The sequence below is a fragment of the Chaetodon auriga genome, chromosome 7, assembly GCF_051107435.1.
Source record: "Chaetodon auriga isolate fChaAug3 chromosome 7, fChaAug3.hap1, whole genome shotgun sequence".
Classification (NCBI taxonomy): Eukaryota; Metazoa; Chordata; class Actinopteri; order Chaetodontiformes; family Chaetodontidae; genus Chaetodon; species Chaetodon auriga.
In genome coordinates, this window is record NC_135080.1 from 24,939,615 (window position 1) to 25,051,330 (window position 111,716).

The 111,716-nt window shown below is 40.6% G+C and overlaps 1 long non-coding RNA gene across 2 annotated transcripts; it reads right to left on the bottom strand.

Annotated features, from left to right (window-relative positions):
- Positions 1-6,679: 6,679 nt before the first annotated feature.
- LOC143323042 (uncharacterized) lies at positions 6,680-110,989 on the bottom strand. 2 transcript variants are annotated; one of them, XR_013077380.1, is made up of 6 exons: positions 110,492-110,792; positions 74,568-74,633; positions 53,218-53,327; positions 45,671-45,728; positions 14,423-14,476; positions 6,680-7,023 (listed from the first exon to the last, which is right to left on the bottom strand). It is a non-coding gene; the product is annotated as an uncharacterized LOC143323042 (long non-coding RNA). The 2 variants fall into 2 exon arrangements; XR_013077379.1 differs by lacking the exon at positions 53,218-53,327 and having other exon boundaries at positions 110,492-110,989.
- Between the last annotated feature and the right edge of the window lie 727 nt (positions 110,990-111,716).

Genomic DNA, 111,716 nt, shown 5'->3' on the forward strand with positions numbered 1-111,716 from the left:
CTTTAGAATTTTGTTAATCCATAGGCCTCATGGTGGGGTACGTGGGGCACTATTTGTGTCACATAACATTTCAAAATTCATCTTAAAACTGACTTTATATCACATGATGACATTGCTGGAACAGAGCCGCAAGTGCTAGACCAGCCCCAGATGTCTGTGTGATATTAGACATGTTTTTTTAGAGTCATTGTTGGCCACCAATTGCAGCACTGTGACTGACGGAACAGCTGTAATGGATCTTGTGAAAATGGAAAAACATGTATTCCATATTCTGTCGGTACACAATTCTTCTAGAGGTGAGTGGATATACTGTATGTGTGTGCATTTCATTTCATAGTTTGCTTAAATCAATAAATAAATACATGACAGCTTTAATTGAAACACACCGAAGGATATGGTTAAATCAGCTCAAGGTCCTCTCACAGCCAAGGCCAAGACTGACAATCAAGCAAGCAAGCAAGCAAGCAAGCAAGCAAATAAATAAATAAATAAATAAATAAATAAAATATATCTATATCTATATCTATATATATATATATATACACACACACACACACATAGATAATGGACTGACACAAATGCCAAGCAGCTCTCAAAATCCTATGGAATAATTGCCATTATTCATTTAATCTTCTTATGTTCTTTTGTTTTTTCTTTTCTCTGCAAATTTCAGCATATTCTGGACATGCAACACTTTCAATTTCACTTTCATAACTTCGTTGAATGAAAATTCATATATAGCAGTTTTCAGCCAAATGAACAGACCACTTGCATGAAAAAGATAATTAAAAAGTACAAATTGACTATTTATTGCAGTCAAGCAGTTAAATGAATTACAAATTTAGTGCAAACTAAAATTTGTCGCTTCACTGCCAAAACTCAGCTCTTGCAGACAAATAAAGCAATAAAACAGGGTAAATGCTACTTAAAATAAGCAAACTTTACCGTTCAATAATTTTAAAGCAAGTGCGGTGACGAGACTGAAAAAATTGCATTTGTCTGGATACAAAGAAATTCTAATTTCAACAAAGCAGTTTTGTATTTGTCACTGTTGATCAAACAGCTTTAGAATTTTGTAAATTCCAATTTCAAGCTACTCAGAACCAGCAATAACACCTCAGTAAGAAGTAATAAAATATTATTAACATAAGGACAAAAAAACAAGCATTGTCTTGATTTAACATATTTCATCTTAGATTTTGCTTTTTGTGGCGTACCACTCATAACAGTCTGAAGAATGTTATTCAAAAGCTTTTCACTTTTCCAGAATACTAATTTGTTTCTTTCCAGTTGAGGTCACATCTAATTCACATAGAATATTTTTTTGTTAAATGCAACAATCTAATCTAGTACTAATGCAGGTGACATTAATCATATCACATGAAAGGATGTGTCTGACTTTGACATCGGAGCACTGAGTGCATGTCTTTTGTTCACCAGAAACTACTTTTTCAGTGCTTCATATTCAAAACTTAACCATGACTATAAGCTTTGTTTAACCTTAAACTAATAGTGTAGTTGCCTAATCTTCATTCTGTGCAGACCATGAACCCAACATTGTGAGGCCTCAGCTCAGTGTTTTGAGATGCATCAGCATGCTCATGAATGCCTCAGTTATGCTTTAGTTGTCATGACTGGATATTAGAGAGAAAAACAACAATGAGCACTTTGCAGATGCTTGATATGAATGCTTTCTATGTTAATATGGTTCCAAAAATGTCATCTTGTGGCGTTAGCTTTCCCCCTAAACATATTTAGGCACTGGTAAATAGTTCAGCATCAGGTTTCAAAAACATTTATTAATGAGGGGAAGACAACAATAGATTATTGCATAAAAATGAAAAATCAAAAGACAGTGAATGTATTGAGTTATTTATTGTGTGTACAATCGATGGTAGGACTTTGTCTACTATCATGTAACAAAAACAGTAGCTGAGCTGTGCTAAAATGACAGTGAATATCACCAGGTCTTATTTAATTTAGTGAGGTAAGAATGAGCTCTGAGACAATGATTACATGCTGTAAACCATAACAATGACCTAAATAAAGGTTATTTTCCTCCAAGAATAACTGAATTATGCAACAACTGGTAGAAACTAGCCCTTTACTGTTTGCTCAGGAAATAAGACGTTCGAGCTGAATCTGAAATGTATTCTTGAACAAAAAAAAAAAACAAAAAAACTTTGTTTAATGTTACACAATCATTTCAGTCAGTCAATTTAATTAGAGCTAGAGTGTTGCACATGTAAGGTAATGTAGGGGTTCAGGGCAAAATTAACAATTTAAGAATGTAAAATTAAACAGGTAAATTAAGACTTTCATGAGCTGGAAATCAAACCTAGACAGAGTTTAAGGTGGATGTACTGGATGCCACAGTGACTTTGAGAGAATCACAAAATTCAACATTCGAAATATGAACTCATTTCTTGGCATATGTTCGTACAGTAATACGTTCTAATTAATATGGGGAAACATTTCTGATGAAAATAGATTTCAAATCACAGTGAACGTTGATTGAAAACTGGGTGATTTGAACATTTCTCATGCTGTTAAAAGGCAAACAAAGTGAATCATGAAAAAGCTGCTTTATGTATGAACTTGAAGGTTTTGCAGACAGCTGAATTTGTGTGGAGATGAGCTCAGAAAAAAAAAAAAAAACCCCACAATATTGGGACCTTCGGCTAATGTGGAGAACACTGTTACTTTAGTGGGATGAGCTGCTTTCAGACAGAAAAGACAGACATATTGGGGAGGTAAAACATGTAACGAAAATTTTGATCATGTAGCCTTGAGAGACCAAGACATTTGAAGCATTTATAAGAGAAGAGGAAATAAATATTTTTTTTCGATTTGGAGCCTTAAGGAAATATGGTCTTTTGAAACACAAGAGAATGGATTTATTCATTTTCATTCAGCCAGCATGAGTGAAAAATTAAAGCATGTAGATTTCAGTGTTCACATTTTACAGTTTAATATGAACAAAATACTATAAATTTTGAAGTTGCGTATTGATAAATATATAATGAAAAAAGGAAAAGTCAATTCTGTAATTATCAATCCATAATTAATGAAGCTGTATCTGTCCAAATGTATGAAACTGCCATGTTGTGGAGGTCAAATATATAAAGAAAAGTGTATTCAGCTGAAAATGGAACAATGACACAGTAAAATAGAACCGAGAAAGTCAGACAGGCAAAACAGCTGTCAACAAAGACACGAGGACAGACTTTTTTGCTGATTTATAATATACCTTGTAGCTAAAATATGTAAAGAAAAAAATGAGAAGGCAGCCCTGAGGGCATGAGACGGCGAGAGGTGTTGCTAAGCATTCGTAATAAGAAAAGAACAATCCTTTTTTTTATGTGAAACCTTTAGAAAGAATGTCTTTTCAAAGGCACAACAATGAGTTTATCAGATTGCTATATGATAAACTCATTGTTATATTCATTATTATAGGATGCTCCAAAATAAAAGCATGTCAAAAAGTACTATAGATTCTTTGCACTATTTTGTAAAGATGCTGGCTAACAGCAATGGAGTTTTTCCAATGACAATAAAGCTGTCAACAATACAAGCTGTTTACCACAACAACTAAAACAATTTAGTCTGTTTTGTCATTTAGCTAAGGCTAAAGAAATCTGTCCGATTTCCAGTTTCACACAAATATGCAAGTATCCTTTTTCTATTTATTTTATGCTGATTTTGACCAGAAAGCGCTGTCCAAATTTGTTCAACAGCTTCAGGGGTAATGTTTTGGACCTGAATCATCTCAAGGAATTGTACTTTTGTGCCAAGTTTATATCCTTCATATTATTGTCCAAAAGTGGCTGTCTATTAAAATGTCATAATTAAAGATAGACGATATCAGTATCAGCCCTAAAAATATCATCAGCCCTAAAAAACACAGCGTATTCACAGCAAAGACCTTTAAATGTGTTGTGTAATCCTAAAGAGGAGTTGCAAAAAAAGAGCCACAAATCAAACGTCAAGTAGGATTTAAAGGGGCAAATGATACAAAAACATATCCTTCCTCATGTCCTCTATCGGTTACTTTCAGTCGTTTTTCCTCACCCGCCTGTCCCTACCTCCCTGCCTCATTCTGTCTCTCCCTCTTTCTCTCTCTGAGCCCTGTCCTCAGATGGCTTTTGGCCTACTTTCGGCTGCAGAGAGTTCCAGTGTGTGTGAGCCAAATCTCAGCATGGATTTACAGGCAGAGCGCGCAAGAGATTGAGGGATAGAGAGAGCGAGAGACAGCGAATGAGTGAAAAAAAATCGTGTCAAATGAGATTCAGCTTTGTGCTGTCGGTATACTCTCTCCTCCTCTGCATCTCTGTTCCAACAATCATGGTTAACATTTTTTACAGATTTGATCATGTAGACAGCTTTTTGTATGGAAATTGTATGTTACAATAATCCTAATTATCTTGGTGAAATTAACAGGAAACATAACCATCATTAATACATTTGATGAGCTGTTTGTGTGTTTTGATCATTCCTCTTGCAGCAGTTTTGGTGTTAAACCTATTAGAAGTGAGCCTCATAACTCCCATATTTGACAAAAATGGAAAATACTCACATTAAAATATCTTTAAAATGCGTGATTGCAGCTCATTTCAAAAGTATGCATCAATTCACCAAACCGAAAACTACAAATAAGCATTGATTTCCACTGTGCTGTTTGTTTTTTATAGTCAGAGGGCTCCATGGCGACCACAAGGCAGCTCACAAGATAACTGTTAAAAAAGCCATGATGAGGTGATGGGAAATCAAAGTGTTGAAACTAAGTAACAAGCTGTCACAATATAGTGTATGTATGCTTCCAGTTTAATCAAGACAGAGTTGCAGTTATAATAAATGGACATGGTCCGCACCATCGGATATACATTTATGTAGTACTCATCTGTATCTGAGAATGTCATGCAACTTTAAATCACTGACATTTATGATAGGATAATATACTTTATTATTTAAAGAAAGGCAGCATCTACCTGGTAATTGCTACCTGGTAATTGTCAGCAAATAGAGACCAAAATCATTTCTTTTTCATGGATCCTGTTGCTCCATGTTAACATTTTAACATAAAAGATATAATTACTGGTAGTAATAGTAAATACCTTTTTCATGCATACAAGATCTAAAAACAGAAGGAAGGCATCAGCATGTACGTCTGACACTTTATTTAAAAAATGATAATAATTTCAGAAAACAACAGGAACACATAACACATTCAGTATTCACATTTTAGTTCAACTCAAGGTTCCACATGTATCGGCCTCTGCATTGCATATTGATGTAAGCAGAATTTCAAGTAAAAAACTTTATTTTTCTTGTAGAGATTTAATTGTCAGGGTTTCATGCTGCTCTCTGTAGTGTATGAAAACCTCAGCTAAACAAAGTTTTTATCAGGATTTATCTGTAGTGCTGATACACATCTGTAGACTGCATTACGTTATGTGTTGAACAGTTCTGCTTGAATAATATAAGACATTGATCAAAGAATGAACAGCAGCTCTTTGCATTGCAGGGCTTCTTTCTATAATAATGAACTTACATAATGTGCAGAAATACGTATCTTAAAAAAAGCAGGAGCTATCAGTTTCTTCTTTTTCAGTAACCCTCACTGTCTGTATACAACTAGAGACATGACGTGTTCTAAGAAAGGACATGAATGTTATTTTTTTCACAGTTTGAAAATCTCACCGTGCTGCAGTTGTTAAGCCTCTTGCTGTGTCAGCTCCACAGTGTGTGCCCATGTTCCTGTCTTAATCATTCTGGCCAATGTAAAGCCAAAAGCTGGCAGTAACATGTCTAGGCAACAACTCTTGAAATTAATTCTTGGAAATGTGGTGAATCACTGAGGTAGAGGAGGCAGGTTGAGGTTAAATGGACACCACAAAAAGTTGACACTTCATCGCAAAACAACTCCTGGAATGAATGCCATGGATTGATTGTCTGCAGCATTGGAGAACATGTGAGGGTGGAATTTTCCTCTAACTGTTAGCAATAGAGACTCACACAGCATAATGTATGCTATGTTAGCTTGATGAGAGTGTACCCACTAAATTGTTGGTGTCGAGTCATATTACTCTATAGTATAAGGTCAGTGTAAATGTAAGCTAAATAAGCCTTGAGTGTACTATTATACACATTATTGTTACATAGGGTTAGAATTACGCCTTCTACCACTCAACATTTTACGCTAATATGTAAACATGAGGGACAAGTGCAGTAGTGTACAATGTAAGCTTGTAACATACATACATTGTTTACTATATTATTATGATGCCTACTATCAGTTAGCACAAAGCATGCTAAAGTGCAACCATCAAAATCATTTTGCACAGAGTATGCTTAAGCATTAGCATGGAGTGTACACTCACACAGATCTGTGTGTGCTAGTGTTAGCATGGCACATGCTATCATTAATATAAACCCAAGGATAATTCGACATGCAGACAAGGTTCAAACCAGTGACATTTGGATTAGTGGACGACTTCTTTACGAACTGAGGAACAGCTGTCCCACAGCCAGCCAATTTTAGCACCATTACACAGCAGAATATATACTTAGTGTTAGCATAAACCTTGAAATGCTAATACTAGCACTTAGTTATTCCTAGCATATCAAATATCAGCATCCTTAATGTATGTCATAAGGATAGAAAATAATACAAAAGGAGGGAGTTTTTAATAAATATTTTATTAGCATCAAATATTGTTTGTATTACAAAGGAAAGACTTGGGAAAAGCATCTCAGCATCTCCTCACTAGAGCCACATTAACGAAAAAAAAAAAGATATCAGTTTAGCTAGAAGTCAATATGTGTGTGTATGTGTGTGTGTGTGTGTGTGTGTGTGTGTGTGTGTGTGTGTCAGCTATATGTATGTCAGGGTCAAGATCATGTATACCACACAGATATGTATATGCATGTGTATGGGCAGTGGAAGCTTGCTTCAGCACGGTTGTCTCATCTGTCTCATGTTCATGGACCATTCCTCGACACGTCCTGACCTGTTCTAATCGGCTGTAAGAGAGAGAAAGACAAAGCTATTTAACAGCTGTTTCAGAATGTTCCACTCATACACTGTGTACAGTACATTAGCAGCACGCCACAGCGGTCCAACTGAAGTTTGCATTTCCTCTGCTGCTGTGGAAATAAGTGTGATTGTTAATTTGGTTGGCAAATGAAACACTTATGAATATCTGCATACTTCAAATAAAACGAATATGAGCATTTCTAACTAAATATTTACCATATTTATGTAGGTCTAATTAGCATGACACACATTAATGTATTATTGTGGTATTGTAACCCATTTAACAAACAACAATACACAAATGCATACATCCAATTTCAGATCACATTGATTAATTACTGCAAGCATCCTGACTACTGAGAACTTGTCCACCGTCTTTATTAATGCCTTTATTTTAATCTATTTACTCTCCGATGTTTTTGTGGTTGGCCGAGAAAATGTTCTGATATGTTTTGGCAGCTCTGCAGAAACAAAAATCACGGCAAACAATTAATCTTGTTGAAAGAGATTCAAGGCTTTAAAAGGTATAAAAATACCTCAAAAGATAAAATATAAAACATGCCAGATGACATGACTGGTTAGAAAAATCCCACAACTCATTCAGAGCTTCTATTAATAAGCATGACAGTTGAAAGAATTGACAATCATGTGAAATGACAGCATCAAGGCTTTATTTAGACACAACTGTAAGACATCTCTATTTCAATACCAGGCCTCTGAAGAGAGCACTGGGCTTACTGTATTGCTCTCATATCACTGCTATATTTATTACAGGCGAAAAGTGGTATTATCCTATGTAATGTTGTAAATTATAATATCTAGTCATGATCCCTATAAAGGAAAAACTGCCAAAACAAAACAGAAGCAAATTGTATAATACAAACATTCACTTACCCCAAATTCTCTACGTCATATAAATCACATGATAGTAACATAAATGTTACTCATCAGTATCTGCACACTATATATTTACAATATAGATTAATTTAATAAATTCCTTTATATAGAGGTTTGCAGTAGACATCAGATCTCGTAATGATCTGTGGTAATCACACGTAAAAAGCTGTAAATCATGTTTTAGCTGGCGTGACTTAATAAAAGAAGATGCACAACAACAAAATAAATGTTCACTTATATATTTGAGGTTTTCATTAGAAAAGAAGTTAAATATGCTGGTGAGAATATACTTCTGGAAACACCGATAACCTGTAACATTCAGTGTTACTGAGCTGAACAATGCATCATGATGTCACAACTGGATGACAATACACAGTCAAATCCAATGAATGGAACATTTTTCGCACTTGAATTTCAAAACATTAACAATGTGCAACATACTGAAAAGTCACATGTAAAGTATAGAAAAAGTGAGCTGAAGGCTAATTAATAAAACAGAAGAGGAAAGTGTGTTTATAAAGAGAGGAATCAAGGATGCTGCGCCAAGCAATTCTATACTGAAGCTGCAATTGAGCGAATAGAATTTGGAGGGTAGAGTGTCTTGTACTGTATTTACAATATAGTATTTAGTAGTAGTAGACGCACATAATGTATGGGATATTCTAGTTTTTAAAAGATTCTTTGCGTCTGCTGCGACACTTCAATCTTCCTGTGTTATTTTTATTATTGATTAATCTGCTGATTGTTTTCTCGATCGCTTTGTCCACAAAATGTCATAGAATTTCCCAGAGACCTCAGGGACTTCTTTAAAGGCCTTGTTTTGTCTGAACAACAGACAGACAAACAAGTAAATTCTCTTATAAAAAAGTCATTTCCACATTGTACCTACAGAAAAAGGGAGGAGATACGTAAATGTCTTGCTGAAGAACTCAGACACAGTCAAAGTCTCAAATTCTGTGAGATTTGTTGGTGTTATAAGATCTTGTCCTGATGCAGCTGCTGTCTGACGAGCTCGTCATAATCAAAGAGATTACAGAAATATCCCTTCAGAAACTTGCCAGCTCAACTGAATAAAGAAAGAGAAAGCAAATTGAATCCACCAAAATCAAATGTCTCTGTCCAGACACATAATAGCTGATCACATCTGCAGTGCTTCCCGGTATCAGGCCTGTTGAGGCAGAAAATTGTCCAAAATGTTAACCACAGCCAACATGCTTCAAATGTCCAAAAACCATTTGCAGCTTTTTTGTTGACGTGTCAGAAAAGGGTTAAACGTTGATTCATCGGGGGATTTCCAGCATGTCTTTAAATCCAGCATGACCTGGAGCAGGACAACACTGACACTGAAGAGGAGACGGGCTCAGCCTCAGCCTCCAGTCATCAGTACCTGGGTTTCTATTAGGTAGAGACAAAGGGAACAGTTTTAAATGTATGTGTGTGTGTGTGTGTGTGTGTGTGTGACTGCTGACACATTGTTGGTGACATTAGTCTCTCTCAGATTAATGAGGTTAGTGTGTAGTCTGGTTAATCTGTTGGTGTGATGTTGCTGTGCACAATCCCCAAGCTCCTTTAAACTGGCTTTAGCCTGAGTCTGGGAGGACACACACGCACACACAGGTACAGGCAAATCATGCTGGAAACGTACTCGTCCACCCAACCAGCACATTAAAAACGCCCAGATTGTAGACAAAACAGCACACAGTTTGGCAGCTGATACACTGACTGAGTGAAAAAACCAACAAGAAAAACAATGAAAGCACTGGATCTGCCCCAAATCCTAAATCTCTTAAAGTCGGCCAAAATACAGTACTGAGAAGCGCCTCAGCAATTTCAGCTGTGTGGCGAATGAATACATCCCAGGTTTGTGACTCCAAAAATGACCTCTGCGACTCTTTGGTGCCATAGGTAGTGGGAAGAAGCCCACGTGGAGCCGCGACGCCATCTTGTTTCACCAACAGACTGGAAGGAAGGGGTAGTGAACTCCTCTGCAGTGGGAAGAACCGCTAAACACACACACGCACGAACACACACACACACACACACACACACACACACACACACACACTAACAGACATTACAGACATGCTGACAGATACTGTAGGAAGCACGCACACAAACACACAGACACACGCTGACCAGCTCTGATTATTGATGAGTGTGCTTCTCCCGCCTGCAGCTGAGCGAGGCTGTGTGTTGAAGGGAGTGGCAGAAAAAACTGCAGAATGGATGACTGTAAACTCAGCACTGAGACAAACCACCCGGCTGCCACAAAGAACCGTCTGGGCTTATCACCAGCCGTCTGTCACCTCGTTCGACGCTTTCTCACAACGTGCCAATCGATCTAGCTGATCAATAATTTTACTTTTATTTTAATCCAATCAGGCTGATTCCTTAACCACGATCCTGTGGCGCTTTGGGCGTTACCCTGCGGTAACTCATCCAACATAGCCTCCACACATACACTTGAACTACTGCACTCTAAACTCTCTTTAGCCCACATTTAAGTCATCCACTGGGTGCACCTTCCACAGTCCACCTTAACAAAGGTCCACCTTAAAAGGGATTACATCAATCAACAGCTGCCTGTTGGCACTCAGAATCAACAAGCGACAAAAGCTGCATTTAGACCATTGTTGGAGACTAAAACTGAAACTGAAATCTAGACCACTGAGTCTCTGACACTTGTACAGCGTCTCAGTAAGGCAGGCGTCATTCCAGGTTTTACTAACTGACACACCTGAGACGGACGAGTAAAAGGTTGCAAAAGAGTCGCCAGTCCTTCAAAGAATGAATTAACGATTTTACCGATATTTTCATCTGAATGTTAGAACAGATCAGATTTCAGCTCACAGGCTTCCCAAATGCAAATCGTATCACCTCCATATCACCAGGAGTAGACGACACTGATCGGCCCATATCCCTTCTGTAAAATTCAATCAACATTGGGGCGATGAAGCAGCTTATCTAGGCGGGTATATGCCCACTAGTCTCTCAGTTCTGTCTGTCTGTCTGTCTATCCTCCATGTCTGCCTCAGCCATGGGGACACAGTGTACAGACAGTGTGCGGAACAGTTGAACAATGGAGAGCAAGCCTGCAGCCGCTTTCGAGTTTACCGGCTAGACGCTAACTGCTCCAGGTTAGTGTTTGTTCACTGAGATGAACAAATAAAAAACGATTTTGAGGCAGAGATATGTTATAGAAGAAAGACACGGAGCTGACAGAGACGTTACATAAGAGATTTGCTAAAGCAGCAGATTAGCAGTGCAGAGGGGGTTCAAGTTATAATCCATATTACTTCATTAACAACAGGACGGAAGCATCTCCGGGAATCCACACAATTACGGTTGATACACTGAGACAGAATGAAGCATCTTTCGCAACATCATGTCCAGCTGTTTTCAGTTCATTAAATGGCGCTGAAGGAGGGGAAATGATAAATATACCTTTCAAGGTCAAGAGTAGAAGCAAACTGTCATGCTTGTGACATCAAAAAGAGGCATTTATTGATCAAAATAAATGAAGCTTCAGGGTCACAGTGATTTCAGACATCAGCCATAGTCTTGTTGCACACAACTCCAGAAATGTAACCCTTGAATTCAAGCATGTCCGAAAAATGTATGTGATTCTTACTATGTGATAATGTAATATCCGAGATACTATCCTGCAGAAGCTTACAAGACAAAAAACAAGGTTTTCATATGCACCTATAAAGCAATTAGCAGCAACTAATGATTAACACCCAGCATAATTTTCACTTCTTCAAATCTCAGCTCTACACATCCATGGAATTTAGCACCTATTTAAATGAAGGGAAGTGTCCATGAAGATGAGTTATCATCAATATTCATACTATGCCCCATTAAAATCAGATATTAGCTACGGTGTGATGGGCCTAAGTCAAATATCGATGAATCGCTCTGTCAAAGAGCTGCTGTTAAAAAATATGCTGTGTGTTGCTCTCAGGAGAGCGATGGCTTCCTGAGAACAAACCATGACGTGCAAGAGAGGACGACATGGTAAACTAATCCTTAAAAAAACTAGTCGATGAGAGAGGAACCTCATTGCTCAAACAAAAACGGACGCATGCCCTGAAGAGTCGCCATGTGCTACTTTGCTAGTATGACCAACTGAATTGTTATTCAAAGTCAGAGAGTGGGATTCATGATGGTTGACAAAGTATGCTGCCACTCTGGTTGAAGAGAAACACCGCAGTCAACTCAGCTGTTGCATATTCAAAAGAACTTCACATATGAATCAGGGAGGGTGGCGATGGCGTCGTCTAGTGGCAAAAAGCACTGCAGGTTATATTCAGCGGACATCATTGGTTGCACTGTGATTGTGTTCTTGCTGCCATCTTTATATTCGTCTTAGCATGAGTGAGTGAGCTTCAACATCGCTGAGGGTTCACTGAGGTCAAGCACATAATGTACAGAGCTGTCATGGTCACGCTCTCAACATTACTCTGTGCTGCTCTCAAGTCATAAAGTTACACACACAGACAGCCAAGCCTGCTGGAGAAACAAAGAGCTATCACACTGACAGATGCTTCTTCACTGAACAGTATCCACTGGTGTAGGAAGAGGCTAATGCTATCACAGCAGCATTAGCATTAACTCACAGAAACTACTGATGCTAACTAGATGTTTAGCTGCTACGTTTCTTTTCCAGCACCAGCAGCAATGCAGTTTTATTCAGCAGGTGGCTCAGGATACCAACAAGCTTTGCTATTCAATTAGCATCCCACCTGAAGCTGGTTTTTAAAGGTACCTGTGCTGATTATCATGCTACTGGATTGCTAAATCATTAGCTTAGGTGCGCAAAACTGCAGTTATTTGCCAGAGAATGTTATTACTCTGAGGTGATAAGTAATTTAAAACAACATTGAGATCATGTAACATTAAAACGATCCATTGACAAGTAGAATAAAAGACATTTAAGATAAATAAAATATCTATCTATTTATCTATCTATGTGTCTTGTGTAAAATCAGCTCAAAATGCTACATCAGCATGGGACCACAATAAGTGCTTTATATGTGAGCAGATGAGCAGTATCAGATTAACATTTGACAATACTGACTGGCTGATGTTTGATGGTTATATTTAGGCAAATATCAAAGGCAAATAATTACTGTAGCCCTCATGCCAGTGGCCCAAACTCAGACAATCAGGCCTCTGTTGCATTAGAATGATAGTTTCCTGTCATCTTAATGCCTCGGCTCATTCTGCCTTAATTTTGTCACATGACCCTTCAAACAGCATACATGCCACTACATCCTCCTAAACCCAGAGATTTCACCAGGGAATACCAGTCCATGTACAGTATCTACGTTATCCACAGTACATCGTATGCGATGGTGCATGGCGCAGCAGACAGAAAACAGATAAGCCCAGGTGACATGCAACACACAGAAAGGATGTGAGCCAAACTGTAAAGTGTGACACGGTGAGCATGCGGTGAACGCCTTTGCTCACTGCGCCATGGCCTTCCCCCTCTGATTGCCATTGTTCGAGGCAGGAACGTGCAGAAGATAGTGCTGGCTGAGCATCCCTCTCAGCTCCCAAGAGCCTAACCCGTGGACATGAAAGCACAACGTCACAAGTTAGGGTCTCAGGGACGGAGAGAGATACATCTTCACATGGACTCCTCTACCTCCTCACACAGCTGCTTTCAGCCCCTGGGATTCAGGATTGTGACTCCGTCTTTGTTTGCTACTACGACGTCAAAAGAAATCTTGCGTGTTCCTGAACAAGAGCGCTCCCACTGAACTCGTCTTTAAGTCAAATGAGGACTCAGAGCGTCTGAGCATCTCTTGCATACAGAGCGAGCTCTGCCTGTTACAAACATGCAACTGCGCATCAAACACACACTCCTATATTACATGCATTAATTGAGCATGCTCACTGCAACCTCCACTGCCCCATATATGAACATACAAGTGCAAGCCTCAGCCAGACACAACATTGGCCAGCCTCCCCCCCGAGTCTCTCTCCCTCTTTCTCCCTCTCCTCTCCCCCTCCCCCACCTCAGCTGAACAATACAGCACTTTGAAAAATGCCTCCTGCCATCAGGTACAGAGCCTACTGCTGTACAGTATACCTAAAGATCTCCAGCCGTCTCAGGGAAAATCAAAATCAGCCGATGACTGCTTATCATTACTGCGGACGTACGAGACAAAAACCCTGCGTGGATGCATCGATTGCAGCATCGAAATCTGAAGCTAGGACCGCAGAGCGTCAAAGAATCCCTCTGACATGATGACTCGCATGCTCCTTTGACCGTCACATCGTTCACTGTTAATAAAATCATTCAATGCATGCTCAATCATTACTAGCGCAAATCCCTGTTCAGGTTGCATAGAGGAGAGACGAGCCAGATAACAAAGCTCCATGGCTCCTTCATGCCACCATGGTGGTCTAAAGCTTAGGAAACAGATGGGGAGCTGAGAGGGAAGTGGAGAGGAAGAGTATTCGTTGGTATCGACTCACCCTCCCCTTCGGATCCAGTATGCCCCCTTGCTCGTTGTTCTTCTAGCTCGCTTCCTGCTCAGGAGGGGAAGAAAAAAGAGACAGAGAGAGAAAGCTCAGATTTAAACTTACAGCATGCCAACAAGATTCCAGTTATTTTCAGAAGAAGTTTTTTTTTTTTTTTTTCACAAAAACGCAAGGCGAGGAGGAGTTCTGTATGTCCGGCGAGCTGCTCGAAGTCAGGCGAAATAAATGGGAAGAGAACGGCGGACGGGGACAAGAAAGAGAGGCATGAGGATGGGTGGTAGGACCGAGCCGGAATGAACCATGTGCACGCTCTCTCTCCCTCTATCTCTTCGCTCTCTCACTCTCTTTCACACACACACACACACACACACACACACACACACACACACACACACATCCAAACACACACACTGAGCGAGAACGAGCAGCCCGGGGAAGAGAGTCGCGAGAGAGAGTCGGTGAGATGATCCCTCTTCCAAGAAAACGAAATGCTGAAAGGAAGTGATACTTAAAGGTTAGATAGAACAGGTAGACTGCAAGGGAAAGTGAGAGAGACAGTGAGCGAGCGAGTGAGGCACATAGAGAGAGAGTGAGGGAGAGGGAGAGATAAAATAAAAGAGCGAGCATCGAGCCACAGAATCAGTGCTTGCAGCCAGGGCCACAGTGCCAGTGAAGCATACCAGTATGCTGCCTCACCGAAGGGAGGGGGAGAGGGGTGAGGGGGTGAGGAGGGGGTACACACACACACACACACACATACATACGCACACGCACACTCACACACACACACACACACACACACACACACACACACATTGCATACACAAAACAGTGACACACACATTTGCCTTTCTTCGCACCCGAGCCTCTACTTACTTTTTACCCAAACCTGCAGGTCCAAGGCAGGTTGGCGAGGGAAAAAATGCATGTACACACACTTTTACACACACACATACATGCGCACCACACACTCTTGCTCTCTCTCTCTCACACATGCACACAAATCCAAGTTAAAGGCCAAAACCAATGCGCCTGCTGATCTCTTGTCTCGCTCCGCTTTCTCTCTTCCTCGCCCTTTTCCCTCACATTGTTTTCTCTCTCTTTCAATCACATGCAGAGTTGGAAAGGAGGGAAGACAGGAAAAAACCATACCCCCCTCCTCCCCCTCTCCTTCTCCCCAATGTCAGTACTCCACCTCTTTCTCTCAATCTTTCTTTTACTCTGTCTTTTCCCCCCTCTGGCTCTTTTTTCCTTCCCGTGTTGATCGGCAGGAGGAAAAACATTTTTTTTTAAAAAAAGGAAAAAGGGGGGAGAGAAATATCATCCATTAATTTGCCTCACAGCTGTAATCGCTTACAGCCAGAGGCCCACTTTTCCTCTGTATCAGACGAGAGAGGTGAGGAGGGGGGGGAGGGGGGAGGGAGGGAGGTAGAGAGAAAGTAGTCCTCCTTTCGTTGTTTTTTCCACCTTGCCGTTGTCCATTTTCCACCCATAAAACAAATCCTCTGTTCTCTGCTGCATGCATGCAAAAAACCCAAAAATCCACTTTTCCAGTTCTTGCACTCTCTTTGTCTTTCTTTTCTCTTATTCTGTTTCACACGAGCCGACATCATTCACACTGTCCCCTCAGAAAAGGAAGGAGAGACAGAGAGAGAGAGAGAGAGAGAGAGAGAGAGGGAGGGAGAGAGAGAGACAGAGAGAGAGAGAAGGGACCATAGAAACATTGCTACATGATGTGCTTTGGCTTATAGAGGCTACATTTAATCTCCACTGGCTCCCCCAGGCTTTGGTATGGAGAGAGAGAGAGAGTGAGTGAGTGAGAGAGAGACTGAGAGAGGGAGGGAGGAAGGAGAGAAAGAGGAGAGATGATGGGGGGTGGGTCAGATGGAGCAGAGAAGGAGAGTGGCGACGTACAACCGACTGTAGGCTCAAATCAGCGACGGGCCTGGAGAGACTGGGAAAGGGGGGAAAGAAAAATCCCTGAGACCACACTGCCCTCTTGCTTTTCTTCTGCTCTCTCCCTCCCTGACTGACTGATCGACCGACTGTGTCTGCACCCCGGCTAATCTCCAATCCTCTTTGACTGCTGTCTGGCAGACGGCGCTTTGTGCCGTTTTTCTATCTCTATACAGCTGCAATTGCCAGAGAAAAGTGTGCATCTGGATCTACAGCACGCTCATCCCCTCACCCCCCCGCAAAAAACACTGACGTTACCAATTTTAAAATCTCCCTGTTGACACATGTACACACACACACACACACACACACACACACACACACACACAGAGCACAGCTATCCTCATTTATCACCTGCTTTGTGTCCAGATAGAGCCAGTCTTTGGCGAGGTGCTAATATTAGCATGCTTTGACGTGAGAGCCCGCAGCAGGCAGACAAAGGCTCATAGACGCCTGCACACACACGTGCATACTGAGGCATGCATGCACACATGCGTACACACACTGTAGGCAGGAAGGTGCAGGAATACAGCAACTATTCACACACACAGAAAATACTTAAGAAGAGGGTTTTCATGGCTCCAAAATTTTAATTCTTACATTAATCTTAGTGCAAAACTCCATCCACAAGGTGGATATTAAACTTTGCATCCAGGTAAATGAAAGTTCATCGCTCATTGATTTACCGATCCCATTTTGCTCTCTTCAAGTATTCGTTATGTGCTGGTAATGGCCAGGAATCAGCCCCAGCGAGCCAAGTAGTACATCAGGAGAGACCCAGATCTGTCACGCTAGCCCACGCATCCCAGAAAACAGCAGCAGGACTGCAAATAAGCACACAGCACCGGGCCTGCAGAGCCTGAGAGGTAGAAAACAAACATACATGGACCCTGTGTGTGTGTGTGTGTGTGTGTGTGTGTGTGTGTGTGTGTGTGTGTGTGTGTAGACACTGAGCCGGGCAGGGTGACATGCAGGACAAACTCACTGGATGGCTGAAGCAGCAGTGCTGCTGGCCAGAGTGATTGACAGCTGTCACTTCTGACTGATGACAGGTGTTGCAGAGGTCATTGCTATGGCAACACTGATAATGAAAATAAAGGTTCAGGAAGAAGATGATTCTAGTATACTGCAGTCGTTGGACTGCCTCTAATTGAATTTCGGCAATACTTCTTTTTATTAATAGTATTATTTAAAGTAGTATTTCAAAGTTATCTAATATTCTCTTCTGTTTTCTTTTTTGTAGGACACTGTTAAAAATATGAGTTCAAATACTCAATTTTTGGTCAAATTCAGAGATGAAATTTTGCTGACCTTGAAATAACGAATACCAATCAGAACTAGATTTAAAAGTGTAATCAAGGTGCAGGGAAAGCCCATTAGATCAAGAAATAATATCACTTCAGCACTGTATTAAATACATCTAAGCAGCAGTATGCTGACATTTACTTGACTTTAATTGATTTTAAGATTTTAAGAGTGCAGAAAACAAGTTGAAAAATTTACAAAACGAGTGGAAAAAGTCTTCCGGTACCACACACACACACACACACACACACACACACACTCACACACACACACACACACACACACACACACGCACGCACACATTGATCGCAAAAGGAACAATATTTGTATATCTGACAGAGAGTAAAAAGAGAAAAAAAGAGGGGCAATGAAGGAGAAGACAGGCGGTATAAAACTCCACAAAGCTGGACGCTCTCACTTTCTGCTCTGGTTTGGATCAATGCATCATGCTGCACTCACACACTCTCACACAGAGACATGTGCATGCACACACAGGCATCAAACCACCACACAATCGCACATCTCGCTTTAGGAAAGCCTTAACTGCTATAAAATCACTTGTTTCATATTTTCCATCATTTGCCAAGTCACCAAAGTCTGAACCTCCAACAGCTGGACACTTCACAGTGGTAACCAACAGGGGGCAGTCTTTTGCTCCTATACCTATTACCTCAGCTGCACACACACATACGTCCTGGTAGACTGGGAGGCAGGCGACTGCCAGGCCTCGGTGTTTTCTCAGTGTATACCATGTGAAGGCTAACACACACATGCTGCTGCTGCACTGGGAGTGTTCAAGGCTGTAAATCCAGCAGAGGCCAGCCTCAGTACCACACTTGAGATTCACAGCAAAATTAGGAATTTACATACAGCCTTATATTTCATGTAATGAGGAGAGTAGAAGAAAAAGAAGGGATTCTCTTTGGCGGTAAAATGTCAGTTGGTATGAGAGGACAGATGTAAAGGTAAGAGACTGGGAGTCAATAGTTGCTGTGACTGATTTTGGCAGGTTTTCAGGTCAAATAAAACATTTTTTTTATTTAATTGAAAAGTTTGACATGAGTAGAGATTCACTTTCAACATGGAAAATAAATGAACAGTGTTTCTGCAGTCAATCAATTAATTCCTAAAAAGCCAACCAAATGCTATGGAGCATCTGAGGAATTTTGTGTGTTGCTGTGATTGTTCGTTTTCAGAAGACTTCCTATTCCTCCTGCAGTGTCACAATATTTCACATGTCAGATATTTTGACAGCAGTAGTTTCCACGCCGTCTGCGTCTGCTGATTGGAAATATTATGACAATAATTGTTCACGCTGACAGCTGATTTTACTGTCTGTAAACGGACTGGGATGCTGCTGTCTGAGGCTGATGTTCAAATTTCACATTCTTTTTCCCTTTGTGTCCGATACCTTGTACAAGCACTATCTGTCATCTCACAAGCAAGAAGACTGAAGAAGATGGACTTCTTCCACACAGCCATCAGCATTAATGAGGTTACCACTGAGTGAGCAACACGGTGTCACCTCAGAATGAAAATGAGTGATGTCTCAAACACAGAGCATGGTTAGAAGCTCTCACATGTCCTATCAGCTCTGCAGCAGTGCTGTGCTTCTCATCTCTACCTGTGTGCTACGCACGGGCCAACGTAACTTCAAATCAACCGAGGCAGAATATACTGCTCTGCTGACAACTGAAACACACATAAACACACAGTTTACACATCAAAATACATATCAAATACAGCAGACTTTGGCTTTTTAGTAATAATAAGATATCAGCCAGTAAGTCCACTTTTAAAACAAAGTCACAACGTCATAATAATACAATCGTACTACCAATCTGACCAGAAATTGTTAGTTGATTTATTGATTAGTCAAATGTCAGAACATGCCCTCTCAATAACTGATTAATCGTTTAAGTCCATTTCCAAGCAACAATACCAAAAATGTTCTTGTTCCGGCCTCTCAAATGTGATTGTTACTGTTTTTCTATGTTAGTAATTTCAATATTTTTGGATTTTGGATCAATGTGGGCTTTGATAAACTGTGAGGGGCATTTTGTGACAGCTGAGGGACCAAAGGATTAATCAATTGACTGAGAAAATAATAGCCATATCAGAGCAGTAACAAAGATTTCAACTCATTAGATGCAGTCAAAATAATAAAAGAAAAATTCAAATGTGCATTTCAATGCATTTTACAAGAATAAAAATCAGAGGGAAGCACTGAAGGCATCTCTTTTAAAATAATAGGTTGTGATTAAAAAAGGACTTTAGCACTTGTAGTGTTCATATACTACCCCATAAACTTCAGCTTCTGTACCAGCCTTCAAATACCCCAGAGATCAACCAATAATGCACAAACACACACATGTCATGGACCAACACTGGCATCACAGAGCCAAAAATGGAAACTACAGCGTTTTCTCCCCTTCTGCTCCATCAGCAAACAGCCTTGATTGTTATTGACCATGTGAAGTGTACAGTATCTCGCTTTAGGAGGCTGCTTGATTCTTTTCTCCTTATTTTTTTCTGTTTTTTTTTTTTTTTTTCTTTTTTTTTGGTGTGACTGTTACAGTAACATTGGATTGTATTGATCCAGCTGTGCAGAGCGCCATGCGTACCTCAGGGAAAGCTAGGAGGTTGTACAGTTATCTCCCGGGGTGTAATTCTCAACTATACAACCTACTACCTCAACCTGGGAGCAAGCAGACCTGGACACCAGGGCTTCATGGCTCAGGGGGTTTGAGAATAAAAATAAAGGGAAGCTGCAAACACTTCAATCAGAAAAGGAAGCCGCTCATGGTCAAGAAAAGGATTCACCATCAGATTTTACACATTAACTTGATGCACTTTGTTTATGAGATACTTTCATCCCATCCCAAAGTGGTTCTAACATTTTAAGAGCTGCCCTAGCAGTGCAACTGTGTATCTTAGATACACACACAAAGCAGATAAACATGTCTGACTCCAAAGCTTCTCCAAACTCTTTGCGTCACTCTCCCCAAAACACACAAACGAACCCAGCTTTCCCCCAAATGCTGATCAGATTTTGTTCCCTTAAAGAAAAGGCTTGCAGTTGTTCATTTTAGACTGCTAACATGTGGGAGGTAATGGCCGTTTGTGAGAAAACAAGCATAACAACTGTCATTCGTATGCATCCCCTAATTGGGCCGACGTCTACTTCATTAACACTAGAAAGGCCAAGCTGCAGCTAATTGACTGCTGACTGAAATAGCTGTCTCCTTGTGAGTTTTCCACAAACCAACATTTGAAATACACACAAAGACATGGTCCATTTTCCATTTTAATTGACTGTTTGTTGGCTTTCTTTTAACCCCTCAAAGTCCAGTTTTTTTTGGAGAAGACAAATTGATCTGTGTGGAAAGTGTGAAGGACCCCTGGAAGACCCAAACCCAACTTTTCCAAACTTTGGGGTCGCTTGGGAGATTTCTCAGATAGATATATTGATATTTGTTTGAGATAACAGGTTGGCAAAATGTGTTCTAGAGGTCTCAGGTTTTGAATGTGGAGACAAACCTATAAAAGCAACCTCAGATGCATTTTGGTCCCAGGACAGAGGAAGCTTTCTAGCCCATGACTGTTTTCTTGCTCAGAGGAAATCAGTACTGCTGGTATCAGTGACAGGGAAACAGTTAATGAAGCTGGTGAGAGCCGGTGAGCAGCCCCCGCTGTATTTTCCTGGTGCTGCTCGGGTCGTTGGAGCTGCACAGACGCAGACCTGTAGATACAAGCTTGTGGTGTCAGCTAACACAAGTTCGGATCTACGGGTTCGGGGCCGTGAGCAGATGACTTCATACATCCATCAGCATGCCGAGATGGAAGAAATAAGCCTCTTTGATCAGTAGAACCTTTCATACTTCAAGTTCCTGTCTTTCAAGAACACTTTGGCAGTAAATAATTGAAAGTTAGTTGCTATCAATTTAAAACTTAAAACACAAATGGTAACCCCTCTTATTGATGAAAATTAGATGGAAAAAAATTGCTTAATATTCAACAAAAAATGATGAAGTCTTCTTAAGATTTGGGGGGGAAAAAAATCACAATTACCTATTTCAAAGAAAAGACAGTGGAGGCCGGAATAAAAGACATTACAGATCAGTCATTACCATTTAAGCTTAATAGCTAAAATCTTTATTAAAAAAACACTCCTGAAAAAAGGTTATTTCCTGCAATTACAAACCAACATACTTCATTCAACACCACCATCTTCACTCAAGTATCACTCTTTAAGCTCCACCAGCTCAACTCCTGAACTCACTTTGATCCCACAATGCACTGCATTATTTCTATTAGAGTACATATTGAACTTCATGTTGTACTTTATTATTTGCTTACAGGTTATTACTATGCCAGCACTTGTATATCACTCTGTTTCCTCACTAAGAGAGAGTCGTTTCAGTGAGTGATAGGCGGAAAAATTCAAGTGGCGTTCTAAGAGGCATGTTGCTGAGCTCAAATGAGTTGTAAGTAATATAAAACGTTCAAAATGAACTGCAGGAAAATTGCTCTCATAAAACACTGTGCTGGAATTTCGCTTCATTAATACCTGTGGATATCTAACAGGACTTTGTGATGACAGAGGGCGCCGGACTGTAAAGTAAACACTGCAAAAATAATGTGAATTGTCTTAAATATTTAGCTGACCTGGCATGATTTGCTTGATTTGTGATGCTATGGTGGTCAGTGGATGTTCACATTGTGTTTGAATTCAATTAAAGACAAAATCTTAAATCCTATGAAAGGTTTGTGTCTGAAGGATGATGCCATGGATCTGTAATGTTACAATATCATTTCTTAATAAAACTACATTCCCAAATTTTCACAAATGTATCAATCCATTAATCAAAATAGAGACAAAAATAATTTGGTGATATTATGCACCAACATGGTATTAAAAGGATTCTCCAATCGATCAAGCTTTTCACTGAAGGTAAAAGCCACAATCCAAGCTCCCATTTGAAAAGCACTAAAAGTTCAAATGTGGACAGTGTTTCAGCACATTCCTATCTAATGTGAGTAGAGGTGTCGCTCCCCAGCACAAGCAACAAAATAAAACTTGTAAAAAAGAGAGTGAGTGGTCCAGATTCAACTTTTAGACTCCATCTGAAGTTCTCTTTCTCCTTCTCTTTCCTCTGCCTGAATTTAAATGAGATGTCTGACTTTGAAGCTGTTGCCAAGTTGCTTAAAGTATGTCAGTGGGTCTTCGCCAGCGAGCTGAAAGACACCTTGAGATTGGCCGAACAAAGAGGTCAGCGGGGTCCACAGCACCCTGCTGGCCAGCGCCGCCACCACTGCACCAACATGTGTGTATGTTTGTGTGTGAGGACGACCCACAAAGCACGACAAAACTAAGACCAGCTAAAGGCCACCACCTGCATTGTTCGGCACTGAACAGTGCCAGCGGCCAAACCCAGCAGCGCTACCCACCCAGCTCGCCAATCTACCCAGCAACAGAGGTGCTGTGTGTGCGTATGTGTGTGTGTAAATGAAGGGAGGGGGGTTCAGTAGAGATGAAGAAGTGAGAGGTGAGGAAGTGGCATGTCGTTAGCACTAAACAATATCACGCAGAGTAAGCAGATAGCCCCCCGCTAGCCAGCAGGTAGCGTTCAGTTTAGGCCCCTTCCACCACAGCTAATATACAGTAAACATCACAGAAAAACTCCACTACGGGACAAAAACACAACCACATCGTCAAATATTAAGCGCCACAAAGCAAAGAAAAGAAGTGAAAAAGCTCGGAGCACATTGGTAGCATGATGACTTACCGATTTGCCTTTATGTTTAGTTTCCAAATGTTTCTTTTCTCTACTCTGCAGGGCCTACGGTGCTTGGCAGAAGGTATAGGCAGTCATGTCCACTGTGGCCCATTAAAAAAAACCCAGCTCAAACATGCAACTACAGTAACAAAACCACCCTGAAAGGGAGCTCGGGGAGAGGGTGGGAAAGAGTGAGACAAAAGAAAAAAGCAAAGGGAAGAGGGAGAGAAACTGGTGGGGGAAAGAGAAGGAGGGGAAAAAGTAAACGATAACAGAAAAACAGACTTTTTTGGGGGTGTTTTTACAATTTCGGTTTACCGCGCGCTAGTAATAATAAGTATAAATAAGCGAGAGGTAATCTTTCAGCCTGTAAAACCTTTGCAATCTACAAGCTGCTTCCCTGCACTACGAGCAAATGACAGGCAACATCTGTTTGTAAGACAGCCAAAATCCGAGCCTAAAAAAAAAAAAAAAAAAAAAAAAAAAACGGAGAAAATTGGCTTGATTTTTCTCTTTCTCAGTCTTGAAACTGCAAACTCTCCTTGCCTGTTTGACTCCCTCACTCGCTCAGCTGAATAAGGCAAAACAGAAAAGAGAAAGGGGAGTGTGGAAATTCAGCGCAGGGAAAATGCAGCCATGAAGCCATCCTCCTGTCACCCCTGAACCTCTCCCCTTCCCTTCTTCTCCTCTTCCTTTTTTCCCCTCCTCCTCCCTGCACACTCCTTCTTCCTCCTCTTCCTCGTCGTCTTCCTCTCCCCCCTCCCAAAACGCACGAGGGACAGTCCATCCGAGGTATAGCTACTACTCAAACAGTCCTTCTCTTCCCAAAACGCCCCACTACTCCGGCACATAAACACTTGGACACACACACTTGTATCCTCGTCTCCCAGAGCGTCCCACACAGCCAGAAGCAGACTGACTGGCTTGCACGTACACACTCATGGATGTGCTAACAAAAGTGCATATACAAAAATACACACGCGCACGCACACACACATTTCTTGGGAAGCTTCCATGCACCAAAAACAAATACCAATCTTTAGTTAGCCTCAGCTGCGAATAGAAAAGAAGGAGTCATTTCGGGACTTGGCTCTGGTTTACCGAGGCACAGATACAGACCATTTCTCCATATGCCTGCCTTTCACAGCTCGGGAGCAGCTCCAGATTTGACTGTATCATAATACTGCGAAAAACGTCCTCTGTCACTGATATCTTTTGATAACATCCAGCTCCAGTAATAGGACCGTGAGAGTGGCCGACATTCAGCAAACCAGAAAAGCTGGACTTGTTTGTCGTGTTTTCAGTCTCAGAATTAATAGGTAGGGTTGTGCAGTTCTCCAAATGGTAGTGGCAGCACATGAGCTCTGCTCCATTATTGGACATAAGTGGGTGCCAAGTGAATCAATACAGCACACAGAGACAGAGAGACAGCTTCAATTTAAGCTGCAGGAGCTAAGATACACATACTCCACTGAGGTGCTGCAAGTTTACCCTGTTTCCCCAAATTAAATTCAGGTGGAAAGTAGAGATATCGCCTATAATTCAAACCTGAAAGTATAATACGACCTGTCTCCTTACAGCAGTGAACGAGCGCTAACGTCCACAGAAAGCTGGACTCGCTAAAATCATCTGTTTTCCTCCCTCATCTCTTTGGTATTCTTTGGTACGAGGCATCACTGACTGGCTGGTTTGGTAAACAGGGGGATGCTGCATGCTGACATCACATTACAGGAATTCTGGGTACTCAAGTGTAAGAAATAGATCTTCCAAAAATAAATTCTATCCACTCATCTGGGTAATTATGGATCCCGTTGCAGTTGTGGGCAGAGCACTAAGATTCTTACCCAAATTTGAACTACACCAAACCCAAACCAAAGCGCAGCCATATCTGATTGTTTTATATTACTGAAATATCACATTCATCGATCATTATATTTAAACCGGACTGTCTCAAGCCTGAACTGATCATGACATTTTTTAATCTTATGCCAACACCCAAACTTCCACTGGACCAATCACAGCACTTCAGTTATTGTGCGATCTATAATTTTGCCACATATCCTCACGACTTTCTGCAAACTGGCCCCAGCTTGTGTCTCACGTGTATCGTCATTACAATGGAAGGATCAGGTTTTCTAAAAGAAAAATCCTGGACAATCTTTGAAAAAAGCTTTCAAAAAGACTGTTCATCAACTCTGACAGCTGGATTGAAGATATAAGCAGAATCCTTTCCACAAAGGTGTGTATGCAAATCACAAGGCTGTATCAGGTGCAGAGGCAAGGAGGCATTAACAACAGAGAAAAACATTAAGAAAAGGGAGCCAGCACGCAGAGTAGATGCTCCTAAAATATTTCTTCAGTACAGCTATGACATTTTGAGACTACATGTTTATCAGGTAATAATCAGAATATGACCAAGAAGGTCCACACTGTATAAAGTCCATATGTGACCATGACTTCGAGACACTGTAACAGATTTGAGAAATGGATTAAAATGATCGTGAGAGGCACAAACTGTGGAATCAAATAAATCTTCCCTCTTGACTTTCATATGCAGCTATTTCGTGTTAGCAATTAATGGGAAAGGGATTGAAATAAATCCAATAGGTGATGGCTCCTCTAACATCTACGTGTCCAAACTAAAATTTGTTTTTTGCCAGCTAAAACCCAGCTAACATGCTATGTGCTGTATGTGAACATACAAACTTCTCTGTTGTTTACACTGAAGGTGAAGAATCACAAAATGTTTATACCTGTGTAAACTTTCCCTAGAGCGTATGCAAACTGTTGCCTCTTACTGTGATTTTTGGGACCATCAACAAAGTCTCTCAGAAAAAAAAAAAATAAAAAAATACGTGAACCAATCCAGTCTTGTGCTCTGAATGAGGGGCAAAGATGTAACCCTATTTGACCTGTGTGTTTTTTCTGTTATGATCTCTAATCCATCCTTCATTGGCCTTCACACAGTGACTCCAGTACGACCTCTAGCACACAGACACTGTAACTGCTGTTGCATAAAGTTTCCTTCAGGGACCAAAAAACAAATAAATGCCTTTAACTCAAAGTGGATCCACGATAATCTTGCTGTAATGAAATTTTACTGTGTCAAGCCTTTAGCCTGAGACGGGGTTCATACAGTAAGATGTGTTTGCTGCGGTCCTTGTAATCCCTTCAAACTGCTTCTCATACAGAAATGAAAGTTGTATGGTGCCATTTCATAGATTGTGGATTATGGGTTCTGCCTCAAATGCACAGGATGAACCCAGACTTGAGTTTTACTATCTTGGAGTGTAACCATGACCGTTTGCTCTGACTGGAGCAGCTCTCTGCAGGCTGGCTAGCCTACATGTTACTCTAAATGAGTTGAAACATGATAGAATGATCCTCCTTGTCCTCCCACTTGAAGACTTCAGGATTAATCCTCGTCCAACTTCTAATTCAAACAGCTCCTTATAAACTAAACTCCATGCAAATGAGGACTCTATAAGTGTGCTGTTTTACATTTTGTTGAAGTTTATTGGCACTTTCTTTCATGCAGCGTGAGCGGCTTGTCTTTAGTGTCTTCAGGCGTGGAATATCACCCCTTTCCAAAATTCAGTGTCTGTACCCTTTCCATCTTCTCTCCTCTCTTCTCTCTCTTCTCCCTCCGCCTGATATTCTGCTCACGCACAACTGCGGCAGCCCTCCTCCAATCGCTGGCATTAATCCACACCTCAGACCCCCCAGACACACTGTCTGCTCTCCCACAATGCACCTCAGCTCCAAAACTTTCCCAGACACATTTGGCCTTCTCTCTATCGCTTACCTCTCCCTCCCTCTTCAGTCCCTTTTCTTTCACTCGGTCTCCCCATGGCTCTTCATCGTCCAGTTTCATTTGCTCTGCCTCTTTCTTTCTCAAACTCTCTAAATTTCCCCTTTCTTTCCCCCTATTCAGCCACTGCCTGTCTGACAAAAGTATCTCCTAATCTTCCCCAGAGTCCATTTGACATAAAATGGCGGCCTTGCAACCGACCAATACCGGTCGTCCCTCCAACATTGGAGAGCGGAGCTACACTCTGCCTCAGTTGTTTTTTGAAGTTTTAGGTTTGAGAGTCTAAAATATTTTCATGTCACAGACCTCCAAGTAGACCAACAGCACAGTCCTAAAGTCTCTAATTCTGATAATTAGAAATAGGTTATAACGATGTGTTTCTGCATCTGGATTTAGCTTGGTGGTTCATTATTCTTTATTGGCCCCAAATCATTTATTTTTCTCATTTTCAATATGTATAATTGGTCAAATGGAGACATTATGACATCACTTCAAGATATTTCTCCCACAGCTGCCACAGTTTGAGTTTGAATTTGTTTTGCACAACCCAGAACAGGGATGATCATTGTCGCCTTTTCAGCATCAAAAAATGATTCAAATTCAGTCATTTTTTGCTGACATTCAACAAAAATCCTGTCACGCATGAAAAAAAGAGAAATCTGTCCACCACAGTAGCTACCAAATATCTGAGGGTTATTCTGTAAAATGAACTGTAAGAAATCACTTTAAGAAGTAGACAATGGAGGTTCAGGTAATTTTACAGTACACTGCAATGTTATTCACTACATTTAACCTTTGGAGTGCATTGAATGTCCAAGGCTGAATATACCAAATGACGGAAGCCTGACAAGAAGGCCTGCAGGGTGGACTAGTAAACCAGAGACACAAGTACCGTCAGGATTCTGCTACCGCTAGCAAAAGATCACTCAAATATCCATTAAAGGAGGATCACAGATGTCAGTCATGAAAGCAGAGGAGCACCTGCTGAGGACCACCGCGGATTGAACTTATCAATTGTTTTCCTAATCTTCGCTGGGATGCCAACCTCCTAACATTCTTGTACTGCACGGTCACTAATTTATTGCATGGTGACTAATTTATTCTTTGGCAATCGACTCCCACGAAAGAAAAGACCCCTCTTCAAAGGCCACTAATCAGCATCTGTTGGCTTGGACTGCTAACTCCCCTCTGACAGTGTTTTCCTCATAAGGGTTTTAACGTTTATCTGTGATCTCGTTTGGCTCCGGTCTTGGGAATCTTTCTGTTGTGCTGGGAAAAGACAAAGCTAAGAGGATTGAATTTGGAGCTACAGGCAGACATGATGGGAAGTACAGATAGAAACTGGAATGAGTCAGTTCTCCTCGGAGATAAAGACTCATCCAAGACGCAATTAATAAGGAATGAGTTTTATTTTATTGAGATGTGATTACAAGGCAACTTTCAACTCCCCCCACTCACAAGAAGAATTTGACGAAAAACTGAAGGAAATTGTTAGGGTACATGCTAGGTTTTATCTTCAGAAAACGACTGTTAGCCAGGTGGAAAAAGCAGCCCAGTATCTCTAGCAATAATGTTCATGTACTATAGGACGATTCAGCATCTCACAGTCAATGCCAAGGTTAAGTGCCAATGCACTCACTGTGAAGTTGCGTGCCCTATATGTAGCGTGTAGCCAGTTCAACTTACATGCAAGAGACCAGAGTTTGTGAGACCTACAAGACTGCAACCACAATCTTACAATCACACCTTAAACCAAGTGCCACAACATGATCTGTCCTTAACCTTAACTATATCGTAGTTTCTGGGTACAGATATTGTAGAAAGCAAATACTCTACAGATGTATCAAGTGTAAAAAAAAATAAATAAATAAACTTTCACTGCACAAAATCCATCTATAGATATAGCTTAAGTATGGCTTAGTCAGACAACTCAAACATCAACATTTTCACTGATACACATAATGCATAGCATATTCATTTCTAGATGCATATAATCTGAGCAATCTGCATCAAATCCATCACTTTGGAGGTGGGTGATGATTTCTGGAAATTCCACAAAGTCATTATCGGCCTCATATATCAACAAACAGATTCATCGGTCTAACCCTGCCGCCCAGCCTTTTGTTTGCCTTTCTTGCTGTCCTTTTGTTTCCTTCATCGTACCAAACGCTCTCTCTCCTCTCCTCCTCCCTCCTCCCTTCCTCACAATCCCTTTTGCCTTCATTGCCTTTCTTCCTCCTCTCTCCATCTCTGCCCGCCCCGGCAGACAACCCCTCCACCCCATCCCCCCTCTGTGTTTGTGTCCTCATCTGACCCTGCTTGGCCTGAATCGCTGTCGGTGCCCATTTGGATCGGGCACAGCTGGTGCTGCCGCTGAAAGCCGAGTGCCATTACCGCCGCTGTCTACTGTCTGTCCTGTCTGCCCGTCTGTCTGAGCGACACATCTTCATAATTGAACTACAATTTTTTTGATGCTTTTAATTCATTAATTTTCTTACTCTTGCATGCTCTTTATTTTCTGTGTTGCATCCTTTTTATGTTTTGCTGTAATGACCCCCGTCCCTCCAGGGGGAATTATTTAAGCTTTATCTTATTTGCTCTGCCATTCAGGAAATATGAAGAAATTAGAAAATAAACACACAAGAAGATACGAATAACAAACCTAAACGTGTCAGCATTTCAGAAAAGGACGACGAAGCGTGGATTAGAGGAAGGGGGAATTTGTGCTCCTCTCAATCCAATCAGATGTCACAGGTCGATAAAGTCCAGGAAGTGCAGAGTGTGTCTTTGCAGCCGATTGGACGGCGTTGTAGCAATAGCTCACTTTGTGCCAGTGTCAGATAAGCTTGCTGAAAGCCTGAGAGCAAAATCAAAGCCTGCTGTGCAGAGCAGAGAGTCGGAGAGAAGCTCAGATAACACTTTTTGAAGCAGTGCTCATAAGTGCATAAGAACAATAAGTACTAATTGTTATAATACAATCTAAAATATTTAATAGGGCATGTGTCGAGTCAATGACAGATTTGTACATAGATATTGTACACGTGATTATACTGTACAACATTAATCTGTGTTCTTAATGGGATTATAATATTTGAAGATTGTTTTAAATCCCAAAGGAAGTTGTAAATTTACAATGAAACTAAAAGCTCTTGCTGAACCGAACCCTCACCAGACTTCATTTGGTGCTCGGCTATGCCTGTCAGGTCCAGCCTCTAGGAGGTCTTTTTATAGCATGCAGAAAATATGACAAAGATGTTTCTAAATTACAATGTCTTCAATTATTATGTTGATCAAAGGAGTTGTGAGCTTTAAGAAGGTTTGGAGGTGAAAAATGATGATTTTTGCAACACTGCATGGGGAGTTATACACTGAGCACACTGTTGGTTCAGCACTTGAAACAGGGATCAAGGCTATCATAGCATACACTGGATAGTTTCATTTCAAATCTGACCTCTCCTACATTGGCCTCCAAAGAGAAAAAGAACATAAAAAGTAAAAAGGGAATAAGAATAATAACACTAACAGCAGCATTGAACTATGACTTGTGGATAAACTGCACTGTGTAATGTATGGTTACAACATTGTATTGCAGAAAGATAAATAAATTAACCTTGTATCTTATGGAAGAGTGCACTTATTCCATTTTTTAACAACATAAAGTCCCTAAAGTAGTTCAGTTCAGTTCGAGGACAGAAAACTGGAAAAGGGAAAATGGACTGGAACATACTGATTGATTTGCAGCCTTTAATTCTGTACACAGACTAATGTTTCACTCAGGTCTTCATCAGAGTTAAACTGATGTTTAGCGAGTGAAGCACATTGAACGTAGCATGGAAGGGAGAGGCTGATAACAAGATTTTGTTAGACACAAGACTTTAAGGAATGGGAAGGTCACAAAAAGCTGAAAACAGTCCTTTTACAATGATTTGCAAAAAAAATATCTTATCACTGAAACCTAAAACGTGTACACACTCAAAAGTCTGCTCACCCCCATGTTGCATGCGAGGTAGCAAGTTAAAAATGAATTGATCTCTGTTAATCATACATTTAATAGTATCTACTGATACTATAAATAACAGTTAATAATGACATAAAGAATGTGTAGGTGTGCAAGTCGGGAAACAGTAATAATAATGTTAATTATTATCAGAATTATTGCTGGTATGTGTTGTGTGGCTTTTTACCAGCACTGTGTGCAGGCTGTTCTTTTTTCTTCCTCTTTTGTGGACTTTTTTTTTCCTTTTGCTCTGGTCTGAAAAGAGGTATTGAGTGTCATTTTTTTTATGATAATATTGTAATGAAGTTCTGTATTTGTGACATTAGTTGCATGACAACTCTCTGAAAAACGCAGTTGAGGAGCAGCTCAAGGCAGGGTGATACACCCCATTTGTTAAATGTTATTGAAAAAAAATTGTTTGCAAAAAAGGCAAAGAATAGGTTTTAGAGATTACAGTAGTTTGTGTAGCCTACCAGAGGTGGACAACACTGACTGGGTAATGAGGTATATGTAATCAAAGGCTATGTAATAAAATGGCATGCACCATAAAGTATTTTCCGTCTGCAGAGCTGAAGCCTTTCAAAGGATATACAAACAAAAAAAAAATGTTTTTGAGCAGTACAGGGATGAGGAGGGGACCATGTCTCTCTCTGGACTGTGACACTTGATGATGTTTCATGCCATTTTATTATACAGGAAAAGATTAAAAGTCCCATTAATTGTGTTACAATTAAACTGGCCTGACTCAGTTAAAAGTGGTTTATACAGGTTCCTGGTCTGCAGCACATTAAAGACAAAATCACATTACAATACACAATAAAAACAGAAGTAATCTACAGGAACAAGACCATAACAGAACATCAACAAATACACTGTTGGCTGGTACCTGCATGATGATTATGATTATTAGATGTGTGTAAATAGGATAAATTATAAAAGTTATATTTGATCAACACAGTAAATGTTTAAGTTATACATGATAAATGTTTAGGTAATTATTTTAACATTATTTAAGTTACTGAAAAGGGGTTGGATCATTTAAGTGCATACTTCTTACTGCTTTTCAGACATGCAATTGATTTAGTTTATTGAGAATTTGCTGTATATGTTCACTGTTTTTTTTTATTCATTATTCTTCTCTTGTTTTTTTTCATCATCAATTGCTACATTTTTGAAATCAAATCCATTCAAATCAATTCAGTTCAATTTTGCACATAATAATGCAGTGAGAAATTAGTACCTATGACTTTTTTTAATCTCACTCAGCCTATTACATTCCAGCTTTAGCATCCGTATAGTATGTGAACTGCAAACTAAAGGCTCACAGCAACAGATGTTTGTTTGCTGCATTATTTCAACTGAGATTGGTCAGCGAGCCTACAGCCCTGTGGACACATCTGCCTGTGAGCAGAGCAGACCACTTTTTGAGGCACACAGCTGCACGAAGCCAATCAAATTCCATGCCGAATTTTCAGCACTGTCCAATCAGACATGAGGACTTTTACTTTGGAAGAAATTGCAGCTTGAAGTCGTCTGGGCAGCAGTGAAACTGGCTGTGAACCTGAATTTAGTGTAACGCAGTGCGTGCTACAGTATGAAATGGATGCTGCAGTGCCATCCCTGCAGGTCACAGTCTGGCCCTGCTGCTGCCCTGAGATCAGCCTGCTCTCCCTTTCTTGCAGCAGCTCGACTCCATCCACTGCCTGTTATCACCAACGTGAGCTACAAATAATGATGGAAGGCTCTGACCATCAAATGTCACGCCAAAAACAAATCACCCGATTTGTTCGAATCAAATTGTGAATCATACGATATTTTTTCAGTAACACTGCGTATGGTTCAATTGATGTGGCTGAAAAAATGTGAGGATTAATATAATAACATAAATGAGTTGATAAATAAATGAACTTAGGTCACTTTGTTTCATCTCTGACAACACACATCAGCGACATCGGACTGTACTGACCACTCCCTAAGTACACGTCTACATACACTTCAACCACTGGAGGTCAGCAAAACTAGTTTCTTCGTATTTGGTTGCAATTAACATTTTTCTTATGTAGTATTCAATATAATCTGCTAGAAAATTGTTTAGCATTTTCATATTTGTATTCAGCAGTAGCCAACGTAATGACACCTGTAAGTTGTCAACAGGCAATACAATAACACCTTTAACCTGAGAGGAATGTCCACTTACTCTAACCAATGAAATGTCAGGCTGAAAAAATTAAATAGAACTATACAGTCCAGAAAAATAAGCAATTATGTAGGAAAAACATGTTTGAAATAAAATGTACATCTTGTAAATTTCTTTATAGTAAATTCATTTGTGTGTGTGTGAGAATTATGGATCATGACCTCGAAATATATATTATTCCTTGTGCAGCCAGTCCTTTACTCCTTGTATTTCTCTTTTAACCCTGTTCTCACCTCATCTCCCTCCATTCACTTCAGTCTTGTATTTCATACAGCCTTTCTTTCATTTAGAATTGTTCCACCGAAATATGTATGTAATGCAACACCTTTTGTCTAAAACCAATGTCTTTGACCCTTCCACTTTTGCAATTGGCTGCTTGTTAAGCAGGTGATTGTTATTTCAGGTCCTGCATGTATTTTCATAGTGAGTCCAATTAAGCAAGCAATTGTTGTAATTATCATTAGGCAAAGGCAATCAACATTTTACCAACACAGACTGTTTAATTAGACTTAATAAAGCATCTTGATTGCTCATTCAGTTAAAGGCCTTTGTGTGTTACGGGAGGTGAACAGCTCCGGTTGAGTGGAGTGGGTTGTGCTTATAAGTTACTGTATGTTACCATGAAAGTTAATGGATGGTTTGAGTTGCCTACTGATGTAAAGTACAGTAAATGGATAAAAAAGTAAAAGTGAGTGTTGATCACCATGTGATGAGAGGACACTGATTGTCAATGGCAATAGTTCTCAACCTTTTTTGTCTGTCGTCTCCCCATAGGCCTGACACGAGTTGTCAGGTTCCAAATGTGTTTATTTGAATTGAATATAAACTCTAGTATTTACTATTTAACACTTTTAATTATGTAAAACTGTTACAAAACATTTTTTTTTTCCTCCATCCTGCAATTGTTAATGTTCGTGCTTGGCTTCTTTCGTCCTTTTTTCCCAGCAGGTTTGGTCAAGTTTTCAGTCGCTCTGTTGCCACTTGGAGTGGCAGAAGCTAGTTTCAACCTCAGCATGTGGTATTCATGTGCTGCAACTGAATGCAACATATTGCTTGGATTACATGCAGATCTGTATTAATATGTTAAACTAGGCTTGTGTTTATAAATTGTCAAGTAACACAGAAGATACAGATGGTAAAATTTAGATGAACAAATAATACAATTAAAAAAACAGAAGCAACAGGAGAAAGTGTTAAATGCACAAAAGCAAATTTGGAAGAAAAACATCAAAAATTCTAGTGTTGTTAATACATAAAATACTAGAATTCTCATAGAGTATCACAAATCTGTCTCTTTGGTTTCACCAGATGCTTGATAAGATTGTTTGTCTTTTGTTATTTTGTGATCAGATATTGCGTTATTTAAGCCAACTGGATCCCAAACCTTAACTGTTTCTCTATAAAATTAAATATTTCTGACTATATACAATCAATCACAATTAAAGTTAGGAGAACTTGCCAAGTTATTATTTATAGATTTGTTGCTTATATTATGCTCAGGACTGTGTTGGTGTGACTTTGACTGACCTGACCTGGCAATATTCAGAAACAAACCAGCATCTGGAGAATGTGACAGTCTTTTCCCCACTGAGCCCTGCTCACTTCAAACCACTGACAAGAAGGCCAAAAAATATAAACATACATATCTTATGTCAAATAACCAAAAGTACTGGCAAAACATTAAATTATGTGCCATGTCACTTGTGGTAAGAACCTGTTTAAGAAGATGGGTTTTCATTTCCTTTAAACTAACCTTGGTTTATTCTGTACTGCATTTTATTTTAGCAAAGCTCTTGTACAAGCAAACATAAACAGTGTTTCATCTTGAGAAATGATTAACTGTATGTTGTTAGCAAAGCTGATGTAGTTATGTACGCTGATGACATGATTTTGGCGCTAAGAGAGAACATACAAGTTGAGTTGCATTAGTATTGAACATTCTTGTTGAACACATTGTTCTATCTCCCGTTATGATTGATGCTGTTAGGTCGCTTGTTCTGTCACACTTGGTGTACTGGCTGCTCACCTGAGCAAATGCTGCTGATAAGTATTGAAAAAGAAAACCTTCAGATTGTTCAGAACAGAGCTGCCAGATTACTACTTCATTGTTCTTACTGCACTAATGTGCTAGAGATGCAAAAACAACTATCTTGGAAAACAATGAAGTCTTTTGTTATTCATACAGCTGTCATGAAATAATACACAACACCTCTTTTGTTAAAAACTAGCATATACCAGCTTTGTCAAGGGTATAGGACCAGAGGAGTGAGATCTGTTCAGATGGTAGTACCTTTTCCTCGTACAGACTGCATGTCAAGAAGTGGTCTGTATAGAGATTCCTCAGCTTCCTGACAGCATCTGACCAGTCAAAAATAAATCTTCCTTCAAGAAGTCACTCAAACATGAATAAGTTAATCTATCTAATCACACAGTCAAGAAAAGTGAGCATTGTAATCAATGTTATTCCTGTTTCAGCTGTTTTCTTACCCTTTTGCTTGTTTTTTGGTGTTTCTTCACAATTTTTGCTTTTGTGTCTCTTATGGGTTGTTTTGGCATAGAATTATTTCATGTTTCTGATCTTTATGTTCGGCTTATACTGCATTTTTATCTTTTATTAATAAATTGTGATTTGAACTTGTATTTTTCATTTTGTCAACTGAGGACACCAGGAAATATTTGTGGAAGGTATTGGGGATCTAATAAATAAAGTGTTGAATTTTGCTGAATTTTACGACACAGATGAGAGTCAGGTACAGTACGGCTACTGGCAGCTGTGTTGAAGAGTTTTCAAACAAAAATCCGGCCAAATGACAAAAGCCATCAGCCAAACCGAGTTAAGTTCTGTGTATGACCTGCTTCATTTGCACATACCCAATTTGGAGGATTTTTGAGGTACCTGAAGTAACCCTGCCCTCTTTCTGTCCTTCTCTCTGTCTTTCCCTCTTCCTCCTTCTCCCCTCTCTTTCTGTCATTTTCATTTACTAGTCCCCCATGAAGGACAGCCACTGAGAGCTGACAACCTGGCTGCCTGCCATTCGTTACTCTGCCAGTCGATTTTTTTGCACCCCACCTCCACCCCCTCCGCGCCAATACCCATCATGCATTTGTCAGACACTGTCTGGGTGATGGTGGTGGTGGTGCTGCTGTTGCTGCTGCAGAGTTGTGAGATGAATATAAGAGAGAAAATAACTGCTTTTGTTCAATCTTATATTTTAAGATGAGATGTGTTTATGGTTGAGAGCCCGTGCCCAAAATGAGTTCAAAATCCTGCTGATTTATTGTAGAGCTGCAGATTATAATGGCAGTTTAAATGCCCCTCACAGCAGAAAATGGAAAAATACCATCAACAATCAATGGCATTACATTCATCAGAAAGTACAATGCGACATTTGCGCTACAAGTTTGCTGACAAAAATTTCAGAGAGCCAGCATCAAGAGAGTCTGGCATTGGCCCAGAGAGAGAAACCCAAAGAGTAATGTCTGATCGTCTGAGAGATCAGGATTATTTCAAGGCCAGGATACAGACTGCCGCAGACAAGCCTTTCAGAAAAGGACGCAATTCTTGCATGCAATCATCCCACAAAATGATCAAGATGAATGCCCTGGAGCTCTTTCCACTGAGGAGGATGGTGACCCCTGTTTTGTGGGTATGGTTCTGGATGTCTGGTGCAATTCCTACTTGTTTCCATGGCTTCTCAGGACTGTACTTTAAAATTAAGTAGACGCTAGGGTCCCTGCTGCAAGGTTTGCCAAAGCTGATGGAAACAAGCTGAGGTTGTCTATCACCATTTTGGGAGCTGTGAACAATGAGCGTCTGGTGGCCTTCTTTCTTCTTTCCCTGTCATCCCCACTCTAATTTTTGCAGATATATAACCGCTTCGCCAAACAAGAAGGTTGATATTGGATGATTCTGCAAAACATGTTCAATGATAGCTTTTTTTTCTTTAATGTCCAATACTAGTGTGTTTTTAAATTTTTGCATTAAACAATGTCTGCACATGGCAAGTATGGTAAGGGGAAAATATGGCAAATAGTAAAGTTTCGGGTTACGGTTAGACAATGAAAATACTATTCCAAGCAAAATGAAAGATCAGGTGACAGTTAGTAAACATATGAATCTTAATTGCTGACACCTATCCACCTCCTTGACCTCCACACCCTTACTTTCCACCTTGATCCATAAAGAGCACACTACTTCCTGAATTGGCACTGAATGTTGGCATTAGACATAAATTGAAAAGTGCACATCACCCAGCATTACAATAAGTCTTTGGATACCAGGCAGCCAATACAAGGACATTTTATGATCTTTACGCAACAGCCATGGCACCCAGTTGGCCCAACGGCTACTGTACAAATATGTTCTGAATTCAACTAGCAAACATCTGATTTGTTATTGGTTTGGTATTGCTTTAGTGCACAAAACCCCACAACAAGTCAGGTTGCACCTAGCTGGAACATGGAGGCTTCATGTGTCACTTCAAAGGTAGGCGCCCTATTTTAAAGGCACAATCAGAACAGCTAGTGTGAAGTGGTGGGTCTTGGGTACATTGAACGTGTTGGCGCCTTCAAGTGCACCTGTTATTTTGGTTCAAATAGGCGTAGTGGCGCTATGGGCAAAGGGGTTGGGTGAAGTGGAATATAGATCAGAGTGTGATGATGACTCACTGTCTTCTCAGCCAGTTACATTACTTGTCACATAGCTCTGCAACAGCTGTGTCAATCACAGTGGAGCATGACAAAGAAGCCTTGACAAACAGAGAGAGCTTCTCCAGGAAATGGAAAGTCCAACACCCAAGTTCCACAAAAATACCAACAACTTCCTTTGACCCATTATTTGCATGAAAGTCTCACTTGTCTGTGCCTCTCCTCGCACCTTTACCCAATGAACAGCCATGTTGGGCATGAAAATACTGCACAGATACTTGCAAATGTGAAGCTCAAGACAATACCAAACTGCCAGCACTTGTTAAAGTGCACCCACAAAAATAGAGGCCTAAAGACCAGGGTATGTTTAAAACAAGGTAGTTCAGACGACGTGACATCAGACTGCAACAGTGTTTAAAGCTGCTCAGAACAGACACACTGGAAGGCGGAGTGAAACACCAGTGTCATAGAGAGGGGGAGACAGGATAATTGTAGACATTGGGATACGGGTGCAGACTTCTGGAAAGTCTCTCCTCCAGTGCATTCATGTTGTTGCAGTCGGCTGTACGCACAAAAAAATGACTGAAGTAGTCGTGTGGAGAATGAAAATAAAGCTTGAGAAAGAAGTTCAAATCCTACATATTTCCACACCTTGAAGTGACCATGATTGTTGGATTCTCCATTTGGGAAAGTTACAAAAACTGTTGGACTGGGGCTTTTCATTCTGACAATGATTAATTGATTCTTATTACCTGATAGTTAGCCAGTGTAACCATGCATTTATCAGATTAGCTTTACAAGCAGCTAATCATGCATAGGTTGGTAAAATGCTGATTTTGCAAAAGTACATCTGTGAAAAAAAAGGACTTCTGCTCGAGTTTGAGTCCAATCAGCACTATGGAGAAAATGAATTGCTGTGACAGTTTATATTATTTCAACCCAAGTTAGGCCGTTATACCCACACTAATACCATCAACTCAACTTAAAATAAAAACGTCCACTTCAGGGATAGATCTTGCATTCATGATGCACTTTTATTAACAGAGGTAGAAGCCTGAGGTGGGAGAATGATACAGAGATGGACAGCTCAAGATTTCTGTGTAATCTCCAAAGCGTAGGGAAGAAAATGTTGTTGCTGTCTGTGTTCTTGTGCTACAGTCTACAAGATCTGCATTATGTAGCACCACATGATTTTTGGTGAAGATTTCTGGCACGCAATATTTCTCAAGGTGAAGACATTACCAATGAAGTTGTTAAATCACAGTTTGACTGTTAAGGGTGCATTATTAATCATAAGTACTCTCAGAATGAGCGTTGTGTCTGTGAGTGGTGTATCCTTGGTGTATCTAAATCAGGTCTGCTTTAATCAAACTGCGATTCAGCTCAATACAGTGGAAGATTTGACTCAAGTCTTGCCAGAAAGCCCTCCCTGTATATCTGACTGGCAAAAGGCCACAGGATGTGCTATGAGGCTGTCATTACAGCAAAAGGGTGGCCTTTGCTAAATAAAACAAAGGAGAGGGAGAGAAAAAAAAAGATCGAAACACATGGATGGCTACTTATTTAGTAATGAACTTCGTATGCTGTAGGCTTGTTCAGAAACACATGCAAATGGTTCACATCTGCATGGCTCAGTGGAAAAGGAAGACAAAAGAAAAGAGCAAAGTTGCATGTCTGTATAGAATTTTGCATGATGAGGATGTTTCAAAGTTTCTATAATTTCTGAAAAGGATTTAGTACGTTATGGTCAATAAAAATGTATTTTGTTATTATTGCTAAAATACATTATTTGTCTGCCAAAACCTCTTAAATCTTGTATTTGTATTATTATTTCCAGAAGTCATACATGGCAATAGTTCTAGGAAAATTTTGAGGCACTATGGGGTTGTAAGATGGCAACATCGTGCAGCGCATTTAATCCTGGTATTACTCCTGCCATCAGCCTTCACAGCCTCTAATAAACAAACATACAATTAAAATATTACAGCTAGCATGTCACCAAACAACTGCATTGATCAAATATAAATAATGAATGAAAAATAATGCTTAATTTACATAAGCATATAGTGTTTGCCTTAGAAAATGACTACAGTTGTATGTGCATAGGTTGTGTGAGGACACACTGTAATTTATGCTGCTGGATCCTGAGTGGAGACAGCCAGCCGGAGGATGCCTGGCCCAGAGAAGAAACATGCCAGGAATTTTAGAAGATGGCTCAGCAGCGGCTCCAGATGCAGGCAGAGCGGGAGGCTGCATTACTTATAGAAAAAGGAGTATAGGGAGCTAAAAGGAAAGGGGAATAGGATGCCTTCTGGTATGAATGGAAGAGAAGACAGAAATGGAGTGAAGGGGAGAAAGAGATTGAAAGAGGAGGGCAAACTGTAAGTGAGGTGCAGCAGGGAAGCAGAGGAAGGGAGAGGAGGAGGACAGAGGGAATAGTAAAAGAGGCACTGAGACTAGATGAGGGGAGAATGTTGGCAAGGAAAGGAGAAAAAGCAGGAACAATACAGGTACGGAATAAGGCAAAGACGCAGAGGCTCCCTGGAAAATATAGTTTTTGAAGGCTTACATCAATAGACTGTATCTATATTAAGGATATTTGAATTTATCTATGCCAAATAATGCCGGGGAATCATTTTCTTAAAGACATAAAATCAGTCAATTTGGCAATGTGACAAGCTAAAACTAGATACAATATGACAAGAAACATGAGCATGTATGCAGCTTGTAAACAAACCTTCAGGTAAAATCTATTTTAATTTTAAGGTCAAATTCATTTGGAAGACAAAACAAAGGCTAACTGTACAATTTTCATCCCAACTGTTGATCATTTCTGCTGCAAACACCCATCACACTTACATCCAATTATTCATTCAGCTTCAACCTGTTAAACTTGCTGCAATCATGCAAACTCGTGGTTTTTCTGAATGTGCAGCCACTTTCAGTTTACCTCCAAACGCAGAGGTTTGTCTGATCCTCTGACTGATCAGGTGTCTCACCCCCGTTGGACATATTCTTACGTCAAATATTGCCACTTTCTTTCTTAGTTGATTATTTTGGTGAGTATAATGTTATCATATGCAATAGGACTGATGGCTAGAGCCACAAAAATAAAAACCAAATTGTGATAAACTGTATTTTTCTTTCTATGCCTTCACCGAAACTACTTGAGAAATACATTTGTTTTAGCTGCTGCAACAATGATTATATTTCTGAATACTAACCTGGCTGACATGACTGGAGATGTTCCTTTGAAATGCTGTCAAACCCACAATAACAAGATGTTGTTTTCATTGTAGAATTTATTAGTATTAGACAGTTTTCATTGAAAGAAACAAAACCTTTGTTCTTCTATAGTTGGGCCCTGACATTTTCTCCACAGGCAAACAAGCTGTAAAATGAGAGGTCTCTGCCACCAGTCTCTGCACACAAGCTGCTTTGACTTCAGTATTGCATCTCTATGCGGCATACATATAAGGCAGGGGAATCCAATCAAATGTTCAGATCAAATGAATTCAGAAAAATGATGCAATGCATCATTCTGACCCTAAAGACAAGTAGTAATCAACTCTACAATTAATAATGTAATCAATAAAGCTGCATCACACCTACTTTCAAAGTGGACAACACCGACTGGTTGACGCACACTTTTTCATAGAAAGTCAATATCAGCTTTATAATAGAAACCCAATTTATCAGCAGAGAGCCTTCTACAGCTGTAGTTGTTCTCAGCTGAATCATTTCTCATGCAAAGTACTTGAGTTCTCTGGTGCATTTGGCCATATGGGAACATTGTGATGCACTTTATTTCACAGACAGATGATAACGGCTGAGGGAAAAAGGCAGAGACATGAAGAAGGAGGGGGAGCAGTGCTGTCTGCGACTTCCTCCAGCTCTTTCAGCCCTCAAGAAGAACAATGATTTCTTCCCCTGAATCTGCTGCAGCACTCCAGCACAGACAACACCACTGAGAGGTGTTTGGCATGAAAAAGATAGAGGAAGAATACCCCTATGCATTACTGAAAACATTAACTTCCTTAGAAAGCTCTGCATTGAAGTAGCAGCTCAATACACAGCACTTGAGAACCATCGGCTGTCAAATGAACGATGGCAAAGGTTAGCACAACATTGATGACGAGTATATGTGAGCGATACTGATGAGCTGAAAAAGGCCTGCTGTAAGAGACTATTCAACGTGACAGAATGGAAACAATGGTGATCAAAGTGAGCTTTAGGATTACATATCGTCTCTTATCTCCTCTCCATCATGAACACTAACACACAGCCTTTACACCTTGCATTAAAATCCTTCTCGTATCCAGATTGTTTGTAGATGTCATTTAACCTGATTACATTGACACTTGGTATTAATGTCTCTCTAGCTGACATTGACATTGAGATCCCATTGAAAGGCCCACTGCTCTGGCCAGCTTTTTCTGCTTCTTCCTTATTATATATATTGCTGTCCTATTGAAGCAATATTACAATGTCATACTATTTTTCATTTCACTGCAAAAGGTGAAACATAAGTAAGATGAAATATCTTAAATCAAGGCAATGTATGCTTGTTTTTGTCTGACAAGATATATCTTCTTACAGTTTTTATGGTGGAGAAACTCACTTCTTGTTTCTTAATTATCTGAATAAGATATTATAACTTCTTACTGAGGATTAATTCCTGGTTCTGAGTAACTTGGTACTTGAAACTAGAATTTCCAGAATTATAAAGCCGACACTGACACGTCAAACTTCTTTGTTGAAGTCAGATTTTCTTTGTATCCAGACAAATGTGGCTGCTTGTAGTCTGGTTGCACTACTTGAAGATAGCTGTGGGTTTTTGATATCATACATAGATATTTTCACTTGTTTCAAAAATCTTGGTAAGTGAAATTTTCTGGTTCTGTTGGCGGATAAGTTTGCCTATTTTAAGTAATTTTTCCCCATGTCATTGTTTTTTGTTAAACGTAAACATTTGAACAAACGACAAATGCTTTGATTTTCTTTTAAAGAACCTGCGAGTTTTCTTGGTATACAGAAAGTGACAAAACGAAACTTAAGACAGAAATCCTGAAGTATCTCAAAAGCAGGACTGAGCCAACCCATAACTTGAACTCATCTTCTAACTCAATCTGCTGCTATCAGATATTAGTGATTTGATTTTGGGGGGAACATAATTCCTGCCAGATTAGCATGATTCAACTAATTTGTGAAACAGCAATTGCTGTCAGCGATTTACTACCAATGCAGATAGTCCAGTGATACTCTTAGTGCAGTATGAAGTTGTCGTGGTGAATTTGCATGTTTGACTTTGATACTTTTGGTGCACGATTTCATCATTTCCCAGTTACCTCAAGCCTAACTGGGTTTTGGTGGTTTAGTTTCCCACTGCCTGAACTGAATTGAACGTGGATGAATTTTAATGGCTCTGAATTCGACTTCTCATTCCTGAGTGGAGGAATGTGTTATTTCTTCTTTGAGATGTTACCTAGCTGAAAAGCTACAAGTAAATCGTGTGAATGGGAAGAATTCATGCAAGAAACCTCAACATAGTGGGCTGTCACATTTTCCCATTCCTCCTGCCAAAGTGTATGAAAGAAAGCTATTATTGTTTTTAATTTCTTCTACTTCTTCCTCTCCTTCATCTCTCATTTCTCTAATTCTTGTCTCAACCCAGCAGATGATTTAATGTTTTAATGGGATCCTTACGAGAGGGTGACTCTTAATGGCCGCCCCCACCTAACCGTACACTGCCTTGGTACATTTGAGAAATCTTTGTACTGTATGGCACCTTTGGGCCATACAACAAATACACAACCACGCACACAATGACACACACACACACACACACACACACACCAGGTGATGTAACGTCATTGCTTTGTTTGTACTGTGAGCATGTTCTTCAGACAGGTTGAGAGAAAGCCTCAGATATGTCACACCAATGACAAATGAAAGACAAACTCCACATAGAAGTTCTCCTACTGCACAAAGCTTTCTAGTTCTGGAATATATTGCACTATCTAGGCCAAATCTGATATTAAGTCTTGATAAATGATGACTTTTCAAACTAAAAAGATGGCTGAATGAGCTCCAGCTTCAAGCTGCTGTACTCAAGTCACTCTAGCTGAAAACATGTGCCTTGTGGAAGAATTTAACATTTACAAGAACCTTTTACTACGTTCATTTGGTCATTTGGTAATGAGTTTAAGCAATAAGAGGTAAAAAATCTAAGTGGCTACTGCTGTCTTGTACCCTATTATTACTTGCTCGACACCATTGGTAGCAAACCACAAATTGAGCTGTTTTCCCCTTTTTTAGTCAATTGTCAGCAGGTGCTACTGACTGTCAGCTGTCAGCAGGTTTTCAGAGCTTTCTAGAAGTGCCAGCCGCCAGCCAAACAGCCGACTGCTCATTTAATTCCAGTCGGCTACTTTATTATATTCATTTTGGATTTGAATGAAATAGTTTTGATTAACAAATTGCAATTCGCTATGCAGGTACATTTTACGACCACTAGCCTCCGCTTCAAAATAATGTGAGTATGATGATAGCGAAACATGCCCATCTGCCTGTATCAGTCCCGTCCCCACGTGCTCCATATGAATATGTGTTTGTGTTGCGCTCAGCTGAGAGGTTGTGTCCTGCTGAGTAGAGAGTTGTCTTCAGTGTTTGACAATTATATAGGCAAGGGGATGTCCTCTTTAGATGGGCCGTCTCAGAAAGCACTGCAGTGAGCTTTAAAAAGTCCACTGAAAGTGCTGCATTTTCCATATATGCCACAAAGACATAGACAAAACCAAAGTTCATAGGCTTAATCTTCATACATAAAGTTCTGATCAGTCAGGAATCGGCATGGTTTTACATATCAGTTGCAATTTATGGACTGTGTGAGTTAAAATACGCAAGACGCCTGATTCTCCTTTATAATAATTCACTATATGTTTACAATCAGGTAGGCAAAAAGTAAAATACGCAATAATTAAGATCAGTGCATGATGGACTAGTGGCATTAGAATGTGCCAGAGGCCGCCAAATTTGGGCTTTCATGACTGAAATAATTCTCCTGGGACATGTCCCCAGACCCCACTTGGTGACTGGTTGGCTACTCCACATCCATGTGAAGAGCCAGGAGTCTGTCTGCTACTCCTGCTTCAGACATATCCTGGGATGGGTGGCTGATTTTCTAGGCTTAAAATGAGTCTTTATTTTTGTCCAACTACCCAGATTAGAACAGTTTAAGAGAGAGCTGGTTTAAGTCTATAAACTAGTCTTATTTATCTGTCTGAAACCTCTGATTGGACGGAGATGTGGGCGGTTCACTTGAAGTATGAAAGCCATTGATTTTCACTTCTGTTTGAGCCAGCATTCAAAATCAATGAGTACTACACTTTCAAGGATGAACGCCTACATGTTGCTGGATCATGTGTGAGCTGTCAAGGTGGACTCAGCCACAAGTGTCACATTCACATAAAAAGGTGACGGAGATTGAGATAAAAAGCCAAACGGAGAGACTTGCAGCCATTCAATATGATGAAGGTAATTGCCTTACCTTTTGTGTATCTGCTCATGAGACCTCGGCCTTCTGCAGCAGTCTGCCGTGATTACTGCTGTGAACAGAAACAAATCCAGTTAGAGCACCAAAAGAGAAACCACATCTGAAACCTACAGTTTTGACATGGGACAAGCTATTGTCCATAACCCAGTGAATACTAAAACTAATGATCTGCTTATGGAAAAATAAGAATGGGCTGACACCAGACAGGAAGAGGAAGATGTTTTGTTTTGATCAAGACAGGGAAAATAATGACCGTTGTTCCTTGCATTAAAACTCCTTTCAGGTCTATAGAAATACTTGAGTGCAAATGGATGTACAGAGAAGCTCACAATTCACCTCATTCTCCATTGCCTCAATCCATTCTCATCAGGTTCAACAGACCTTCAGTCACTCTCGCATCAAAGCCCATTCAGTTGTCGACCATAATGACACCAGAGAAACTCTTCAATGCTTTAAGTAGGCCTACTAAACAGAGTATGCTCTTCTTTCTCCAGATACTGTGGGTCAGGCAGTCAGGTCTATTATTAAGATCTCTTTTCATATTCATGGTGGAGGGAACTGGAGAGGGTGACACTTCATAGGATGAGAAGAATAAGAAGACATATTCACAAGGCTCAATTTTGTGAAGCAAGGGGAACTAATATTAAAATTACAGATTTGTGATGATAAAATTCAACTTAAGACACAATTCTCATTTTTCATTACTGCTGTGCTTAGCAATATAATGGTGTCTACTGTGCAATAGTAGAAATGTGTCCACCAGTAGAGATTTGGCAACACCGTGTCCAACATAGGAGCTATGCCGTCAGCCTTATTGACACACTGTCAGTCACAGTGTCTGCACTGCTACCATGGTACGTATGAGTGAGTGGACATGTTGATGACATCATGGAGTGTAGCTGCTTTGAGCTCTTTTCTGCCTACCTGCATATTGCTTTGCACTTGTACATAGATGTACAAGTTTATACGTATAGTATTGGTACCAATGCAAAAAGTCTTCATTACAGATGAGTCCTCGTCCTCCTCCTGCACGCTCTACCCAGGCACCACCCCTCAGTGTCTGGACCTGATTCTGTGGGCGATGTCCTGAGTAGATATGAGACAACAGCTTTGGTGTCTCTTACATATTCAGGGCAGGCGGTGCGATGTAGCAATCCAAGCTCACATAATTTGGGCAGTAGGGACTGTTTACTACATTCTCACGAGATGTGAGAACAACGGTTGGTGGTGATAATGCACCTCTGCTGCATCTCTGATGTCATTTCAAACCTTAAAGGTTCCATTTTGAAAGAAAGTTAGTTTGACTGTCTTGAGTCTTTTGTTTTTAACTCAAGTTGTCTCATGTGAGGCAGTTGTTTTGTAAGTATGGAAGTTCCAAATACAAGAAAATAATCAAATCACACATAGCGTGATGTAAGATTTTGGCCATATTGCAAATCCCTACTTATTTTGGTGCTAGACTGCACTCAGCGGTTCTAAAAGCACAACTATGAAGTGAAGGAAAGTAGACAAAATGTTGTTAAAATATTTGCTGATGCTAATTTCCCCTTTTAGTCTGCAACCAAGACATAATAAAGTGTTTCCATATCTCACAATTTAGAGACTTGATTCCAATAGGGTTTGTATGTGTAAATAAGTTTCTCTAATTTAAATCAAAGAAATAAGACTGAGATATACTGTATATATTTCCGTTGTTAGCTACTACCTAAGTAAGCCAAATAATGGCTGCAAACACAAGCAGCACACCTCTAATTTTAACGCTTCACTGTTCCTCCACATTAAAAGTGTTATCTGAGATGCTAGAACTAAAAGCAAACATTAGCTGTCACCCAGCGTCGTTGACAAAAAGATAATGTGGCCTTGACAGTGATGTAACATTTCAATTAACAAACTGCCTTCATGTCTGTTCAGACTCATATGATGTATACATAGTAAAGACTTTGAAGGAATTTCATAGAAGGTATTAAGTGTATATTTTGGTGAAGTGGAAGTTATCACTATACTGACATGTGTGATTCCAATGAATAATCTCCAGTGATGCTGTCTTCATTTAGAGGAGTCCAAAGGACTGATAGAGAGCTTCACCACATGATGCAACAACAATCACCTGAAGCTCAATATCATCAGAACCAATGAGCTTGTGGTGGACTACAATGCTTTAAATATAATATGGATGTTGCTGCAGAGAAGCCACAAACTGTAAAACCTGGGTGTTTCAGACATGCCTTCAACAGCACAGAAGATCTCTATAATCAGCACAGTTTGAAGGTGGACACCAAGATTAGTGTCACAGATTCAGTATCTGACCAAATGTGAAATGTGGTCACAATCTCCCCTTCTGTTCCTGAATTATGGTGTTGAATAATGGCCAGAAAAGGGTTTCTGTAGCACATTATGATGTCACAGTGAAGCTGACCTTTGACCCTTTGGGTATAAAATGTCATCACTTCATGATTTTATCCTCTGTCCTCATTGAGCTCCCACAGCTGTGGTCAAGCTGTCTGTCTGTCTGTCTTGCATTAGCAAGCTAGTGAAGAAGTCACTTCCAGTCATTTGTCAGACATTACCAGCCTGTTACTGATATCCTGTCGGTCTGTTCTAGACTCTAACCCTGATGACTAAAAGTGTCTTTTTATCACTTCTGCCATATGGAGACTTCGTCTGAGCCAAGTTCTGGACACCGCTGTGACAATCATGCCGACATTTACTGAAATTGAAAACCGTCCATCATACATTTTCCACCACTGATCCCAGTCAGCATCAGTAGGGAACTCTAATTTTGCGTTCTAGAAATCTTTGACCGTATCTTACCTGTTATTTCTCTATATCAGCACACCTTAAGGAGCAAAGGTCTTTGCATGGGCAACATGTCTTTTGAATACCACATTACTCTTTATAATATGATCTACTAACTGTTCTCTAGTTAACATATGTGTCAACTGAAAATGTCATAAATGACCGGGCACACTATAATACTGGTTCAGGGCTAGTGATTAGATAAAGCAAAACCAAGGACACACATGCAATGAAAAGGCTAATGCAAATGCGTACTGAATAATGGAGTGGCAACAAAATGGCAATTTAGTGTGAAAATCACTATGATATGGAACTGCTAAATGGTTAGACATGGTGTTTGTGTGCCAAACATTACTGACACTTACTTTGTGCTTCAGCACTGAGTCTTAAGTGACACTTAAAACAATTCAGCAGCAATAATAACAGATGATCCATAAAGCAGTGACCATTATATTAAAGCAGATAGAATGAGGACAAGTCACAGTGCGAATCCTGCATATTCAGAATCAAAAGAGCAACAGAAATATTTTTAGCTGTGATGAAACAAGCACCAAGTCCATTATCTGGCTAAGTATAACAGGAAACAAACAATCCTTTTAAACCTCTGTGAAACCTTTCATCTATTTTACATTGCAAGAGGCCTAAATGAACTCTGCTGACTTTGTATTCTTGAAGAATAAACTGAGTGGAGCTCAGCAGTGGCCTGCTTTATCTGGCCCCCTGTCCCTTTAAAGACAATGACCTGACCAGCAAGGCAGCTTGGCTGGAGATGAGAAAGTAGTTATTTCCAGCACCCTCCTCATTTATTTGTGTACGTGTTTTAAGAGACCTAAAGCAGCAGGCTGGATAACTGGGTGCCATGCTGATAAAGCAAGAAAGGGACTCTGCACTTTACCCAGGGCCCCTGAGTGAGTTGAGGGGCAGCATGGGGGGGCTCGGACAGGGGATCAGGGCTCTAAGCCAGGCGGATACACTCGGGTGGATAACATGTCTTTAGTGCTACTGATGGACTGCCCAACTGGCGCCCCGGCTGGCTGGCACCATGCCCAGCGTTCTTCCACTGGCTGAGCGGCTGTATGGCTTGGATGACTGTTGTGAGACAGACAAGGAAAGTCAGGGGTGACAGACAGACAGACAGACAGGCAGACAGACAGACCACAGACAGACAGACAGAGGCAACCTCAAACACACAGGACACATGGAGGCCAAAGGCAAAGACAAACTAGCAGATGGGGAGACACACTGAAGGACAAAGTGGGTGGAATGCAGTATATACAGGGTACATACCTCCACTCAATCCATGCACATTTTAAACTGAGCTCTGAGGTTAATTAATGCATCACAGAGGCAGCTTATAGCATCGAACTTAAGTCATTTCAGGCTAGATGTTTGACCTCTCATGTCAGTATGGAAGACTTTAAAAAAACATCACAGAGCAGCCAGGCTGGTAAAATATGACTGAATAATATGCAGCTACTCAACTGATACCAAACTACAAGATTTCCTGATACTGATGCTGAACCACTCTGAACACTCTCTTATCTGTCATAACATATACCTCTTTATTGTTCAGCATTTCATCACTGCAGCAAACAAGCTACAATTCACTTTCCTGATATGCATTTGGGATTCAACGAAAAATCAATCTGTTAGGAGAGCCTGGCGATTCTGCAGAAAGCTACCGTATCACTCTCCCGGCAGATTTCATACTAAATGTGCTCAGTCAGCCTTGAGCTACAATCTGAAATAATAAAACAAGAGAAAAATGCAGATTTCAGAAGTTGGAATGCCATGTTTCAGCTGACTGACATTAAATGAAAACTGAACCAATAAAGTTTATTGTAGCAATGTCAAACATTTCAACTCTTGTCCAGCAGTGATACAGTATGAGTTCTTCATGGTCCAGTATTTATTCCAAACAGTACAGACCTACTGTCCGCACACAGAAGTCAAAACCAACATCACAGCACTCATTTTAAGACCTGGATTTAGTCAGGTTTTTCACAGGACAGATTGAATTCTTTGATAGTTTCAGGGAATATGGAAAAGAAAGCCAAAGTGAACTTCCAGGAGTAACAAAACCTCACTGAAAATCACAGTGACTTTTATAAAAAAAAAAAACTGTTAAAATCCAGCCTTCCTCAACACTACATCATGTGGTTCACTCTATATGTCGAGATGATAAAAATATCTAATATCATTGCTTATTTACTATTTCTGTTTTTAGTGACTAACAAACCAACCAACTCAAAACATCACAAGCTCAACAAGAGGCCAGTCAAGTGGCTGCTGCTGGTTCAGACATGGCTGTGATAACTGTGGGACAGGGAAGAACAGTATTCATGTTTTTAAATGATGGAGATTACAGCGGAAAAAAAAAAAAAAAAAAAAAAAAAAAGATACAAATTAAAATGAAAAAGATCGAATTAGATTTGATTTTAAGGGATCACATCCAAAAAAAACACTGATAGTAAATCCCAGGAAAGCATGCTGCTTCTTTAGAAAGATTCCACTGAGTTACAGAACGCCAACTAGCCTGGAAATGGCAACAGGTCCTCATCTCTCTTCCTTGTTCTGCCAGCACCAGCCTTTCAACACATTAAGGTACAAGCCCATCTGTGTGTATGATAGAATATGATTTATCGGGTCTTGTGGTGTCAGTCCCTAAAACTCTTCACCAGATTAAAATAAATTACTTAGCTTGCCATTCATAAAATACTGACACTAAATATTATCAATTACTATTGTTTACCCCTTATTAGCCATGAATATTGCTGTTGTCAATGTTAGCCCTTGTATGGAGTCTTTCTTCTGGCCATGTGATGACTGTAGGTGTATTATTCACTCTGGCTCCTTCAGTACTAAATACTTCACTGTGTTCACCAGCTAGTTGCTAACTGTATGCAGTTTGGTACTAAGCAGATAGTGTACAAAGTTTGTAGAACCTGCACAGTCAGGGGGATTATTCTTGGTAGCTTTGTCATTATAGTGTTTAGTTCATCTTTAAGCATTATTAAAAAAAGCCATACAGAACCATAAACCAGTATATGTGTCACTGGGAATGGTCATTGGTCAGGTTGTCTCATGTGTTCTGTGAAAAATTGTCTTTCAGTCATATTTAGACAGAGGATCTGGATCTTATGGTCAGATTTATCTATCTGTGTGATCCCAGAGATATTACTGGAACCAAAGCAACGGCTTTTTGTTGGTTTTGGTGGAGGTTTCCTTGACGGGCAGGGCCACACTCCAATAACTGACTTCTCCCCAAAATGTAAACATAGCAAGGTTAGGAAATCTGAATGGATTCAATATGATGATACCTGCTGCCACAAATAAAAGGACTCAGCTTCATTTGAAATTATTTACTTATGACCAACCGATCAGCAGGAAACTTTATTTAAAATGGGAAGAACAAATATACTGTGTACCGTTAGCTCTAACAGGATGGACTGTTTATATTTGGAGGGCTCTTAAGGAAATCAAGCTGTGTTTAGATTATCAGACATTTCGACCGCTGTGGGTTATTTAATAAATAAACAGCTGAAGCTCAGGGTTTTAGATTCTGTTACGTGTTTGGTTCAATATCGTTTGAGTGGTCTGGTCAAGCATTTACCATATATTATTATAAACCCTCATCTTGAGAGTCTGCTTACTTGATAGAAACACAAGCTCGATCTGTGCTATTTGTGTTAAAGTGCAGAGAAGTCTGAACTGAAATAAAGCACGGCCCATGGCCACAGCCGAACACAACCACACTGTCCTGATTCAATAAGGATGATCCATTGAGCTAATAGCAGCTTTTTGTTGAAGAAAATCATCTGATACAGGCACTCCATGTACATGATGATTACATATGATTATTTTATAGTGTACCTTAGAGTTTTAATGTATAATTAATACATTTTACACAGTTCTTTCTAACAAAAGAAGAGTAAACAAAAAGATGTTGAAGCCATTATGTGTCAAATTTCGAAAATTGGTGCAGTCTATTCATCTCAGTATACCTGGATGGTTGCTGTTTTTAACACTGCCAAAACAGGACATTCTCCAATTGTACATATAGGTGGATATTTAGCCATTATAACGCTGCAAATTACCATGAAGGATGTGAAATTTAGCATCACTGCAGTTTTTCATTTCCATTAAGTAAGATATTCACAAGACTAAGGATGTCACTGTCTGAATAGTCATGTGACTGTTGTAATACAGTCACATGACTGTATTCCAAACCTTACGGATACCTGCATGTGCAATGTTGAAAAATGGCTTTATTTTTGTAACACTGAGCTGGAACAATTTTGAAAGGCTCTGATAAATCATTTCTTTTTGTTATAATATGGCTCAGTATATGCTAACTGCATGCTAGCAGACTGACACTGCAATGCTTACTATTTATTGGAAGACTCATGGGCTTAATGGAATAAGCGGGTTATCATGTATTGTTGTCATTGTTGCTGACATGGGGTCACGCATGTAGTCAGGCCACCGGACCTGTCGGCCGGTCGGTTGGGACAGCTGAGAAGTGGCCTCAGAGCTGTGGGAGTGGCCCGGCCCAGATGGCCGTCCTATACAGCCCAGGGATTCAATACCTTTCTTTTCCCCCCAAACAGACAGATGGACACCAATACAGTGGCCTGAAAGACGTGAGAGAGAGAGAGAGAGAGAGAGAGAGAGAGAGAGAGAGAGAGAGAGAGAGGTGGGGTAGGGGGTGGGGGGTGTCTCGCCTTTCCAAAATCTCTAATTACCACAATTGTTGAAATCTTTTCAGCCTGCTTTTTTCTTGCTCTTCTGATACAAAAAGCTCCCTCTCAACATGCACTGCAAGCCCTCCTGAGAATTCCTATAAGAGACCAGACTGTTTCACACAAGACAGAAAGACAGAGAGAGAGGGAAAAAGGAAAAACACAGAGAAGGGAAGGAGAGAGGAGAAAAAAGCACATTAAAGATATGCAAATCCAACTGTCTGGGGTGAAGAGCATTAACCAGCGTTAGTAGGATAGCTGCCGCTATTTTTAGTGTTTGCATGTGTGTGTGAGCGCACACATGAATGTGTGTGTCTGTCTCTCTCTCTCTCTCTCTGCCGAGGTGTGTGATGACTTCCTTAAGCCCAGGCTTTCATGTTCTAGTGAGACAGTCTGGGCGTCGAGATATGTCGGCAGAAATATTCTGCCTAATTGAGACACTTCACAAATGAAGCTGTCAAGCTCGGGCTTCAAACAGAATACACAACAGCAGTTGAAAGAGAATTTCTAGGACAGCAGTGTGAAGGAGTTTCTTTCTCTTTTTTCTAAACAAGTACAGTGCGTTAAATGATTACAGGTTGGTTTCAGGACAATCATCAGAGTTGCCAAGGATGTTTAAAAAAAAAAAAACTTCCACAGGGAGTCGAGAAGAGTCAAAAATAGCAGCCATGCCAATCACATCTTCAAGTCAAATAGAATAAGTCAGGGGGAGGGATGCGTTCAACTCACTGGCTTTGTACACATGGTTTTGCATCACCCAAGGCCAATGTCGACGGCATCCACTGCAGAGGGCTTTCAGGTGATGTAATGTAGCGTCTGGTGGCCATGTTGGCCTGTCTTAGTTCCTGGAAGCAGCACGCTTGTTTACGAATGTGCAACATGGTCTGCATTCAGAGCCCAGAAGACACATCTTTTAGACACAAATTGATCGCACTGTATTTTATTCTTTCTCTGTCTTCAAATTCAAGCAGGTCTGCAACATTTTTTGAGTCATACTACTCCTTAAGGCCCCTTTACACAGAACGACATCGGGCTGTCTGAGATGAAAGTTGACGGATGTGAGAGAAATGTGGTCAAATTTTTGGTCGTCAATCCAAAAAGATGGTCCTAGATCTCACTGTGAGACACGTCCAACAAGGGCTTTGTTTCCTAAAGTTAGAAACATCGCAGAGGCTTTCTAGATAATTAGGCCTAGTTTAGGGGAAAATGCACAAAAACTATAATTCAGCAGACACAAATCAAGTAGCATCAAAGAAGCTACCATCATAATCTTATTTAAAAGTGAATTACTACTTTATCACCATGACATCAGCTAGCCTTTGTGATGTTTTCAGGCGTGCTTTACTTTTGCAGCAGCCTGGTTGGCTACGTTTTTAAGAGGTTTGTCACAAATTGAATAATTTTAACAGTTTCGCCCACATTTTCAACCCTCTTGCCGGGATACTGTGTTGAACGTGTTCTCATGGGGTGGGAAATTGCTTCCTGACATGACATTACCTCGACTTGTGTATGGAGTCATGTAAAACAGTGATGTAGGTCTTTGCAGGACTGGTGGAGGCTGTGCAGCCATCCCCCACTATCAGAGCCAAGTTTCACTGATAATAAAACTTTTTATCTGCGCTGATTAATCGACCAACCCTATGTTTTTATTTCCTGTTGCCATGGTTGTCACTGTCTAAAATATGTAAGGAAAAGCAGACACTACTACCAGGACAGAAATAAAACTTCGTAGGCAAGAGAGTCAAGAGCATTTAACAGACGTTTCTAGGTTTCACTTTGGGTAACTGACACTTTTCAGTGCGTCAGAGGGATGACTGGGCCCTTTAGTTTGGCAAACTCAGTGTTATGCCTTTTTCACATAACATGTCGTTATCCTGTAAAAATGCCAGCTCATATTCTTTTGCATGAATAACCATTCAAAGTTTGTAAGACTTGTAAGACTATAAATAACAGTATTTAAAAAAAAAACAAAAAAACATTTGAAGTCATGACGTCAGGTCTGGGCTAGCCTCTCTTCCACCAGCTTCTATAAATCAAAAAAAAGGAAGCGGTTACATTGTAAGACAAATCAGTATCCACTACAGCACTTTGTATCAGAAGTGCAGGTACTTGGTTTTGTCCATATCGATAAATTTATCAAAGCTCACCAAGTTTTCTTTTTCTAAACACTTCTACAGCACTAAGTCCTTTCCCTTCTGCTGTTACAGAAATACCTGAGCTAACTGCGCACCCGTCCATTTGTTCAGGGACTCAGCTCTTCACTGAACAGTAACATTTAGCCCTCAAAGGTCAAGGGCTTATGGGAAATGGTGCCTCTTAAATGCCGCTACCAACCATATCAAGCAAATTACACTATAAGATCATTTTTCAAAGAACGATCATGCTTATCTAGACATTTCAAGTGAGTCACGTAACATAGTGTTGAGAAAAGCTCTCTTCCAAGGCTGGACTTTTTGGTTATTAGAGTTCTTAGATATGTCCATGAGATTTTTAATTTGATTTTCTTTCTTCTGGAACAGAGCAGAATTTTTGGTTTCACTCACGCTCTCTAACCCCTTAGCTGCCAGGCTGCCGCAGAGATCACTCAGTTTTTATTTTCACACTCCATAAGCATCAGTTTTGAACAGCATGGCCTCTTACTGTGATGCCCTGGTGGCTTAGTGATTAATGTGCATAGCATATCACTGCAATGCCCCTGACTCAGTTAAGGACCTCTCCCTTTTATCTTTCAGTTTTATTGTTGTTGTGAACTCTAATGACAATTAAAAATATTTAATTAAATGAATAAACATTTAGTCAGCAACTACTTAAGTATCTATATGCGGCGTCTTTATTGCAATTACTTGTAAAAGTTGCAAGCTTGCTACATTTGAAAAATATTGCAAAGGAATTCATTGTCTAAGCCATCATCAATGCTTAAGGCGAATATAAGAAATCCACAAGTGGTGAGAAGTTCAGTTCTTCCCACATATCTGTAACATGCTGGATAAAAAATAGTATATGTAATGCTGTAAATGGGGATTTGGATTTGGAACATGGTTTCATAAATGGGTGTAGATAAAAGTGCTTTTTTTTTTTTTTTTTTTTTCCTTACAGGTGATTCAATTAATCTACAATCACCAAGAGCCACCATACAAACAGGACCGTCAGTTCTCAGGTGTTCAGATGAATTGAGATACAGTGACAGTAAAGGTCATAGTGAGTGAGGCCTCATGCCCTGTTTGGAAGAATCTGTACCAGTCTGTACATGGACCATACAGGTAAAATGGATGACAACTGAGCTCTTGCAAGAATACTTCTGGTGTGCTTTGAACAAATGTGGCTGTAAAATAAAGCCAGAACTGAGTCCCCACAGGCAATATTCTGGTATAATATTAGAGGGGCAATCAACTTATTACTTTATAAATGAAGATCAGTTTACTCTTCATGAGGAGTGCTACTCAGCCTGTGAAAACAGTTAATGTCTTTTGTGGCCCTGGAAGAAAATAACCTTGATGATATTGTGAAATAGGCCAGTCGGCCATCAGGGTTAATTTACCTCAGTTTTTTGCTTGACACTTTAAATCTTTTACAAAATGCCTTTGATGAAAGCTGAGAGTGTGGAGTCTGAAAGACAGAGAGGGTCAACTGAAAGATGCTACTGAGATTTGTAGGCAGTGAAGGAGCCATGGGTTTAGGGATGTGACTCTTTCTAGGGACTTAAAGTCAGGATGGTTTAAAAACGTCTCTTGCAAGCCCCCCAGCTTCATTGAAGTGCAATACTAAATCACTGGAGGAAGGTACAAATGTGGAGAAAGCAGGCTGGGATCTCCAATAAGTCCATCAGCTGCAAGAAATACGCTGAGTACACTGACAGGACTCACTTAAGACTCACTTTCCAAGTAATGGCATCTGAGCATGTGGTCCATTTAATTACACACACTCAAGGAAGCTGACCAATCTATTGAGATGAATAAAAGCAGTCATACAGTTAGGGAAATGATGCATTTCGTATCCCTGCATGGTGTGGAAAAAGCTTTGGAAGAGTTTAATTGTGCAATGTTTCCTTTCCATCAGCATGACATTAATTTGTTGTGCTCTGCTGTATTTTTTAAAATGCATAGCTAACGCATAGCAGCAGCAGAGCACTGCACGCTGATTTCAAGGGAGGCCTTTCTTCCTGATAGCTCATGGCTGCAGCAGAGCTTGGGGCAACTGTGATGAAGGTGCATAACTGTGTGGAAAGTGGATCAGTAAAACAATATGTGAGTCTCTGCTCTGAAACTTTCATCATGAACTCTAATACTTTACTGTGTTTGTCAGTGCAGTCTTTGTTTAGACAAGAAGAGCCGAGCCCTGAGAACAGCAGGCTACTGAGGGCCTGCCGCAGAGTGTGATACCAATGGCTACGGATAGCATATGGCACTGGGAACTAGATACAACACAAACAAACACAGGACACAGGGATGGGCAGGCACAGATGATGGGATTACATAGGCAGTATACTGTATGTGTGTGTGTGTGTGTGTGTGTGTGTGTGTGTGTGTGTGTGTGGGCGCGTGTGTGCATATTATTGATGGTTATAGTTGTTCAGTATGTGTGTACTTTACAGTTTTTCAGCACCAAAGGGCAGCATATTGATAAAACTAAAAAGACTGAATTCTATGTGAAGATATTTTCAGTAGATGTGCCTACAGGAGGAAATTCCATGCCAGTGTCACTTCTTCAGAGCATATACATGTGGAGAGAGAAAGGTAAAATATTAATGAGATGGATTGCAACAGACACATCAGCCCGTGGCTGACACCTTTGACAGCAACTGTTAGCATCAAATTTCTAAAGCACAACAAAGTGTCCAGACATAAGACAACAATGGACGAGGCAGAGGCAAAGAAATGTCATGAAGTGCAGCTTGTCTGACAAGTCCATTACAGTATTTAGTGTATCAGCACACCCTGGAATGTGTAATCTTAGTATACCATGGTCACTTGTCAGAGTAAAGAAAAACTCAAAAATTTATTTATTTTTTTTTGTTACTTTTCATTTCTTCTTTTTAAAGTTTTAACATTTCTGCACTCTCCTATGATCTCATTACCTTTTTTGGATTGTGTATCTTTTCAGATTCTTGTTCACGTAGTTTTAGCAATTTATTAACAAGTTGTTTATTAATGATTTGTTTATGAATCCAATTGAACCACCTTGCAGTAGTAGAGCAATGTCCCTGTTTTATTTTCACGCAGTGAGACACAACCGACATTTCTCCTGAAGGTATGAAGCTATACAACTAATTGACACTGGTGCTGGTAACACGCCAACAAATGCAACATGTAGCAATGCCAATGAAAATAAAGAACACTGCAAGCTGCCAAACATGAATGCAAACAGTAAACAACGCAGCATTTCTGAAGGCTGACAAAGGTTTATAAGAAATTCAGCTTGTTGGAGCCCAAGGATTCACAAGATGCATTTTGGTCAGAAACAACTTGAGGCAAGTTGCAGCAAGGAAGCTGCTCAGAGTATGTTAACTGTTTATCAATAATGTCAGTGTTGTTATTGTTGCTTATGTTTATGTCTCATGTAGAGCACTTTGAATTTTGAATTTGAAATATTTTTCCCCCAGTGTAAATTTGCAGTTTTCTTTAAATGAAATCCTCAGTTTTCCTCAACAGACAGTAAAAAGACTGGATATTTTAATATATTGTAATGTAGGTTCCTGTTACTGCCATCCGTTTTAATATGGAAACTTCATTGATCATGTTTTTCCTGTAAGTTTGGCGTAGGGTCGGGTTGAATGATGGTATATATTGTTCGCCGATAGACTACTGGTAGAGATATGTTTCCACTGTGGGAGCTATCCCTTTAGTTCCACCGGGCATGGCTGCGTCTCATTCTGACCATTACGCAGCCACCAGAGTTGTTCTCAGCCTTTCCGGACAAAGCTTTGATCCCATCAGACGCACTGCAGAGCATTTCAGAAGCATCCCAGGGGCGGCTCTCCGCTCTGCTCTGTTGAGAATATGCACCTAGTCTATTCTGACTCCACATCAAGCTGCACAGAACAGATCGAGCCAAGCAGGAAGTCAAATGCAGGAAGGGCTTGGTCATTTTCAAAATAAAACACCCTGTGCAGTCACAGGGTGCACTGTCTGCTACCCAGCAACACAGCGACCAAGATGTGTCCAAATATATGCAGTATTTGTATCAACAAAAATCATCATCGCCAAGGCGCCACCCCTCACCTAACTCTGGACAATGTCCGGACCTGATTCTGAGGACAGTGCCCAGCTTCAGTGTCTCTCTGCTATATATTTGGGGTGGGCAGCAGAATGAAGCACCTTAAATAACTAATCCAATTTTGCAACTGTACAGACTGTGCACTGATTTAGAACTGTTGGAGTCCAGATATACATTTCTAACAGGCACTCATTTATAATGTCCATGATGCAAAAACCTGCAAAATGACAACAGCACTGCTGCTTGAAATGGATCCAGTCCACAGAGTCTGGTGCCAGGAGCCAAATCAAGTCCAAGTAATGTATGAAGACTCATTACTGATGATTTTCTTTGTTCAAGAGACAGTATATATTTTATAGTAATCTTTTGATCTGCCAGCTTGTAACAATCCTTTCTTCCAAATTAGAATCAAATTGAAAATGTTGCCTTTACGACAGCACTGGTATAGCTGTTTAAAGGAGCTGTCAGGAGAGGGATTAGCATTCACTGCAGCAGAAGTCTGGTGGATCGTAGCCAGAGGAGAGAAAGGCGAGTGGGGTCTGACAAAAAGCAGGAGGCCTAAAGTCAGCCCGGCCCGGGGCGAAAGCTGCACTCCACAGGGACACAAACACACTGAACTCTAGCTCAAGTCTCCTCTGATAAACAATGAGCGCAAAAACACACACATGTGGGCAGCACACATGAGCATACATGAAAATACATGCAGCACACATTGTGTTTGTGGAGGAGACGGTAAAGCCACGGGCCTGTTGTACAAAAGGATCCTTTGTTCTATTACTGCAACGCACACACACACACACACACACACACACACACACACACACACACACACACACAAACAAAAAAAACAAAAAAACATGAGTGATCCATGCATACCAGGCAGAGAGAGAGAGAGGCTGCAGGTTCAAGGCTGTCGAGGACTGTTGAAGTCTGCAAGTTGTATCTATCTCATACATCTGTGTTGTCTCGCTGGAGTACAGCTACACTGCATACCATCCTGTACATTCATCTAGTGTTTCATGTTAAGAGGGAGAGAGAGAGAGTCTGTGTGTGTGTGTGTGTGTGTGTGTTCATGTGTGTGTGCGAGCGCGCGTGTGCATACCCTGAGATAAAGACACTGTGAGCGCATGCTGTATTTGTGTCGGGTCACCTTACAGCAGGTTCTATCAGGAGATGAAGATGAACTGTTAGGAGAGAAATGTCTCTCTGTGTCAGTATATCAGTCTGGCAGCTTCACCCCTCCTCCATCCTGCCACCTTACATCTCTCACATACACTCCATTTTTAAGCTGATGTCTCTATGCAAACATGAAGACATCACAGAAATATGCAGGAATGTACAGTATATCAAAATGCAAACACAGACCCTTTTTCCTTTCGTTAAAAATCATGTCTGTCATGAAGATGTTCGCTTTGCAGCATACAATTAACCCATTAAGAAAACAGGGCCCCACTGATTACACTGGCAGCGTCTATGAGCCACAACACTTTACTTTGTGCGAGTTGGATTTACAGAACAGGAAGTGAATGTTGTCAGAGCACAGCACAGGTGAAAGGCCCCCAAATCATGATTTCAAGTAACAAGTGCTTAGAAAGAAATTGGGTGGGGTTTAATCAGATTTGATTGACAGTGCCTGACTACATCAGGAGCCCGTATCAGGAGCACATGACACATCCCTCCCATCGACATTCCTTGAAGCAGCTCGGAGCAGCAGCAGTGTCCATTTTGCCATAAAAGAAATATGATGATTTGTGTCAATCTCATCCACGATTGACATCATTTTTTGTCTGCATTTTCTTCATTTTGCTGCTTTTAATGGGTCTATCTATTTTTCTCACTCAGGAAGATGTCATCCTTGTTGTTAATCTAATCTCAATCTACAAATCTCTGCTTGGCTCAATTTCTCCAACCTGGGGGAACAGCCTGCCAATAAGCACAACATTTGGAACCAGACTAAAACAATCAGACACAGCCTGGGTACATACCAGGCTAAAAAAGAATCAAACAAATTACCACAGAAACCAAAAAAAATCTTCAAGTTAGACCAGAGGATCATTGTTGTTCAGTTGGTTAGTGGATGATTCCTCCAACACAGTGGAACAAATACCGGCCTGGTAGCCATATTGCCTGATTGCTATCAATATTCATTGGCATTTATTTGTCCTAATACTTTTTACACAGCACCACTACGAGGTCAAAACTTCCTTTTGACCAACACTTTGGATTCTAATGTGTTCGCTCACCCCCTGACCTTTACTAGTGAGCCACTAAAAAGTTTAACCAATACAGCTCTAAATGTACTGGGCTGACTGCCATGAAATACACTGAGCTATAACGGTCTATAGTGGATAAAATCTGAATTTCTATGACCCCATGACCTTTCATTTTACATTTCTAGCAACACAACTTGTAAGGCTATAAAAACAGCAAGTATGTCCAACATTGTTTCAGTAGTACAATACGTTCACAATAAAGATAATAGATAATAAGAGCTTCACACTTGAAAAAAAAAACAAAACAAAACACATACTTCACATACAGAAACACTGGGTGTGCCGTAGTTTTCTGATGCATGCTCAGGAAGAAAAGAAATGGGGCATTTTCTTCATTCATACTGGAGTCAACAAGCAAAGAAAAAAAAAAAAACGTATATGAGGAAGAAACTCTAAAAGCCTAGAATATGTAGAATATGAACAGATGGGGACAGGAAACTGAGGAAGAGGCAGCACTGGGTCAAGGCCCAGACCTAATTGAATAGATGAGATGAAAGGCAGATAGAGCTCACTAAGTGATTTAAGGCCCACAAGGGCAGACAGAGCAGAAATGACTGTGACTATTAATGATTAAAAACATCTACATGACTACAATCACTAGATGCCAGAGCCCTTCTACTTACGTTAGATCAAGACGCTACTTTGCCAACATTGTCCTCTCATAAAAGGGTTAGAGTATTCATCTAGAAGACGAGTGTAAAAACAGCTATTTGTTCCACTTTAAATGGGCAACTTTCATGAATTCCAAACATGCTGCACAAACCATTGAACTTGTTTGGAAGTACACACTGCCAGTTATTGACCATTTGCTAAACCCCTCCTCCGAACACCAACTGTCCAGTCATAGTTTAGCAGCAAAACTTTGGACTTGCCCACACGCTGAAGCAGTGTGCATGGGGTCAATTGTACTAGAATCATCTGTATTTAAAGAGTGTAGAGAGACTCTCCAAAACCAAAAATACAAGAGCAAAAGTGTGAGGACTGGATTAACCAGTATGTTTGTCTACTCTGACGAGAGCTGCAATCAGCTCCATGCATGCCCTGCTAACTAGCTTACTGAGCACCTACAGTCATAACTGAGCCTTATTTCAAAGGAAGATGAGTCCATCATTAACTAAAATGAGTTTGTTAAGTTACAGGTCACATTGGAAAAGTCCAGTTCAAAACTAGCACATCTACAGTGGAATACTTCCCTGCTGTATGGAAGTCCATCCTGGAGCTTAGGCTAAGAATCTGTCCTGACTTTGTACTTCTCCATCGTTTATTCGTCATCCCAAAAGACTATTGACATGTTAAAAATTCAAACTTTTGGAAAATGCAAACATCTATGTAAAGTAAGCAGCCAAACATGGTTATGTTAGAAGGAATAACACTTGGACTAACTATCTCTACACTCCTTCTGCTGTTTCTTTATTTCTAGGTCTTCTTCATGGATCATCAACCAGCAAGGATACTTTTAGAAGGGACATGGAGCTTTAGCGTCTTTTAGCACAGTATCATGTATGTAGGCATCAAGTGCAATAGCCTATTTAAGATCTTAAGAATTATTCAATATGCAGTATCATGTTGAGCTTCAGTCAGTTTAAGGATAGGAGCGCTGGCTGAAAGACTGACTGACCTATGATGAGCACACAGAGCTGTGGAAATAATTCCAGCTCCATTCAATTTTGCACTCCAGCTTCACCACATCTGTTTTTGGTATGCAATGAATGGCTTCATACTGAACCTGAAAACAGAGGCATCATTTTTAAGCACCTGCTACCAACCAGTGAAGTCAAGGTATTTTTTGATTACAGTACTTATTCAAAGTTATAATGCTGCATGTTGCAGAGGTCCTCCGCCTGTCAATAGATAAGATGTCTCATTCTCCCTTCCACAGGCACTAAATCTGAAAGAACATCATTCATCTGCTTTTTAATGGAGCTTTAATGTCTAAAGCTGCTTCACAGTTTCTTTCTCACAAACAAGAACATTTTTGGAATAGCAATTGTCAAATTTTAAGATGCTCTATTCTGGCACAGACTACTGGCACTAAATGATGTCTGTGTGCAGATTCAAACCACTGGAACACTATTCAAATATACTGTATATAATGCTATACACAAGCAATCTCAATGTTTAAGACACAAATCAAATCTGCTTTTATTCCCTGTTGGCATATCAAAATAGCACAAGCACGGCTGTGAGCTATTACTAATAATATAGATGGGATAATACATCTGGGAATGTGAGTTACAGACAATCAAAGAAAGAACATTAACAACAAGAGTGTGAGGTAACGCCTTTCTGTCTGACTGTCTGTCTGACTCTGTCTGGTCCTCTGTCTTTTTCTTCTGCTGCTTGCCCCACCCCATTCACACACAATCTCTTTTTTTAAATAAAAACCCAAGACAACAATCTAATATGCTTGTATGCATGCTTATGAATGTGCCCACTTTTATCAGAAAAAGTCTGACATTGCTGCGCACGCACACACACACACACACACACACACACACACACACACACACACACACAGACATACACACACACACACACACACACACACACATTCAAATACACTGGAAATCTGGGCTCCGAGCAGCCGTTCTCAGTCTGTAATTACCTTATTTGACACTGAGTAGATGGCATTTGCGTGCATGCATTCGCACCCACCCACAACAAACCCATTTGCATCAAACCGAGGGTGCGCGCACACATTCACACACACACACACACACACACACACTCACTCATCAACTTTGCATCCACCCTCAGCAACCAGCTCCAGTGTCTGAGACGAAAGGAAGATGGTGAAGGTCAGACAGACAGACAGACAGACAGAGACAGGCCATTAAAATTAAACAGTTGGATCTAATTATTACAGGGAGATGATCATTTATTGCTGAAGACAAGGAGTCATTCAGTTTAAATTGCAATGGCGATCATAATGTGTTTATGTACAAGCTCTGATATTTAAGTTAAACCTCTTGGATGGCTTGCATTTTTTAAACAATAGCTATTCAATGCATTTGCTGTATTTCTATGTTACGCTAACGGCCCCTGGATCTATCTCTATACTTAACACACAGGCTTGAGAGTGGTATCAATCTTTTCATCTAATTCTAACACAAGTGTTGAAGCATAATTACCAAAAGTATGTTAACAACTTAATATAGTTTATGATCTGTCTTATTGGTTATTACTGTTTTTTTTAATCATTTAATTTGCTTAAATCTGGTGTTTTGTTTTTAAGTTGCACTGATCAAATGATGTGTGATCTAAACGGGGTCTTTCAAAGTGATGAATGCACAGGAAATGTTCATCAGGCTCTGCAGGAAAACTTTCACATCTTTCATCTTATTGTTTGTTTTCCAGCCCACAGACTCTGATTCCATCCCATTTCTAGGCCAGCAGGAAGCTCTGATGCAACTACCTGCTCGACACCAAACAGCAGACAAACAAAGTTAGCAAGTAGCTGGTGAACATACCGGAGCATCTGCCAGCTAAAGACCCAGATATCTTTCTCAGGAGTCAGTCGAGAGCAAACCAGGCCAAAAAAAGAGTGAACGCTGTACTTACATTGGCCAGGTGACAAACTCATTCAGTCAATCAGTCAATTGTGCAAATCATTGCTGTCTGATGATTCTACTTCAAACTGTGTCTAATAGTTTGGGCAGAAAATCAATCCATGGTTGGTTTGGTGATTCCTTTACTGCACTGAAGCAACTCCTGATAAATACTGTACGTCTCCTTTGCTCGCACTCATCAGCACAGAATCCACTTTCCTCCACAGTTCTGCATGAAAAGTTTGCTTCTTAACTTCTCGAGTTATTAGATTTGACTAGCTCATTTTTCATCTTGACAGCTTCATTAAAGCACCCTGAAAAAGCTCAAAATATTTGTGTGCGTGTGTGTGTGTGTCAGTATGTGTGTGTGATCACGAATACAGTCTCACTCGCCCATTTCCCTCAAGTCTGCTCGTCCCTGACGCTATTTCAAAAGCTGTTTTTTTAGTTTCTTTCTTCCCATCTCTCTTTCAATATGTCCCTCCTTCACCACCATTGTCCCTCTCTTCTCTATCATCCATCTCACTGTGCTTCATTACCCTTCACTCTTCCCATCATTATCTCTACGTTTTTACCCCCCTTCGCTCACCCTCCATCTTATCACTCTTTCTTCTGCTCCTCCTCCATGATACGTTCTCTGCTTTTTTCACCAGAGTAAAACACACATACACACACACACACACAAACACTTGTCTGCTGGCTGCCCGTTTGTCTCTAGCCTCTCCAAACCTTTCCCTGCTTTGGCATTGGCTGGTTGGAGCATCTGCTGGATTGGTATTGGCTGGTTCCAGCAGGTGAGGCATAGCTGTGCCACTTAATCAATGCCCTGCAGTGGGGGAAGCATGTGCCAGACACACAGTGCAGTAACAGCAGCAGCAGCCGTCAGCATTGGCAGCTCTCCATGAAGCTGAGCATGGGGATGGCATGACCTTCAGACAGCCGGGACCAGCAGGAGAAATACACACACATACACACAAATACAAGCTGTGCATATTTTCCTTTCAAAACACATTCTTTCCCAAAATGTCCGCAGGCCACGCCCAGAACTCCACCTTTCCTCTGCAGAGGCGAAGACTCAACCTCTCACAATGGGAGAACGGCTGTGAGTGTGGCAAGCAGGCATGGCAGTACTTTGTGAAGGTCAAGACGAGGCTCAGATGGCACATTTACAGACACAAGACACACAGACTGCAGAGGCTGCCACCTGCATGGAACACAAGTGCTGTATGCTCCATTAAAAGGAGAAACAACAACAAAGTCAAGAATATATGGATTATACATCATGATATTATAATGTTATATGCCAAAACATTTTGGAAGTTCTAAACAGTTGGAACAGCTGGAAACAGTTTTGAACTGATATCCTGAAGATCCAGTCATGACAAAGGATTGCAAGTAACTGCCATTATATCTGGATTAAACGTACCCTGCTTCCATTAGGGTGTGTCATCATATCTCACCCATTTTTTATTAACGATACAAAAAAATATCAAATGAATTGCCACCTGATCTTAACGGGGCTGGTGGCAGTTTTTGGATTACGTCAGACTGATTTGAGGCAAAATGCATACCCCTCTCTTCCAGTTTAAATATTTTCCCTTAAATCTCCAATATTTTTAATCTTCCTTCAAACAAAGTTGACAGGAGGCATAACCACCTATTTGATATGTTAACTAAATTCCCCTCCAGAGCAGCAGGTGGCAATATTTAGAACATTAGCTGTAACATCTGTTGGCGAGCAGTCATTCACTCAAACAGCAGCCACCAATAAAACAACATGAAGAAGAAGACAAGAAGGATGAATGTGAAAGGGATGGAGTTCCTGCCAAAGAAGCGAAACATATCTCAACAAATGGGAGGAGGCTGACCCGTACTTAATGAAGAGTAATGTCGGTCAAAGCCATGCTTTTTGTAAAATATATCACATGGATTTTAGTGTATCAGACGGAGCAAAACACAACAAATCTGCCAAGTATGAGTGCCCAGAAACCTGCTCCACCAATGACTGTATTTCTACCATCTCTCCACCCATTTTCTCCATCACCCTCTCCTACCAACTGTCTCACCTGCCAGTAGCTTCTCTCACAATCACAACTGAAGCATAATGTGTGAGTGATGAGTACATATCCTTCAAGTAATACTTAGATAAACTAAGCCCTGGATTTCTATGACCTTTGTGTTTGCTATCATGCAGGGATGTTCACAGCGTTTCACTTTCAACCTGGTATCTGACTTAATGTAGGAGCTAGTTAACCCAATCCTTGATGCTCTGATATTTTACAGCAAGTGGTTCCCTAGTTGTGATTTCAGGATTCATCGTGCGCACTGTTGTCTAAATGTAGGGGTAAATATCTCTTATTTTCAAATCACAATGTTGACAGGTAGGGGCAAAGATACTGTGTGAGGTGAAGGAGACGTGCATGTCAGTGTTCTAAAAACAATGGGAAGTTATTGTGGTTTGGCCCCTGATTTGTCCCGCATGTCAGCACAGTCAGCAGTTGGCACTGAAGCAGTGGCTGTGATGCACATCTCATGAAGGATATTAAAGGACTTTAAAACCCTTAGAACCGACAATTTGTTTCCACCTTTGTACTCTTTCTCAGATAACTCAAATCTGAACACACAGACATGACACACATATTTTTACTTTCAGCGCGACTTACACTTTACCGAGGTTATCATTACATCTGGTGTCCACCAATCTGCTTCGAAATTACGATCAAAAGATGCTCCACAACTTGCGAGAGAATCATCATGTTTTTGTTTTCTTCAATATCAAAGTAATCCAGGTCTGAGCAGACACGTTATCAGCTCTGATCAGGTGGCACATTCTAATCATCGCGGGACAAATTGCAGGTTTTGACATGAGTGTGAACTTTGGTCACGTATTCCTGCTCTACTTGACTGCAGCTGCTTGTGCTGCTGCCAGTGCTGCTGTTCTTGTGTCTTTGGGTCGGCTACATTTCGGATAGGAGTCCAATTGTCCTTAGGTCCCTTTCGGATCGACATTTTTAACTTCTGCAATCATTTTGTATATTATTTTACATCATTTTAAAGATACAGGTTTCAGAATGATGAGGGATCCATGAAGACCTCTAGAGGAACACAGACACACACACAATACTTGTTGGTTTGGGTATTTTCATGTGATTTGCTAATGATAAGAAAAATATTGAGTACCACCTGCCAGTTGTAGCTGACGGTTTTACATTTACATTTGATATCCATTTGATGCATTTGTCCAAAGCAACATATAAATAAGGTACAATCTGAAATTAACTGAAATAGTAATAATTGGTGTTAAAAACTGCAATAACTATTTTTTTGGCCACTATGAGGCAGCAGAAACAGGTTGTGTGTCTGGTTACAACATTTTGATTAAGATTAGTGTCTAGTAGTGGATGCGGATATCTCAGCTTTCACTTTGATCTTATACCTACGCATGTAGCTACCATCATATCATCATCTTTTCATCATCTAAATGTTTGCTGGGTTATAGCCAGTTGGCAAGCTGTCCTACATCCATTCACACTCTTCAGAAAGATAACATGCACGCTATGCTGTGCACAAACTCATTTTCACTCCTTCTTCCTCTCCACTCTGTTCCTCCTGTCTTAAACACTCCTCCCACATCTTGTCCTCCTCTCTGACCCCTGACCTTCTCTTGCTCTCCCGCCCTCCTCTCCTCTCCCGTCTCGTGAGCCCCGTGCAGAGTCGGCAGGCCCCCCACGTTGCAGGCCCATTAACAGGCCTTGGTTTGCTATAATGATGCCTCTCCTTATGTCTGTGCAGCTGCTGCAGTGCTGAATAGGGAGGATAAATGTGGGATCCTCAACATCCGCATCATTGTTTCACTGCCACTCTCTGCTGTCATGTGTGGGAGACAGAGGAGGGAAAAAGCGTCCAAGGGACTTTGATAATTTGTTAATTTGCTTAGACTGATATATCAGTATGGTAATCGTATTTTCTATACAAATCAGATATCAGCTTCACCACTCTTGATATGCTGGATATAATATTACATTGTAGGAACACACACTTTCTGAGGGACACTTAAGACTTTCTTGGAATGAAAACAGTCATACCAAGACTAAAAAACTGAGAAATGAGAAAATCAGAGAATTGGACAGCTGTAACTCAAAAAGATAAGCAACTGTTATTAATTAAATGAAAGTGATGGATTTTACTGTATGTAATCATACTAGCCTAAATAATCCCATAATTCCCTTAACTCATGAATACAGTGAATGTAAGTCAATGATAAAATGGATGAAACTGTGATTGTTATGCGGACAGCATTACATAAATTCTGTGCAAAGAATTAGAAAGAACTGAACAAGAGAAAAAAAAAATGCTGGTGTTGGATCAATGTTGGCTCTCTTCCCACTCAAAGGAGTCTGCAAACTGCTTTTGCAACAACAACAAACACGCTATGTGTTATTGCACATTTGTATCTGTGTGTACATTATGTGTCCACGTTCCATGGGATAGCAGACAGCTGCTGCAGGGTCCATCAGTCAGCTGCTGTATTTATAGGGTGATGACCACAGAGCGCTAACAGCTGCATCACACAGGGACAGAGACAGAAAGTGAGACAGAGAGAACGCTCGTCTCTTCAATTCTGTCAGTGCTCAAAATGACTGTAAAACCTTTGAAATCCTGTGCAAAACTATGTGTCAAACAGTGTGTCAAACAGCATCTTTTTGGCACATCAAAGGCAGAGACAGCAAGGGAGAGCTATGGGACATGACCCCCTCCCCAAAAAAAGAGGAAATTTTCACTGCTTGGAGTGATATATTAAATTCAACTCAAAACTTTATTCAAGCCTTGAAAATTGTTGAGGTTTCCCTCATTTGCAGTCATGTCAAGACACAGAGAAATATGCAGTTTAAAAACAAAAAAATCAACGGAGAACAATACTCACTGAAAACAACTGTACACTGAGGTGAAGTGGTTTGAGATCATCGCCTGGAATTGTCCAGAGGTTGTGCAAGTGCTAGTCCTGAGAACGTCTTATAGATAATTTCATGTTTTTCTGTACAAAAGCTAAAGGCAGATTTTCCATGTTCACAATAAATCCTTGGCGACTTGAAGCATAAGACAGTCAGTACAGCCAGATTGGTAGGATCCTGTGTCCAGTTCAGAATAGATGTTATATAGGGGGGTAAATGTTCAATAACAGATTTATGTATGACAAAATGCAAATGTTAATCATGCCTCTGTGACAGGGAGGGCCAAGCCACGCTGTTATACAGAACACAAAGGTGAGTGTCGAGGAATCTCCAGTAATGAAACTGAGGGCAGAATGATACACTGAGTGTCAAGGTTTGAGAGTGGAAGCAGCAGCATGTCTCCAGATTAAATCACCATAAACAAGGACTCAAAGAAAGACTGCCTCAACTATATTTTTCCTACAATTCAAAGGGAAGCTGGATCTGTTTCTTTTTGAGTTTTTATACATGGTGAAATGAAAATTGACAATAGGTCGGTGTAGACTGTCTTTGTTTAAGTTTGACAAAAACATCTTGAGGAATATTAAAATAAAGTTGTAGGTTCTCAACAGCAAGTTGTACAAAGTAAGCGAAACAATATAGTTTAGTGTTAGCTGCATAAATATGGAATGACAGTCAGTTAGAGAAGAGACAGCATTGTCAATATAATTTACAAACAAAAGAGGGCTTAGAAAAGATCCTCGTGGAACACCTTTTGCTGCGGGTAAAAACTCTGATTGGAAAATTCCAACTTTGACAAATGAAAAGGGTAATACTGAAACCATCTACAAGCAAATGAACCAAACCCAGTGTTACCCAGCCCAATGAATGACCAACTCTATTGAAATCAGTGAAAACAGTTGCATGATGCTTCCTTTTGTCCATACATCAAAAAATACTTTGAGAGAAATACTTCGAGTTGGTTGTTCAGCAGTAATTTCAGGATTTTTGTCAGACAGGCAAGTTTGGCTGATAATGAAAGAGATCACTGTTGCCCTTATATAAAGAAATCACAGGAGAAGACTTCCAGATATTGGCAATTATACCAGTTGAAATGGAAAGAGTAAATATGTGTGTTATTTGCTCAGTAAGTGGAAAGCTTTAAAAAGAAAGGACCAAGTTTGTCTGTTCCAGTTGATTTGGGATCAGTGGTTTGTAATGTATTAGCTACATCAATAGTAGATTTGGGTTGTAAAGCGAACTGAGGAGTGATATTTACATAAGCACTATTAATAGGTGTGGGTCCTGTACAAACAAATGTATGAAAAAGTTTGGACGCTCACAGTTAAGGGAGTGTAAGATGGAATGATCTCCAAGATGTATAAAGTTAAAGATGAAACATTCTTCAACATTTTAAGCAAGATTAGTGTATTTGTTTTGTAAATTTTAGAAGGAAAAAAGGAAAGGAGCACTATAGAAATTTTTGGGCACATCAAAAAAAAAATTGTACCCTCATAATTTTTACCAAGGTCTCTGACCTTAATTGGCCTGTGAGTGCTATGGCTTGTTCATCGTCAGGAAAGGCCAGAGGTTGCAAATTTCAAAGCTTTACAAATACTGTGACTCCTCATACCTTGGCCCAACAATAAGCAGGCACTCAGAAAATTAAAATAATCGATGCCCATCAATTTTGCAAAGGAACATCTGAACAAGAATGATGCATTTTGTTAAAAGTTAAAATACAACTTTTTGGCCACAATGAACAGAGGTATGTTTGGGGAGAAAAGGGTACAGCATTTCATGAAAAGAACACCTTTAACTGTCAAGTATGGGGTGAATTGATCACACTTTGTGCTTGCGGTGCAGCCAGTAGAACCAAGAATATTTCACAAGTAGAGGAAAGAAAGGGTTCAATAAAATAGCAGTGCATACTGGAATAAACCATCACAGCATCTGTAAAGAGGATGACTTCTGCAACAGGATAATGTTCCTTAAAACACTTCAAAATCCACAATGGACTACCTCAAGAGGCACATTCTGAAGGTTTTGTCATGACTTTCACAGTGCCCCAACCTAAACATCATCAAAAAATCTGTGGATAGAACTTGAAAGCCTTTTGCAGGAAAAAAGGGTAAAAATCCCAAAAAGAAGAACTGAAAGACTTGGCTACAAAAATATACTTGTAAAAGGGTTTGTTACTAAGTACTGAAGTACTGGGTGAAGTAACCTCTGGGATGAATGAGAATCTTCACAGACATACTAAGCACTGACAATGCATGGTGTCCAAACTTTTGCTTTGGTCCCTTTTCCACTTTTGTTACTTTAAAACTGTAAAGGATGGAAATAAAAAAAAGTGATCTTGGTTGAAATATAAAAGACATGCTTCATCTTTAACCTTATGCTGTTTGGAAGTCAGGTCATCTTTTACTCACAGGTTTCAGGGGTACTAAAACATTTGCATACTACTATACACTCTTAAATAAATGACCAACAGCAGCAAAATTCTTAGCAATGGCCAGGCAGAAGTCTTTCTGCTCAGGTAATACACGCTTGTTAGATTAGACATGCACAGGCAAAGAATTAGTGGTTTCTATTTTTCATAGAGTTTATGCCATCCCAAATTTAGCCAGATTTGAATATGAGCAGTGAATTAATCATGAACAATAAATTGATTTGGCTTTCCTTACAGAGGCTGTGCATTTATTTCTCAGTTGCCTAAAGGCAAGCCAATGGGATGGGATCCCCTGAGCATCTAGCAAGAGACCAGGCTTTGTTCAGGGGAAGACCAAGGATCTGACCTGTCTTTTATTCTGAGCTTTTTGAAAGGTGCATGTTTATCCACAATTGCAAGGACGCTCTTTGATAAATAATGTAATGTCATTTCAACATCAGGGATTTCAGGTAAAATGAATGTCACTATGATAAAGGTCAATTATAAATGCTCATTAAAGATGCTTAGATTTATTTTGACAACAATTCTAGATTGCATTCTCATCAAATGTGTATCCCTAACACAAGCAACCTGGCGGTGATCGCTTATTCTGAAAAAGCAGTGAGAAACCATTTTATTACTTCTATTGGTTAAAATGCCACAGGTGGAGCAACATCCTTTTGGCCAAACATGCAGTTGAGCAACACATTGTCTTCCACTGTCCAGCACAGTGTCAGTCAGTGTAATAAAATCTTTTTTGAGTGTCTCTGAATGCTGAGACAATAGATGAGCCAACAATGAGACAGGATGGGGGGGGGGGGGGCACATGCTCCTAGGTTCGCCTTACTCCTGCTGCTCAATGGAGGGGCAGTGAAATTAGCTGCCTACAAAATGCGTACAGGGCGAATTAACCTCCTCAACACCAGCGGCTTTGGTGGAAAAAGCGGCTAAGTAGATGGAGGCATCCAGTATGTGAATCTGTCTGCCAGCTGAAGTTGAAGGAAGATGAGACAGGCACAGGTCACGCTTGCCAACCCTAGTCTAAGGCTGGCTCTGAGACTGAAACATGGAGGGGCTTTGGTGTTACTCCCAAATGACACCCAGAAGAAGCGAGGGATCATACACCTGAGTCACGCCATCGCAGTGGACAGTGGCACCCAGGTCTGTGCTACCAGCAGCCGGCCCTCCAGCGACTCTGTGTACCTCTTTCCCTCTCAGATCTGGTGAAGATTGGAGATTCTCTTCTGGAGCTGAGAGACCTCTTTACTGCACCGTTTGCAGTTTACACAATCGGATGATGAGGTAAGTGGAGTCATGCTTTAAACACTGACAAGTTTATCTGATGGGCTAAGAATAAGCCAAGAATAGAAGCAAGCAGCCATCGCAGCAGTCGGTTGCCGCTAACTTAAAAGTTGGAGTGTGTGTATGTGTGTGTATGTGTGTGTAAGTGTGTGTGTGGATAGATAGATAGATAGATAGATAGATAGATAGATGTATCTATCCATGTACTTTATGTATGAGGGTATTTCATGAGACTTTTCACATTTTGTGTTCCTACCATACAATGATAACAGTCTCAATATCATACCGCACACTGTAACACAGCCAGCAGGCCACTACCAGTCTGTCCATCCAAAACTTCAAACTCTACTGATCTATGTACAGCAGCTGCGGCTAAGAGGGTCTGCTAATCAGAAGCTTGGTGTCAGTCTGCATGTCTTTGGGCAAGGTACAGAACCCCAAATGTCTTCTTATAGCTGTGCCATCGGTGTGTGTGAGGGTGTGTAAATGGGTGAACATAAACTCATCACGGGGAGCTTTGGATAGAAAGCACTGTATGGCTCTTGTCTTGCCATCAGTGTATGAATGTGTGTCAATGGGTGAATGTTGTTGTGTTGTAATGCACTTTGAGTGTTAGGTAGACTAGAAGAGCATTAAATAAATACAGTCCATTTACCATTTAGTTCTTACTGATTACTGCCAGGTGTCATCTGAAGGTACCAGTCTGCTGTCCTGGCAGCTCCTGAAGAGAGGGAGAGACAAGAAGACAGGTTAATATCTACAGCACAGACATTATAACTGAGACAATATTGCAATAGTTTGTGCTTGAATGGATGAAGTTAAAGTGTTGAATTTCAACTTTCACCTGTCAACCTGACCTGCCTGGTGTGTCTAATGAGTAAAAAAAACCAAAAGGTTGTGTTTTTACACCAATGGTCTCTTCCTCTTACTTCTCCTTGCAGAGACAGCACCTGCTTTGAAATTACAGTAGTTACTGGTCTACACCTTTCTGACAGGTGTAACTAATAATGCAAAGACGCAAATAGAAGCCAGTATGCAAAATTCCCATCATTCGTGGATTCATCCAAGTTGAAAATACTCCGCTTGAGTGAAAACTTCATGTGTATTTCAGGGCTTTTTGCAGAGTGTTGTTTGGGAAGGACTAGGCGTGGGACAGAGCTGCTGTCGGCGGACAGACAGCTGCTGCACTAGGGAGCTCTGGAGGAGAGAGCCAGGGGGTAGAGCCAGAGCTTCTGGAGGAATGAACACCCGGAGTCACACCGGATTCTGCTCTGATCTAGAGGCGTTAGCTGGTGGGAGAGGAGCTCAGAGTTTATTTTTTCAAACTTTTGGGATTAAAAAGTGGATTTATCTTCACTCTGGCTTCTGAACCTGTCTGCTGCAGTGAGCCGCGTAGGTGCCAGTGTTGACTGCTGACTGGAGGGTAAATGTACTTTATTTCACGAACATACAGATAGGAGAGGGGAAATGAAGGGGGACTGGAGGGAAACAGAAAGAACCAGTGTCTCTGGTGAGTGCTGAGTTCAGTCAGAGGCTGAACTGAACACAGGCACACACACACACACACACACACACACACACACACACACACACACACACTCAGAGTCGGTGCTTGCCCATGCTTGCTATCTTACAGCTAACATACAGGTACTGTAGCTGTTTGGGGCAAATAAACACGTGGGTTGATCATTTGTGTGTGTTTGCGTTACTCGCGGGAGTAACGTGAATACACACAAATGGTCCCTCGGTCAAATAACTCGCTTTGTGTTTAGTCTGAACACACCATAAAACAGAGTTGCCAGGGCTGGATTACCAACTAGCCAAAATGGGCAACTGTTCCAGGATCCCAGAGCTCCAGTGGTGCTGACACTTTCACAGTGTGTCAACTGGTTTGTGCATAATTGAAAATTTAAATAAGCACAATACTTACGTGTCATAATAAAGGCCTAAGGCTGGACCCTGCTTTGACATCTTATGTTGATTTTAGGCTTAAGTGTGTCCAAATCTAGCTTTAAAGATCTTCGTATTGTCGGTTTTGTATTTGTATGGAGCATATTCCCGAATTATTTTGTTAAATCCGATTACCACGCATAAAATCTGTGGCTGGTTAATATTCTAGCAGAGAAAAGATTTCCACCAATAAAGGAAGGAATGAGGCGCTGGCCCCTAGGTGACCTGTCAAGTTGTTAGGCAATACTTTTCCAAAGAATGTAGCCAATTATACAGATTGCGTTTAAACCTGCCTGAGATCTGTGAGCACCTTTGTCTGCGGGTGTATTTGCAGCAGCACCAAACGCTACTGAATGATCATAGAAATATTAATAGAATATTATAGAAATACCACAGGCAGCAGTGTTTCTATGATCCTCTCACTCTTCTGCAACAACACATTGCTACTTGTCACTTTGATCATGAAAGTGATGAGGCTACAGTGGAGTACAGTACTGAGTATTTATGCTATATGTTTTAGAGAATATTATAGACAGAATGCAGGTACTGAGAGAATTAATTAGAAATCCATCTGCGACTTCAGCACCATGGACATCGCCATGGATTTATCAATACACAGCACAGTTAGACTGCTGATGTTTCAATTCAATTCAATTTTATTTGTATAGTGCCAAAGTACAAAAGAAGTTGTGATTCTGGCCTGAGATTCTAATCTACACAAACCTCAGTCAGATAAAGGATCAATGAATCAGGCAGACTAGACTGACATACAATTAAACCCCTCTGCCCCTGCACTCTGTCTTCTACTAAGGCATGGCAAGGGAGCGTGGCAGGTTAACAAGGGGGGTGCATTTTGGCCATTTTGTTAAAGAGGGGATGGTATCCTCCTCATCTTCCCCCAAACTGACTATTGGAAATAGAGTTTCATGTGGAATTATTTGAAGGTTACAGGTAGTGCTAAGTGGACTCAAATCTCCAAATTAGATACAAGTATGAGCAGTGAAGGTCCGTCAAGGTGCCCTTCAGCAGGGCTCTCAGTCCCAGACTGCTCTTGCAGAGCTGCTACAGACTATGTTTCTATTGGGCAGCCCCACTATGACTGTGTGCAGGATGATGCTGGAAAAGAGCAGGGCGTTTAGTCAGATTTCACTGCATAAATAAAGGTTATAAAAAAAACAAATACTGTTCATACTCATCTGCTCAGACTCACAAGCCTGCTGACACCAAGTGGATGTTTCATTTTGCGTGCAGTTGTTGATAATTCATTGCATCATGGTCATGGCAGTGATGCTAATTGATTCCTTATCACAGACTGTAACTCTGTGGAGGACATAGCCTTTAAAATGAGTGCTGCACCTTGTTTACAATGTATACAACAACCTTAATGAGGTTGATTACAACCATGTTGCTGCAACTGATGATGACTGCAGCACAAAGACGAAGGAAGCCAATGAGAAATCGACTGCTCGGGATTTCAGTCGGATCCCGTCCCAGTGTATCCCATTAAAATTTGATACATCCCATCGCATACGCTCAATCTACTCTGCTTAATTGCCATATGGTTAAAAGTTGGCTTTGAGACGCTTTAAGGTCGGCAGAGACAAAGAGGCAGAGAGAGAGGGAGAGAGAGAGTTCATCCTGAGTTTGAGCTCAGCTGTGATGTAACTGTGGACGATGGCTGTGCCGCAGTCAATTTAGGAGGCGATATCCTCAAATGGCCTCAAACCCCCCCCCTCCCCCTTCTTCCTTCTCTCCCTCCCTCTCTCTCCTCTATCTTTTTTTCTCCTGTCCTCATGCTGGTGCCATTTATCTCTTCCACATCCTATCTTTCTTGCTTTTTTTGGGCTACAAAAATCTCAAACTACCCTGTTCTACCCTCATGCAAACTCTAATATTATCTCTTCTCCTCTTCTCCTTCTCTTCCCCCTTTTGCTGTCAGCTCGTCCATGCATCACTACCCCTGCCCTCCTCCTGCCCAACGTCCCTCCTCTCCTCTCATGCTGCAGCACTAACCTACACACGTACAACTTAGAGAATAATATCTCCCGCTAAATTCACTTCAATAGGACTCTGGCGCATGAAAGGCGTTAGCACGTTGCAAACTGTCCACCCCCACAGCAAAGCCGCTTGTTGGATAACCTTACTGCTTTTAATAACAGTATATCCCCCAGACGTATTTAGCTCTACTATATGTTTATGGCCCCTCCACACATCACAACCTCTCCCTGCACCACTTTCATCATCGCTTGCCTTTCCATTCCCTCCTTCCCTCCTCATTTTCTTTCTCGCTTCCTTTCTACCTCTGTCATCTCCTTGTGCTCGCCTGTCGATTCAGGTTTTTTGTGTTGACTGCTGTGGCTGGAAACAATATTGCAGATGCAGAAAAGAAAACATTTTAACAGGTGACAAGCAGCAGTTTACACATTTAAACTTATTATTTTGAATGTCGGATCATTCAAAATTGTCTAAGAGCTTTTGGATGTTGTGTAACAATTTCATGTGTCTCCATACATTCATCTATGTGTGTGTGTGCATGTGTGTGTGCCCATCCCTCTCTCCTCTCCTCTCTCCTCTCCTCTCCTCTCTCCTCTCCTCTCTCTGACTGATGGAGGGTGGGGTAATCTGCACCCGTTGCCATGACACCAGACAGCCCTTGCTTGGCGAAGGCACGTAGCTTCCTCTCTGCTCTATTTCCCCGGAGCCTTCCACTCAGGGGTGTGTGTGCATCTGTGTCTGTGTGTGTCTATGAATCTGGGAGAGTCATATATGATGCACATGATGCACAACGCTAAGTGGAAAAATAGAACAGGGAGTGAGAATATTTACTGTCGTTAAATGTATGTTGAACTGAGGGTTAACTAAAGCAAACAGCACGAATCTATCTTGAGGAAAAGAGTGCAAATATTTTAGATATATGTCTGAAAACTGCAATGAGAATAGTCAAATTTAGAGGGAGACATTCTGGTGAATTATAGTGAACTTCATATGATATCCTTATATGCTTTGACACCCTGAAACCCACTCAAGGAACCCTGGACTTCCCGCAGCAGAAGTTCAGCACATATGCCCACCACAAATCTTATTTTATGAACCGGGTCGTTTCCCCTCTTAACCATTTTTCATTTTAATTCAACCTCACTGTTAAGACAACAATGTTCTGAAACCCTAACTGTCGAAGGCAGCTGGGGCGTTTGGGCTCCTGGCGTTTTTCAGACAACACACAGCCTCCTGAATCACCTCATACAGAGTCGATATTGGTCAAATGAAGGACTAGAGGCATTTGTGAAACATTTGTCTGCAGCTTTTTTCTTAATTGTTACACTCTGCATGCATTGGCTTTAGGAAGTAAATTACTGCAGCTGAATGACTACAACTTCTACTTTATGCTTCACAAGTTAGGCGAATGCACATATCTTTTCTTATTTTGCAGTTTAATTTAATACAAGAGATTTAATTCCTCCAGCAAATAGCTGTTCCCAGACCTGATGCAATTACTTTTCTTAGTCTCAAAAGGCAATCACGGTGTTTTGAACCACTCTCCTCACAGCTCTTGGAATCCTAATAAAAGTGTCCATGCCAGCTCCTATCCATCTATCTATCTCCAGACTCCAGCCTAGATGAATAATTTAGCAGGCTATATTTCCAGCCATCTGCTTCCCTCTCTCTCCCTCTCACTCACTCACTTACTCTCTCACTTGCTCTCCCTCCATCGTTCTTCTTTTCCCTTCTCAGTGAAGTCTCTTCGTTCCGATTCTGCTCTCTTTCTTATGTGTGTGTGGTCAGTGATGGTGTTCTATGCAAAATCCTAATTAGAAAACGTACAAAATATCTTTTTTTAAATCATAGCTTTCTCCTCTCACCACCATTGCTGTGAATGCAAGAGAGCTTATCATTATGCAATTCAATACATTCAGTGCAACAAAAATCTGGTCATTCAGGGTCAAAATAATTGTGATTTCTAAACTGAGAATATTTAAGAATCCTGATGTTTTATCACAAAAATGACTCCATATCTGCTCCTGCTAAGTGATGCTCTTTGCTGGACAACAGCGGCAAGATGCAGTACTGACTCTCTAATGATCCCTAAAGCCATTCTGTGGTTAAAAGAAGCCAGAGCAAACCTCAAGAATACATATACATCCTGGATCAAATCAGTACCTGTGATCAACATCTGTAACACTGCCTGTCAGAGCCCAGCAGAGGTCAGCCAAGTTCCTCTTTCCTGTTAGCATAATGACCAAGCAACCACATGTTCCTCCATCAGCATCGTTTTCATTATCGGTGTGCAATAATTATGCCACCTGACTAATTGACAATCCTCCCGTGCTCACAGCTACAGTACAAGGATCACAGTCTAAGGGAAAATGAATACACAATTGCATATATAGTAACTGGTTGATTACACGGCGTCTGGGATTTATGTAAGCAAATAAAAGCAGCCGGGGTGAACGCAGGGATGGTCTCAATTCACCGAGGGGGAGGCAGGAAGGAAGAGCCACCAGCCCAGCAGACAGACAGACGAGGAGAAGCTCCAGCAAAGGTTAATGTTAATGGAGGGAAGACCAAGAGAGAGAATTAAGTTGATGATGATAGAGATGCTGCAGATGATGATGAGGACGAGGAGGAAGATGGCAAAGTCCAACAATGACTCAGTAAATTGGATTTGTGTTACTTTTCATTTTTCTAACCTCACAAACAGAAACAGAGGATGTTTTTCAGCAAAGAATGGCTAGACGGTTAAAGTGAAGTGCGTATCCTACCATGTGAGTGCAGACCTTTAAATCTGTGTTGATGAGTTAACCCTTCAGGTTTTGTAATCAGTTCTTGAAGTTAAATACAATTCCATTTGAGGTTGTTTCCTTACAGTTCATCCATCAGTCATGTGACCTACAGATCACCATAGCACACAAAACAGCATTATTTTTTAAATAAAATAACATTCACAAATAAGCAAATTATGTAATATTACAACCATCTTTTTAGATTTTGTTTAGCACATAAAAAGCCTTTCATCTTAACCCACTGATGGCATTAAGGCTGAGTTTCCATTTTTCAATAAAAAGCACCATATTGTGTATCCTTTCCATCTAATTTTCAAGTATACTCAGTCTCTTCATATTAATGCACACTAAAAGTCACTGTGTGCACAGATATTTGGGTCAATATAGCAACAACGCAACAATGGGTTAATTTAACCCAGTACCCACTGGCACCACCCCTGGCATGGGGTCATTTTGACCCAGTATTAGCTTTTATGTTGCTGTTGGCTTAGTTACCCAAATATATGGTGAACTGTCATGATTCACTCTAGCTTCCTTAATCTTACATGTCACTTTTGTTCCTGATTGGTAATAATAAATGTATTTGCAGTTTTGAATGTCATATGTGCAATGTTTTGCACAACTTAAAGAATACATTTGTGACAGTTTTAAGGTAGAACTTCAGCTAGCTGTGTCTAAGAATAGATCAAAATAATTAGATTGGGCAGATAACCCAACAGCAATATGAAAAAAATAAAATTAAGTAAAATAAAATGAAAACAAAAACACTAAAAATGGGTCAAAACAAGCCATTGGTAATTGGTAAAGATAACCCCGTATTGCCATGTGCCACATGCTGAAGACATAAAATGTGGTCATTTCAAACCTAAGTTATTCTTAGTGTGTGGATGAACTGACCTGAACTAAAAACTGTTGACGTAATACATCTATCCATTAACTATGTTGTCAATTGTTCTCAAATAACCTCTGTTGGAATTTGAGAATGAATCTAATCCAGCAGCGTACAAAAATATCATCGAGTCTAGTTCCTAATTTAACCCTCTCAGAAATCTACAATGCTTCCCTCTGAAGGGGCAACTTCTCGAAATCTCCCATCTTTGACAAACAAACCAGCTCTTTTCGGATGCATTCAATAAAAGAGATGCATGACCGCAACTGGAGAGGTCTCTCTGTCCTTTTTTCTTTTTACATCTTAGAGTACTTTAATGTTCTGCTTTCCCTTGTTTGGGTTTGGTGAGGTGGACACAGCACAGTGTACTGTAGAGGGTTATGCGATGTGTTAATTTTGGTGGACTTGCATTCAGTAGTGGAAACTACATATACTCAAGCACTGTTTGGAGGCATGTGTAGCCTACTTTACTTGGGCATTTCCATTAAATGCAACTTTCTAGTCCACTACAATTAAAGGTAAATGTTTTATACTTTACTCCACTACGATGATCTCAGAGCTTCAGGTCCTCGTTACATTTCAGAAATAAAAAATTAAACACAAAACATAAAATGAGTTTGTTCAATGACAGATTTCAATGACAGTTACTTAAAGTACAATAGTAAAAAAAGTAGCCCTATACTCAAGCTACTACATTAAAATACTTTGTACATCTAACATCAGTAATAATAATCTGATTATAAAATATGATGCCTTATAGTGACATTTTGTTGCTGGTGCTTCTGTTTTCCTTCTTAAGAAAAATTTTAGTTCAGGACTTTTGCTTGTAATTTGCTTGTATTTTTACAGTGCAGTAATGCTTTTACTTTTAAAAGATCTGAATACGTGCTCTAGCATGCTTGCATTGAAACAGACACTAATGCTTACCTTGCTGTGAGTGTGAGGGTGTGTTTTCAAAGTTAGACCATCAAAGACCTTTCAAGTGTAAGTGTGAGAGCACACACACACACACACACACACACACACACACACACACACACACACAAAATGTGCTCTCCTCTGGTCTATCTATATTCATGCTATCAACGTTTAACTGCTGGCTGGTTGCTGACCCTGCTGGTCAGGTTAGCTGGCAGCCTGACAGACTGGCTGACTGGCTATAAAACTGGCTGACTGATTTGCCGGCTGCGACGCGTCTGCCCTCGTGTAGCCCCTGCAGCACTAGCAGCATTTATTACAAATACACAAACAGTCTCTGATTCCCCCAGACGTTTGCATCCAGCGTGGCCTGCGATGACCGGCTGCATGTATTTATAATCTGCTCTATCCTGCGGCAATTAAACCCCCTGAACCTTGGCACATTGAAAACACCACAGTCAGGGAAAACTGCGAGCAGCACATGTCTGCTCTGGCCATCTTGTCACCTCGGTAATCAAACCAACGAGCGGCCAGATGCACTTGTAACCCTTTGCTTTCTGTTCCCTCAGACACCTCTCCACGCAGAGACACTAAAGCCTCTGGCTCTTGGTATCCTGTTTCTAGGAACTGCAGGAGGTGGGTGGGGGTGGAGGGTGGAGTACAAGAGTGAAATGCGGGGCGGGAGGGTGGGCTCACTGTGCAGAGGTGGGCTGTGCATGTGCAAGGCTTTGCGCACAATGGTGCCTGAGCAAGGTGTGTGTATTTGACACACAGGAAACATGAGCACAATTAGCATGTTTGCATGTAGAATATGGTTACGACAGCTACGACATGGTGTCACGCTCACACCTGGTGGTTTCACTACTGCTTCAAGTTTTCAGTCCCAATCACGTCAGTTTGGATTCTGATGTGCCAATCAAGTCAGTGAACTAAGACAGACATAAAGAAGATAGAAAAGAGATACAATCCGCTGCTACGCTGCGAAATGACACAAGTGGGAATGGGGGTAGCGAGGAAGTAAAGAGAAAAGAGGGAAAGGAGAGAACAAGGGGAAAGAAAAAGAGCATGAGGGTGGTGGTGGTGGTGAGGGACACGGACAGGGAAGAAAAAAGAGGGTAAGAAAAAAAGGAGGACGCAGAAGAGGAGGAGAGGCGAGACGAGGAGAAGGAGCAAAGCAAGGCGGGGAAAAATAGAGAGTGTGGAGTGAAGGGGCTCTGGAGGGGGAGGAGAGGGGGAGATGGGGAGGCGAGGTGGGGGCCGCTGCTGCTGATGCTGGAGCACAGCGCGGCCAGGCTGAACTGGGTGAACTGCAGTGGAGGTCAGGGAGTCCAACATTCCTCTGGAACACTGTGTTTACACTGCGTAGCAGAGAGGAGGGGGGGAGGGGTAGCGATGGGTGGGGGGATACAAGGGGGACGACGCGCAGGGAAGGAAATCATCTCCCGGAGACACTCCTTTCAGGGAGCATGTGTCTGTGTGTATATGACGGAGTGAGTGAGAGTGTGTGTGTGTCGCTTATCCTGTAGCTGTAGTTCATTTCTAAAGCCCAGCAGTAACTTGATTCCAAACTCCCCTCCCTGCCTCCCCCCACCCTCACCACCACCCCCTCCATCCACCAATACTTAAATCAACCTTAAACTTCATCCACCTACGATAACGGAGGGCCGTGTGCGGCGTCCGTCATCAAAATCAAAGGACTAGAGCTGAAATTCAAGTGTTGCATCAGTCCGACTGTGACTTCAGCTGCATTAATAATTTATGATATTTACAAACTTTTGAAAATAAGGAGGTTTAATAAATTAAAATCTAAGGTTTTTTTTTTTTTTTTAGATGACATTTGTAGTCCGGTGCTTTTGAAATAAAAGGAAAAAGACCTGAAGTTGAAAGTGATGTTTTTGTCTCCTGGGAAATACTGCAAGATTTTAATCCAATAATAATTAATAATACCTTCAAAAGTAGGCTCAGATTTTTATCTAATGAAGGATATTAAGAAATAGTAAATATATGGCAATTACAATATTGTGTTTTAATCACAGTGAGTGGGTTTCATGCCGAATATCACACAGATTTTTACTGTAAAAACTTTGCAATTTTATAGTCAATGTCAAACTTTTTCAGATTGCCGTTATTTGAATTTTTGTCAGTTATAATTTAAACTAGTATGTTTTGAGGATTTGAATTGATTTATATTGTATTTACATTTAAAACAAAGAGAAATACATCTGGAAGCCAACAAGGAAAAAACGATTTCTTTACTTTTAAAATTCAAGAATATTTAGAAGAGAAACTGTTTCCAATTAAGTATTTATGATGACATTTTACAGAACAATGATTTGATAAGAAAACTGAAGTAATTTACTACTTAAAACAAAAGCAAATGATATATTCATTTTCTCCTTGGTCTTTACTGGAAACATTAGTAAATGATCCGCAACAGCTGTTGAATTATATCAAGGGATAAATTACACAAACTGATGCATTTTTAAAGATTTACATCTCCTAAATTTTGACATGAACCACGCCGACAAAAGTTTTGTGTCATCAAACAGCAAAGCGAAGAGCAGACACAGCAGAGACTGTGAGCCCTGCAATCATCTCCCACTGCGCTTCCATTCATCCCATAAAGACGTTTCCTTTCCCCATCTGCTGGTACAACAGAGAAACTACAGTAGAGCCAGCAGCTGCACACAGACTGCTCACGGACACACACTGCTTCGACACAGTTAGAAATCACATCAAGTCTCAAGTATTTATACCATATAAGCTGTATTATTATATGAAAATGGGAAATTTGACATCTGTCCTAAAATTGCTGATTAAGGTTCATAATGGGAATTCATGCATTTCTGGCAGAGGTTTTAATTTGTAACAATACAGAAAATAACAAGAAATCAAAGCGGCTCTTCATCAGACAGTTGTGACAGTTTAAAGCTACAGAAATCAGATTTTCTCCCATGCAGACACATCCATGTGAGATTAAGAAACTACTAAACACAGAGAAGGTTTTTCCATTTGTATGCCACAATGTGCCGGCCAGTTATTTTCCAGACCACTTTGACACAAATATTACCATTTAAATCAGATCTAGCCGGTGACTATTCAGACTCAGTAAATATTTAGTGTTTACTGTGCCATTGAGGAAATTATCACCGCTGGCATCAGTCAGAATGACATTTCAGCAAATCAAAGCGGAACAGGAGACAATTGGCTGTCTGGGCTCCGGACTGAATAATCAATTTGTCCCCAGACTGCTGCATAGCAACACTCAGCGCAAAAGAGCAAAATATGCAGAAGCAACAACACAAGGCGAAAGTTTGGGGATGTGAGAGTCTTTCACTTGATTAAAATTTGAACCCTTTGGCCTCCGTTCCACGTGTTGTGTCCCAGTCCTCACACAGCAGGCATTTCCTTTCTGAATATCATCAATAAACATCAGTAAGAGCTTCAGCTTCAATATTCAACTAATCATTCAAACAGAGAGCTGATCAACTACAGTTTGACAGCAGTTGTCAAAATGGTTTGGAGTCTCCAGTCAAATCAGAGAGAGGCTGAGTCATGACTTGAACTTTAGTCTCTGAGAGCTGACTGTCATTTGACAACAGAGTGACTGACATTTGACCAGGATTTCCCCAAACCTTTCAAATCGAAAGATGATTGCACAAATGCTCGCTGACAGCAGGAAGTCATGTTATTGTAGACTTTTCAAAGTAAAGGGACCTCTATGGGGTACATTAAAAAAAAAAAAAAAAAAAAATCAAGGAACAGGACTTTCATCTGCTGTGAATTCATATTTAGTCTTGCTGGAAATTGATTGCTCACATATTTCACATTGTACGTTATTGTAAGACTGATAATATGTGATAATAATTTGACTGTTTCTGAAAAAATAAAATACTGATTATAATGAGAGGAATTTAGTATTACTTTTTATTTTATTTAGTATTATCATCAAAAAATACAAAGCTAGCCAGAACATACAGTAACATACAGGCAAACACATTTGAGACTGAAAGTTCATTCTCTGGAGAATCTACAGAAAAATAACTGATCAGTTCCACAAATATAAAATTTTATGCTTTTTTTAAATACTCAAAATATTCAAGAGAGTTTGGTAGGTTGCAATAGATGCACATTTCTTGTGTGGGCTCATTCCAGGGAATTAGAACTGTGATTCTAAAATCAAAGTATTTCTAAAAACCTTCAGTGGTGGACTAAGAACTCCGATTCTTTACTCAAGTAAAATTACCAATGAAATCATCTAGAAATAAAAAATGCAAGTAAAAGTCCTGCGTTCAAAGCACCATTTGAGTAAAAGTACATAAATATGACCAACAGAAGTATCATAAGAAGTACTTGTTCTGCTGTAAAATGGCCCCTGTCACTCATATATTATTATGATTAGTATTATAATATTGTTAGATTTTAAAGGAAGTAATGCAGGTTGGGATGGTTGGGAAACACTGATTTAATTTGTATTTTAGAAGACTGTAATATGTTTTTATGTTAAGCGTTAATCAGAAAAGTGCCAAGCTGTAAAAAGTACAAGATTTCCTTCTGAAAATGTACCTTAACAGTATTCTAAACTACAGAATCTGAGAAAATTGATGTAGTTACTTTCAACAAAATGGCACAAACTCAAACACTCTATAAAGACTTTATCATCCACTTGATGCCAGTTTGTATATATCAGCAGGTGAATGAAAAGATGGAGGAGATTGTAAAAAAAAAAAAAAAAGACCGGGGCAACAACACTTAACAGCCTCAAAGTTTGCACCTTCACTGGAGGCATCAGCACCTCCCCTGGGGTATTAACAACCAGCACCAAAAGAGGAGGAGCAGACGATGCGGAACGCCACCGAGCTTGATGCAGCCACGCCGCTAAACGGGCAAACAGCTTCGTGCCAGACATCTGTCGCATTTCCCTTTTCTTCCATCCCATCCCTCGCTCCGGAAAAAGACAGAGGCCCGGGGAAAAGGTGGACAGAGAAGGAAATCAGAGACAGAAGAGATGGGCGAGGTAGGCGTTGGATCAGGAGCGAGCCCAGAAACAACAATGGATAGCCACAGCTTTGACAATGCCTTTCCAACCCTGACACCCGGCCATCCCTCCACCCCTCCACCCTCCACCTCCCCTCTGGAGAACCAAGACCTTTGCTCTTTCTCCATGACAGGCAGCATTCTTTTGTCTGGGTCCGCCAGACTCTGGCCGAACCCAGACAAAGGCAAGAGCACAGAGGGGACAGAGAGAATGACAGAGCGGACAGAGGGGGACGGTGGAGGGGGTGATAAAGGGAGGGATAGATGAATGGAAGGGGTAAGATCGGCAAACCGTGCTCACCTTTTGTCCGACACTCTCTCCCTCTCCCTGTCTTTGTGTGTGTCTATGTCATTCACTCTCCAAATTTCTGCATGGTAATCCAGCAACAAAGTTTTTTTTTTCTTTTGTAAGTGAGAGTTGCGAATGCCTACAGGGTGATAATCATCAATTTTGTATTTTCATTATTCGGTTGTGTTTTTCATTACCCCCTCCTCCTCAGTGCTGTCTGCTGTGTCCACTTCGGTCCTGGTTGGGTAATGAGAACAGAGAGGAGAGGAGAGGAGAGGAGAGGAGAGGAGAGGAGAGGAGAGGAGAGTCAGGTGATGTTTAGTTGTTGGTTTCAGTACTCTTCTGTCTGCTTTACCATCCTGTTACATCATCAAAGTTTTCTCACTCCAATCATCCTATTTTACATACTTTCACTTCCACAGAGCAACACTTTATAGTACGTTGACTGTGTCAGAGTATGATTATGGTAAATAGTGGGTCAATTACAGCACGCGGTTGGTTCCTGAATACAAGTACATCAGGTACAAACTGGGTTATTCTGTATATCCAGCAACTACCTGACAAACAATGACCACAACAAAGAGTCAGGAAAAGGTGGACAGTGTGCACCTCTGTACTGCCTCCAGCAGCCATGTTAAACCCAGCACACACTACCTGTGCGGCACTACAAGGCAGGTGAACAAAGATAATGTGAGCAAAAGACAGAAAGTCAGATTTTATTCAGAAGCTGGTAGAGACCAAAACAGAACTACACCAACAATACCAATTCAATAAAACTAGGTGCACACCCCAGTATCAAATGAAGGCTATGACTTTGGGTACGAGATTTAGCTAACACTTATCTTTACTATTCAGAGTAGTAAAGCTGATGATAGCTGTCACATATTAAAACTCCTTTGAGAACTGGAAATGATGGCATAGAAAGTGTCTTTCATTTTTGGTGCCTGCTATTTCTATGCCAAATCTCAACATCTGTGAGGCTGATAAATTATCCTGTATCACGCAGAGCTGTAGACTTGAGTCTTGGACTCGACTGCTGTAAGACTCAACTTACTTGAGACTTGAATGTCTGAAGATTTGTCTTGAGACTTGAAGGCAAGAAGCTGACTTAGTGACCAATAATTACTGAAAAACACAATAATGTGTGCAGTTTGTCCTTGTGGAGCTCTGCCAAACTCTGAAGTGTTCTGAATAATTAATAACATAACCTAATGCACACTTTCAGCTGCAGCTGCTGGCACCGAAATTAAGTGGAGAAAACTCTAAGTTCAGATTAAAGGAATTATGAAATGAATCAGTCTAATATGAATGACTTTGTACACATAAATGAATAGCTTAATAGTTTCCCCTCATCATATAATATCATATATTTATCTGCTAGGTCCTGCTTGTAATCATTTATCTCCTTTTCTTTTTCATTAAATATTTAGGATTATTATACATGTTTTCATTATTGCAGCAATCATTAAAACAGCCTGTTTTGAAGCCACATCTTTTGTGCCATTTATGCTAAAAATCTGACGAAATGTTTTTGTGTTAATACTCACAAGGCTTGATGATAAATAAGATTAACTTCTGAAAAGACTGAACTTTGTGTAATATTCCTGTCACCTGTGCTTAATGGTATGCTCCTTGCAAACACAGCCATGACACTGTGCTTCATAATCCTGAGACCTAACTATTAAAGCCAAAATCAAGTTCAGTCAACATCTGTTCAGTTATACGGACAAAAGTTTCTAGTTAAGACCAATTTCCAGTGATGCTCAATTTTTTCCACTCGAAAAGCTGTTTCACGTCTGATCCTTCATGCACTTCACTGCCTAATTTTCATAGCTGTTGCAGAAATGTTAGACACACTCAGGATCAGCACTGATCCGGGTCCTGATGTGGCCAAACAGAGGTGTGTTCAGATCAAACCCAGGAGCAACGAAGTACAAAAACACGACAATGTTCCAAACAGACAGACGCTCATCGTGGATTTTTTTGCACAGCTTCACCTCCTTTTTAAACAGTCTCACTGAACAACACGTTCAGATACTTTGATTCTTTCATTTCAGCTCTTTCCACTAAAAAAAATCAAAAACTGACCTACAAGCCACATGTCATAGACTTAAAAGCAGCTCTAAAAAGAGGTATGGTCTGCTTAAACAGTCACTGTGTCTTGTAGCAATAACATCGACATGACTGCGACCTGAGGTGGGAGGACATGTTTTCACCTGTTCATTAACTTTCGCAAATCAATCAGCTCTGTCTTGTAGGACATGGGAAACAGGAGGATAGATGCATGGAGTCCACAGGGTAACGTTACACCCTGTACTTAAACACACTCACGCAAACACAGTGCTGTGTCACCTCCTCTAGTACCTCACCAACGGAAGACACCTCCTCCCCTCCCCTTCCTTTGAGTGTGTTCCAGCCCAAGGCTCTCTTGCAGGGCTATAACTCATAAGTTGCTATAGTCGCCACAGTATATTGCACCTTGTGTTGAGGCACATACATAGAGCAGCCGAGTCCGTGTTTGTAACGGCTAAGCAGAGAGAGGAAGCCGAGAGGAAGTGTGTGTGAAACAGGCAGGAGGACAAGAGACGATGTTTTCCATTGAAGGCGGTAAAATAAATAACGATGGCAGATGAGAAAATGGAGTAACGTGACACAATGAACTCAATGAACCTCAAACGAAAAATCAGTATGTTATGTCAGTATATGATCTGGATTACAAAATATGAAAATGACATTGCTGCATTGATATAAAAAGTTGTATTTATGGCTAAATTATCAAGAAAAGAAATCAACAAATATTACACCCTGTGATTTCTGCGATACTGTATATGAGATGCAGAACAAGGAGACAGAGAAACAGACGAAGGAGACAGAGAGATACAGCAGCACAGACAAAATAATGCAGTGAGAGTAAGTTGTCTCAAAGAAGAAAAATTGAGAGGAGAGAGAGAAAATGAGTTGTCTGGGGCCCAGAGGAACTGAAGAGCTCGATACTTCTAAAGCCTTCACTTGTACAGTATGTTTTATTTATGCTTTCCTCTGCTGCTCTCTGCCAGGATGACTGGCTGGCTGCTTTGTTGGCCGAATCATGAACTTACTGGCTGAACAGATGAAATACTGTCTGACTGGTTGGATGACCTGCTGCTAGCTGACTGAGTGACTGATGTGTGAGGCATGATCCAAGTTGGTGTAAGAACACCTGTCTGCCTCACACTGAGTCACACTGAAAGAAAAGGTGTTTGCTTCTGAGGCTGTCTGTCAATCATATAGACACTGGAGGTTAACAAACAACTCTTTTTTTTTTTTTTTTCTTTTCAGCTGTCGTTTCAGCATATTATATTTTCACTATGCTTTTTGTCTTCTTGTAGTGTTTCATTCTCATCCTTCTTATACACTCATGATTAAAAACGCTTTTTGGAAGGTGGGGAATATTTCAGCAGGTGTATACCATGGAACAATCTTTGTGGGGATATAATAGTCTTTTGTTCATGCTCCTTGTTGCACTATTTTAAAAGAAAAACTACAGTTTACAACAAGTTGGGTTATATATTTTATAGCTCAGGCCATCAGTTCTATCAGTACTCACTAACACTGGAGTGGGAACAAGGCAAAAGCATCAAGAATAGATCAACTGGAGCAAGAAACACAAGTTAGACAATTGGACAAGTTGTAAACAACCCAACATGTTGGTCAAACTAATTTGAAAAACAAACGAAGGCCAGGTTAGATAATTATTATTATTATTACCTGTTTTACCGCTAGTAACTGATGGAACAGATGGCCTGAGCAACAACTATATAACCCAAGTTGATATTAAATTACATTTTTCTTTTCAAATGAGACCAAATAACTTTTTCTGAAGAGCGCCCACTGCAGCCACTAGTGACAGTTATGTGATAATGCTAAACTACTGTTTGGTATTTAGCTAAAATGCTAAGCTACCATATGAGCAGAAGTGAAGGACAGTTATAAAGTCAGACTCAAAAGTCTTTTTAACACAACACTGCATAACCTATATTCTCAGAATGTTCTCATTCCCAGGTCATCAAATACCTACATTTTGTCACAAGGTACCCTTGCATGTCTGCATGAGGCACACTGGGCTTTCAACCAACTCCAATGTAATCCCATCCACGGCAATATTATATGCTCAGAGCAAGGTGATGTAATGTACACACCCCATGCTGCCTGTGGTCCCTTGCTGCATCTTTGCATCATTCCACATCTGGTCTGTTTATACTTCCTTGCTCGTCTTTTTTGTCTGATTTCTTGGAATACAACCTGTTATTACTTAATTCACAAATTGATTCTACTGTCACTCAAGTAGCTACCCTTCACGGAGACCGGGCTCTCTCTGCTTCACTCACAATCACTGATTCTCATGCTAGTGGAATCTGCTGCTAGTCAAAGTAGCTAGCACTCAAAAACCGAGGCTTTCACCCTGACAATTCCTGCAGCTCTGATCCTCTTCTTTAATCAGTCATGGACTTCCACTTGAGAGACTAATCACAAAAACATCTCTTGCCCACATCTACCACTGCTACTGCTGCTGGTTTGGTGAAGCTCATCTTTAGTCTGGAGGCCAACCTGGTTGGCTGTTTGAAAATGGGTGTGTGTGTGAGAATTGTCTGTCTGACTACTTGCAGATAACTGAAGATATCCGTCGCCTGCGAGAGGGTCTGAGGAAGAAAGACAAGTTCTTCACGCACCTCTTCATGATTGCCATTGCCTAGACTCAGCACATTTCATGTTACGTGTTCTCCCCCTTAGTCCCACCTGACTCCGACGTCACCCTGCCTTGGTTCAAGTCCATTCTCACCATAGGTGAGTCACACCCATCTGATGCCCCACCAGCTGTGAGAGAAGAAACATGGTTGAGCATCAGAGCAAAGCCCAAGTCCCAAGCTAGTCCAACACCAGAGCCATGGTCTTCGGTGATGGGCAGAAAGCTGTGGGGCAAGTAGTCACTGCTCTATGACAGATGCTCTCCATCTGGAAAACAAGTTCCAAGCCCTGGAGCCCACAACCAATGTCCTGGATGAGCAGGAATCCCCCCTTCTGTGCAAACAACTAAAATCCTCCATGCCATTAATTGCACCACAACCAGCTTCCTCTCTGACCATGCCTGGGCAGTCTGCCTGTCACCCAAAGAAACAAGCCACTACTATGGCTCGCTCTCACTCAGTAGTCGAGTGTCACTGCAGACCTCCACCTCCAACTGAAGCAGTTGCCTAGAATACATATCAACTTTCTCCCATGCTTGGTGTTGGGTCATCCATGGTCCATTATGTTCAAATCAACAAGTGTCAAACTTCCTGCATCTGTCTTGACTATTGGGGTTTATGTTGGCATTCAGACCTAAAAGATGCAGCAGCTGGAAACACTTAAGGAGGATTTTGGCTGCCTCATGAACAGTGTTTTGAACACTGGCAAACAATGCATAATTTCAGGCCCCCATTTTGGCAACATAAACTTTACTTGATTAAGGCAACTGCGCTAACAGAGTGGATCTCTTTAAACATGACTACCTCCATGGAAATCATGCATCATCAAGGTGTCTACACACCACCAGCAGCAGTTCAGCTTCATCACGCACAGGTAGAGTGCGATCTCAATATCGTGTGTATATGCTGTCCATCACACATGAAATCCACTTCATTTGTTGTTTGTGTGTAAACATGTGCCTAACGCAAATCAACTCCTAAAAACTAACCATAAATGGTTGATGAAATGTATGGCAGTGATGAGAAAAAATGCTGTGTTACACCATCATTGCAAGTACCTGAACGACTCAGTCCTGTTCCTGAACACTTAAAACAAGCAGCTTGATACCTCTGAGCTACAAAGCTTCATTTGCAAATATGGAGATGCTATTTGGGCAAATGAGACAGCAAACATGCATCAAGGCTGTTTTCTGTTTTTGCACTACTGAAGTGGAACTTCAACAGGACAGCAGAATCCCTCGGTATCCTCAAATGCAGATTAAGATTCACCCCCCTCAAAGAGTGACTGGATTGACGGGAACCACCGCGTTAAAGCTTTGTATTGCCTATGGTGAAAAATTTTCTGCTGTTCTACATCAGGCCCCTAATGTTTACTCCTTCAGCTCAAAATAGCATATATCACTGTCACGTTTCGTCTTTGTTTACACGTACTCTTCTCGTTGTACAATGTCTTGACTTTATGCATGTCTCATGCTTTATTGTGTATTATTTTTCTCTTTTGACTTTCTCCATTGCCTCTGTTGTTTGCCTTTGCTATCAGTTCAGCTTTATCATTTGCATTATACATACCTTCTGCCAAACTGAAACAGACGCCTGTACACATTAAACAGTAGCATGGACATCAGACAGATGGAAATAAAGTATAGTATATGGTATAAATCAAACACTATGTAAACACTATTTTGGCACATGCAAATCTACAGTGACTATTTGACTTTTTGTCAAGTTTCTCACATGCACTACTCGTGTCAGAACATTAGACTATATCTCACTGTCTTGCAAGTGAATTTGCCCGTTTTCAGTGTGTCAGATTCACATATATTCCCTCATTAATTCTAGTTATAATAAACCTTTAAGTTGAAGGCAATGCAAGTGTGTCTTAAATTTCGATTCTTATACTTACACCATTTAAATTCAACCCAGCTCTAAGTTGTTCATCACAAACAGGCACACTATTGTCTTGTAGCAAGGTGACTAAAGCACTGCAATAATTTGCATGAGAAACCACTGAGGTGGACATTGAGTGCTAATTCCATGCAGCGTTGACCTGCTTCTAGCTGTCCCAAACAATCAATAGTATAAGATAAAAATGCAGAGGCCAGCTGCAGGTGTTGAAGCACGTCTTTACCCTGCCGGTATATCTATGTGCATGTGTGCACATCTAAGTCCTTCATTTCCAAGATAGCCAGCACAAATTAAGACAAAGATACATGTAGTACAAATATGAAAATAATGCACAGATTCATCAAAGAGTCAGCGGAAGTATGAGAGGCCTCAGCTTTCCATTGGATTTCTGCACAGAGCTTTGGTTTCATATATGGTCTGAATAAAGCATGAATAAAGGAAAGAAGGATACAAGTTAGTGTATTAATTACAACAGATAATTTCAACCATGAAATCTACTTAACTTAAATTTACAGATGGCCTTTCTCTCTCTTCAGAGTCATCATGTTTCCACATTGTCAAATAAATAGAAGTTTCTGCACTGGAACGATCTCCTGCCATTTTTACAAAATTAGTGCAGCTAATGTACCTTGCAAAAGTCTTCTTTGCAGCAAAAGTGCAGCATTAACAGTAATGGATCATTTGCTGCAAATCATTTGTGATCAGTTTACGGGCTAAATGCATACAACATGACATCCTATGGATGTCATTAACACACAGAAAAATGACTGCCATTTATAATAATAACATGTCTAATTTCTACTTAAAAGCTAAACATGACAAAATCATTAACTTTCAAGCTATAGCTCTGAAGATTATACCCTTTAACAAAAGTCAACTTTGCTAGAAATCAATCTAACAAGACAAAAGGTGAAAATGGTCTGTCCACCTAATGCTGTGGTAGGGTAATGCCTCTGTGGTGCTTATTTGACATGTTTTGTGAGATTGTACTGTTTTAAGCCACCACACATGCACACACACACACACACACACACACACATAAAGACTCACCCAGCAGCTGCATCCAACCTCTCCAAAAACCGCCTGCTGTCTGCCACGCCCTCCTAAACCCTTCTCCCTCCATTCTGCCATTATGTACAAAGTCCGGGTGGAGCTACAACCTCCAGGATCTAAGCTCCAGGCAAGCCCCTCACATCACAGCATGGCTGCCCCACATTCCTCTCACTTATCTGGGGTAGCTGAGCACAGATGGCCCCCTGAGAGAGGTGTAGATATCGAATTGGCAGGGAGGCTTTGGGGAGGTCTGCTGGCCGCCAAAATAATTACCTGTCACACGGGGCGATAGTTTGTGGTGAGAAAAAGTCATTTTTACACCATGAAATAAAGAAGTCTAGGGGATAGTCTTCTTATCCCCCCTCTCTAGCCTTGCTTTAATTTACTGCGCTCTCATACGCCTATCTTCCATCATTGCACTTCCTCTTGCTAGGCTGGTCTCTCACATTTCTCCACAATTCATTACCAACTGTCAATCATGTGTCTGGCTTGGCAGGCTTACACATGAAACACTCAAGCAACTACAGGCAAGAAGTATGATGTACAAGAAGCAAAATAAGACACAGAATATAAAAATATATATATATATATATATATATATGGATAGATAGATACTTGACTTGCTGTCAGTGAATTTTGATGAAGTCACACTTTATATGCACACATGCATGAACAAGTTTACTACCACACCATCACAAGTAGCAGTGTAATCAAATCCAAATAACTACGAGAAAAATGAGTCATTGACAACATTTTTTAATAACAAAAACAAGACCAAAGTGACCTTTGAAAACAAAAACTATGATTAGCTGTATTGGCAATGGAAAATAAATGTGATACAGATGAATGGACATATGAACTAAGTGGACAACATACTCAATAACGTGCATGCATCTATGGAATCTCACGTTACACTCTTGACTGACAAGCGTATCAAAATATCTCTGCTGCAAAGTCTCTATTTCTCACAGGTTGATTTAGCTGCTCGGCCTGTTGCACTGATGAGCAGCATTTTGCATGTCAGCAACGTAATGTCTCTGCCAGTAATTTCAGCTATGGTAACCAGTTACTGGAGGTAAAAAAGATAACATATTTATGCACTGAATTCATTAATAATACCACAGGAAATTAGACAAGAAACTCTAACAAAACAGCTGTGACAAACCATGAAAACAGGCAGGCCAACGAAAAGCCAAGCTGACAATAACTTAATCCACGGCTATAACTGTGGGTGGAACTTCATCGTTACTTTCAGCTGGCTAGATTTCCTGTAGTCTTGGAATCAGTAGGGAGGAGTGCCGGATGAATCTTGACTGTCAACCATCTAACTTTGTGATGTTCACTAAGGGAATATTACTGTGTTAATGTTATTTTCCAAATTTTGGCTGCATATCTCATCACCCTTACTGCAAAGCCACCGATAGACAGAACAACACCTGACACGACAAAAAAAAAAAATCTCACTAATAAGCTTTAATAGTATGCAGTCCAAAACTCAGCATCAAATTTCAAAGTCCTATAAGACAAACGTACAAGACAAATGTTCTTCGGACAGAAGATCACAAATCAAAAACAGCCTTCCTGAGCTGTCAAACTTAAAGCCTGCTGACTGACGGACTGGGACATGGAGGGTGGAGCAGTTGGAGAGGAGAAAACATTCATTTTAGCTCACATGCACCTCTCACACGCCTCACGACAAAATAAACATTATCTGTGGTGCTTGGCCCCATGCCAGCTTTCAAGGAGAAACAGCCAGCAAAGAAAGAATAAATAAATCCATCTGTCTCCATCAGCCCTGTGTCATGCTGCTGCTTAGGGCCTGTCACATCTATCAGTTAAGTTTCACTCAACTGAAACCTTTAACTAAACACAGCACCTCAGATGATTACTGTATACTTACTACAGAGTAAGACCGGACATGGTAGCTACCACTGCTCAAGCTGAAAGGCTAGATTTTCTTCTCCTTAAACCAAATCAAACAAAATACAAAACATATCCCTCCATTTGATTTGTTCGTGGTGAGGACTGTAAAGCTTTCGATTGGCTAGATCAGTATCAGTTTAGCAACTGAGCAGTTAAATAGACATTCATCATTATAAAATATGGGAGGTGGTTTATTTAAAGCAGCTGTAATCCAAGAAAAAAATTCATCAGCCAGCTCTGCAGCTTCCCTAAGGTCTATTGAGCTTTTTATGGTCTTTTATGACCCACAACTTTGCTATTTCATTCGTGTCATTTTCAGCACACCATGCAGCTCTTTCCTCTACAAAAGCCTTACAAAACACTGTACACTACCTGTCCAGCACCAAACAGCAAACAGTTAAAGTTCACCGCTGGTGAGTGAGCAGAGTGGAGCATTCAGCAGCTAAAGATGCAAATACTTCCTTAGGTGGGGACTAAAAACAGAGCTAAAAGGTGGGTGAATGTTGGATTTGCAGATGTTGCATTTATAGCTTGTTGGACCGATAAACATTATCAGGATTTTTTTTTCTTCTTAGAAATGTATCAGTATCAAATATATACAAAAACAGCAGTTTCCAAAGACCCCTATAGATCAAACAAGGTGCAGGTGGCTGGGTTGCAGCTCAGACCTCTGCAGTACCCATGGGATATAGCCCTGGGCCTCCCCAGCCTACACAACCCTCCACCCACACCACCTTTGGGATTCAGGGTAGTTTAATCATATTTAACAATGCTGCTGGTTTACTTTCCTTTCTGCCAGGGGCCAAATGTGACTGCCCTGTAATTGCTTCCATATTCCCCCTGCACTGTACAAATGTAAATAGCTTGAATGGCAGGTAGCTCAGGCTCCTCCTATAGAAAACACACGATCCTACTGTAAACAGGATTTTTCTGTTTGAACCCTATGCACCCTCCACACTCCCTCCCCGACACCTAATATATAACGTGTGTGTCTCTGAGGAATGCTTTGAGAGGCTTGATGGATTCTACACCGACCGTAACTCCCGTTATGAAGAAATAAACAAACATGATTGAATTATGATGCAAGGCGCCTATGAATTTTCCAACACACTTTGGTCTTGTGTCTTTTTTTTATCAATCTGAGGGCATGTTGCTGCTCTCTCTGGGGCCGTCAACAACATTAGTTTGGCTGGAAATAGCCGTCTCCTGTTTCCCTGAATTACCGCTGTGGGTGGATGTTGAAAGCAGTTTGAAAAATAGCACCTCTCATTTCTTTGTCTTTCCTGAAACAGGACACTGAACAGGAAAATGTGGCATAGTTAAGAAGAGTAACCGCTAATTAAATTTGTCCACCTCAGTCAGTGCGTGAAACTTTTGCTGCTAATAACATAATTAAATTCGATCATATATTTCCAATTTCCTGTGCAGCTGCATTTACATTCCGCTAAAAATCCACATTCCTTTACCAACACAAGGTCTTTTACTGAGCAAATGTTTGTGTTGCAAACATCTTTTATAAATGTGACAAATCCAGCTCTGACTCGTAGGAGGCCTCAAGGACACATAGGAGGATGGCAAAGGGTTCAATTCACATCTCTAAAGAATAAATGCTCTCAATGCTACTCAAGGTTACACACACAGAATGAGTCTATTCATAAAAATTCACTACTACCTTATCAAGGTCATTCCCAAAATTACCATTGAGGTATCTGCCCTCAACCCTTAGTATCTGATTACTCCTGTATAATTACTTGGCTTGAGATTCGACATGTAATTTGTCTTTTTCAGGCATGAGTGAAATTCTCATAATACACTTTGCTGTAAACACTGTCAGTTCACAAGCACACGGTGCTCCATGAAATTCTCTACATACTTGCATCATTTCCCACGTTGCCTTAGAACCATCATGACGTTGACATTTTTGGATTTTGGTGAAATGTTTTGACAACTACTGTGTGCCATGAATTGTGGTACAGATATTTTTGATCATTTATATTTTGAGATCCCTTAAATTCATCTTGCACAATCAAGATCAAGGTCAAAATTTTGCTTAATGACCAAATTCCTGAAAACCTAATGATATTCCCATCAGCCTCAGCTGTACTTTAGCTGTAGACTCTTGTTTCTAACCATGATCCTTCACTAACCTTAATAAAGTGTTTGAGTTTATCCACATCTTAACCAAAGTTTGCCATAAGCATGGTGTATTTGCCATGTCCAAATGTTGTAGAAAGAAAGACTTTAACATTGCTGTTTTTTTAATGCAATCTGCAGTTTTGCAGGTCCAATATCAATGTTCTTGTCTGGCAGTAGAGTTGTTTTCAATTGACTGCTTTAGCTTCTGTTCATATTTAGGTTTAAATAGAAAAAATGCATTAAATAATTGGAAAATGATTGTGTTTTGGCCACTATTATGATCTAAATTAAAGCTATTCATACTGATGTAATATATCAAGTACACGTCTCTTCAAATTCAGAAATCTTTGTGGTATTCTTATCAATCAAACCTTAATGACAAGTTGGAGATGGGATACTTCCCTTCAGTCCTTGCTCAGCTTCAGATTTACCAAGCCAACATCCTCTAACACCTAGGAACTCCAGCCAAACAGAGAGCCGTGGTTTGCACCCTGTATCGAGGCCTATCCAGTCCAGTCTAGCACAGTCCGGCCAAAGGCCAGACTCACTGGGGTATTTCAGCTGAATTCGATTTCACCTCTGGCCTCTGTCGCGACAGCTTGAGCCGTGGCTACACAAAAAGCCAAGTTTCACATTGAACGTGAGAACCCCCTCATCTCCTGACCCCTATTATCATATGAATGGACCAGAAAATGGAACTGGGATCAAAGAGGGAGACACGGAGTGAGTGAGAGCAGGCAAAGTGATTCATTTTTAGAATGCTTACTTTACCTTTTCCCACTCACTGAGAATACAAATATGTCTCTTCATGCCTCTCTGAGACAGACATACACATACCAATGTCACCCAAGGGGTCATATGGAGAGGATATTAGAGCTGTTCATTGTCCTGAAGCTTTGAAACCAAACCTGTGACCTCAGAGGAAAGTGGCACTTATCCTTAGGCAGAGCATTGTGAGCATATGTGGCTATAAGCTCATAACATCACTAGTTTTAGATTAAATAGAGGAAAAGATCCATCAGCTCAGTCCACCTCAACTGCACTTTTGTGTCTTGTTAAACCTCATTTTTCTAAATCAGCTTCTACTATGAGCAATGAAATTGAAGAGACTGAACATTTTCTACCAAAGTTTGACCAATTTCTGTATTTTTCTTTTTTAAACTGTGCTCTTCCAGATGGTTTTAGGTGCACAGGGCTCAGCTGTGTTTCTGTTCTTCTGTGCAACAGCCAGGATTTAGCAACATCTGAATCAGAATTTGTTGACAGTGGTTGGTTTGTTTGGTCACAGTCAAACAAATCTGATCAAAGCACAGTCTTGAGTGTTAAACTCTTAATAAATAAGATGCTTATTGCATCATAAATGTTTAATGTTCTGCCAAAATATATGCAATTTCTTTCTTTTTTTCAGACGTAATGTTCAAATTAAAGGATGTACAGTAAATACTGGCACAAAGTATAAGTAAAATAACAGCATTAGTAGAAGTATTTTTTGTTGGCCTTCCTTAATCTCAAATTAGTTATTTCAGTCAACATTTTTTTGTTGTTTTTTTTTTTGTTACAGTAGTTAGCTTTTATTTATAGCACCCACATTTAATCTGCACACAGAAGTTAGTGACTGTTAGTATCAGCGTTGTCCTCCTTTAACCCTGCAGCACAGATGGGGAAACGACGAGGTGAAAATAAAGGCATGGCGGGGGGAGTGCAGGTGGCGGCGTTGGGGTTTAGGGTAGAGGAGCAGCAAGAAGAGACAGAAACAGTCTGAGAGGAGCTGCAGCCACACCCAGGAAGAACTGAGCACGCTGCTGCTTGATGGGGGCAGTAAGGGGGGCATGTTACAGTGAGTGCATGAAGGTAATGGTGATAAAAATGGAATAGACAGTGAAATTGTCTGGGAGTTTGACCATGAATTATGGGCTTTTAAAGGGCAATGTGAATATTTTTTCCAAAAAATTATAAAATATGCCACAGACATTTGGGGCAAATATTACGTCATCATAAAATGGACCATGAACGATCAATCAAACTACTAAATATAATGATGAATAATTAATCATTTTACAGAATAGTTCCAGAATGCATACAGGATATATTCACTGATTTTCATTAAAAGACCAAGCTCTGAGCCACATGTTAACACCACTACAGGAACACAGAGCGCTGCTTGTCTGTGCCCTTCAGCGTGAGGCCAGAGGTGAAGTGTGGCAGCTCGAGAGGGACACTTGATCTATAACTGAGATAAAAGATAAGAGACAGATAGTGATAAGAACAACACCACGTACACTGTGAACACACCATATGCTCTTAGCGTTTCTGATGTGAAAACAGGACCAAAAACTGCTTCCATTTTCACCTGCAGCACTTCATGTCCCCTCTCCTCTTTTATTTAGTCTGCTGAGCACCGAACTGTCAAGATTCAGTCCAGTTAAGTACAGATACTTTAAATGTCTTTCACTAAGCAAAAAACGCATTCAGCTGAATAACCCGCTGAGTGTTGGGTACAGGGATGTAGCTAGAGTTTTAACTTCATTTGAACATCCAGGATAAAGTGAGCAGTACCAGACTGATGGGGCAACATACTGTATTTTCACTTCAGCACACAAACCACAAATTTTCATGTCACACCCTGTAAAAAAAAAAAAAAAAAAGACCCTTTTTTCGTAACTAGCCCAGAAATTTCAGTTTTTGTGAAATAATGACGGGATTGTTGCCACATCTAGTTGAGTTTAAACTTTAGGTCTTTGGGGGTAAGGTCAGTTTTATGTTTTGGTCAGCATTTCACAAACTTTTATTTGAAACACGATCGCCTGAGTCCAAAAATGTTCATTCGTGGACTGGCAAAAAACATGTTTATTTTAACATAGATGAATCCATTTGTCTTCCTTTTATGTTTACATACATATGAAATAAATGCATTATTTCATTGTAAGTAGCACTGAGTCAGTAAAGGCAGAAAAAACTGAAAAAAATGAATGAATTTTGGTGGTGTGCCTCATGCTGTTGACTGCTTAGAGGTAACATAGAATGCTATAAAACAGATATTTGGAATAAAAGGGCTTAAAAGTGTAGAATATATAGATTTGAATAAATGACTATATTCGGCAGTCGTCGTTGAAGATAACTTTTTCTGCTGTTTCATTTAGTATGAGGAAAAGTAATTTAGGCAAGTGATCAGAGACAGAGCGACTGGCTAGACATAGCCCTGCCTCTCCCCTCCCTCCTCCTCCCCCTGCATCAGAGCCCGTGGTCATTATTGCCCTCCAGACTGCTTTTATCATCTCTATAAATCTCTGCTGGCTCAGACACGGCGTAATGAGGAGAGCTGTGAGGCTGTCAACCTGCAACTCTCACCCCCGCCGAGGGAGAACGGAGGGGTATGAAAAAAAAGGTGGAGGGAGGCTGGAGAGAGACAGACAGAGATGAAGAGAGGGAGAGAGTTAAAAAGAGAGAGGGCAGGAGTGGGTTATACTCGCACCCACCACCACCCCCACACATACACCCGCTCACACTCACGAACACCACGCAGATTCAGTGTGAGGTGGGAGACCATTCAGACATTATATTCAGCTTAGAGGCTTGAGTCTAGAGAAGCAAGAGTCATGGTGGTCAGATTGAGAATAATCATCTTTCAAATAAAAGCTTTCAGCTCTTCAAGACACAATCTCTGACCTTTTCATCTGAGCTGTCCGTTTTTCTCCTCTCTATCTCTGATGTCACCTGAGTCAGCCTGCAGCCAGTTCATGACCGTTATTTACATTTACTGCAAAAGGCCTTTCCTGGCATCAAGTCCTCTGGTGCACAGGGAACGATGCGCTTTACATTTCTGCTTTCTTTATATGAAATGAAGAAGAACTGAGTGTTTTGTGTGAGTAGCAAAAATCCATTAACTGACCAAAGACTAGAGTGCTACCCAAAAAATAAAAGGAGAAACTATTGGACACTCTTGAATTGACAGGCGATCTCTGAGAGGTGTGGTATCATCAGGTCATTCCTTCAGAGCATCAGGAGGAAAAGTTTTTGACAAAACACTAGTGAAATCACTTCACTTAGCAAATGTTGTTTTCAAATGATTAATTCCCACATTTCACTTACTGACTGACTGGTTCTTGTGACGTTTTATTCCATCTCCCCCTCCACAGTTGTTATGGACAGTTTGGCTTTAACACAGCTTTATTTTGATCTTGGACTGACTTACGGGAATGTACTTCAGGATTTGGCTGCTCGACACAATGCCATTAATCTTCTCTTAAAAGTATGTCATAGAATAACAAATGTTTTCACTGTGAAAGCCTTTTATCATATTATGGATATCAGTCCATAAAAACGCAGCACCAGTAGCACTACACTGCAACAGATGCACCTTCACAACCTGGACTAATTATTGCACATGGAACAGTGACAAAGCAAAGTAAATTGAGGGAGTAAATCATACATTCATGGAGACAGTTTCTGAAAATTAGGGTTTGTACTACAACATCTAACAAACAAACATTCAAAACAACATTCTGCGAACAAATTCAGTGCAGTGTACTTTGCCTATGGAGGCAGTATGCAAGCCCATAATTTGTCATTTGAGGACAGAAATCTAATCTAATCTAAACTAATCTGAGGGAAAGATGTACCCATATAGTCTACCTATATGTTTGCATTGCATATGACACTTTCAGGGCTCCATAACTTTGGCATGGATATGTTAAAAATACTCCACACGTCATATTTGTCATGTTTCACATGAAGCCCTTGTGTTTCTCCATAACATGAAATATGTGCAACAATCAAAGTATAAGGTCAGAATAAAACCTGTTTAGATATTATCAATTTAGAGCTGAGCAGTCAAAAACTCAGCTAGTCACCTGGCAACATCAGCAAACAACCCCACCACTGTAGTTACCATTTGAGTCAAATACTGCTGAATTCTGATTGGTGCACAGAAGTGTCACCTTTCTGTAACAAAGTCAGCCAGAAGAGCACAGAAGAAAACAAATCACTCAAGTGAAAGAATCAGACAGTTCTAACTTTGCCAGAAATGTATGTGTTCATGAAGGAGGCCTTTAGATCTAATAAAGAGCAAATTGTGAAAATATGTTATTTTTGCAGCAGGGACCAGTGTAGCCACAAGTGACATTTACAGGTGAGCAATAAATGATGAAACCTGGTGTAACTGCAGCAGAGTTAGCAAACATTATCCACCATTAGCTACTGGTCATACCAGACCAAGTAAGACTGTAGCAACAAAATCTATGAGGGTGTTGATTCGAAGAAGTGTTTTTATTACTCATGAATTCAACTTACAACACTAAATACCAGAAAGAAAGAAAGAAAGAAAGAAAGAAAGAAAGAAAGAAGAGAAGAAGAAAGTGGAAAATTTAGCTGTATATTTTACCCATTACTCATTTATTTGTTTCTCAGGTTGCACAAAAGAACCTCCATTAATTTTTATGCTATTTTTGATATTTATTACTTTACAATCAGTATTACTACAGACATATATTATATTGTATTTTTGGTGTTATTTTAATGTTTGCACATTATATTTGAACTGCCAACTTGCAGTAAATAAGAAGAAAACTGTACTGACCAGATATTATTCAACCTTCACAGGATAAATGTTGTTGTTCTGCATCATCTGAAAACGTTCTAACATTATTAGTGTTCACCTTGTTTAAACGTCTTCTGTTACTATTCAGTCCACCACAGTCCCCATCACATCTCTATGACTTACACTAACGAAGATTCTGCAACAATAATTTACACTGTCCTCTCCAAGTATGTTGAGCCCACACAATGCTGAATGAATGTGTCATACTGTTTGATCAGGCCTATCAGTGTAGTCAGACAATGACATGATGCTGGGACACACGATGGAGGGGTTTGATGGGTCCAGTTCTGCCCCGGGCCCAAACAAGATCTGCACTGGCCCTGCACAAGCCCATCTCACCTCATCTCAACTGCTGTTCAAAAATACATCCAGAGGAGTGATGTAGTGAGGTGTGATTAGAATCTATGTCTTCAAAAAAAAAAAAAACCTGCCTTCCTGTCAAAAATCTTTTTAAGGATGTACTAAAACTGTCCTTGCATACTGCGAACGTGCCTTTTTTTTCTAGGAACTGCGCGTACACAGCAGCTGGCTGGTACAACTGCTCAGGGCGAAAAGTAACAAACAGCTCTAGAGAGATAGACCAGTGCTGACCTCAGTGACAGTGTCGTTTTTTTGTGTGTATGTGTGTGTGTGTGTGTGTCTGTGTGTGTGTGAGGCCGACAGAGAGAGACAGAGAGTGGAAGCCAGCTGAACTCTTCTACCTTTCAGCTCTGAGTGTTGTTTCTGATGTCAGACAGGAGAACCTTACGTCGATGCTGACGCCCGTGCAGCTGATAAACCAAACACACTCTCTGACAGTTGTTACATAGTATGGACTTTGACCCACGCCAAACCTCACAACAACAGCCTCGTCATCCAGTGTCAGCTCGGCGCTTCCTCCAGTCCGGTCTGATGCCCTCCCACACTGTCGGGAGCTGTCTCCAAACCGCCCACTCCCGCTTATGTAAGGGGATAATCCTGTGCAGTCATTAAAATGATGCACGGCACTGGAGGTGTAGAAGCACATAACTATTTGATGCCTATGGTGACATCAGTGCATTAATGTTTGATAATCATAATACCTCACTGATGATTATACCTCCATACTTGGCCAAAAAATCCCCTTCTAACTTAACCCCCTGCAACCTTGGCGGTCTTCTCTAAAGTGCAGGAGACCATTTGAAGAGCTGCAGCTCCTCTGACACTTCAGTGACCCCTGCTTCTCCAGACTCCCTGACTCTTTCTCAAACATCTCAATCACCTTCCCCTCTGGTAAAAACAAAAAAAAAACCTCCTCATTTCACATGAACGCTCACTGTGTGGCTCCTCCAGCAGAAACAAAAAAGGCAGCCTCTCCATCATCGTGCAAACCATAAGCTTTCCTTTATCTCCCCTCCCTCATTAAACTCTGAATATCTCAGCAGAGAGGCAGAAAGAGGAGAGAGAGAAAAGTGATTCAATTCTGCCGGAGGAATAAAAGCCCCTTGAGGTTGCCATTTTGAATGTGTGCCATGTTGAGCAGGCTGGATCCAGAGATCACCGAGACAACAAAGCAGGGAAGAATAGCCTATAGACAGAGCTCCAGGCCAGCTGACCCACTGTAGATAATGTACCATGGATGTCATGTCATTGTACTGAGAGGCTGGAGTCATGATGATGACCCATCACGACCTCGGAGGGAGGCGGGCAGAGGCAGGGGAAGGAGCTGTGAAAGGGAGGTCAGAGGGAAAACATGGCACCAGACTTGATATCTCTATTCAAATGCTGCACTGGCAACCTGGTCGCATTGAATGCAGCCCAATACACCAGCAGTCCTGGGAAGAGGAAGACCAGAGAAAGGGGACACAAGAAAAGAAAAATGGGTTTGACATTCAGGCAGGCAGGCTGAGGGAGGTAACAAGTTCACGGCCCTTTCAGAGAACATGGCCGCCTGCTGTGTGATGGATCATGGAGCCTCAGATGGGCCATCAGGGGTGGGACCCAGGGTGAAATGCATGGGAACCCAGTCTCCCAGGAAGAAGGGAGTCATCCTGACGGCTAAATAAATGAACCCTGGTGGTTCTGATACAAGCAGCTCCAACAGCTTTCTAAGTTGCCCCATATGGAGCAACAATACTGCTGCTAAGAAATGACAAGACTGATGCTTCTGACAGCAGCTCTATGCCCGCCGCAAGGATTGATTCACTGCATTTTATCATGCATTTATGTCCTGAATGATGCTTGCAAATGAATGCAGTTGAGTTGAAAAGGTGATTACTGACAAAATAGACACAATAGTGGACCTGGCTAAAGCTGACAGGCCAGACCCTTTAATTAAAATGAGGCAAACCTGATTAGTGGAGGCTTACAGGGGCACTCCTGCACTTTTAGTCTCCAGCATGAGTCAAACTTCAAAAACACTTGATCCTACATTTCCCATAATGCAACTCAGCAGCACCTTTCATTCCTTTGTCTTTCAAGCTGCAATAATCCCATTTTTTGCATCCTAGGATTTCTGTAAAAACTTCTCTTTAGAAGGCTCCTCCAGAGCCAGAAAAGACATCAATGACAAATTGGAAAATTCCACAGTTCTTTACTGCAGAAGTGTTGTTGTGATATGTTCACATTAGTTGTCAGGAACTACATGAAAAAAAATTAATTCCTTTGCAAAAAATTCTGTCTGAATTTAATGTCTGAAATAAACTCACATTTTCATAAAAAAATTTAAATAAAAATTGATTTGTTCAGCAGCTCTCTCTCTCTCTCTCTCTCTCTCTCTCTCTCTCTCTCTCTCTCTCTCCTTTTGTGAGACAAGAATGTTAACTTCTTACAAATTAATTTAAATTGTCAACAAACTAGAGAAAAACACATCTGCCACAATGTGCCCTTCCTAAAACATCGTTCAAGTGTTTTTCATAATCACCTGTCCTGAAAACCTAATTAGAAACCTAAAAAGTGTAGCTGTTGCATTATAATGAACAATAAACCATGCAGCTGACTTTTTAATCTCACCTGAATCACAGCCCTTAAGCGAAAGCGTCACACTGGAGGTAAAGATCAAGGCAAATTTGTCCTTAAATTATTTACTACACGTAAAGACAATATGGTGCATATGAAACTGGAATATTGAACAAACACATATTGTAACCATTTCAAGAATGAAGACAGAGCAGAGAGGATCAGCTGCAGTATGTCTGGTATGCCAGAGATGACAACAGCCACCAGGACTGTTAACATGTTTAAGTCCTGCTTATCACTGAGAAGAGGGAGGCAGGAATTTAATTCTGACAACGCTTTCATCATTTCTGTCTCCATGACTTCAACAGGAACTGTGAGAAATGACATAGAACTATTTACATATTACCAGTTAACCAACATACATGTTGAGGGTATTTAGAGGTGAAAGCATAAACTGTACATTTTAATATGAAATTGTGAAGCAAACTGAATAATAGCATTTTTGAAAGAAAACATGTATTATTTGCAACATCTTCACTATAGAGTTTCGTGTGTGTGTGTGTGTGTGTGTGTGTGTGTGTGTATATATATATATATATATCTACAGTGTATTTTCGAGGGACTTGATTTTCCATTTTTACAATGCATTATATGCTTTACTAACGTGAGTATAGTTTTCTCATTTCAACATGCCATAAAAGTATGACGGCTTATTTACCTGATGATGCTGTTATGGTGTATTTCAGCAGTTTATGATATGATAAATTGTACATATAAATTATATCTACAGAGTTCATTGTACATATTAACTGTAATTACAAGGTTCACATTTTATGGGTTGTTTTTTTTTTTTTTTTTTTTGGTTTACCATTTTGTAGCCACATGACCTGCCAGGTGGCCCCTTTTGGCAGATACTTGCAAGGTGTGTGTTTGTTGTCTAAAGAAGGGCTTGCACCCGGAATGTCACATGGTGGTACACTAATAGATTTTCAGTGTGTGGTAGAGTGCAGACTTCATTTTTGTGGGGGGGTTTTATTGTATGTCATCTTGATCTCTGGGAAATTGTAATCGGACATTTTAAAAGCAAAAAATTATTTGATTAATTGAGAAAACAATCAGCAGATTTAAAAGTAGTATTGGTTGTAACCCTAGTAACCCAAATTGCCACAGTGAAGCAGTTGAAAAAGATATGCAACAGTAAAATCTAATTACAGAAAAAAAAATGTTGCTACCACAGTGTAATAATAATAATAATAATAATAATAATAATAATAATAATAATAACCTGTAAATACAAAAGTTACTCTCCTCTCCATAGTGCCATAGGATCTGTGGTACGTCCCACTTTCACAACCAATAATAAACCTGTCAACAATAAGTCTCCTGGGAAGCCACTGCTGACACTTCGTTGTCAATGGCAAGGCATGCTGGGATAGCTAATGGGACAGGCCCTCGGGGGTGCCTTGGACGAAGGACAGCCCTAGACAGGTGAGCTGTCTGACAGCTCTCATATGAAATAAACAGTTATCAATCATAACCTCTGTGCCTTTCTGGACTTAAAATCACAAACTGATCTCTGTTGTAAAAAACAACTCTGAATTAAAGTTATTCCTGAATAATTCTAAATCTACTCTGATTAAATCCAATGATATTGTTGGATTTGGGAGATTTAAGGTAAAGCCAAAATGGTCTCAATTGAAGGGAAAAAATGTAATAATGAAACATTAACTGCATTATTTTTGGAAATAAAAAATGTAAGTTTTCAGATAAAATGCATGTGATGGGACATCCTAACTGTAAAAATGAAAAATGTTGAGGATAAAAAAGAAAAAGCGAGGCGAGCAACCACACCTGACATACTATCAACTGAAAACACTTTTTTCCAGCTGTCGTCATAACACTAAGAAAAGCTCCTCATTCAGTCCGCACCAATTTGCACAGACACTAGAAAGAGGTTATGACACAAATGCATTCAAAACTCCCTTCACAAAACTTGAAAATGAATCATGTCTTTGTGTCCGCCGCAATCCCTCCCACGTGAGCGAGAGTGAGCACCCATCCCACAGTACATCTCTGTGATTTCTCCCTTATTTTAACCACGTGGCCTCATTCGGCGAGTTTGTCCTCCCTCAACACGTGTACGCATGTGAACATCTGAGCTGATCAACTACACAGTTCCCATATGTAGTGCTGATGGGAGCAGCTGGAGTTTCAGTACTTTCACTCCGCTGTGGGTGACACCGGTCGGATGGTGCTGACAGTCTGTGCTGACAGTCTGTCATTCAGTCCGTCAGTCAGCTTTGTTACACAATCCCTCCCCAGTGCACCCACTATTTCTTAAATTCAAGTACAGGCAGATGTTAAAGCACTGCATGCACAATGCACACTAAGCAGACAGGAGTTTGGAAGCAGAAAAAGCAGGTAAAGAGTGAACAGTTGTTTGGTCTTTCCTGGGCACTGACCTGGACAGCACAGCAAACACACCGCCGGTCAACCTCTCATCTTGCTTTTCTTCTCAGATTTCGCACTCCAGCTCCTTCCTCATTGCCTTTTGAAGTTGGTCCCTCCGCTGTTTCTGAGGTAAAAGTCATTGGCAGAGGAGAGACTGAGGGAGAAGAAGAGGGAGGTGGGGGTGAAGTCTTTCTCGCTTGCTTTTCTTCTTCTTCTTCTTTTCTTTACTTCCCTCTTGTCCTATTTTGCACTAGCTGAAATCTGCACCTCCTCTTGCTCTACCATAGCAAAAAATCTCTCCACACACTCACTACTGGGCGAGGAGAGGAAAAATAACATTGCGAGAGGGAGGGAGGGAGAGAGAGAGAGAGAGAGAGAGAGAGAGAGAGCAGCAACAAAAGTCTGCTCAGTCACCTCGTCTCCCTCCTGTTCAAATTTAGAGGCTGGATCTCAGGCTGCAAGGCGAACTCTACTGGGCATGCCCACAACTGAGAGGCACACTTTGTAATGAACACTCACTTCCTCTCTTGTTCTTGCCTTCCCCCTCCTCCCTCACAGCTCTTTCTCTCCCTCCCATCCCTCCCCTCTCCCTATAGCTCTCAGTTCAGCAGGGATCAGGAGTGCTGCTCCGACCAAAGTCCACCCGGTTCCAAGGAGCATGCCCGACTTTTCACACAAAAACAATCTCACACTTTAAGCACAACAGTCTGAAAAGCAGAGTGTGCAGTAAGGCAAGAAAAATACAACGCAATTTAAAACATTTAGAAAATTCTCTGCTGACAAAGATATTTTCAATCATGAACTTAATCTAACTGCCAAAAATAACTATATTATTGGCTTGCTGCATATTTCCAGTCCATGTAATTCAATCATGTGCACATTAGATGGCTGTCTAGACTTAGGTGATGTAATACCTAATCCAAAACTAATGGACATGTCGCTCAAAATGGCAAAGCAATCAAATACAGTCAATTCTGATAATGAAATGTGCTCACGTGAACAATTTGCTGCATCACTTCTGCTTGAGCGAGATAAAAATATTATCAGGACCTCTGTGGCATACTATTTAAAGTCTGCCTGGACTGGGCTCAAAGACAGAAAGTGATATTGATAAAACTCAAGCAGATACATTTGACAGGTATGTCAGGTATGTGGAATTTGCTGTTTTCAAGCAGCAGTCTGTGTAGAGCGTTGTGTTGCGTATTTCTACTGCGAGTCAGCCTCGTGCCTGTGCTA